Raw genomic sequence first — 144,179 nt, 5'->3', positions numbered from 1 at the left:
AATAGCAACCCACTTTAATATTCTTGCCTGGGAAATCCCACGGACATAGGAGCCTGGTGGGCTAGTCCATGGGATCCGAAACAGCTGGACGTGACTTAACAACTAAACCACCATACACATATACATATGTACATGTGTGCATTAATTTTATTCTTTAGGTTATGCAGAAAAATTGACTTTTCTCCCCTTTTAGTGTATAGTTCTATGAATTTTGACACATGTATAGGTTCATGTAACCCCTACTATAATGAAGATGCACTACGGATCCATTACCCCAATAAATTCTCATCTGCTATCTCTTTCCAGAGACCTTCATACCCCATCCCAAGCCCCTGGCACCCACTGGAAGGCAGACTCAGTGCCTTCCAGTGCCAACTCAGATCCTGCAGATGAAGGCAATATCTAAGGCCAAAGTCCCCGAGACTGCACAGAGCTGAGTGAGAACAACCTCCTATCATCATGCCCCTTTCCTTAAGGGCAGAACGTGGAAATTCTGCTCACACCTATCAACAAAGGATTCTAGGAATTAAAGTCTTTCTTCTGGGTGGCCCTGGTCACAAGCCTCTCCTACAAGATAAGAGGGGTGACAATTAGTCTCTCCTATAACAGGGCTTCCCAGTTGACTCAGTGGTAAAGAATCTGCATGCCAATGCAGGAGATGAGGATTCAATCCCTGGGCTGGGAAGATCTCCTGGAGGAGGAAATGGCAACCCACTCCAGCATTCTTGCCTGGAAAATCTCATGGACAGAGGAGCCTGGCAGGCTGCAGTCTATGGAGTCGCAAAAGAGTCAGACACGACTTAGCGACTAAACAACAACACGACAATGAGGTTCAAGAAACGTTTTGTTTCTTTGAAAGTGAAAGTTGCTCAGTCCTGTCCAACTCTTTGTGACCCCATGGACTGTATAGTCCATGGAATTCTCCAGGCCAGGATACTAGATTGGGTAGCCATCCCCTTCTCCAGGGGATCTTCCCAACCAGGGGATCAAACCCAGGTCTCCCACACTGCACTCGGATTTTTTTTTTTTTACCAGCTGAGCCACCAGGGAAGCCCAAGAATACTGGAGTGAGTAGTCTATCTCTTCTCCAGCAGATCTTCCCGGCCCAGGGATCGAACTGGGGTCTCCTGCACTTCAGGCGGATTCTTTACCAGCTGAGCTATCAAGGAAGCTTTTGTTTCTTTATTTATTAAAAAATAAGTCGAGTCTGGCCTGGCATTGCCTTTGTCGAGGTCTAGGGCAGGCTGACTGCCTACCGTGGGGCTCCCTCTGGCTCACCCTGGCTCTGCTGTCCAGAGTGACCCCTGGTGTTGATCACGGCTTCCTCTGCCAGTGCAGTTGGCCAGGGTGGCACCTCTGTTCTCTGAGGGGCGCTGTGGCTCTGAGGAGGGGACAGAAGATACCCCTTCCCAAGGACTCTGCCACGGGGACCCGTGCCCCAGGCATGGTCTTCACTGGGTGTCTCCTCGGTATCTCCTCAGCCACCCTCAAAAGTGCGACATTCTCAAGGAAACTCCAAATCCCATGAGTTCCTGACATACTTTCAGGGAGTCTCAAGGTTAAGTCTTTAAAGTATCAATTCTTAAGCTTATCCTCATAATGATTTTGTGTATATATATACATATATATTTTTTTCTTCAAATCATCTTTTAAAACAAAATTCAGAAAACCTCAGGGAGCCTGCCCAACCTGTGTTATTCTACTAAACCAACCAGTGTAAGGCATACAAGATTTAGAAAGTGTGCTCAGTCGATCAGTCATGTCTGACTCTTTGTGACCTGATGGACTGTAGCCCACCAGGCTCCTCTGTCCCTGGGATTCTCCAGACAAGAATCCTGGAGTGGGTTGCCATGCCCTCCTCCAGGGGATCTTCCCAACACAGGGATTGAACCCAGGTCTCCCACATTGCAGGCAGATTCTTTACCATCTGAGCCACCAGGATCTCAAACAGGGGACTGTCAAGGAACGAATGACATACTTAATTTGGGTAATTTCAGAAAAATTTAATAAAGGAAACATGCAGTACTTTGGGGCTAGTAACCTCAGAGTATTTGGTCGGGGGATGGTGGAGAGGAGTCTTTTGTAGCCTCTGGGAAGGCGCTGGGAGAAAACAATTCCCTGACAACACTCCCCTCCCTTCCCCCTCCTCCTCCTCAGGGTTCTGCATTAGCTGAGCCCATAGGGAAGCTAGAGTCAAGGGTCCAAGTCCTGCATCCTTGGGCATCAGCCTCCATGGACAGAGCCTGAGTCTGGAGAGGCTCATGGACAGAAGGACTGACTGTATCCAGCAGAGTCGGTAATGGAGGACCAGCGTAATAGTAAGAATTGCCAAGACTTCCTTAGAGCTCGCTTTGCACCAGGAACTATTTCAAGGGCTTCTCATAGATTAACTCATTTGATCCTGCAGGGCAATGAGCCAAAGACACACAAAGCAAGATGAGGATCCAGGGGCATTCCTGGCAACTTTTGATTGAAGAGATGAGGGAGGAGGTGGATTAGAGCTGGTCCCACAGGGTAGAGCAGCTTGAAGAGGACATATTTATGTTGAAATGTCCAGATCAAGGCACAAAAGAGGACCAAACACTCCTGGATCAAAAGGCACAGTTTATCTCACAGGCCAACAATGGGGAGTGGCATTTTGTGTGTGGAGGGAGGGAGGGGAGGAGTAGGTAGGAGGGTTTGCATGTTCAGGCAGGACTGGCATCAGGAAGAAGTCACTGCCTTCCTGCCCTGCCACAGACATCCAGCTCTCTTTATTCACACCCTCCGAGAAAGCTAGGCCAGAAGAAGGAGGACTTGAAGATCAATGATGCCAACAGTAGCCATCATCAAGAAGCTTCCTGTGTACCAGATGCGTTTATGCCCATTTCCTCTTAAAATCACCACAGTCTTGCAAAGTAGCTATTATTGTCCTTTTTTAACAGATGGGGAAACTAGGCCCAGAGAGGGTTAGTAAGTTGCCCAAGGCCACACAGCTAATATGTGACACAGCTGAGGTTCAATTCCAAATCCAACGAGCTTCCAATCAGACTATGTTGCCATCTATCTCTGAAACAGAAACACAAAATACATGGAAGTGTAGAAAACTGACAGAACCATGTGCATAAATGAGGGGAGTATCCAGATTGAGGAGGAGAGAAGAGCTGAGAATATCTGGGTTTGGGACTTCCCTTGTGGTCCAGTGGTTAAGAGTCTGCCTTGCAATGGTGGGGGGGCAGGGACATGGATTTCATCCCTAGTCAGGGAACTAAGGAGAAGAGGGCATCCGAGGATGAGATGGCTGGACAGCACCCCCGATGTAACGAACATGAACTTGGGCAAACTCCAGGAGATGGTGAGGGACAGGGAGGCCTGGTGTGCTGCTGTCTATGGGGTCCCAAAGAGTCGGACCCAACTGGGCAACAGCAGGGAACTAAGATCCTGCAAGCCATACCTAGAGAGTCTGTGTGTGGTAACGAAAGATCCCCTGTGCCGCAACTAAGACTCCAGACAGTCAAAAAAATTAATGTTTTGTTTTGTTGTTTTTTTAATTATCTGGGATCATTCTAGAAAGAAAGCAGGCATAAACTGACCTTTGAAGGACAAGGTGGATTACCATTACTGGAGAAAAGGCAGAGGGTCTTCATGGTGGGGGAACAGTATAAATAAGTGTAGGAAGGCAGGAGGGAGGGTGGTTTCCAGCACAAGCAGAGGCAGTCAGCCTGGTGAGAGCAGGGGCTGAAGTGTGGAAGGACTTCACAATAGAGAATACGGGGGCTGAGACTTTGGACTGGCTTCAGTGGGACTTGGGCATTAGTTCAAGTTCTTGAAGAGAAAAGTGACACCATGAAAGCCGTGATTAGGGAAGATTAAAATCCAAGGTACACAGTTTTCCCCCACGGACAGGACTTGGAATAATGCATGTAATACAGCAACAGAAGTTAGTAAATAATAGTGATGACAAGTGGCTTTTAAGCACAGTCCTTGTCTAAGTTTCTCCTCTAGAATTGGGTATGTTTTTTAAAAGGCTGTCATTCAAAATGTAGCTAACATATGAACTAGATGTGTTTTGTTTGGTTTTTTTCCACTTTCTGAAAATGAGTTTAACTGATACTTGTATTACTTTTCTGAAAAACTATTGCCCCCAAACAAAACCTATGAGCGCATGTATGCCCACACAGGTGGCGCTAGTGGTAAAGAACCCACCTGCCAATGCAGGAGCCGTAAAAGATGCTGGTTCAATCCCTGCATAAGGAAGATCCCCTGGAGGAGGGCATGGAAACCTACTCCAGTATTCTTGCCTGGAGAATCCCATGCCCAGAGGAGCCTGGCAGGCTACCGTCCATAGGGTTGCAAAGAGTCAGACATGACTGAGTGACTTAGCACACGCACGTGCCCACACAGCAGGGTGAAGAGCCCTGTTGTTGGACAATGGAGACGGTGAGTGCCAGCCCTGCCATCTGCCCCTGACTTGCCTGGATCCTTGGCAGGTGCTGAATAGGAGGGCCTGCTCTGAGGAGCCTCAGAGCAGACTTTGATGGCTAGCATGGGCCTGGTCTGCCAGACTCTGCTTAGACCCTTAGTTGAAGAGATCCTCTTCTAAGACATGGTACGAGCTTGGAAGCTGGCTTTGAGTTCATTTTTTATAAAACTTCCAATCAAAGCTATGCAAACATAAATGAAATTACCCTAGGGCTCAAGGAATGAGCAAGCTAGAGAAAGACGTGACCAGTGCCTGAGATGGTCAGGGGTCATCTGAGATGTCTAAGTAACTTACAGTACAAGTCCATGGTTATGGCATACCCACCAAATGTGAGGCTCTGTGCTAGGCACAAGATAGATGCAAAAATGACTGAGGTCAAGAGTCTGCCCTCAAGTAGAGAAGCCACAGTTGTGGGTTCTCAGGTGTCACCTGTTCAGGGACCCCTTCTCTGATACACACACCTGTCCCATTGAAGCATAGGTCCCTTATTTGGGGTTTGCAGCCCTGTGTGTTTACCTTGATCACATTGCTCACCACACTGAATAGCTGTTTGCTAACTTATCCGTCTCCCAGGTGTCATCGCTCAGATCTTAAAAAATTGACTGTGCAGTAAAATGGGGTAAGGAAATTGAAAGCCAGCCAAGGGACTGGAGGAATAATTTTGAATTATCTTGAGACTGCTTTCCTGAGAGAAGTGATTTATGGAACCTTCTCCCGAAGCCCAGAAAGAAACCATGTCATGTGCTTCTGGGTTCTGGCGTGACAGTGGAATTCTGGGAAACTGCAGCGATCTACAGGCTGAAGGATGCTCGGCCATCTGGGACAGGCTGGCTGGTGGGGCAGGGCTACCTTGACCCTCTCACTCCCAGGGGAGAAGATGCAGTGATGTTTACACCAGTCTTTGTTCTCCTACGCGGGGAGTGGTTTAGGGGGATGATGATAATCACTGTGGGCTTCCCTGATAGCTCACTTGGATCATCACTGTGGGAATATTGCTCCTCACTCTTCTGGTTCACTTGCACCATGGTGTCCAGGCCTAGGTATCCATGCTTGGCCAGTGTGCAGCACAGTACTTGAAAGAGGAAAAAAGATAGATAATGAAAAGGTACCACACAGCTGGTAGGCCTTTGTGGATTGTCAGGTGAAGAATCATATTTCCTTCCTCCTTCCCTTCACACGATCTCAAGTCTTCCTTGTCATCTCTGTTCTTTCACCTGGTTCTGGAAAATATTCTTTAGGCCTCTGGACAATAATAGACTAACTGTAGGGGTGAAGAAAAACACAATCCCACGTTCCATTCTCCAATGCTAAGTTCACTCTAATTATGTGGGCATAATGAGTTGACACAAGACCAGAGTGGTCACACGCATACCAGGCAGTTGTGGTTTCTTAGCAACAAACCAGAAACTGTGTTAAGTAGGTCTTGTTTGTGTCTGGGTTCATGTGCATTCAGAGCTGTAATGACTGCTGCAGGTAAATGGACATTTCGTTCATGGATCGATTTCTTCTTGAGACTCTACTGCAGTGCAGTCGCCTGACAAACAGCCTGAAAGGCTATAGTATTCTTGACATTGATTCACGGATCTGGAGCTAATTGTAAGGGGAAAAAATCTTATCTGTTTATGCTTGCCGTTTAATGAGTGCGGTGCTTTGAGTTATAACAATTTGTCTGAAATGGCATAGAATATCCATTCTTAATATCCACCTTACTTATTTTTCTTTCTTGTTTTTTTTTGAAAAAAATATTTATTTATTTGGCTGCTCTGGATCTTAGCTGTCGCATGTGGAATCTTTTTTTTTTTTTTTCCAGTTGAGGCAGGTGGGATCTAGTTCCCTGACCAGGGATGAAACCCTGCGTTGGGAGCACAAAAGTCTTAGCCACTGGACCACCAGGGAAGTCCCCACCTTAGTTTCTAAATCCCTCAATCCCTCCCATGTCCTATTGCTGGAGTGATCTTAAGGACATGCCTTATTTCCACTTCACCTCCTGTAATAGAGACAGGAAGGAGAAGACACATGTCCCATGTCACTTAGCCAGTGAGGGACAGGACTAGGCTCCAGACCCAGATCAGCCCACTGTGTCACGTCTGTGGGGTTTGTGGTTTGAAACATGAATTACTGTACTGTGACCCCTCGAAGATGGTGGTCTTTGAGGTGGAACTCCAAGGAGAGTGGTGTCTGTGAGGTATTTTATTACTCCCCTGAAGCCCAGCATCGAAGGGTCATTGTTTTGCAAGGCTTCCTCCTGAATCACGATTCCCTGGGAGGAAATAAAGCCAGACTCTCGACTCCATGGTGCACACTGCCTGCTCCATCACTGGCATTCTGGTTATTAATAGTATGGGCTGAAGAGTAAACGAGTGAGTGAGTGGTTCTAATTCCATGCACAGCCAAGGTTGACGTTTGCCATGCAAACCGAAGCAGAACGTAAGAGTTTCCGTTACCCAACAGTCAGGAGATTATTTGGCCGTAAACCACAGTATTTTGCATGTTACCGGAGAATTATAAATTCTCCTTGTTCAAATTATTGTTCTCAGCGATTATTGTGGTGATACAGGAAGAGAGACGGTACTGCCCCGTCTTATGAAACAGCGCGCTGGCACGAGTCAGGAACGAGCCTTAGCAGGTGTTGGGATGAAACAGGTGCCAGCCGAATGCCTGGGGCTCCATTTGCCAAGGCAAACGCTGTCGCAGCACACAGCGTTAAAGAGCCTCATGCTGTCTTGCTGAGAAATTGTGTGCATTTGATCCCAGCTCAGTCTGTTTCACCCTGAATGTGGGCCCTTCAGATACAGGCTTACTTTTAAGGTGCTTTGAGTCTTTTGGGCCACAGCACCTATTTATAGCTGGGTCTCCAAATTTACGTGAACAAAGGCTCTGCTTCCCCTCCCCCGTCCAACCCACACCCTCTGGAAGCACCTCATAGCACATTCTGTATCTCCAACTTGTACTCGGATGTGACGTCTGGAGAAGCTAGTAGATCATCAGTCATGCTCTCATTTGTGTCTATTCATTAAGCATTTTTTTTCTCTTATAATACATACTCATCAATTTCTTGCCAAGTGCCAGACACACTGGGAGATATAAAAATGAATGAAGAAGACTCACTCATGAGACCCAGTACCCTTGTCTGTGGGGCAGATTTTATCAAAGATTTTCAGGCAAAGGAAGGACCTTTACAAGTCAGCAATGCCAACTACTTAATACTGAATATTAGACATTACTGTCTTTCAAAATCTTTCCACTACTATGCCTGAGGTTTTCTATCTCCTCAATAAATGGACAGAGGAGCCTGGTGGGCTTACAGTCTGTGGGGCTGCAAAGAGTCGGACATGACTGAGTGATGGATTTTTGGTATCTCTTCTCTCCTCAGTGGGCTTGTCTTTCATTCCTGCCCCCCAGATGATTCAGGGAAGACCTCTGATGGCTAAAGATTTATTGAGGCAATCTCCTGAACAGGAAGCACCCACCTTAGGCATTACTTCTTGTCCTATTTGTCCTTTTAAGGGGAAAGTGTGAGTAGTATACGGGCTTTTCAGGTGGCTCGGGGTAAAGGATCTGTCTGCCAATGCAGGAGATGCATGTTCGATCCTTGGGTTGAGAAGATCCCTGGATGAGGAAATGGCACCCCACTCCAGTATTCTTGCCTGGAGAGTTCCATGGACAGAGGAGCCTGGTGGGCTGCAGTTAATGGGGTCACGAAGAGACACGCCTGGGCAACTGAGCATGCATACATAAGTTAGATCACACACTTTCTCTTCACCGCCATTCCCACATTCCTGCTTTGCCTAAGAAATAACTCTTGAGTAGCTAATATCACTTTTTGTATTAAAACACGTATATGGTCATTACATGAAGCTGCCCTTGTTAACAGTTTGCATATCTTTTCTCTTCTTAGGTCATAAACTCAAATAGGTGGGGGCTGCATCTCATTTTCACCCCTTTAGTTCCTATTTCACTCCAGGCATGGTGTTAGGTGAGTAGAGTGAGGCTTTATAAATATTTCTATTAGATCAAATATGCTTTTTGCATGGGGTTTGAATAAAGGAGTCCTTTCCTTTTTGCAACAGAGTTGGGCATGTGGAACAGGAACCCAAACCAGCTTTCATCTCTGCTTGTTGAAGGAACTGCTGAATAAATTCAAGGTTAAAAACACAGACAAGCGGGAATTCCCTGGCGGTCCAGTGTGTAGGACTGCGCTTCCACTACAGGGGGCCCAGGTTGATCTCTGATCAGGGAACTAAGAGCCTGCAAGCTGTGCCACAGGGCCAACATAAAAACTAAAAAGATTTAAAAAATAATAAAATTAAAACATGAAATAAAAACACAGACAAGTAACACATACGTGATGTGGCCAGATTTACACTAAAAGGGGTTGTTGCTCAGTCGCTCAGTTGTGTCTGACTCTTTGTGACCCCATGGACTGCAGCACACCAGGTTTCCCTGTCATTTTACCATCTCCCGGAGCATGCTCAAACTCATGTTCATTGAGCTGGTGATGCCATCCAACCCTTTCATCCTCTGTCGTCCCCTTCTCTTCCTGTCTTCAATCTTTCCCAGCATCAGGGTCTTTTCTAATGAGTCAGTTCTTTGCATCAGGTGACCAAAGTATTGGAGCTTCAGCTTCAGCATCAGTCCTTCCAATGAATATTTAGGACTGATTTCCTTTAGGATGGACTGGTTGGATCTCCTTGCAGTCCAAGGGACTCTCAAGAGCCTTCTCCAACACCACAGTTCAGAAGCATCAGTTTTTGGTGCTCAGCCTTCTTTATGGTCCAACATTCACATCCATATACGACTACTGGAAAAACCATAGCTTTGACTAGATGGACCTTTGTTGGCAAAGTAATATCTCTGCTTTCTAATATGCTGTCTAGGTTGGTCATAGCTTTTCTTCCAAGGAGCAAGCATCTTTTAACACTAAAAGGGGACAGTGGAGCTATAAGCAGCTGGGTGGTACTGCTTCCCTTCACAGCTTTGAAATCCGATTACAAAACAAACTATTGTGCTGGCAAGCAAATGCAGAATCCAACCTCAGAAACCAGTGGACAAGGGAAGCTTGCCTCTGTCCATGCACTGTACTTAGTTCCTCTGCTGCTAAGCACGCACCAGTGTCCCATCAGACCGCACTTAACCAAACACACGTTCAAAGAAAAAGTTAAGAATTTCAAGATAGTGACATGAGACCGTGCAACCTCAAGCTGGGTGCTCTTCTGAGCACCAGACCTTCTCTGTGCGACTGTCCAGGCTGCAGGCCCATGATGTTGGTCCTGTCTAGCAGATACATGCATGCATGCTAAGTTACTTCAATTGTGTCTGACTCTTTGTGACCCTATGGACTGTAGCCTGCCAGTCTCCTCTGTCTGTGGGATTTGCCAGGTAAGGATACTAGAGTGGGTTGCCATGCCCTCCTCCAGGTGAATCTTCCTGACCTGAGGATTGAACCTGTGTCTCCTGTGGCATCTGCACTTCAGGCAGATTCTTTACCACTGAGCCACTGGGGAAGCCATGCTAAGTACTCAAATTTTTGGTTAATGAATGTACAAATGTTACTTCTTAAGCACAGGCTTCATTAACCAAAGCTCAATTGTTGGCATTATTCTATGGTCCAATGACAATGTGTATGCGGGAATTCTCTCACACACCCACCAAATGATTCTCCTCGACTCCAGCTGTGTGTCCTACAATTTAACTCAGTTCTGATGCGATCTACCTCAAGGTAGCATCAGATCCTACAGATTAAGGACTCAGCCCCAAAAGACTGCCCCCCACCATTACTTCAGATGCTAATCACAAGCCCAGGTTGTCATGAACTTCCCCAGTGTCTGGTGGTTAAGACTGTCTTCCAATGCAGGGGGCATGGGTTCGATCCCTGATCAGGGAACTAAGGTCCCACATGGTGCAGAGTAGGACCAGATCTTTTAAAAAAATATGGGGGAAAAAACAAGTCTAGGTTGTCACCAGTGCTGCTGACCCATCAGTTATAAATCAGAGGTTCTCATGACTCCCTCTTCAGACTCGATTAATTTGCTATAGTGGCTCACAGAACTCAGAAAAGTTTACTTCATTTACTGGTTTATTATAAAAGGATATGATAAAGGATACAAACGAACTGCCAGATGGAAGAGATGAGGGCGAGGGGCTTCTATGCTCTCTCCTGGACCACTCTCCCATCACCTCCTCCTGCTCACCCATCTGGAAGTTCTCCAAGCCCCCTAGCATTAGGACTTTAAGGAGGCTTCCTCATAGAGGCATGATCAATGACTAACTCCATTCCTACCCTCCTCCCGCTATGGAGGACAAGGGGTGAGACTGAAAATTCCAAGCTTCTAACCAAGGCTTGCTCATGCTGGTGTCCAGCCTTCATCCAGCAGCCTACCCGCAGTGTCCTCAACAGCGCAAGAGATGCTCCTAGTGTTTTTATCACTTAGGAAATTAACAAAGGTTTTAGGAGCTCTGTGCCAGGAACCAGGAACAGAAACTAATGTATGTATTTTCTATTATCTCACAATTGTCTATTAATGGTGGACATAATAGAAAATTAATCTCTGTGATATTGAAAAAACTTTCTGAACCAAGAGTCTTAATCTTTTTTTCTTATGAAATTTGTTAATCAGCTGCAATACCGAGTGGATTTGAGTTTTACCAGTTCTGTCTTTTGCTTGAGAGAGGCTGTCCTCAAGAGAGAGGAAGATGGGAATTGATTTTGTTTTGCTTTCAGTTAATTTTTGTTTTTAATTAATTTTTAAAAGAAATGTAAGTGCACTATTCTATTTATCCATATGCACATGTGTCTTAAAAAAAGGTTCAGATACACCTGACCACTGTGTCTACAAGTCAAAGACTCATTCACCTATGGGTCTGTCTCCAGACAGGAGGATATGTTATCTGAAATGTACAGGCTGCTAGGATGAAAGTTGATGGACTGGCAATATTAGATTTATTTTTAACCGGGCAAGGGGAGGGAAGGGGGGCATGAAAAATTCATGGTTGGGAGAAGCAAGTCCCCGCAAAGGAAAGATGAATGTTCTTGGTGTACAGACTTTGATATATTAATAACCACTCTGGTTCAGAAAAGCTTAGATGAACAATTTGTTGAGGCAACATTACTACAATACTTTTGGGGCCCTGGAGGCCTCAGGCTTTCCTATGTATTCATGTGTAGATGCTGCCAAGGTGAATAAATGCCATTCAAAGAGGTTGGAATGCATTTTTCCCAATGGGTAGGTGGGGAGGAAATCAAATGACAGACACCTGGACTCCTAACTTCATTTTTAACTCTCCTAAATGAAGATCACTGTTGATGAAGAAACTCAAGAGAATCAGATTTACATGACATTTATGTATTCATTCAGCCAGCATTTCTTGAGCTCTATGCCGGGATGAGATGGTTGGATGGCATCACTGACTTGATTGACATGAGTTTGAGCAAACTCCGGGAGACAGTGAAGGACAGGGAAACCTGACATGCTGCAGCTCATGGGGTTGCAACAAGTTGGACACGACTTAGCAACTCAGTTCAGTTCAATCACACAGTGTGTCCAACTCATTGTGGCCCCGTGGACTGCAGCACGCCAGGTTTCCCTGTCCTTCACTGTCCCCCAGAGTTTGCTCAAACTCATGTCAATTGAGTCAATGATGCCATCCAACCGTCCCATCTTCTGTCGTCGCCTTCTCCTCCTGCCTCAATCTTTCCCAGCATCAGGGTCTTTTCCAAAGAGTCAGTTCTTTGCATCAAGTGGCCAAAGTATTGGAGCTTCAGCTTCGGCATCTGTGCTTCCAATGAAGATTCAGGATTGATTTCCTTTAGGATTGACTGGTTTGATCTCCTTGCTGACTCAGCAACTGAAAAACGGCAAATGCCAGGTACTGTGTTAGGTACTGGAGCCTTGAAGCAAAATTCAGCTAAGTCCTTGTCCTGGAGAAGCCCTCAGTTTATCCTGAAATGAAAATGTGGTGGGTAGGATGGGGGTGGCCATGGAGGTCTCCCAGCTCCTGGTGCCTGGGCAAAATGACCATTCACATCCAGAGCATCTGAGGAAGCTGTTCTACCCCACAGAGGCTGGCAAGCAATGAGTTGTCATGGCAACAGATTAACCAGATGGAACAGGGTGTGAGGCCCCAGCTGTGAGTGTACTGTCTCCTCCTCCTCTAGCCTGACGCTTCCTTGCTTACTGCCGAGACCATTTTCCTGGATTGGGGTTTGGCTGGAGAAGAAGAGACAGATGGAAGGCGGCTGCTGGGAAGGGGAGAGGATAGTAGAGACACTACAGATTCACACAGAATAGCAAGTGAAATTTAGCGTAACAGTCATGGGACCCTCATCATGTGCCAGGCACACCTGCAGCCTCACCTCAGCTGATTCTCACCACAACACCTGGCAGTTCTCTTTCTCCCATTATAGAGGTGAGAAAACTGAGGCTCAGATGGGCTGCAGATAAATGGTAGGCAGCAGAGGTGAGATTCAAATCTGGGCCTGTTTGATTCCCATGCCTGAGCTCTTAGCACCCAGCTTCAGTAGTTCTGAACTGCAGGTACAGCAATGAACCTGGGGGAGTGGAGGGGGAAGGGCTAAAATGCAGAGTCCCGGGCCTAGTTCCAGATCTGCTGATTCAGAGTAACTGGGGGGTGGGGCCAAGGAATTAGCATATGAAGGGATCTTGGGGGTCTTGGAGATCTGAGTGGTACCTAGAGAGAGGAAGTGACTTTCCTGAGGTCCCAGGGTGAGCTGGGACTAGGATCAAGATAAGATCTTCTATACTATCTTGCATGCTCATGCTCAGTCACTTCATCATGTCTGACTCTTTGCAACCCTACGGACTATAGCCTGCCAGACTCCTCTGTCCATGGAATTCTCCAGGCAAGAATACTAGAGTGGGTTGCTATGCCCTCCTCCAGGGGATCTTCCCGACCCAGGGATCAAACCCACGTCTCCTGTGTCTCCTGCATTGCAGGCCGATTCTTTACTGCTGAGCCATCAGGACTTAAAGGTGTGAAGTGGGGTGTTCACAGGAAACCAACAGAGGATATGGTGGGCCGACCACTGAAAGTTGTCCTTCATTTAGGATAATAAGGCTCCATCTAACCGGTGCTCCAATCAAGAAAAAGAAGAGAGAAGCCCTAACCGGTGCTTACTATATTTTCTTTCCAGCATTACTGCCTGCAAGGCCAACCCACTTCCTAGCCCAGTCACCAGGGTAACCATCACCCCCACCTTGACAGTCAAGTGCGTCCGCAGGCTCTTGCACCCACATCCAGGGCCGAGAGACCCAGCCCTATAATCAGACTCCAGCTGCCTCTCCTGATAGTCAGCAGCATCAGCTCCCTACTCTCTGGGCCTATCACCCCATCCCGGGGTCTGTAGACACACCTCCCCATGCTCACACGCTGCGTTCTGCTTCCCTCGCCCACCGCCTCCCAGGAGACAAATGTACAGTCTGCTTCTGGCGGGTATGATCACCTCTGGAGGGAGGAAACTGCCCTTGAGTTAGGGCACAACCCAACACACCCGGCCCACACATGAGAAAAGATCACCCCCTCCCGGAGGAGGAGCGCTGTGGCAGTGAACACCCTCTCACCCTCCAGAGACAGCTGAGGGGGCGGCTGGAGTTTGGAAGAGTTGGCAAAGTGACGATCAGGCCAGGCGAGGGGTGGAGGCAGTTAATAGTGAGGCGGACCGGGGTGGGGGGAGATAAACTGAGCACTCAAATCCTGTTGCTAATGAAACCATTCCCTGCCTGCCCAACCCCAGGGCTCTCTGCCGAGGATATGGGATTCTGCATCACCCCCCACCCCGTCCCAGGCGCCCCCGCCACTTCCCATCACAGTCACCTGGAGCCTGCCTCGGCAGGTGATGATGCTGACTGCCTGTTCAAGGACCAGCCAGAATACTTTCACGAGGCTGGGCTGCTCATGGGGCCACGGAGTCCCTTTCAGGACTTCAAAAGGATTGACTCCATCTAGCCCACCCAATGCCCTGCCTGCTAGGCTGTGCATCTCTGTCTGACCTCCTTCCTCAATGGCTGCAGCCCATCAATGCCTCCAACCAGCTCTATCCTGACCTGGGTGGCAGACAGCTCAGCTGTCGCCCTCCTCACTGTTCCTTCCCTTATCTTCCTGCTTGGACACATCTTAGGCCATCTGAGATTCTCTGCATCTCAGCTGTCTTCTAGGCTCTGAGCCACTTCAACTCTAAGGACCAGAGATGGCTGTCCCAATTACCCTACTTTCTCAGTTCCCTGCAGCCTCAGACGTTGAAACCTTCATAGGATTGAGACCTTCCTCCAGAGGGCCTGGGGCCTGGCACTCCCAGAAGCTGCTGAAGGAACCAGGTGAAACCATTACAGTGCCAGGGACTTAACTCCCCAAAGAGCCAACTGTGATCAAGAGAAGGTAGACGGCAGGGGAAACTGATTCTCACAGCGGTTCCCAGGCCAGGTGGTCTGCACAGCTTGTCTGGAGAAGGTCCTCTGTGACTGAACACCTACCAGGCTGTGTCTCTTTGTGAACTGGTGGCCGGTAGGGCAGCACAGCGCCCTTTGTGCCGCAGCTCACTTCACCCCCCTCACTTGGGCTGCCCTAGGGCTGCACCACCCAAGGAAGGGTGTGTGCTACGATTCAAACAGGGCAGAATTCTCATTCTATGTTATCTAGCCTAATTTCCTCATTTGACAGAGGGAACTGAGAGCCAGAGTTGTTCAGTGATTTCCCCAAGTTTACAACTAGTTAATGCAGAAGCTCTGCCTATTCATTACTTGAACAAATAATTAATAAGCACCTACCATGTCCCAGGGACAATTCTAGGCACTGAGGATGCAGTGGTGAACCACATGGACAAAGTCAGAGTGGAGGATTAAAGGGGAAAGGACTATAAAAGAGATGAATAAGCAGAATGCTCAGAATGTTAGACTGATGAGTGCTGGTAGTGGTTATGGTTGGGTATTTTGGGCTGAACTGTGTCCTCCAAAATTCACGTGTTAAGTCCTGACCCCTAATACTTCAGAATGTGACTGTATTTGGAGACAGGGCTATTAAAGAGGTGACTTGAGGCCACTAGAGTGGGTCCTAGCTCAATATGTGTGTGCAGTCACTCTGTTGTGTCCGACTCTTTGTGACCCTGTGAGCTGTAGCCTGCCAGGCTCCTCTGTCCACAGGATTATCCCCTCAAGAATACTGGAGCGGGTCACCATTTCCTACTCCAAATCCAACATGTCTGGTGTCCTTATAAGAAGAGAAAATGTGGACACATGAAAAGACACCAGGGATGCCTACACACAGAGAAAAGACCCTGTGAAGATCCAGCCACCTGTAAGCCTCAGGAGAAACCAACCCTGCCGACACCTTGATCTTCGACTTCCAGCCTCTAGATGGAGAGACAGTACACTTTTGTTTAAGTCACCCAGTCTGCGGTATTTTGTTGTGGTGGCCCTAACAAACCAAAACACTTTCATAAAAAGTGTTCTGAGCTGGCTTCCTTGAGAAGGTGACATTTGAGAAAAACCCTGAAGGATGCAAGGTGGGGGGGAATCTTCTGAAACTCCGATGGAAGAGCATCCCAGGCTAAGGGAGTGGCAGGCTTCAGGGCTCTGATGGGCCTCACACCTCGAGTGCCCAAGGGACAGCATGGACACCAGAGCATGCAAAAAAGCAGAGTGGGTGAGGGAGAAAATGGGAGGATGGGAGATCAGAGACGTGACAGGATGTGGGAGGATGTCCTCTGTAGGAGGTGGGGAGTTGCTGCAGAGTTTAGAGCGGTGGTTCTCAGTTGGGAAGAAGAGGGTTTTGTGTCCAAATCTGGCAAGTGTCTGAAGATATTTCCAGGGTCATAACTAAGAAGGTGTGAGGAGATGGTCAGGATCAGATACTGGCATCTAGTGGGTAGAGGCCAGGGAGGCTGCTAATGCACATGATAGCATTTTGCTCTAGCTCCCAAATAGAGGGCTTCCTTGTGGCTTGGATGGTAAAGAATTTGCCTGCAATGCGGGAGAACCAGGTTCGATCCCTGGGTCAGGAAGATCCCCTGGAGAAGGGAATGGCAATCCACTTTGGTATTCTTGCCTGGAGAATTCCAAGGACAGAGAAGCCTGGCGGGCTACAGTCCAGGGGATCATAAAGAGTTGGACATGACTGAGTGAACTGTCACTTCACTTTCCAAATAAAGAATTACCAAGAATCCCATAGTAACAAGGTTGAGAAGCCCTGGTTTAGAGCACAGGGTCACTCTGACTGTGTTGGGAGCGACTTCAAAATAAAAAGAGCAGGGATCCTCTGGAGGGCCAGTGCTTAGGACTTGGAGGTTTCACTGCTGTGACCCAGGTTCAATCCTGGGTCGGGGAACTGTTAATAAAATCCTGCAAGCTGCAAGGCATGGCAGAAAAAGAGAAAAAAGATAAGAAGAAGAAGCAAAGGGTCCATTAATCCAAGTGACTTGGCCCAGGGTGGCAGATCTTCTGCTAAGCCTGGAGTGCTGCAGTTCATGGGGTGACAAAGAGTCAGATACAACTTAGCAATTAAACAACAACAACAATGACAATTGAGTGCTCCCTGCCCTATTCTCCCTTCCTCTTCCCTTTCTCTTACCACTTTCCCAACAAACATTAACAGAAGCCTTGCTATCTGTTAACTGTTGTGCCAGGTACTGGGCAGATTCCAACAGGTATAGCCTAGTGGGAACCTGATCTAGTTCACCCAGACCCAAGCTGGCGAGAAGGGAGCTGTCCCATGGGGCAGGTGCTGACTTGGGGAAAGTCCCTTTGGGGCTGTAGGTGGATCTCTGCAACCGTTGTCAGCAGTTGCCATCTACTCACACATTAAAGAAAACACAGAATGACCACAGGGTGGGTGATAGCTCCATCCAGCTAGCTGCACAAGCCCAGAACTTGGAAATCATCCTTAATGCCTCTGTCTCCCTCACCCCCACCCCTCCACCTCTAATCCATCCCCAGCTACCTCCGAAACCTCTCCTGAATCTGTTCGCATTGCTCCATCTCTATCATCATGACTCTAGTCCAAGCTCTTATCATCTCCTACCTGATCTATTGTCACTCCGGTGCCCCTAGAATCTTTTATTTGTTAGGACAGATGGGCTATGCCGCAGTAACAGAAAACATGAATTCTCATAGAAGTTTATTTCTGACTTATGCAAAAATAGGTGAGGTGATCCTCCTCCATCAGTCTGCTCGCTGTATTTTTTCCATAGCAATTATTATAGTTTGTAGTTATCTACTTAATTATATGAATTATTGGATCAATTTCTATTGCTATTCCTAGGGTATGTACTCCTTGATAGTAGGACCTGTACCTAGGATGCTATGTATCCCTAGACCTAGAACAGTGCCTATAATATAACTATGATTAATACTTAATATAACATATAAAGTAGAATCTTGAAATATTTTTTGAATGAATGGATGGATGGATGCAGTGGCTATGCTATGACTGGAAATCACATCACCTCCCAGATCTAAAAATTCTAAAATGCTTCATGCATAAAACATGATATGGAATACATATGTATATTTCAAGCCTAACAATAAAACACTCACGTATCACTACCCAGTTTAAAAAATAACACATCACTTGGGACTTCCCTGGGGGTTTAGTGCTTAAGACTGCCCTTCCACTGCAGGGCGAGCTCCGTTCCTGGTCTGGGAACTAAGACCCCACATGCTGATTTTGGCATGGCTGAAAAATTGAAACAGAAAAAAAACACGTCTCCAACATCAATGTGCCCCTCCCTGATTACATCTCAGTCCAAGAGATTAACAAAAGGCTAACTTTTTTATCCATCATCTCCTTTTCCTTTTCAACATGTTAACCACATGGGGCTTCCCATGGTGCTAATGGTAAAGAACCCACCTGCCAATGCAGAAGTGAGACGCGAGTTCGACCCCAGAGTCAGGAAGATCCCCTTGAGGAGGGCATGGCAACCCACTCCAGTATTCTTGCCTGGAGAATCCCATGGATAGAAGAGCCTGGAGGGCTACAGTCTATCAGGTCGCAAAGAGTCAGACACGACTGAAGCGACTTATCATGCGTGCGGTTATTACATATAGTATTGCTTTTGAACGTTGTATAAATAGTATAACACTAAATGTAATCTTTGGCACCTTGCATTTGTTGTTCAACACCTTTGTGAGATTCATCTTTGTAGAATTATATAGTTGGGGTTCATTTTTATCATCACAGTTTTCCATTGATTGTAATACAATTAATTTATCCTCCTGTTGTTAATGGGCATTTGAATTGTTACCAGGTTTTTGCAATTATAATTTGTACTGCTATGAACTTTCTTGTACATGTCTCTGTGCAAGTGTGCAAAGAGTTCCTCTAGGGTACACAGTACATATCTTGAAGAGGTAAATTCCATTTTACAAGTCAATGCCGTGCCTTCCAAAGTGCTTAAACCAATTTTCACTTCCACCACCAAGAGTCCCCCTGTTATACATCCTTCAGACACCTGATGCCGTCAGACTTTAAAATTTGTGCCTGTCCTTTGGGTATCTACACTTACCTTCCCCTGATTATTAATGAGGCTGGGCTTCTTTCCATAGGTTTATTAGTGACTTTTCTTTTGCAAAACGGTTGCTCATATATTTTGCCCGTGTTTCCATTTAGTTGTATTCTTACTGAGTTTTTTGGAGTTCTTAATTCTAGACAGCAATTTTTCTACGGCTATTTTATTGTAAATATCCTTTCCTGGCCTACAGGTTTTCTTGTTATTGTCTTTTGTTTGTTTTGATGAAATGAGTTCTAAATTTCAAAGTAGTTACATTTATCAATCTTTTACAGTGTGCGTTTTTTTTTTTTTTTGTATAAGAAAACTCTCCCTGATGTCATAAAACTATTCTTCTATATTTTCTTCCAAAAGTTTGAAAGATTTGTCTTTGGTTTTTTACTCACCTGAAAATGATTTTGCCTATGGTCTCAATTAGAAATCTAATAGTTTTCTCATTATCACATTATAATTACAATAGTTTCCTACTGCTGCTGTAACAAATTACCACCAATCTAGTAGCTTGAAAAATACAAATTTATTATCTCACAGTTCTGGAGGTTAGAACTGGGTTTCACTGGATTAAATTCAAGGTGTCTGCGGGGGCTGCATGGCATTTCCCCCTGGAGAATCTAGAAGCTTCTTTTTCCCAGCTATCCACTTGTGCTCTCTTCCACCTTCAAAGCAATGGCCAGTCAAGTCTCTCTTGCCTCGCATCACTCTGACACTGACCCTCCTGCCTCTCTCTTTCACTTGTAAGGACTCTTATGATTACATTGGGCCTACCTGGATCATCCAAGAAAATCTTCCCACTTCGAAATCTTTAAACTAGTGACATCTTTTGGGTTTTCCAGGTGGCTCAGTGGTTAAAAAAAAAAAAAAAAAAAAAGAATCTGCCTGCCAAGCAGGAGACATGGCTTCGATCCCTGGGTCGGGAAGATCCCCTGGAGAAGGAAATGGCGACCCACTCCAGTATTCTTGCCTGGGAAATCCCATGGAGGAGCCTGGCTGGCTACAGTCCATCGGGTCGCAGAGTTGTGCACAATTTAGCAACTAAACAACGGTCACATATTTAAAGTCCCTTTTGTTGTGTAAGGTAACACAGTCACACATTAGAGGATTAGGACATGGATATCTTTGGGACAGCCTTATTCTGCCTCCCACAATAATTGATTCAGCACAATGTATTTAATCTTTTCTGAACCTGGGAACAGAGGAACACTGATCTGGTGGTATAAACAATAATAATAGCAGATACTGAATGCTTGCTGTGTGCCAGAAATTTCTCTAAGGACTGTACGTATATTACCTCATTTAATTCCCACATGACTTTGTGCTAAGGGCCAGTACTATTATTTCTGTCTTTGGTTTCCCTGGTGGCTCAGCTGGTAAAGAATCCGCCTGCAATGTAGGAGACCTGGGTTCGATCCCTGGGTTGGGAAGAGCTCCTGGAGAAGGGAAAGGCTACCCACTCCAGTATTCTGGCCTGGAGAATTCCATGGACTATACAGTCCATGGAGTCTCAAAGAGTCGGTTATGACTGAGTGACTTTCAGTTTCATTATTTCTGTCTTATAGATGAGTGAAGTGAGGGATGAAATGATTAAGTACCTTGCCCACAGCTGGAAGTAGCAGAGCCAGGACTCAAACTCAGGCAGCTGGGATCCAAAGTTCATGCACCCAGCCATCATGGTGTTGTTCAAGCAACAGAATTCATAAGTAAATCTAGCTCCCCTTAGCTGCTCAAGCCTGTCACAGAACTTCTCTGAGCCTCAGTTTCTTTATAAAATTGGAAAAGTAGTGCATCTCTTCTGTACCTCACACGGCTACTCTGAGGAAACATTGAGACCAGCTGTAACAAAACAGTTCAGATAAGGAAAAGAGTCATTCCACTGCATGTCACTAACAGATCCAGGACTGGGACTCAGGTTTCCTGGCAAGGTGGGCTATTTCCACCACACAGTGGTAACTATAGCAGGCATAACTCTTCAGCCTGAATGTTTTCACTTCACCAACCTCCTGTCCATGAAAACTGTGTTGGTGTATTCAATTGTTCATTAAGAATGGCCTCAAGTCTCAGAGGATGCTGTTACAAAATTCAAATAGGAGATAACATAACACTTCTTAACTGAAACAGGGTAAAGCTTACAAGTATTGTTTAGTAGCAGCTACAAATCAAGAGGAAAAGGAGAGTTTCAGAAACTCATAGAAGACGGAGGCTGCAAGGTATTAGCTAAGGAAAACCACCTTCATCGTGTCTTTGCTTTTTCTCCATCCTGATTCCATCAAGATCCACCCTTTTTCATTTTCCCTTGAATTCTCCCTAGTGGAGTAGGGATCAGGAAACCTGACTTGCAGCTTTGGGGTAACTCCTGACCATTTTTTGCTTTGACCTTCGAGGCAATATCTAAAAGAAAAAGAAAAGGGGCAAAGAGTGGGGGGATTCACTCTATTGGATATTAGGACATATATTAATAACAAGTCACAGCAATAAAATCAGTGCAGCATTGGTATAAGGGCTGAGCTACGTCAATAGAAGAGCAAAGAGAGCCTAGAGACAGAGACAGGTGTCTAAAGGGACTTGGCTTACACCATAGATGCCATCACGTCTTGGTAGGGAAAAGATTGGTGGGTACTGCTGGGAAAGCCAGCTTAGCATGCGCAGAAAGTAATACTGAATTCCTATTTGCAGTACATAGGAGGTGAACTCCAGATGAATTAAGACATGTGTTATGTACAAGCATGAAGCAAAAGAGGGGAAAATGTAGGAGAATATTTTGCAACCATGAGTAGAAGATCCTCAAACAAGACCCCAAAAAGGTTTTCACAAAGCTGAAATGGCATGCATCTGAATACATCAAAATAGGGATTTCCCTACACTGTAAGAAAGCAAAGACCAAGCTAAAAGGATGCAAGAAAGACTGGGAGATACTGGCAATGTCCAAGGCTGACAAGGGGTTAATATTCAGAATATATAAGAAACTTACCTGCCTCCTGAGAAATTTGTATGCAGGTCAGGAAGCAACAGTTAGAACCAGAGATGGAACACTGGACTGGTTCCAAATTGGGAAAGGAGTACATCAAGGCTGTATATTGTCACCCTGCTTATTTAACTTATATGCACAGTACATCATGAGAAATGCCAGGGTGGATGAAGCACAAGCTGGAATGAAGATTGCTAGGGGAAATATCAATAACCTCAGATAAGCAGATGACACCACCCTTATGGCAGAAAACAAAAAGGAAATGAAGAGCCTCTTGATGAAAGTGAAAGAGGAGAGTGAAAAAGCTGGCTTAAAACTCAACATTCAGAAAACTAAGGTCATGGCATCTGGTTCCATCAATTCATGGCAAATAGATGGGGAAACAATGGAAGCAGTGACAGACTTTATTTTCTTGGGTTCCCAAATCACTGCAGATGGTGATTGCAGCCATGAAATTAAAAGACACTTGCTCCTTGGAAGAAAGGCTATGACCAACCTAGACAGCATATTAAAAAGCAGAGACATTGCTTTGCAAACAAAGGTCCATCTAGTCAAAGCTACTGTTTTTCCAGTAGTCATGTATGGATGTGAGAGCTGGACCATAAAGAGAGCTGAGCGCTGAAGAATTGATGCTTTTGAACTGTGGTGTTGGAGAAGACTCTTGTGAGTCCCTTGGACTTCAAGGAGATCAAATCTGTCAATCCTAAAGGACATTAGTCCAGAACAGTCATTGGAAGGACTGATGCTAAAGCTGAAGCACCAATACTTTGGCCACCTGAAGCGAAGAACTGACTCCCTGGAAAAGACCCTGATGTTGGGAAAGATTTAAGGCAGGAGGAGAAGGGGATGACAGTGGATGAGATGGTTGGATGGCATCACCAACTCGATGGACATGAGTTTTAGCAAGCTCTGGGAGTTGGTGATGGACAGGGAAGCCTGGCATGCTGCCATGGGGTTGCAAAGAGTCAGATGACTGAGCAACTGAATTGAAGAAACTTTAAAAATTCATTCAGAAAAATAATAGGAAATCTAAGCAGAAAAATAGGCAAAAGATGTAAGCAGGTAGTTCACAGAAGGAAAAACATCTCTATAACTCTTAAATATATGGAAAAATACATATTTCACTAATCGTGAAAACTTGGCTTCCCTAGTGGCTCAGTGGTAAAGAATCTGCCTGCCAAGTAGGAGATGTGGGTTTGATCCCCAGGTCCAGAAGACCCCTTGGAGAAAGAAATGGCAACCCACTCTAGTATTCTTGCCTGGGAAATCCTATGGACAGAGGAGCCTGATGGGCTATAGTCCATGGTGTCTCAAAAGAGTCCAACACCACTTGGTGACTAAACAACAAATCAAGAAAATTAAAATGTGATTCTACTCCTGTAGGACTCTGTGCAACCCCATGGACTGTAGCCTCTGTCCAGAGAATTCTCCCAGCAAAAATACTGGAATGGGTTGCCATTTCCTTCCCCAAGGGATCTTTCCAACCCAAGGATGGATCCTGGGTCTCCTGCATTGCAGGCAGATTCTTTACCATCTGAGCCACCAGGGAAGCCCTTACCAATGCCAGATTAATACAAATTAGGACAGACAGGAACCTTCCTATCTTCATTGGTGGAGTGCAAAGCCATCCTAGAGAGTACCAGGGCAGACTGAAACCAAGCAGTGTAGATTCTATGACCAAGCAACGCCATTTTTTTTCTCTCAAGGTCCATAAGAGACACATGTAATACCCATTCCAGCACTTCTGTGATAACAAGGAACTGCTGGCAATCTAACTGTTTATTATTTAAAGAACTGATAAGTAAAATGTGCTAGACCCCCAATTCAAATACTTTTAAAGGACAGAATTAAGGAACTCCTGATATAATAAGCCCCACCGATAGCTCTCTAAGACATTAGGTTGAGGGGGAAAACGTACAGAATGAGTTCTTATCACAACAGCATTCATGTATATTAGAAATAGATACTTAAACCCCAAGCACTGTCTTCCGAAGATATATACATGTACTGGGACACATCAAGCGAGAAAGAATGCATACAGGAGGCGGGTAGAGAAACAGGACTGTGGAGAGGGAATGAGTGGAAAATAAAAAAAAAAAGAGAGGTCTTGCTGACTCTCGGGCGCTGAAGAGTATGATCAACAAAACTCTTGTCTCTGAGGTCCCCCAAAATTGCCCCAACTTCTTTCATCGCTTCCTACTCGTAACAGAATCAAAATGCAAGCAACTCAACGTCGCTGCCCAGACCTGGGCTCTTCTCCATTAAGGACCTACCGAGTCTCTACCTTGTCAAGTTTCCCTGCACTCCGAGCTCTACCCTGCACTTCCTACAACCATACAGACGTCCAGGCTTCAACCCGAAATCCGCTTACTCTTACTTTTCTTGGAAAAATCCTGTTTTAAGATTCAGTTTTAAGTGTCTTCAGGAGTCTTTTTTCTGACGGCTGCCCTCCCTACGTTAACTCCTTCCGGACTGTATTCCCAGATAACCGTCTCCAACAACCTAGCACACCCCAAGTTCTATCTGCTTATTTTGGGTACACACCCCTCCCCCAAGGAAGAGTTACCCGCTCCAAGGAGAGTTACCCAGCTCGTGCGCTGGGGTGGGCGGTCCCATGAATAACCGCACCACAATTCCGGCAAGTTAACCAAGATCTCAGCCCACCTTCCCCTTTGTTTCCCCCACTTATTGGTTCATCTCCGCCCCGGGTCTACCGACCCCAAAACCGACTCCACCGGCTGCAGTAGGTAGGAGGCTCTGCGCATGCGCTACGGCTAGGGGCGCGCTCTGTCGGGGGCGGGGCGAAGGGGCGAGGAGGGCGGTGAGGGGACGCGCGGCAGTTGCGTCCGGCCCGCCGGCAGCGGGCGCCCGGGAGGGGGCGGGGCCGAGGCGGGCACCTCCCCCGGCCCGGCCCCGCCCCCACAGCCCGCCCGCGCGCTTCGCCCCGCCCCCTCGCCTTGGCCGCCCCGCCCCCTCGGCTGCCGCGCTTGTTCTCCCGCCGCCCGCTAGCCTCCCGCCGGCGGAGAGCGGGAAGAAAGTGTTGCTGGTGGGCGGCCGCGGGGCTGCGAGCGTCCGGCATCCCAGGGCCGCTCCGGCCCGGGCGGCGAGGGGGCCTGGCGGTCCATGCATCCGCTGTCGCCCGCCGCCGCCGCCGCGATGGATTTCAGTCAGAACAGCCTGTTCGGCTACATGGAGGACCTGCAGGAGCTCACCATCATCGAGAGGCCGGTCCGCCGGAGCCTCAAGGTGCGCCCCGGGGAGGAGGAACTGCCCGCAGGGCGCCCGGCGGCTGGCCCCTGCCCCGACCCCCGCCCGTTCGCTCCACGAGGCTGCCCGGGACTCTCTCGGAGTCCTGCTGCCCGCCCCCGCCCCCCTCAGTCCCCGAGGGCCGTGTTACCCTAACCCGACCCCTCTCGGGCCCCCTTCTTCGACGTGGCTCGGCTTCTACCAGCCTGGACCCCCAGCCCTGAGGGACGGGCGCCCGGGGCTCGCCTGCGACCCCTCAGACGCCCTCGCTTTTCCACTTGCCCGACCCGGCCCGGCCCGCCCCGGGCCCTTTCCCTAACCCGGCCCCCTCAGGAACGGGCCGCCGAGCCCCTTCGGTTCGGGCCAGCCCGGCGTCCTCTCCCGCGCCGTCCCTCTCTCACTGCCCGGGGCCCCTCTGTGGCGGCCCCCCTCCCCCTTGGGCCCTGCGGGAGCTGCCCCTCACAGCCGCAGCCCGCTGCCTCCCGCGTCCTCTCCTTGGGGCTCCCCCTCCCCCCGCCTCAGCTCCCTGGTGCTGCTGCTGCCCGGGGTTGTGGACCTAGTCCCGGTCTTCAGTTAACAGGGCCCCGACACTCTCCCCGCTAGCTTTTCCGGAGATACCTCAGATCCCATCCCCGCCCCCCGCCCCCCACCTCCGTCCTCATCAGCAAGCCCAGGGCCCCCACTTCACCTCCCAACCCACCAGCACCCATCCTGGAGTCGTCCTGCTCTCGGTCTTCAAAGCCCTCTCGACCCTTTGTCCCGATCCTGAGTCACCACGTGTCCCTTCCTTCAGCCCCTCCAAGACTCTCAGCAGGGACCCTGCTTCCCAGTCCCCTTAGGAGAGTCAGCCTTCACTAGGCTCCCCCCAACCTTCCACTAGCTCCCCCACCCCGCAGAGTCATCTTGCTTCCCGAGGCTCCAACCCTCACTGCTGCCAAACCTAGCTGACCTACCACCGCCCCCCGCAGTTGCTTCTTTAACTCTTTTCACTCCCACCTGCCGCAATATCTTTGATTTCCTTCCAGCCCCAGAGTTTATTCCCTTCCCTCCCCCAATCCAGATTTCGTCTTTCTCATTCTCCCTCGGCTGGCCGCAGTCTTCATCCCCCCCCCCCCCCCCTTTTAAGCATTTCCTGGGATGGAAATGCTGGCGAAACATTCTTAGATATTAGAGATGAAAACTACGTACATATTTTACATATGCACATACAATTGATTTCAGCAAGGCTCTGAAGCCACAGTGTGTTTCTCAGGCTTCAGTCTAGAACCTAGAAGAATAAACAAAAGAAAACAAAAAACCCCAGAGCCCCCCAAACTCCACCACCTAAACCCGACCATTAGAGATATCTGTGATTTTAGGGTGGCAGACCCCTTAATTAGTTTTCAAGGATAATGTTTAATTGCAAAACTTTTTCATTAGTCTGTACTCATATAGGGTCCCCGGAGGCAAGACTTGAGCTGCTGTTTGTGTGCATAATTTGTATTTTACACTTGACAGACACCAGAAGAAATAGAAAGATTGACAGTTGATGAAGACCTCAGTGATATTGAAAGGGCTGTTTATCTGCTCAGGTATTTCCCAAAGTCTTTTTGTGATAATTCCTTCTCTTTTCCTGTGGCAGCATCCACAAATGATTTCTGAAATGTCATGTTACGGTTATGTTCAGATTGACTTAACCACTTGAACAGAGTACTTTTGCCTGCGCAGCACTTAATTATGTCATAAATTAGATTTAGATGTGTTTATGAATTTCATAACTGAAATCAAGTAAGATACCTAGCTTATAGAATATTGCTTGAAGGAGGAACAGAACAACTCATGGTTTGAGTTAAATCTCTTTAAAAAAAAATCTTGCAGCTTTGGTTGTGTTCACATAAGAGCCGGTAAATTTAGATGAGACTTAAGAATATCCAGTGATTAATTTTAAGTTAATTGTAGAGTTTGAACTTTATATGGTATTTACAGAAAAAAAAATCCGCAAATTTGGTAGTTCCATTTTTTTCCTCAGGATAACCTGTTTATATTGCTTTTGCTATGTGCGCTTTGTAATTTTGCCTAAGAGATTTTTAAAATTTAATTGAGTCTACTCTCACTTAAGTTTCATCTCATAAGCTCTACAGACTTGCTTAAGCCAAATGGTTATGACAAATATATACAAGGTTTCTTTCAGCTATTTTAAAAATTGTGCTGTGGATTTAACTTTAAAAGCTAATGTGAGCATTTAATGAATTTATAAAAATACTTCAGAAATAGGAATTTTCCTAAGGTATTCTGTGTACATTGTTTTAACATTTTTCTTGCACAACATTTCTTTTTCCCCTTTTGGCAACTGAGTTTTTGCTTTTGTTTTTTGGAATCAGATTTTGAAAACTGGTACTATTGACCTCCTTGGAATATTTGTTATCCTTGTTTCCTTAGCTCAGGTCTGCTTTGCCAGTTTCAGGTGCTGGCAAGTTTCTTGTTCTTTTCTTGTTTTATAGATCATGTTTCTAGTCCCATGATATTCTTTGAATGACTGGTTTTGTTTTTTTTTTCCCTTTTAAAAAAAAGCAAACCTCTCCTTGACTTCCATTTTCTTATCCTAACATCTTGGGTTCTGTTTTTATTTAAGTCAGAATTTTAGCATGCTTATAATTTAGATCAATCTCTTCAATAATTCTGTTACTTTAAAATGTTACCGGATCTTAGACTTTATGTCAATGTTGTTTCCTTTCCTCTTTTGGTGATTTATAGTAGCCTGCTCTCATCATTTCTATTTATTTTATTATTTAAAAACATTTTTGTATTGGAGTGTGCTGCTGTTGCTATTTTGCTTCAGTTGTGTCCAACTCTTTGTGACCCTGTAGCCTGCCAGGCTCCTCTGTCTGATTCTCTGATTCTTCACCCCAGAATACTAGAATGGGTTGCCGTGCCCTCCTCCAGCGGATCTTCCTGACCCAGGGATCAAACCAACATCTCCTGCATTGGCAGGCAGGTTCTTTACAACTTGTGCCACCTGGGAAGCCACTTATTGGAGTTTAGTTGATTTACAGTGTTGCATTAGTTTCTGGTGTTATCTACCTATTTGTTTTAAAATAAAATGGTTTTATTTATGTATGAATCAGCAGTATGTGTTTTTGATGTTTTATAGAGAATGCTCCATTTAACCTGTTTTGATAATTGTGTAATATTTGAAGTACTTTGTTCCTTAATGATGAACATATCCAATATGGTGAACAGAAGTTGTAAGCATCTGCCTTTTCCCACAATTCTCTTGTTTGGAGTAGGCAGACAATTGGTGAAAATTGGGTAAGCTTCTTTTAGCATACAGCAGTTGATGATGTGAAGTCACTGCCTACTTACTCCTACTGAATCTTCTCCAGATAAACGCTGGCTTACAGTTAGGAAATAGAGAGTCTTGCTCTACTTACTTGTGACAGCGGATACCTCATTCTAGGTATCTGTGACAAGGCTTCTTTTTGAGGATAGCTTATTTTCTGTTTTGCTTTTATTGTTAGCGAACCAGGTCGTCTAAGTTGTTGGTGGCTCTCGGACACAGGACATGAGTTTCACCCAATTCTAGAACTTACAAAGCCCTTACAGAGACAGATGGGGCCTCTCCTTCTTAGGCAAGAGAGTTTGGAAAGAAATCTGATACCTCCTTTAGTTTCTTGTGGCTCATCTACCTTGAAGGAGGTTTGCAAGGTGACTCCAAAGGCAAACACTAGTTTGGTTGTGCATGGGTCCTCCAGCCAAGTTCTTCTTTTGTATTCCTGCCCTCTCACCCGCTCCTGGGAGAAAGTGGAGTTTCACCTTTAGGACAGCTTCTGAAGAGAGAACACAAGGGCTGCCTGAAAGGTTCTTTCTTCCCTGAGATTCAGGGGAAGGGTGTGGGATTGTCTTGTGGACGTGTTCCAAACTTTGCCTCTGTTAAAGCTGTTAAAGCCTCTTGTCTCATGTATTGAGCCTTCTATTTTAAATATAATGTATTCCTTTTTTTCCTATTTGTACTTCCCAATGCTGTAAAATCTAATACTGAGTTCTTTTTTTCCCTATGATTTTCAGGTTTATTTTTGAGTACTTTACCTTTTCCTCTGTTTTAGATATTCTCTATCCAGAATTTTCCTCCTTGCTTTTGAATGTCAGATTTGTTTTTTTAGCTCTCTTATTTTTGTGTATTACATCTATTTTGGAGATTATGCTACCTTAGAATTCAGAGTCAAATGTGTAAATATCAGTAGGAATTGCTTTATATTAGTGGGGGCTCTGATAGCATTTAAACTGAACGTAGTGTCTAAAAAGGCATTATATTGGACTGCTGTCCAATGAAAACCAAATTACACTGTTCATTATCCTACCCTAAAATATGACAGATCAATTATTAATGTTGTTTTCATAATTAAGTTTAGAACATTACACTGTTTGAAGATTTGACACAGATGATTTTGTGGTTTTGCATAAATGGGATGCTGCTGTACCCGTCTGTGGCGTTTAGCTGTGAAGCAAAACAGCTTTCCTAATAGTCACAGCTTGTGGCTTAGTCAAAATCATATCACATCTTCTAATTCTCTCCCTTCTTTGTGAGTTTGGTGTATATTTTAGAAGTGTACTTAAAGCAGCTGAATGGATTTGTTAGAGAAGGGTCCTAAGTTTGCATACTCTGTTTTCATTAGGTAAACCTTTACTCACATATGTAATTGCCTGACAGATAAATTTCAGATCCTTAATTTGGCATAAGTGACTCCATCTTAGCTGTGCAATGGGATGTCCCATTAGGCCTTCAGTTTTTCTTTTTAAAAGTTTGATGAGATGTAGTTCATATGCCATTTTTAGTTGAATGGTTTTGTGTTTTCATACAGTTGTGGGTTGGTTACCACAGTCAGTTTTAGAACATTTTCATCATGTCCAAGAGAAAGCCTCTACTTATTAGCAGTCACTTCCCTGTTGTTTTGGTACCTTTGCCCAGTCTTCCCAGCCTTTGGGAACCAGAAGTCTACTTTCTCTATGGATTTGTCTTTTCTGGGCATTTTATGTAAATGAAATTATACAATATGTGGCCTTTTTGATTTTTTTCCCAAGGTTTTTCCTTATTGTAGCGTGTGTCAGTACTTTTTTTCTTTTTATTGCTGGGTAGTATTCCACCATAGGGGTATATCATGTTTTGTTTGTTCATTCATCAGTTGATGGACACGTGAGTTGTTTCCACTCAGTCTTTCCTTCTTGAAGCAGTCCGGTTGCCCTGTTCACTGTTACTCAAATGCATCACATTCATCCTTCACTGCTCTTCCCTTTCCCTGGAATACCTTTCATTATATTGACACCTCTCCAGCATCTTCCATTGCCAGGATCCAGCTGTAGTCTTGAATCTTCCATGAGACCTTGGTCTGCTGAAACCACATGGATCTCAGGCCTCTCTGAGCTCCCATATCAGTTAGTGGCTGCATACCTTGGTATTCCTTAACGTAAAAGTGTGCATAGATATTCTTCAATAGACTAGGCTCTTGGAGGGCAAGCTGTGTTTTGTTGTTGTTGCTGTTTTGGTTCTTTCTTATTCTTTGCTGTGATATAAATATATACCTCTTAATGGCATAAAGTGTATTTATTTACTTATTTTAAGATGACCAAAGAATTCCTAGTGAATTCAGCAACTTTTGATTTTGTTGTTTTGTAGGCCATAGAATCAGATTTAGGGTGTTTACTATTCTACCATTTACTGCCTGTGACCATGGGCAAGTGACTTATGGTTGTTATGTCCTAGTTTTTTTCATCTGTTAAGTGGAAAATAGTAATTCTTGTTTCAGAGTGTTGTTGTATTCTGTGTAGAGCCCCAGACACCAAACGGGAACCCAATTAATATGAATTTCCTTCTGTTTCCTTTACCATGTCCCTAATTCCTTACTACCTACCTGCTCAAGGTATATTTCAGACTTGTAAAAGAGGATAGCAGTATTAATTTTGCCTTCCAATAATCAGATAAAGTAACAGGCAAGTAAAGTATATTAACAGGTTTGTAATAGATATCTATTAGCTTCCTTTGCTAATAGTATATTTAGATACATTATATTTTTAATAATTAATTAATTTATTTATTTTTGGTTGCCCTGGGTCTTTGTTGCTGCTCATGGGCTGTTTCTAGTTGCGTCAAATGGGACCCACTGTTTGTTGTTGTGCGGGGGCTTCTCGTTGCAGTGCTTCTCTTGTTGCAGAGCACGGGCTCTACCCCACAGGCTTCAGTAGTTACAGCACGCAGGCTCAGTAGTTCTGGCTCACAGGCTCTAGAGTGTGTGCTCAGTACTGGTGCACAGGCTCAGTTGCTCCGCAGCATGTGGGATCTTCTTGGACCAGGGATCGAACCCATGTCCATTGGCAGGTTTACCTCTTTACCAGTGAGTCACCAAGGAAGTCCCCTTTGCTAATAGTATTTACCAGAATCTTCACATATTATAATTGTTTTAAACTGATGATAAGATCAGCCTGTTTAAGCAATATTTGCTATTTGTATTATGCATTAAATGTGTTGATTTGTTAACGTATCTAACTTTTATGTTGCTTTCTTTTACAGTCACTTTAAAACCATCTGTCACTTTGCACTGTGAATTTTAAAACATTTTGCACTTTGCCTTTTAGGGATAGTCACATAAAGTACATCTTTAATTAGGAACTTTTTCCCTTCTGCACTCCCCCCGCCCCCCCACCACTGCCTGCCTTTTAATTAAGAAAATAGTAAGTGCTCCCCCTAGTGAAAGCACAGACTGAGAATTCTGCCAAATCTGAAAATAAAAACCTATAAACTGTGGCTATTCCTAATTACATCCTAGGAACTCTTGCGCTCAAGACTTGCCCAAGGCAGCAAATGAGGTCATGAGGAAGAAAGAACTCCAGTAATTAGCTTTGCTACTGGCTTGCTTTTCGTTGTTTTATCTTTAAAAAGTACTTATCCCATTTGCCAGGCAAATGGGAAATGTGTGAAAACCTCCTTTGTGTGCTCTTATTTCTAAGATCTTCTATACCTTCACACTTCTTTTGCCTTTACTATTGTCTCGATTTCTTTTCATTTTTGATGCCTTCTGCCATTTAGTACTATTTTGGTGAGGTGGGGTGCTTATGGTGTGTGTATTTGTGGGTGTGTGTGTGAGTGTGATGAGGGTGAAGGTGGGTCTTGAGTAGCCAGGATTGCTTACCAATTTTCTCCACTGTTGTACATGAGAGACACAATACAACTTTTAATACCTCACAATTGAGATGAATAGTTGGTAATTCCTGGAGTTGGTTAATGTGGGGAATCATAAAATTGATAAATACTTAAAGTATTTCATTTTAGTGTAAAAAATACATTTGTTTGCCAGAGATTTGTTGTAGATCCATTGCCTTTTGAGTCAGGATCTGCTTAGCACAGTTCATAATCCTTTTTCTTGCATAAATACTTCCATAATACATTTACAGTGTCAAGGTCTGCTGCTGCTGCTAAGTCGCTTCAGTCGTGTCCAACTCTGTGCGACCCCATAGACGGCAGCCCACCAGGCTCCTCTGTCCCTGGGATTCTCCAGGCAAGAATACTGGAGTGGGTTGCCATTTCCTTCTCCACAGTGTCAAGGTCAGGTCTCTTTAAAGTTGAGAATTTAAAGATACTTTTGAAGCAGTCTGAAAGCCTGTTTTAAATTTTTATGATCTTTTTTGCTCATCTTTTGCAAGTTGTCTTGTTCTTCCTAATTCAATAACAGTTTTCTTTGGCAACTTATCTTTGAGTTTTTCTAAAACTTTCAATTTAGTTGTCATAGAAACGACTCTTCACATTCATATGTTTATGTAATATTTAATTAAATTATGTAATTGCAGTATCAAGTAAATTGGGATAAACTGGTCTGAGAACAAACACAGCTGACTCTTGGTTACAGCTCACCTGGCTAAAACAGAAGCGTGTGGGTATTTCAGAGAGCAGAGCCTATTAGCTCTAAGCTCTCAGCTTGCCTTTGCCAGGGAGGTGGAGAGTGTTGCTTAGCTGAGAGTCTTCTAACACCTTATTGGGAGATACACGATCCCTTTTCAGAGCATGTGCTGTGATGGCCTTGCTTTATCCTTGGATACTCATAATATTCCTCTCTTGTCTCTGTATTGAGTTTCATGTATGGTCTGGTCTGTTCTTCTTTAACTGTTCTGTTCTAAAAAACAGAAAATAATGGATTAAGAATCTCAGTTAAAGAGGTACTGTCATACACACATAGTTTTTTAAAACAAACTTTTGGAGCATATGCAGAAATGAGCTCATATCATAAAATACACAGTTTGTTATGTTTTCACAAGTTCAAAAACACCCATATAACCAGCATCCAGGTTAAGAAACAGGACGTAACCTATTGTCTAGTTGTGTTAGCCTAGTAGCCTGTCTTGTACCCTTGCCCAATTTCCCCCATTCCCTGCAAAGGGTATCGACTATCCTAACGTCTAACAGCATAGATTAATTTGCCTGAGTTTGGACTCAATATAGTAAGAACCATGGAATATACAGTTTTTTAAAAGTTTTTCTCAACCTTTTAGAAAAGAGATTTATTCGTATTGTTGCGTGGAGAAATACATTGTTCATCCTCATGGCTGTGTGATATTCTATTATATGAACATACCATATTTATTCTTGGTGGACATTTGTTTTCAGATTTTGGCTGTTATGAATAACGCTGCTACAGACATTCTTGTATAAGTCTTTTGGTGAAGATACACATGCATTTCTTTTAGTTATGTTCATAGACATTGAACTCCTGGTCACAGCATATGCATATGTCCCACTTAGAAGATACTGCTAAACCATCTTCCCAAGTGCTTGCACAGTTTATGCTGCTTCCAGCATTGCATGAGGGGTCTCACCCTGTTTTTTTAGGAAACAAAAGTGACAAACTTTCTAGTACAGAAATTTCTAGTATATCAATAATGAACTATCTACGTAATAGCCCATATAATTTTCTGTTACTCTGTGTCTGATTTACTTATGTCATCCAACTTTTTCTTTCCGTGTAAGAGAGTTTCCATGAATTTTTATAGCTAGTTTTTATTGTGCTAGATGACTTGGCTAGGAGACTCTTGGTTATTAGAAGGTCTTCTTTCAAGGGTGCCACCTCTAGTTGCTGTGCTTTTTAATGATTCCAAGGGTCCTATTTTTTAAAAAATCATCCAAGTTATCCAGTGTGAAAGTGATGCACAGATTTCTTGCCTTTGTGCACAGAAATTGGAGGCATCTTCATTTTCGCATCCTAGGATAAGCAGGATCACTGTTTCACATATTCAGAGGCGTACATAATGGATTCCAGCTGTATGTCTTGCATCATCGCTGAGGCCTTATTACTTAAGTCCTTGGCAAACCCTGAACTCCCTGTTTTGGACAAGTACTAGGTCTCTGAATCTAAGGGGTTTGGAGATTATTTCCCATCTCTTTTTGCTTATCCTTTGCTATGAGAACAACGATGGGAGGCATCTGTTTCTTTTTTTTTCCTATTTACTGAAGCTTCTGAAGGCTCTCTGTGACATCAGTGGAAAGTCGAATGCTCTCGTGGGATCTGCAAGAAAAGCTTAAAAATAAAGAGTAAACTATTTTCATCAATGTAAAGGTGACCCATATAATGTCATTGGGAAGACCTAGAACTTAATAACAGGATGCAATTGTGAGAGATTTGAGCAGTTTTCATCTTGTTAATACAGGTGTTTTTTATACCCTATTTAAAATACCTACATGTGGGCCTTCCCTGGTGGTCCAGTAGCTGAGACTCTGTGTTCCCAATGGAGGGGGCCTGGGTTCAATCCCTGGTCAGGGAGCTAAATCCCGCATGCCTCAACTAAAGAGTTCAGATGCCAAAATGAAGACCGAAGATCCCATGTGCTGTAAGACCCAGGACAGCCAAATAAATAAATATGAAAAAATAAATATAAATAAATAAATACCTACAGGTTTCTATGAGAAAACATACTATAAAGTAATGCTAAAACAAATGCTTGTATGAAGATTCAAATAAAATGCAGGTTAAGTTCTGTAACTGCAATGTACCTATATTATGGCAATATATGTGTGTATGTTATAAATGTATATATATATTTGTGTGTGTATGTATTTATTTTCACAAACAATTAGTTCATACTGACACTTGAGATGTAGCTAAGTGAGGCACAAGGAGACTGAATTTTGTCCTCAAACTTATCTAATTAGTTCCCAGTAAAAATTTGGGGTTTTATTGTTTGGCTCCCAATCTTGTTGTATAGTGGTTTCTTAGTAGTCACATTATTATTTAAAGTGTTGACTCAAGGTGGTAAAAATCATAACTCTTAGAATTAGGGTCACATGAAGGGAATTAAGGGCTTCCCCAGTGGCTCAGTGGTAATGAGGAGTGCAATGCAGGAGGCCCAGGTTCCATCTCTGGGTCGGGAAGATCCCCTGGGGGAGGGCATGGCAACCCACTCCAGTATTCTTGCCTGGAGAATCCCATGGATGGAGAAGCCTGGTGGGCTACAGTCCGTAGGATCGCAGAGTTGGACACAACTGAAGCAACTGAGCATGCACGCATGAGTGTTTCAGTGATCTTTAAATTTATACCTCTTTCAACATAGATATTTTGCTTTTTGCAATATCTTCTGCTGACCATTGTTGGCCACCAGGTGTGAGAGGCAGGAAGAAAGTGTTCATTCTTAGTTCTTCACAGTCACTACCTTTTTGACTTTATAATATTGGTATGTAGTAATGATGTCAGAAATAATAGCAAAATCTATTAAATCCTTATATGCAGATGGGTCTTAACAGTGTAATTCCCCCTCCAAATCAGAGATGCTAATAATGGAGAAGATTTATAATGCAACTAGCAATTACTTTAGAATGAATTTTATGAATTTAGGTGGTGGTTGTTGTTCAATTCTAAGTTGTGTCCAACTCTGCGACCCCATGGACGACTGCAGCACGCCAAGCTCCCCTGTCCACCACTATCTCCCCGCGTTTGCTCAAATTCATGTCCATTGAGTTGATGATGCTTTATAGCCATCTCATCGTCTGCCTCTCCCATGTCCTTTTACCTTCAGTCTTTCCCGATATCAAGGTCTTTTCCCATGAGTTGGCTTTTTGCTTCAGTCCGCCAAATTATTGGAGTTTCAGCTTCACATCAGTCCTTCCAATGATATTCAGGGTTGACTTCTTTTAGGACTGACTGGTTTGATCTCCTGGCTGTCCTAGGGACTCTCAAGAATCTTCTCTAGCACCACAGTTTGACAGCATCAGTTCTTCAACCCTCAGCCTTCTTTATCGTCCACCTCTCACATCTGTACATGACTTATGGAAAATCCATAGCTTTGACCATACGGAGCTTTGTCAGCAAAGTGATGTCTCTGCTTTTTAATATGCTGTTTAGGTTTGTCATAGCTTTTCTTCCAGGGAGCAACTGTCATTTTTTTTCCCATGACACTCTCAAAAGATTTGTATTTCATTCAAAGAGCACAACAGCAAACTGGGAATTCAAATTAAAATACAAGATATATCATCAGGGTATGGATAGAAATTTTAATATCATGGCTGCACTCAGCATCTGCAGTGATTTTGGAGCCTAAGAAAATAAAATCTTTCATTGCTTCCAGTGATCCCCTATTTGCCATGAAGTGATAGGACCGGATGCCCTAATCTTTTTTTTTTTTTTTTAATTAATTTAGCTTAAGACACACAAAATATTTATTGAGTACTTACTTTGTATTAGGCATCTCCTGGGGAATGAGTGGCATTGTACCAGCAAATACTTGTGTTCAAGGAAGTATTAATACTTGTTTAAGGAAGCAAACACACTTTTCTTAAATTTTAGCAGAATAGAAGTCATCTCTAGTTAATAAGTATGTTGGGTATTGAGAAGGCAGTATGTAGTGTCAGAAATACTTTATATTAAGACAGACCAGATTTATTCTCCGAGGCCGAGACTTGCTCATTTATCTATTGAGAAACCTAGGCTAAGTTTCTTATTTGGGCCCAAGCCTCCTAATCTAAACTGGGAATAATAAAACCTACATTGTAGGATTGTTAAGAAGATTTGGGAATGTATGCGGAGGGCACAATGCTTGGTGTAGAGTCATGTTCAGTAAAGAATAATTGTTCTTGGTCTTTTAAATAAACTGCTGGCAATTCAGAACATCCTTTACTTTGGATGTATAGGAAAATTCCTATCCAGAGAATTCATGTAGTTATAAAATCTTGTCTCCCAGATGGTGCCCCTTTGCAGTTAATTCTTCACCCTGAGCCTGGGCAACAGATGATCTGCTTTTTGTCAGTATACTTCAGTGGCAAATTCTCCTGTTCTAGAACATAGGCATATGTTTTCCTATCTCTTGGCTAATGCCTGAGAATGGAATGCTGGTCATAGGACGAGTATATATTTTTTCATTCAGTTCTATTGAGGTATAATTGATGTCAAATAATCTGCACATACTTAAACCATACAATTCGATGCATTTTGACATACACACACACACGCACACGCACACACACACACAAGGTTTCCCTTGTGGCTCAGCTGGTATAGAGTCTGCCTGCAATGTGGGAGACCTGGGTTCAATCCCTGGGTTGGGAAGATCCCCTGGAGAAGGAAAGGCTACCCACTCCAATATTCTGGCCTGGAGAATTCCATGGACTGTATAGTCCATGGGGTTGCAAAGAGTCGGACATGACTGAGCGACTTTCACTATATAAATATATATGTATATATATATATATAACCCATAAAATCATCATCACCATTAAGATAATGAACACAGCCGTCACTCCTCAGTATAGTTTTGTGCTCCTTTATAATGTTCTTTCCCTTCCTTCTGATTCCTTCCCCCACTCCAGGCAACCACTGATCTGTCTTCTGACACTATAGATAAGTTTTCAATTTATAGAATTTTATAGAAATGAATCATATAGTAGATACTTTTTCATTGGGCTTCTTTTACTCAACATAATTTTTTCAAGTTCATTCATCATGTTGCATGTATCAATGTTTCATTCCTTTTTATTTTTGATAATTCATTTTAAAGATATAGTCCATTTTGTTTATGCATTCATCAGTTGATGGACATTTGGATCATTTCTAGGTTGGGGGTATTACGAACTAAGTGGCTGTAAACATTCATTTATGGATATTTGGGTGGCCATGTGCTTTCTTTCCTCTGGTGAACAGCTGGAGAGTGGAATGGCTGGGTCATATAGTAGGTGTATGCTTCCATTTTTAAGAAACTGCTGAACTGTTTCCAAGTCATTGTACACTTTTACATTTCCACCAGCAGTGTATGAGAGTTTGGACTGCTCCATATTTATACTTACTGACACTTGGTATGAGCAGTCTTTTTGGTTTTAGGCATTCTGGTGGTATTAGTGGTCTAGAGTAGTGGTATTTCATTGTATTTATAATTTGAATTTCCCAAATGACCAGTGGACATTGAGCATCTTTACATGTATTTATGAGTCAGACACATGTATCTTGTTTGGTAAAGGTATATTTAAATCTTTTGCCTATTTGTTGGATACAAGTGCATGCCAATTTGCTTCTGTCATGGACAGAGTCTGTCATGGAAGAGTCTGTCATGGACTCTCTGTCCATGAGAGTCTCCAGGCCAGAACACTGGAGTGGATTGCCATGACCTTCTCCAGGGGATTTTCCCGACCCAGGGATCGAACTTGTATCTGTTAGTTTCCTGCATTGGTAGGTGGGTTCTTTGCCACCAGTGCCACCTGGGAACTCCGTTTAGTTGGGTATGTGCTTTGCAAATATTTTCTGCCAGTCTGTGGCTTATTTTTTAATTTTTCTAAGTGTACCTATCTTTTAGAGAGCAAAGTTTCTTTGCTTTGCTGTGGTCTAATTTTGATGAGGTCTAATTTAGTGATTTTTTTCATTATAGTTAGTGCTTTTTGTATTATATTTAGGAAATCTTTGCCAAATCTGGGTCATTAAATTTTTTCCTATGCTTTCTTTCAGAAATTTTGTGGTTTTAGCTCTTGATTTTAGGTCTATGATTCATTTCCACTTCAATTTTGTTTGTGGTATAAGGTAAGTGTTGAGGTTAATTATTTTCTCCCCACATAGCTATAGCATGTAGTAGAAAAAGGGCCAGAATCATGGGACCTGGTGTCTCTGCAGTCACATTCAAGTCACTTAAGTTCTTTAAACACTGTTTCCTCTTCTCCAGGTGATATGATGAGTTGTTGTTGTTCAATCGCTAAGTCATGTCCAGCTCTTTGCCACCACATGGACTGCATCATGGTAGGCTTCCCTGTCCTTCACTGTCTCTCTGAGTTTGCTCAAAAGGGTCCATCTTGCTTTAGCAGGTGTCTTCAGTTCTAAGAAGATAAGGAAAAGATGTTGAACCCTGGCTTATTTCCTCCACTAGGCGGTGCTAATGAACATTTATATAAGGGATCTTCACCTTGGATAGGTGAACAGTTTCAGAGCTCTTTTTAAAAGGTCATCTCTGAAGAAGATATTCATAATTCAGGAAAGTGCCTATGTTTCATTAAGGAGTAGACATAGTAGTATTATAATGAAGCTGAAAATACCGTTTTTTACCAAAAACTATCAGAGTAGAACAATATTTTCTTTAAAGAGGTCTGTAGATTTGGTTTGAATATGTTTTGGGTAGAATGAAAGTTATATGGCTAGCATAAAACTATTTACATATTCAGTTTGAAAAATCAGGCTGAGGAGTCTGATGGGTTTAGAATAGTCATGAAAATTCTCTTGGTAACAAGCTTCCAAGCTGCATTTGCTTGGAAATACTTTTCGTAATAAACATATGAACTATATTTCCTTGCGTAATGGACATTCTTGAAGGGGGAAAGGACTCACAAAAGTCCAGCCTGGGAATGTGGAGGAGAAGGCATCTTCCCTTGTATCTCTGATGATGGTGGGGATAGAGAGAGACGATTTACACCTGTGGTTGGTATGGATGCATATCTTGCATAATTTTCCAGTTGTTTGTGGGATTTTTCCACATACCTTCCTGTTTCTAGTCTAATTCTGTAATGGTCACAGACGACACTTTGCTTGATGTCATTTCTTTTAAATATACTGAAGTTTGTTTTTTGACCAGAGCATGGGTCAGTCTTGGTAATTATTCCATGTGTATGAATATGTATTCTCCTGTTGTTGAGTGTAATATTCTATCAATGTCAGTTGGTCAAGTTGGTTGATATTTTTCAGATCTTCTATATCTCTAAGAATATTTTCTATTTGTTCTACTAACTAAAAGAGTAGAATATTGAAGTCTGTAACAGATCTGTCTACTCCTTCTTTCACATATAGCATTTTTACCAGTAGTTCATGTATTTTGCGGAGCAGGCAATGGCAACCCACTCCAGTACTCTTGCCTGGAGAATCCCAGGGACGGGGGAGCCTGGTGGGCTGCTGTCTGTGGGGTCACACAGAGTTGGACACGACTGAAGCGACTTAGCAGCAGCAGCAGCTTGTATTTTTATTTTTGTAATTAATGTATATACAGCTAAGGTTGTTACGTTTTTCAGTGAAGTAATCTCTCATAGCTATGTAATGTTTGTCTTTATCCCTAGAAATAATCCTTGTTTGTAGTCTATTTTATCTGGTATTAATATACTCATTCTAGCTTTCCGTTGGTTAGTGTTTATACAGTATATCTTTTTCTACCCTTTTACTTTTTTAAAAAGAGTTTTTTAAATTTTGGAATTATTTTAGATTTCCAGAGAAGTTACAAAGATAGAGAGTGACTGTATGCCTAGTAACAGTTTCCCCTAAAACTAACATCTTTACATAGCCATGGTATATTTGTCAAAATTGAGAAATTAACATTGGTACAACACTGCTAGACTTTGTTTGGATTTCACCAGTTTTTTCACTAATGTCCTTTTTTCCCGTTTCAGGATCCAGCCCAGGATATTGCATTTAGTTGTCATAGCTCCTTAGTCTTCTCTTGGCTGTTACATATTCTTAGCTTTTTCCTTGCTTTTCGTGATCTTGATAGTTTTGAAGAGTACTAGTCAGGTATGTTATACAATGCCCTTCAACTTGTGTTTGTCTGATGTTTTTCTCATTGTTAGAATGGAGTTATAGACTTTTAGAGAGAGTATCATAGAGGCATAGACATGCCTCTCTCATCCTGTCATTTCAGGGGTACATGACATCAGTATGACTTATCACTGGTGATGTTAATCCTTATCACTTGGGTTAAAGTTGTATCTGCCAGATTCCTCCACTGTTTCAGTGGTGAGAGAGGACCTTTCAGCCTTGCTCCTGATCTTAGGGTGAAAACATTCAATCTCTCATCACTAGGTAAGATGTTGGCTATAAGTCTCTAATACTTGTGTGCCCTGTCTTGTCCAGCTTTTTTTGATACTATGGACTGTAGCCTACCAGGCTCCTCTTTCCATGGGATTTTTCAGGCAGCAATACTGGAGTGGGTTGCCATTTCCTCCTCCAAGGGATCTTCCTGACCCAGGGACTGAACCCATGTCTCCTGCGTCTCCTGCTTGGCAGGCAGATTCTTTACCACTGAGCAACCTGGAAAGCCTCTAATATCATTAAGTTAAGGAAGTTTTTTCTACTCCTTCCTAATTTGCTGAGAGTTTTTATCATGAATGGGTATTAAATTTTGTTGAATTTTTTTTTCTAAATCTATTGATAACATACATGATTTTTCTTATTGAGTCCCTTAATATGGTGAATTACACTGATCAGTTTTCAAATGATGAACCAGCCTTGCATTCTTGGGATGAAATCTACTTGTTGAATTTTTCTTTTTGTTTCTGGACTCTACTTGCTACAATGTTTTTGAGGATTTTTACATCTATTTTAATGAGAGATAACTGGTTTGCACTTTTCTTATAATATCTTTGCCTAGTTTTTGGTTTTAGAGGAATGCTCATGAAATGACTTGGGAGGTGGTTTTCTGTTTTTCTGGAAGAGTTTATCTAGAATTGGTATTATTTCTTCCTTAAATGTTGAGTAGAATTCACCCATTAAGCCTTCTGGGCCTGGAATTTTATTTTTGAAAGGTTTTAAACTAAAAATTCTATTTATTTAATAGATATAGGGCTGTTGGGCTCATTTCTTCTTGAGTGAGTTTTGATAGTTTTGGATACTTAACTCTATTTCATCTGCATTATTTTTTTTAATTTTTTTATTTTATTTTTTTATCATCTGCATTATTGAATTTATGGGCATCAAATTATGCTATGCTAATATTCCCTTTTAATGTTTGTGGGGCCAGTAGTGATGTCCTACCTATCTTTTATTCTTGATCTTGCTAATTTGTGTCTTCTTGCTTTTCTTCTTGTTTAACATGGCTAGGGGTGTAACATGTGTGTGTGTGGATCTTTTCTAAGAATCAGCTTTTGGTTTCATTATTATTATTATCAATGTTTTCCTGTTTTCCGTTTCATTGATTTTATTCTAATGTTTATTATTTCCTTCATTCTCCTTGCTTTACAGTTAATTTTATCATCTTTCTCTAGTTTCTTAAGAGGAAGCTCAGATTATTGATTTTTAGAATGTTCTTCTATTCTAATGTGTGCATTTTTAATGCTGTAAATTTCCCTTCAGCTGCATCTTACAAATTTTGATATGTTGTATCTTCATTATCATTTAGTTGAAAAAAATTTTAATTTATCTCAAGATTTCTTCTTTGACTCATGAAACTCATGAGTCATTTAGAAGTGCGTTATTTCATTTCCAAATGTTTGGAGATTTTCTGCATACTTTTTTGTTAGTGATTTCCAATTTAGTTCCATTATGGTTTGAGCATGTACTTGGCCTGACTTCTGTGACCTCTGCTATTTCCCCATTACAGCTCTGACTTCATTTCTTACTATTCTCTTCTTTGCTTGCTGTGTATTCCAGCCATCCTTGCTGTTCATTAATATACCAAGTACACATTACCTCAGCGGTTTTGCACTTGCTGTTCCTTCTGCTTTAATGTTTTCTCAGATATCTGCATCACTAGCTCTATCATTTCCATCAGTTCTTTCCTGATTTGGGTTGCCTACTTATCTCAGATAAGTGGCACCAGCATCAATACTTACTGTCGCAGGTTTAAAAACCTGGGAGTATCCCTGTTCCTCATCTCTGCTATTTAAGCTGATTAAATCTTTCATTTACAAAATAGGAACATTCACACAGCTTATTGTAGTTTACTGATAGACACATTAGTAAGAAAACATTTGTTTAGTCAAAATGGTTTTCACATATTGGATTAGCAGAGACTTGCTGGAGGGTCAAAAATCCCAGCATTTTACTCATTTCTTGTGGTATGCAGGTGTGAAAGTAGATGTGGCTTCCTTTTTTTTTCCTTCAAGAAAAATATTTCTTCATGTTCTAGAATGACATATATTTTATTGTTTGGCTCTATATGTAAATATGGGCTTACTTGGTGGCTCAGACGGTAGAGAATCTGCCTGCAATGTGGGAGACCTGGGTTTGATCCATGGGTTGGGAAGAGTCTCCTGGAGGAGGGCTTGGCAACCCACTCCAGTATTCTTGGCTGGAGAATCCCCATGCACAGAGGAGCCTGGCGGGCTACAGTCCATGGGGTCACAAAGAGTCAGACACGACTGAAGCGACTCAGCACAGCACATACATGTATATAAAATCAGGCTTCCCAGGTGGCACCGTGATAAAGAACTTGCCTGCCAATGCAGGAGACATGGGTTCCATCTCTGGGTCTGGAAGATCCCCTGGAGAAGGAAAGGGCAACCCACTCCAGTATTCTTGCCTGAAAATATCCTGTAGAGAGAGGGACCTGGTGGGCTATAGTTTATCGGGTCACAAAAGAGTCAGACGTGACTTAATGACTCAGCAGCAATGTATACTAGTCTCTAGACTAATTTTATGTTTCTTTTTATTCGGCAGTGAAAGCTATGTGCAGCAACTTGAGTTTTTCTTTTAATCTCTGTTGCTAAGGAACAGAGCACAGCCACTAACCAGCTGTGTGACCTTAGGAGCATCATTTAACCCCTCTGAACTCTGTCAGTGAAGCGAGGGGGCTGGACTGATGATGCTGCTGAGACTCCTCCTTGCTCTGTGACTCTATAAACTTAACTCTGTGCTCACCCTGGTTATCAGCTTTCCTCATGTGGTTAGTACATCTATTTCTCTGCTCCTTCAAAAGAAGAAAATATATGTGTGAAATTAGGTTATTATTAAGGAATCCATGAGCGACCTTAGTTTCATTTTTTTATTTGAATTAGATTCTTGCTTTGTAGAGGTAGTATCCTGACTGTGGCAATAACTAGCTGGTTAACCTTGAACTCTAGCTAGCTGGCTGACCTTGTGGTGCTGGCAGAGACCCTTGAGAGTCCCTTGGACAGCAGGGAGATGAAACCAGTCAGTCCTAAAGGAAACCAACCCTGAGTATTCATTGGAAGGACTGGTGCTGAGGCTCCAATACATTGGCTACCTGATGAGAAGAGACTGTTCGTTGGAAAAGACCCTGATGCTGAGAAAGATTGAGGGCAAGAGGAGAAGTGGGCAGCAGAGGATGAGATGGTTAGATAGCATCACTGACTCAGTGGACATGAATTTGAGCAAACTCTGGAAAGATGGTAAAGGACAGGGGAGCCTGGCATGCTGCAGTCTGTGGGATCGCAGAGTCGGAAACGACTTGGTGACTGAGCAACAACAAACCTCGAACTACTTCCATAGTCTCTGTGGATGCTGGTTTATTCATTGTCGCAGTGTGAGGGAGTGAATTAATATGTATAGGCCTTCTTCAGCACCATTCCATCATATTCTATCATTAACGTCATAGAAAAGGATTCACTATTTCACACAGCTTTTGCAGATTGCTTTTGGGTTGACCAATGAGCTTTTACATTTTACAATGATTTGTTTGTATTTCTTCTGATTTGGTGCCCAGTTTACAGTAGCATCAGTCAGCTGAGCAGACAAGATCCATGTATATTGTGTTAGGGAACTCTCCTTCTACTAAGTCTAGAAGTGTCATGTTCTCCATCTCCAGACTTAGTATCTCTCTGACAGAATTTCGAAACTGGTGGCTATAGGTTGGGCTTTTCTCCCTGACATTGGGCCAGCATGTTTGCCAGGTGCCACCACCACCACCATGTCTCTACCAGAATGCCTTGCTGGCTTTTCAGACTCAACATGCCCGAAACAGAATTCTTTACTTTTTACCTAAATATGCCTGTACTTGTCACTGGAGCCTGACCATCCTTTTAAATTGTGCTGGAGCGAGACCTGGGAATAATTTTATACTCTTCCTTTTTCTGTCAGTCATTAGTTTTATATTAAGTCCTATTGATTTTATTTCTGCAAGAAGGCGTTTCTTCCTTGCAACTCTAATTCAGATACACAGAATCAGAGTGCTTTGCTTTTATTGTTTTCTATTTCCAGAGCACAGTGACTGGCAAATACTGAGAGTTCAGTAAGCCTTTATGAAATGATTGAACAAATCCCATCAGCCTGGAACCTTGGAACACGCTGTTCCTTCTACTCTCTCAGTTGTCACTGATTCCTGCTCATCATTCAGGGCTTGACTTTTCAGGGAAAGCCTCCTTGACCTCCATACCAAAAGTGTTCTTGATGGTACTGTGGACTGTTCCTTAATGGGTCTTTGTATACTTAGCATGATTTCATTGATTTTTTTTTTAACCTGTTCTTCTCTGACTATGAAGCTCTAACAGGGCAGGGTTTGTGTCTGTCTGACTATTACCATGTTCCTGTCAGGGCTTACCTCGGAGTCCAATATGTAGTAAGCTCTCAGTTCCATATTTGTTGTCTGATACTTTCTCTGGCCCAGCATTTCTCATGATGTACTCTGCATATAAGTTAAATAAGCAGGGTGACAATATATAGTCCTGACGTACTCCTTTTCCTATTTGGAACCACCCATTGTTCCATGTCCAGTTATAACTGTTGCTTCCTGACCTACATATAGGTTTCTCAAGAGGCAGGTCAGGTGGTCTGGTATTCCCATCTCTTTCAGAATTTTCCACAGTTTGTTGTGGTCCACACAGTCAAAGGCTTTGGCATAGTCAATAAAGCAGAAATAGGTGTTTTTCTGGAACTCTCTTGCTTTTTCGATGATCCAGTGGATGTTGGCAATTTGATCTCCGGTTCCTCTGCCTTTTCTAAAACCAGCTTGAACATCTGGAAGTTCCCGGTTCACGTATTGCTGAAGCCTGACTTGGAGAATTTTGAGCATTACTTTACTAGCATGTGAGATGAGTGCAATTGTGTGGTAGTTTGAGCATTCTTTGACATTGCCTTTCTTTGGGATTAGAATGAAAACTGACCTTTTCCAGTCCTGTGGCCACTGCTGAGTTTTCCATATTTGCTGGCATAATGAGTGCAGCACTTTCACAGCATCATCTTTCAGGATTTGAAATAGCTCAACTGGAATTCCATCACCTCCACTAGCTTTGTTTGTAGTGATGCTTTCTAAGACCCACTTGACTTCACTTTCCACTACTCCATTTCTTCGAAGAAACGCTGGGCTGGAAGAAGCACAAGCTGGAATAAAGATTCCTGGGAGAAGCATCAATAACCTCAGATATGCAGATGATACCACCCTTATGGCAGAAAGTGAAGAGGAACTAAAAATCCTCTTGATGAAAGTGAAAGAGGAGAGTGAAAAAGTTGGCTTAAAGCTCAACATTCAGAAAACTAAGATCATGGCATCTAGTCCCATCACTTCATGGGAAATAGATGGGGAAACAGTGTCAGACTTTATTTTTTGGGGCTCCAAAATCACTGCAGATGGTGATTGCAGCCATGAAATTAAAAGACGCTTACTCCTTAGAAGGAAAGTTATGACCAACCTAGATAGCATATTAAAGAGCAGAGACATTACTTTGCCAACAAAAGTCCTTCTAGTCAAGGCTATGGTTTTTCCAGTGGTCATGTATGGATGTGAGAGTTGGACTGTGATGAAAGCTGAGCGCCGAAGAATTGATGCTTTTTAACTGTGGTGTTGGAGAAGACTCGAGAGTCCCTTGGACTGCAAGGAGATCCAACCAGTCCATCCTAAGGGAGATCAGTCCTGGGTGTTCATTGGAAGGACTGATGCTGAAGCTGAAACTCCAATACTTTGGCCACCTCATTCGAAGAGTTGACTCATTGAAAAGACCCTGATGCTGGGAGGGATTGGGGGCAGGAGGAGACGGGGATGACAGAGGATGAGATGGCTGGATGGCATCACCAACTTGATGGACATGAGTTTGGGTGGACTCCGGGAGTTTGTGATGGACAGGGAGGCCTGGTGTGCCACGATTGATGGGGTTGCAAAGTGTCGGACACAGCTGAGTGACTGAACTGAACTGAACTGAGCTGACTTTCTCTGGCTAGATGTAAAGCATCTTTAGATTGTGCTGGAGACTCCAAAATGAGTGCTTGGTCCCCAGCAGCTCTTGAATAAACACTTACTGAATTATTGAACATATCAGCCCACCCATCTTCTATAGGTTAAGTAATCGGGTCTCCTCCCCTCCTTACGATAGCTCTTTGTCATCCTTTCTTTCTGCAGGTGCCAGAGATTTGGCCTTATTTTCTCTCTCTCTCTCTCTTTAAAAATAGCTGTCAGTTACTATTCTGTTTTCCTCCTGGGTTCTTAGCTTCCTGGATTGGCTGATATGTAAACCCAGTTCTCTTAGCTAGTCCCTTTCCATTGCTATGTCATATATCTGTATATTTTTTTAAAGTATTTTAAATGGATTTTTTACTGCTGTTTGTTAATGGGGACATTAAGAAGAATAAAGGGAGATATTACAATGTTTCCAGGAATCTTCCAGGTTTATAAAGTTATTCTTGAACTCGTGTTTTATGTACCTTTCAATATTCCTGTTATAGCTCAATATTTAGGGCAGATGATAATCTTCTCTTTTACTCTTTGCAAAACACTGTAGAACAGTGATTTTCAAAAAAATCTTTTTTACCATGATTCACAAGTAAGGAATACATTTAAAAATTGTAACCTAGTGTATACATATATGTGCTTGTGTGTGGGAATTAGTATATATAATTGAAACTAAATTTTAACAATTATTATCCTTCTATATATATTAAATTAAAAACATATCAAAGTTAACATGCAATATTATCCTGTTAATACTGAAATATAATATGGAAAAAACCCCGAATAAAGAATACATAAACAAAAATAAGGAAAAACTTATTAATGCAGCAGGTGTGTTTGCTCCTTGATAAGTTCACTCTACCCTAGAACACGTGAGGAAAACACTCATCTTGTATACTGTTGTGAGACTTGATGTGGGCTGTCAGGGAGAGAGGAAAGGTTAGAGTAATTCTAAGACATGTCCACGGAGAAGCAGAGGGCAGTTTATACCTCCGTAGGTAAAAAGAGGAAGGGGAGTCATGAGCTCAGGTTTTCATATGTGAAATTGAAGAACCATTCAAAATGAAATGCTCTCTTTATAAGTTGTGGTACTTCTGTAGTCAGAAGATTGTCTCCTCTTCACAATGCGTGATACTTTCTGCTTACTATATTGACATGGCTTTGGGATAGTAAAAGATGGATAGTGGAAATAATCAGTAAAAGAATTAATTATAATGTGAATATTGCTAAATAATTTGTGTGCACATTTTTCTCTTGCAAAAAAAAAAAAAAAAAAACCATGAGGTTGCCCAAGTTCATGTCCATTGGACTGCAAAGAGATCAAACCAGTCCATCCTAAAGGAAATCAATCCTGAATATTCATTAGAAGGACTGATGCTGAAGCTCCAATACTATGGCCACCTGATAAGAATAGCCAACTCGTTAGAAAAGACCCAGATGCTGAGAAAGATTGAAGGCAGGAGGAGAAGGGAACTATAGAGGACGAGACCGTTGGATGGCATCGCTGACTCAATGGGCATGAGTTTGAGCAAGCTCCGGGGCATGGTGAAGGACAGGGAAGCCTGGCGTGCTGCAGTCCGTGGAGTCGCAAAGAGTTGGACACGACTGAGAGACTAAACAACAAATGTTCATGGCATCGGTGATGCCGTCCAGCCATCTCATCCTCTGATGCTCTCTTCTCCTTCTGCCCTCAATCTTTCCCAGCATCAGGGACTTTTCCAATGAGTTGTCTGTTCACATCGGATGACCAGAATCCTGGAGCTTCAGCATCAGTCCTTCCAGTGAATATTCAGGGCTTATATTCCTTAAGATTGACTGGTTTGATTTCCTTGCTGTCCAAGGGACTTTCAGGAGTCTTCTCTAGCTCCACAGTTCTAAGGCATTAATTCTCTGGCGCTCTGCCTTCTTTGTGGTCCAGCTCTCACAACCATACGTGACCTCTGGGAAGACTACAGCCTTGACTATACCAACCTTTGTCGGCAGAGTAGTGTCTCTGCTTTTCAACACACTGTCTAGGTTTGTCATCACTTTCCTGCCAAGAAGCAGTTGTCTTCTGACTTCATGGCTGCAGTCACCATCTGCAGTGATTTTGGAGCCCAAGAAGAGGAAATCTGTCACTGCTTCTACCTTTCCCCCTTCTGTTAGCCATGCAGTAATGGAGCCGGATGCCATGATCTTAGTTTTTTTAATATGTAGTCTTAAGCCGACTCTTTTACTTGCCTCCTTTACCTGCATCAAGGGCTCTTTAGTGATTATTTAGTGATTAATATCACTAAATTTAGTGATTATTTAGTGATTAATATCACTAAATAGTTTGTGTGCACATTTTTCTCTTGCAAAATTACCAACTTGAAGACATTTTTAGGCTGCCAGTCCAACCACTTATACTGGATGAACGATGATCATAAGTGGTATAATAGCTTGAGAGTATGGTGGAAGTCTTTCTCTAATCTTTAGTAGGATGACTTTGGGGAAGTCACATTTTTTTTCCCTTGGGACTCGGTTTCCTCAACTTTCAAGTAAAAGGGGAACCTTCTTGCACTGTTGGTGGGAATGTAAATTGTTATAAATACTGTGGAAAACAGTATGCAGATTCCTTAAAAAACTAAAATTAAAATCTACCATATGGCCCAGAAATCCCACTGCTGGGCATATACCCCTGAGAAAATCATAATTAAAAAAGACACATGCACCCCCAATAGTCATTGCAGCTTATTTACAATAGCCAGGAGATGAAAGCAACCTGGCTGTCCATTGTCAGGTGAAAGAATATAGAAGATGTGGTAGATATATTTAATATACAAAGGAATATTACTCAGTCATGAAAAAGAATGACATTGGGTGATTCGCAGTGATGTTTATAAACCTAGAATCTGTCATACAGAGTGAAGTCAGTCAGAAAGAGGAAAACAAATATTGTATATTAAGGCATATATATGGAAGCTAAAAAAAATGGTATGGATGAACCTATTTGCAGGGCAAAAATAGAAATGCCGTTGGAGAGAATGGACTTGTGGACACAGTGGGGAAAGGAGACGGTGGGACAAGTTGAGGGTACAGTTGACATATGTACAGTACCATGTGTAAAATAGTTAGTGGGAAGCTGCTGTTTGCCATTGGGAGCTCAGCTTAGCGCTCTGTGATGACCTCTAGGGGTGGGATGGAGGGTAGGAGGGAGGCTTACGAGGGAGGGAAGATATGTATACATATAGCTGATTCACGTGTTGTACAGTAGAACTACTACAACGTTGTAAAGCAGTTTTACTCCAATTAAAAAATCATACTAAATAAATATATTGTATATATAGTATCAAGAATAGCATGATAGTATATATAAAGCGTCTTGCCTGACACATAGACCCTCAAATGTTTTCTTTTGCCTTCTTCTGGTGCTATTAAAAATATAATTCGTTTCTCTGTGATTCTAAGTATGATGACTGTAAACAGAGTTGAATGGTTCTCTAACTTTGCAAGCTCTTTTACCTGATGTTTTGAAGATGTAACATTATTAAGGATTCAGTTTTATAGTACAACATGAAAATACACATTTGAAAAATTCTTGATGTTGTGGATTGATACTTGATATCTTCTGCTTTAGATTCAGTCATCTTTGTCTTCAAGGGAAGTTTTGTCTTTCTTGGATGTTCTCTAAGCTAATCATTTTAAAAATTTTGTTCTTTGCATTGAAACAAACTTTAATTATTTTGGGTAAGGAAATGAATATCGACTATGTCCAGTTTAGTTTTCTTTGGGAACTCAAAACATGGCCTGGGTGACATCTGTTTCATTGTTACAAATCCAAACACAGTAGTAGCTGCTTATATTTTGTATTTGGGGTTTTGAAATGAGAACTGCAGTGAACCTAATCTAGATGGCGAGCTCTGTATGTACAAATCATCTAGGATCCTACACATAGTCAAACAGTTACCAGAGTTACAGTTCTCAGGTTAATTTAGTAGAGACTGTGTCATGTGGTCACCTTTGGATAGCATCTGCTCCCTCCCCTTCTTCGTTTTCACATTGGTTTAGGATTCGGTAAACAGTGCAGGTTGTCTAGCTCATTCTTGCCATATGATTAGAATTTTTAGCATGTGAATCTGTATTCCTCTTTAGATTTTGAGCTCTGACAAGGTTGAAACAAGGAATAAGAATAGAGAAAGACAATATTGTCAGTATCTAGGTCTGTTCTAACATGCAGCTTATTCTTTGTGGGCAAGGGCATGGGTTTCATGAACTAGCACAGACAAGCCTCATTTTTGGAGACCTAAAATAATGTTTCTGAAAGTGCTTTAGGCAAATATGATATACTAAGAATTTCTGGTCCTTTTCTTGATCTCCCACAAATTGGTTAGCATTTTGTTTGCTTCTCACATCATTGAGGACTGGCCTTTTTTTTTTTTCCGAAATCGTATGTTTTTTAAAAGTACCATTGTGCAGTTTTATCTTTTAGTGCTACATAGCTTGTGAGCAGGAGTGGGATAGAAAAAAACAGATGGATGCGTTTGGTATTAACTGAGTGCACAGATTGGAAGAGAGGCAGTGTGTGTGATGATCAGTGCATTGCTTTTGGAGTTGTACAGTCTGGGTAATGTTGGGCAAGTACTTTCATCATTCTAAGCCCTGATTTCCTCATCTCTGGGATGGAGCTAGTGAAAGGGAAAGTGAAAGTCGCTCAGTCGTGTCTGACTCTTTGCGACCCCATGGACTATATAGTCCATGGAATTCTCTAGGCCAGAATACTAGAGTGGGTAGCTGTTCCTTTCTCTAGGGCATCTTCCCAACCCAGGGATCAAACCCAGGTCTCCCGCATTGCAGGTGGCTTCTTTACCAGCTGAACCACCAGGGAAGCCCAAGAATACTGAAGTGGGTAGCCTATCCCTTCTCCAGTGGACCTTCCCAACCTAGGAACTGAACTGGGGTTTCCTGCATTGCAGGCGGATTCTTTACCAGCTGAGCTGTGAGGGAAGCCCATATACTTCTAATAATACATCTCAAGTAAGATGTTTATTAGCATAATGCCTAGCATATAATATATTAGATACTATTTTTATTGTTGTAATTAGGAGAAGAATTGAAGAAGTAAGATTATTGGTGAGAGTGTAATTGAAGTAATAGGGAGGATCAGACTGCCAAGGAAGAAAGTGACACTAGGAGGAATGTTAGAAACTGGAGAATAAGTAGGAAGTGAAGGGATTAGAAATGTGATGAGGGTAAAAGATGGATTTAGTAATAGAAAATTAGATAAGAGGTTATGGGCAACAAAGGAGATCACGGAATTTGAGATTGTAGAGATGGAGCATTTCTGGGTAATGCTGTGATCCAGCCTTTGACAATGGTTGCTGATGTGGAGACAAATTCACTTTAAATCAACAGGTATTTTTGGAGCCCTTACTGTGTGCTAGATACTGTGCTAAGCATTGGGGAAATGTAAAATCTGAGCCAAATCTCATTGTATTAGGGGGGGCCAAAACTAGCTGTTTCTCATTCAGCTGAATGAAGTTGCCCATGACAGTGGCAGGACTGGGATGACAACGAAGACTGAGAAACCTTCTATTTTACCGAAAAATGCTTGAGTGGATTGACTTATTTTTCATTGGTTTAACATATTACTATAAAAGGCTCTCTGAAATAGGTGCATTCCCTCAATGGGAATAAAATAATTAGTAGCATTAATTTAAAAGATAACTGTCCTAAATTTATTTATTTCACTAGGTCTTTTTTTCCCCTCCCTATCTTTCCTTTATAGCCACTAGTGTACAGCTTAGATGATTGACCCAGTTCTTTTTAGTTTTAGAGGAGTGGTTTGCAGAGTGAGTGGGATTGTGTCCTTCTTGTTTCTGAATAGGTATCCTAGAAAAGGAACATGCCCCAAAGAATAACACAGTTAGCACAGAAAAGAGGAGCTCATGTTGTAGCCAGGAGGATTGTTCCCTGTGCCTTTCAGTTGGAAGTTGTAGGCTTTGAAGTGTAGGAAGCTTATTTTATAAAAAAAAACAAAAGTCTAGTATTAATCAGCATTTATTTTAAAATTACATATCCCATATCACATAGCAATAAACTGAATTTTATATTGTTGACTTAAACTTATGCTGGTTATTTCTGGGTTCCTTCCATTTGGTGATGGTAGCATGCATGCATGCTTAGTCATGTCCGACTCCTTGCAACTGCATGGACTGTAGTCTGCCAGGCTCCTCTGTCCATGGGATTTCCCAGGCAAGAATACTGGAGTGGGTTGCCATTTCCTCCTCCAGGTGATCTTCCCCACCCAGGGGTCGAACCGATATCTCCTACATTGGCAGGCAGATACTTTACCACTGATCCGTCTGGAAATCCTGATGGTAGCATAGATCCATATGTGTTTGATAGAGATTATGATAATTATAATTTAAGTGTGCTTTTTCTATTTTTTCATGTTCTATTTATAGTAAGCAGTGTCACTACAGGTTATCATGTGCTTTTCTAATATCTTACAGCTGTCAAAGCTGAATGACAGACTGTGTGTTCTTTCTATTACTGAGTAACATGCTCAATTTCCTTGGAAGCCCAAAGGGTTTTTTTTTAAGTTCTGTAACATGTCTCAGTGTTGGTTATGCTGGTTTTTCTCAGGTATATGGTGTGCTCTTTTGAATCTTTTTTTCAAGTAATTTTTTTTTGTTTTTGATCGTTTCCTTGCTTTGCTTCTTTAGGGACTCCTATTAAAAGTATGTTGGATCTCTTATATGTTGAGTTGGCCAAAAAGTTCTTTTGGGTATTCCATATGCTATTATGGAAAAACCAGACTGAACCCAATATATGACTTTCTCTCAAGTCTTTTAAATCTTTTTTAATTTAAAATTTTTATTCTTTTTTAAAAAAGTAATTTATGTATTTCCAAAAAATTTGGAAAACTCAGCAGTGGCCACAGGACTGGAAAAGGTCAGTTTTCATTCCAGTCCCAAAGAAAGGCAATGCCAAAGAATGTTCAAACTACCGCATGATTGCACTTAGCTCACACACTAGTAAAGTAATGCTCAAAATTCTCCAAGCCAGGATTCAACAGTACATGAACCATGAACTTCCAGATGTTCAAGCTGGATTTAGAAAAGGCAGAGGAACCAGAGATCAAATTGCCGGCATCTGTTGGATCATAGACAAAGCAAGAGAGTTCCAGAAAAACATCTACTTCTGCTTTATTGACTATGTTAACGCCTTTGACTGTGTGAATCACAACGATCCGTGGAAAATTCTGAAGGAGATGGGAATACCAGACCATCTTTCCTGCCTACTGAGAAATCTGTATGCAGGTCAAGAAGCAACAATTAGATTGGACATGGAACTACAGACTGGTTCCAAATTGGCATAGGAGTATGTCAAGACTATATATTGTCACCCTGCTTATTTAACTTATATGTAGAGTATATCGTGTGAAATGCTGGGCTGGAATCAAGACTGCAGGGATTAGAAATATCAATAACCTCAGATATGCAGATAACACCACCGTTATGTCAGAAAGCGAAGAACTGAAGAGCCTTTTGAGGAAAGTGAAAGAGGAGAGTGAAAAAGCTGGCTTAAAACTCAGCAATCAAAAAATGTGATCCCATCACTTCATGGCAAATAGATGAGGAAACAATGGAAACAGTGACAGACTTTATTTTCTTGGGCTCCCAAATCTTTGCAGATGGTGACTGCAGCCATGAAATTAAAAGATACTTGCTCCTTGGAAGAAAAGCTATGACCAAGCTAGATAGCATATTAAAAAGCAGAGATGTTACTTTGCTGACAGAGGTCTGTCTAGTCAAAGCTTTGGTTTTTCCTGTAGTCATGTATGGTTGTGAGAGTGGACTATAAAGACAGCTCAGTGCCAAAGAATTGATGCTTTTGAACTGGGTGTTGGAGAATACTCTTGAGAGTTCCTTGGACAGCAAGGAGATCAAATCAGTCAATCCTAAAGGAAATCAATCCTGAATATTCATTGGAAGGACTGATGCTGAACCTGAAACTCCAATACTTTTGCTACCTGATGCGAAGAACTGACTCACTGGAAAAGACCCTGGTGCTGGGAAAGACTGAAGGCAAGAGGAGAAGGGGATGACAGAGGATGAGATGGTTGGATGGCATCACCGACTCAATGGACATGAGTTTGAGTAAGCTCCAGGAGTTGATGATGGACAGGGAAGCCTGGTGTACTGCAGTCCATGGGGTTGAAAGAGTCGCACTGAGCCTCTGAACTGAACTGATCAATAGTGTATATGTGTCATCCCAATCTCCCAATTCCCCCTCCTGTTTATGATTTTTCTTTTCTTTTTTTTTTTCATTTATTTAAGTTGCAGGATATAAAATTAACACACAGAAATCACTTGCATTCCTATACACTAACAATGAGAAAACAGAAAGAGAAATTAAGGAAACAATACCATTCACCATTGCAACAAAAAGAATAAAATACTTAGGAGTATATCTACCTAAAGAAACAAAAGACCTATACATAGAAAACTATAAAACACTGATGAAAGAAATCAAAGAGGACACAATCAGATGGAGAAACATACCGTGTTCATGGATTGGAAGAATCAATATTGTCAAAATGGCTATTCTACCCAAAGCAATCTATAGATTCAATGCAATCCCTATCAAGCTACCAACGGTATTTTTCACAGAACTAGAACAAATAATTTCACAATTTGTATGGAAATACAAAAAACCTTGAATAGCCAAAGTAATCTTGAGAAAGAAGAACGGAACTGGAGGAATCAAGCTGCCTGACTTCAGGCTCTATTACAAAGCCACAGTCATCAAGACAGTATGGTACTGGCACAAAGACAGAAATATAGATCAATGGAACAGAATAGAAAGCCCAGAGATAAATCCACGTACCTATGGATACCTTATCTCCGACAAAGGAGGCAAGGATATACAATGGAAAAAAGACAACCTCTTTAACAAGTGGTTCTGGGAAAACTGGTCAACCACTTGTAAAAGAATGAAACTAGAACACTTTCTAACACCATACACAAAAATAAACTCAAAATGGATTAAAGATCTAAATGTAAGACCAAAAACTATAAAACTCCTAGAGGGGAACATAGGCAAAACACTCTCCGACATGAATCACAGCAGGATCCTCTATGACCCACCTCCCAGAATATTGGAAATAAAAGCAAAAATAAACAAATGATTTTTCTTTTCTAGTATATGGAAATATAGTTGACTTGTATATTGACCTTGTATCCTGCCACACTGCTAGACTCATTATTAGTTCTACTAGCTATTTTGTACATTACAGTTTCACCTCTTCCTTTCCAATCTGTAAGCTTTTTGTTTCTTTTTATTGCCTATTGTGCTGACTCAAACCTTTAACACAATGTTGAATTTTAGAAGCAGTAGATTTGAACATTCTTACCTTGTTCATGATTAGTGAGAAAACATACATTCTTACATGGTTAAGTATGATGTTAGCGATAAGTTTTTCGTTGATACCCTTTATCTGGTTAAAGAAGTTCCCTTCTATTTCTAATTTGTTGGTAGTATTTTTTCTTAATTGGAGTATAGTTGCTTTACAATGTTGTGTTGATTTCTGCTGTACAACAAAGTGGATCACTTATACATTCATACATATCCACTCTTTTTTAGATTTCCTTCCTGTTTAGGTCACCACAGATCACTGAGTTCCCTGTGTTACACAGTAGTTCTAATTAGATATCTGTTTTATATATGGTAGTGTATATATGTCAATCCCAATCTCCCAATTCATCCCACCTGTGATAGTTTTAAATCATGAATGAATGTTGTATTTGTCAGATTTCTACATCTGTTGAGGTGTTCATATGTGTTTTTAAAAAAGCGTTGTCACATTGACCTTTAAAACATTTGCTTTTTATTTTGAGATAATTATAGATTCAGAGACAGTTGTAAGAAATAATAGAGTTAGCCAGGTCTGCTTCATCCATATGGCTGTTCTCTTGTTCTTTGTACATCCCCTGCCCTACCAGTCCCTGCTTCACCTATACCCTGCTCTCCCGACTGTGCTTCCGCCTGCTGCAGCCAGTGATTGTTCTAATCCGTAAGCCAAAATGGCTCCACGCCCTAGTTTTATTCAAGGGAGACATCTGCCCTTGAGATGGTGGTTAACTGAGGGGCTGTGAGGGAAATGCCCCAGCTGCTGCTTTCCCTGGTAACTGAGGAGCCAGTCTGCTGTCAGTTCCCCCTCTTACTGGTAGCCCCTTTCCAGGAAAAAGCAAAAATTGCGACCATGCCCTGCCTGCCATCTGCTGTAAATGGTGGAGTATTGCTCCAGGACCCTTGGTTTCAGCCGTGAAAGATCCCCTATCCAGTAAATGTCTCTGCCCCTGTCTCTGGGCTTTTTCTTCTGTCTTGAGGCTGGGCAACTTCAAGGTTTGTTGGTCTGTGGGGTGCCGCCCAACACTTCTGTGTTAGTATTTGAAAAGCTGTAGTATGGTACACAACCAGGATATTGACATCAATACAATCAAGACAGGTAGGCTTTCCACCACCCAGAATCCCGCATGTTACACTTTAGTAGTCACGTCTTTTTCCTCCTGCCCCCGCCGCAACTCTGGAAATCACCTAATCTTTTCTCCATTTGTATAATTTTGCTGTTTCAAGAATGTTGTATAAATAGAATTATGCAGTATGTAACTTTCTGGGGTTGACTAGTGTTTCATTTGCATAATTCTCCGGAGATTCATCAGGTTGTTGCATCTGTCAATATTTTTTGTTCCTTTTTATTTCTGGGTAGCATTGTGTAGGTATGGATGGACTACAGTGTGTTTAACCACTCACTCATTTAAGGATATATAGGTTGTTGACATTTTTTTGGAGCCGCTCAAAACATTCATCCACAAGTTTTTGTATGAACGTAAGTTTTCATTTCTTTGGGATAAATGTTGAAGAGTACAATTGCTGGTTGCATGTTTCATTTTCTAAGAACCTGCCAGTTTTTTCCTAGAGTGGCTGTACCAGTTTGTGTTTCCACCATCAATGAATGAGTGAATTAGTGTAGTGATATTTCATTATGGGTTTACTTTACCTTATAGTTAACAATATTGAACTTTTTCATGTGCTTATTTACAGTCTGTATATCATCTTCATTAAAAAGTCTCTTCATTCTTTTTTCCCATTGTCTAACTGGATTGTGTGCTTTTTTTTTTTTTTACTGTTGAGTTTGAGAGTTCTTTTTATATTCTAGATATTATTCTTTTGTCAGACATGTAGTTTACAAATATTTCTCCTCCTCTATGGCATGTCTTTTAACTCTTAACAAAGTCTTTCACAGTGCAAAAGTTTTTAATTGCAATAAAGTCCAATTTATCAATTTTTCCTTTTATAGATTCTGCTTTCGATGTCAAATTTAAGAGCTCTTTGCCTAATCCTAGATTTAGAGGATTTTCTCCTGGGTTTTTAAAAAGTTCTTATAGCTTTACATTTTATAGATTCATTTTACTGTGGTCAAGGCATTTTGGTTTTATTTTTATTGGAGTTTGGGGTTTTTTTTGTTTGTTTTCTGGCTTACGGGTGTCTTCTTGCTGCTCTAGCATGATTTGTTGAAAAGGCTGTATATCCTTCTTTCCTTCACTGAATTGCCTTTGCACCTCTGTCAAAAATCAGCTGTGCATGTTTGTGGAGTGTGTATATATATGGAGGTTGTTTCTGGGTTTTCTCTTCTGTTTCATTGATTTATATGTCTATTCCCCTGCCAATACCATGCCATCTTGGTTACTGTAGCAATATAATGTCTTAAAATTGAGTAGACAGATTCTTCCCACATTATTCTTTTTCAAAATTGTTTTAGCTATTCTAGTTTTGTTGCCTTTCCATATACATTTTAGAAAAATATTGTTTACATCCCAAAAATCTTGTTGGGATTTTGATGGTAACTGTATTAACCCTATACAGCAATTTGGGAGAATTGACATCTTATTTTGCTGAATTTCTCAATCTATGAACATAGATTGTTTTTCTAATTACTTAGGTCTGCTTTGATTTTTTTTAACATTGTGTTTTCAGCATACAAGTCCTGTGATTTTGTTAGTGTTTCATTTTTGAGGGATTGTAAATGGTATTTTGTTTGTAATTTCAGTGTTCTTGTGTTGAATTTTGTCAAATATTCCTTCTGCATTGATACTTTTGATATTTTTCTCCTTTAACCTGTTAATATGATGGGTTACACTGATTTTGAATATTGAACTAGCCTTGCATTCTTGCAGTAGATCCCATTTGATCATGGTGTATAATTCTTCTTTTAATGTATTACTATGTTTTATTTCTTAATATTCTGTTAAGGATTTTTGCATCTATATTCATGAAGGATATTGTTCTCTCTGTATTGGTATTTTAATCTTCCTAGGTTTTGTTATCAGTATAGTAAGAGCTTCTTAAAGTGCTTTCAGAAAGTGTTCTTTCCCCTTCTGTTTTCTGGAAGAGAATGTGTAGAATGGTATTAACTCTTTGTTAAATGTTTGGTAGAATTCTCTAGTGAAACTATGCGAACCTTGAGATTTTTTCTAGGAGTTTTAAAATATGAATTCAACTTCCTTAATAGTTGTAGAACTATTCAAATAATGTATTTTGTATTGGATAAATTGTGGAAGTTTGAGTTTTTTGACGGATTGGTCTATTTTGTCTAAGTTTTCGGTTTTATGTGTGTAGAATCACTTATAGCATTCTCATATTATCCTTTTTGATATGTACAGGGACTATGGCAATATCTCCTGTTTTAATTGTGACATTGGTAATTTGTGTCTTCTCTCATTTTTACTTTGACAGTCTTGCTAAAAGTTAATCAGCATTATTGATCCTTTAAAAGAACCAAGTCTTTGTTTCATTTATTTTTTCTATTGTTTTCTGTTTTTATTCCTTTGCTTGCATTGTGACTATTTTGTACTCAAGATGAAAAATTAGATTACTAATTTGAGATTTTTCCCTCTTTTCCTCTTTCCTTTCATAAATGTATACATTTATTATTATAAATATCTCTCTCTGTAGTGCTTCAACTGTGTCCCATAAAATTTTATATCTTGTATTTCATTTTCACTCAATTCAGTGTATTTTTAAAAATTGTCCTCTTGGACACAGTTATGTAGAAGTGTGTTGTTTCATTTCCAAGAATTTGGAGAGCTTTCTGTTACCTGTTTATTGTTGATTTCTAGTTTGATTCCATTGTGGTCAGAGAGAACTCTTTGTATGAGTTCAGTTTTTAGAAGTTCTCTTTTATGGCCCAGGATGTGGTTTTTCATGGTGTATGTTCTTTGAGCACTTGAAAAGAATGTGTATTCTACTGTTGTTGGCTGGAGAGTGTTCTATAAATGTTAATTAGATCTTGTTGGTTGTTGTTGAGTTCTATGTCCTTGATGATTTTCAAGTTCCATCAGTTGTTAGGAGAGGAGTATGAAAGTCTCCATCTAGCTGTGTATTTGTCTAGACAACTTCTCCTTTTAGTGTAGTTTTTGTTTCAGATTATTTTGCAATTATGTTTGATGTATACACATTTAGAATTGCTATGTCTTCTTGGTAGATTTCCTCTTTTATCATTTTATCATCAAGGTCCCTGTCTATCTTTGGTGATTTTCTTTACAAGGGCGTTGACTTTATCTGACCTTAATTTGGCCACCACCGCTTTACTTTGGTCTATATTTCTGTGTTATATCATTTTCTGTCCTTTACTTTCAACTTGCTGATATTGTTATATTTGAAATTAGTTTCTTATGGCTGCATTTAGTTGAGTCAGGTCCTTTAATCCATTCTGCCAAACCCTGTCTTTTAACTGGTATAGTTAAATCATTTACCTTTAATGTAACTATTTAGGGTCTTAAATCTATCATTTAATTTTTTTTCTCTGCTTTTATTTCCATGAAATATTTTGTCTTCCTATCTGTGAGATATTAGTGATCATATATTTTCCTAATTGCAAAGTAAGTAAATAAAATTTACTGAATGTTCGCATTAAATATTTGTGACATCAGTTCATGCAATGAGTTATCCATTCATCCATCCTTTTAAGAGATTTTTGCTAAGCCTCTACTTTGGGCCAGGCATTGTCAGATGAAACATTACTTTTTCAGATATTTCTCTTCTCTTTTAGTTCTTTAGTGGTCTATTTGTTTCTTATCATGCTGTAGTAAATCATCACAAACTGGATGGCTTAAAACAACAGAAATGTATTCTCTCACAGTTCTGGAGGCTAAAAGTAGCAAGTACTTTTGTAGCAACTAGTAGTTGCTAAAAATAGCAACTGAGTCTGAAATCAGTAGCCACTGAGTCAAAAATCAAGGTGTCAGGCAGGGCTGTGGGGAAGAATCTGTGTCTTGTCTGTCCCAGCTTCTGGTGGTTGTCAGCACTCTCTGGCTTGTGGCAACATCACTCCAGTCTCTGCTTTGTGGTCAGATTGCCTCCTATTCTGTCTTCTCTGAATATCTCTTTTAAGGACACTTGTTATTTGGTTTATAGTCTACTGGATAATCCATGACCAGCTCTTTATCTCAAGATCCCTTTTCAAATTAAGATAACATCACAGTTTCCAGGATTATGGTATAGATATATTTTATGGGGGTGGGGGGCACCATTCAACCTGGGCTTCCTAGGTGGCTCAGTGGTAAATAATCTGCCTACCAGTTCAAGGCTGTATATTGTCACCCTGATTACTTAATTTATATGCAGAAGTACATCATGAGAAACTCTGGGCTGGAAGAAGCACAAGCTGGAATCAAGATTGCCAGGAGAAATATCAATAACCTCAGATAGGCAGATGACACCACTCTTATGGCAGAAAGTGAAGAAGAACTAAAGAGCCTCTTGATGAAAGTGAAAGAGGAGAGTGAAAAAGTTGGCTTAAAGCTCAACATTCAGAAAACTAAGATCATGGCATCTGGTCCTATCACTTCATGGCAAATAGATGGGGAAACGGTGGAAATAGTGGCTGACTTTATTTTCTTGGGCTCCAAAATCACTGCAGATGGTGATTGCAGCCATGAAATTAAAAGACGCTTACTCCTTGGAAGGAAAGTTATGACCAACCTAGACAGCACATTAAAAAGCAGAGACATTACTTTTCCAACAAAGGTCTGTCTAGTCAAGGCTATGGTTTTTCCAGTAGTCATGTATGGATGTGAGAGTTGGACTATAAAGAAAACTGAGCACCAGAGAATTGATGCTTTTGAACTGTGGGGTTGGAGAAGACTCTTCAGAGTCCCTTGGGCTGCAAGGAGATCCAACCAGTCCATCCTAAAGGAGATCAGTCCTGGATGTTCATTGGAAGGACTGATGTTGAAGGTGAAACTCCAGTCCTTTCACCACCTGATGTGAAGAGCTGACTCTTTTGAAAAGACCCTGATGCTGGGAAAGATTGAGGGCAGGAGGAGAAGGAGACGACAGAGGATGAGATGGTTGGATAGCATCACCAACTCAATGGACATGGGTTTGGGTAAACTCCAGGAGTTGATGGTAGACAGGGAGGCCTGGTGTGCTGCAGTTCATGGGGTCACAAAGAGTCAGACACGACTGAGCGACTGAACTGAACTGAACCAGTTAAGGATACACTGGAGACTAGAGTTCGATCCCTGGGTTGGGAAGATCCCCTGGAGTAGGAAATGGCAACCCACCCCAGTATTCTTGCTTGCAAAATTCCATGGACTGAGGAGTCTGACAGGCTACAGTCCACGGGGTTGCAAAGCGTCAGACATGACTGAGTGACTGAGCACACACACGCATGCATGACATTCAACCAGCTGCAAGCAGTACTTTTATATGCAATTTTATTTTCCCTTTTTTGATCTTCTCCTCACCTTGGCATGGCTCTCCTTTTCCCCTCCCTTCTCTTTCCTTCTTGAATTTTGTCTCTTAAGGTATTCACTTAGAGAGTGATGAGAATAGTGGAAAGATTGTACTGACCTACATTTTGCAGCCTACCATACTGCAACAGTGGCCCAGTGGAAAAGCATCTGCCCACAATGCATGAGACATCAGAGATGCGGGTTCAATCCCTAAATTGGGAAGATCCCCTGGAGGAGGAAATGGCAACCCACTCCAGTATTCTTGCCTGAAAAATCCCATGGACAGAGGAGCCTGGTGGGCTACCGTCTATGCGGGTCGCAAAGAGTCAGACATGACTGAGTGACTAAACAGAGATACTGCAACAGGGAAAAGACTTTTTTCCACAGCAGGGCAGCTCCATTTAGTCAGAATATGCTGCTTATTAGCAGAATTTACAAAGCACTGAAGGAAATAAATATAATACTTGAAAACACTCTTTAAAAAATCCATATTAAGGTCTTTTTTTCGGCTGTGCCATGCGGTACATGAGATCTTTGTTCCCCAACCAGGGACTGAGCTCATGAGCTCTGCGGCTGAAGCATGGAGTCTTGACCTTTGGACCACCAGGGAAGTCCCCTTGTTAAGGCCTTACATACGTGTACTAACAAATAATTCCATTTGGAGGGTTAATCAAAATCATTTTTACTTAAATAAATATTATGGTATCAGTAATTAACATTCAAATTGGCATCAGTTAAGGATAGGTGGAATTTCTTTCTGAGGTGGCACCACATTTAATGACATCTGTTATAGCTATGTTTCAAGTACTTGCACAACTTATGTTGCTTAGCTTATATTTTAAAAACAAGTAAGTTTTTGCATGAAAATGGTTTTTCAGAAGAATTTGAAGTATTTAGGCCGCTAGAGTATCACAGATTGTTTTGGTAACGCCTTAGTGACCTAATGAATGCTGTATCAAAAAGGTACCATGTAAATACACCCTACTGACTTTTAAGAATATAGAATATATATATTAAGTTTCTGGCAATTCGGAGTCAGTGGAGTGCAACAGATAGTTTCATTGTACTAGAAGAAAGTTGTATGATTCTGCTGTAGCTAATTTTGTTGCTGTCCCTGCTATTGTTATGATTATTAGTATTTTACCAAAATGAAATTTACCAAATCTGTTTTTATAAAGTATAGCAAACTGGCAGGTCACAGGGAAAAATGAGGTTGAATTTTAAAGTAAGTATTTAATAATGGTCTCAATATTTTTTCAGTAAGACGTGTGTAGATAGAGAATCATGTTTTAGCATAAACATAATTAATATCTCCATGTATTTGTTGTAAGATTTACCTAATGAAATTTCAGCTCTGGTTTAATTTTTATATCTAATTGATGCATTTAAAGTTTAAAATTGTCAGAAGTTTGGTGTTCATGATTAAAAGCAGTTGTTTTCAAGTTAATCCCTGCTTTTTACAATGTAAATTATAATCACAAATTTATAGTTACAAATCTTAAATTTGTGTTTTCTTTGTAAGTGCTGGTCAGGATATCCAGGGAACAAGCGTGATTGCAAATCTTCCACTTCTGATGCGACAGAACCCTGCTGAGACACTTCGGAGAGTCTTGCCAAAAGTTCGAGTAAGTTGCTGTGAAATAAGATTTGAATTCATCATGTTTTCCCGGTAGTACGTTGTCATTGCCAGGAGAACATTTCAGAGCTTTGGATGGCTGATCTTTTGTATCTAGCCACTGAGTGGAGGAAGTATTATAAATATTTTGAATTATTTTGAAAATATTTAGGGAACTTAGCTGATGGAAATGGAGAAATCTAGATCTTAAACTACAAAGTTTTCTCTAATCATTTTCTCAGTAGAAACATTATGTTTTCAGCAGCTAAAAAAAAAAACTTAGTCTTATAAAATCATAGCAATCTTATTTGGTATTCTGTTGACATAAATATATTATTAATAATATTTCTAGAACATTGATAATACGATTTAACTGATAGTCTTAATAGTCACCTTTTGGTGACTGCTCAAGAATCATCAACTAGAGATTCGATTATGGCCACTGCAGTTTTAGTTTTATATTTAATTGCTTTTTAAATTCCTTCAGATTAGTTTTCCTGTTACTAATAAAATGTTTGATCTACTAGAACTTTCTTTCCTTTATTTAATATTGATTATTAATATACAATATTAAATATTTGATGCATGCTATTTATTATTTATTTCTACCATATGCAAAGTGTTCTGTAACAGAACTTGAATGAACACAACAGATAATGCCTTTTGGATCCTTAGGGAGCTTACCTACTAATGAGGTCAAGGAGGTTACATAGTACTAGGGATTCTGTTTGCGGATAGTGAGTTTTATAGACTTTGCTTTGGCTTTCTGTTTGGATTAACTTTTTAAAAAAATAATTTTAAATTAACTTATATGTTGTTTAAAATACTGTTATGTGCCCTTGGGTTTTATTTTTAGGCATATACAGCATTCTTCCAGTGATGAAGATCAGGGATATGACATGTTATTTTTATAAGTTGCCCACATTGCAGGCAGTATGGATATATTGTGTATATATATATATATATATTTTAACTTAGAGATGTGAATGGAGAAAATGCTTTTTTTAGTAGTGCGTGTGATTCAAAAGCACATGAAGCTTTTTCATGTCTGTTTTTCCCAGATCATTCTGTAATTTCAGTGGAATTAAGTCTACACAGTCTAGGTTTAATTTCTCATTCAACTGAAGTGATATTAACTGACCTAAGTGTGTTAGTGTCACCTGGGAATACCAGTTAAACACTTGTAGAAGGGAACAGGTATAGATCCTCTTGACCAAGGAGTTATTATGCATAAGCAAATTAGATTTATAGCTCAAAATATTGAGCACACTACACTTTGCGTTGAGCAGGCTGAATCTGGGCCAAGAGAGCATGTTGCAAGTTATAAGTTTCATAAAGCAAGAATGAAAGGTGAAGGATAGACAGTGGTGAGCTTTAGAGGTCTCTGAATTATTTTGAAAAAAAATTGTTTGCCGAAGAGTTCACACTAAAGTTAATTAGATACTAATGTCTAAAAAAAATTTAATTTCATAGAAGTGTATAAAGAATATTATATAAAGCATATTTATACAAAGAATCAAATGTTTCTGATGAAACTATATAACTGAGTTATAGAGGATAAGATTTTAGTAAGTTTCTAAAGATATTCAGTTTAATTTATAATACAGAAGATTAACTGAATAAATGCATATAAGGAAAATGTAAACTAATGACTGTATTATACTAAGAAAATCTTTATTGCTGAATGATTTCATTCATTTCTTTAATCAACAAGCAGCCATTTATTTAGGACGCTCATCTATCTTACCCTTTACTATAAAAGGTAGAAAACAGTCCCTGATTAGATTCTGTATCAGGAAGACATAGAAACTATGGAAAACAATGAAAGAATAAGCGTAGGGGATTATTTAATGTGTGATTCTGACTTTACGTAAAAATGCTGATGAATTAAGCAAATGGGAAAGACTTTTTAATGGGGGCAATAATACTGACTTTAATAGAGGGTTTAATGTAAAATGTAGGCAGCTGAACATTTAAGCAACTGCAACTCAAATAATAAAACCTATGTTTATGAGCAAATCATTTAAAATCATAATGTTCAGATATTAAGATTTATTGGTACTCATAACACCTTCTTTAATTTTGTCTTGCTTCTGTGAGTGGTGACTTCCAGGTGATACAAGTATGACAAAAATCACACAGAGCTGCTTTATTCACTTTTGCATGGCCATACTCTCTTAGATAATTTTATAAAAAAGCAATCTTGTGTCTCAAAGTGAGCATTTAATAATAATGACTTCGTAAATATTTACTGAGTACCTCCCACTGTTCTAAGCTCTGAGAAGACAGAGGTAAACAGAACAAGAACTTACCCTCAAGGAAGTTTTTTAGGGGGCAGGAAACAGACATTAAAATAGTGGGTGAGCAGAAAAGACAGAGTAAAGTTGGGGGGATGTGGGGGAGTTGGGAGTGTGAGGGCACTAACTGAGCATTGGGAGGTCAGAGAAGCATCTCTGAGGAACTGAAAGCTGAAGGGATGGGATAGGAGGGATAGCCATTTGAGGAGGTGAGAACAAGTGGTCCAGGCAGAGAGAGCAGAAGAGGAGTTGGGGGAATTCAAAGTGGTCTTAAGTGTGGTGGAGTCCACTGGGTAAGGGTAGGTCGTGACTTGAAGAGGTTAGAGAGATGGTCAGTGACAGAGCATGCAAGAGTCATTCTTTCTTTGAACAGTGGAAGGCCTTGAAGACTTGAAGCTGGGCAGGACTTTGAGAAGGACGTATCCTGTTGACATTTTGCAGTGATCATTTTGCTAACTGTGTGGAGAGTGGATTGGAGTGGGAGGAAGTTGCAGTTCTAGTCCTTGTAGTATGTGAAGCTGGCTTGGCGCAGGAGAGCAAATTAGGACAACAGAGAACGGTGGATATATCTGAGATGTATTTATTGAGATAGAATGAACTTAATGATGGACCTAATGTGGGAAAAAGAGGAATGACTTCCAGATTTCTGGGTTGTTTCTGCTGGTTTTGAGTGTCTTGATTGATAGTTTATTACATCAACAGGGAAAAATAATTTGAATACTTACTAATGGTAATCTTCTTTGATTGATTTACTTTTAGAGAATTTAAAGACATGAATAATAAGTATTTTGTGTAAGAAGTTAATCATTCTCTAGATTCTTTTCACATTTATAACAGTAGTATAAGCAGCTTTTTAGAACTCACGCTGTACCTTATCTTTACCTTGAAGAACATCAGATAAAGTGATGCAGATTTTTCTGGCTTTATGTATTATAAAATTTCACCAAACAAAATATTTTTAATTCTGTTTTTGTTTTGTTGTATAGCATTTGCATTTCATCTTTATAATAATGTATTAACTTAAAAATGGCTTTTAAAACAGGTTGCTATTTTCACTGTTTTAGAGATGAAGGAATTTGAGGTTAAAAATAAAATGGCAGAAAGAGAGGCAGGATTAGAATTGAACTAAGCGTAGTATTCTGCAATTTGCTTTCTAAATTCTATCCAAAGTGGATGATGAATGATAGTGCAATTAGATCACTCATCTCAAGGTTAATTTAAATAAGAATCCAGAAAGGAAACATTTTGACCTCCAATTTAAATTCTCTGTCTAATTCTAGATATGAGGCACTTCTGAATGTACAGTTGACCTTTAAACAGCATGGGTTTGAACTGCTTGGGCCCATCTTTACTTGAACTTTTTCAGTAAATGTGTACCACAGTCCTTCACGATCAGATTTTGGTTGAATATGTGGTTACCGAATCTGGGAAACAGTGAGGGTCCACTGTAAAGTTTTATTTGGATTTCCCACCAAGTGAAAGGTTGGCACCCCTAAACCATGTTATTCAAGGGTCTACTGTAATTACTTGTATCTATTTTTAATCCTAGGATATCTTTTAAAAAAGAAAACAGGTTTTTTTCCCCTGTGGTCTTTGTTGATTAAGTTTGAATTCTCCCAGTGACATATTAAGTTGAGTTAATTTTGGATATTTGGATATTTGACTTGAACTTCTGGTTGTCTGAAAATGAAAGAATTTGTTTTACCAGCATACATTTCTAAAATACTGTGGTCCTTTATAAAATTTAAAACAGTGATATCATTAACCATGTGATATCAGTGCCTTCTTTATAAATCAAGTGCAAAAAAAGTCTCTGCTTGTTGAGTTATTGGATCCTGTTATTGTTTTTTCACTTATTTTGGGAACCAAAAGATATGGTGTAAAACCGATGTGCAATGTCAGGAAAAGATAAAATAAAGATAGCTACCATTTGTTGAGGTCTTAAGATGTGTCAAGCACTTTGTCAAACATTTTACAACTCTTTGTTGAATCTTTATCTCCTTGAATGCCCATGGCAGTTCTATACGGGTCATAACTTAGGTCAGTTAACTTTCCCAAAGTCACAAAACTGGCAAGTGGTGTGATGGGGTTTGAATAAGGAGTCTGACACCCAGGTTCTTCCTCTTAACTGCTATACCACTGTCTCATTACCCGATCATGATGTCAACAAATATGTAATATGTCATTTTAGTTCCTAAGCCTTAGTCATCTCTCCTTTGATTACTGTAGTAGCCTCTTCACTGGACCTGTTGCTCCCTTTGCTCTCTGGAGCCCATTCGGCCAGAGGGATCTTTCATTTATTTATTTGTTTAGGAACAAATAAACTTTGACAAAGAAAACTGTGTATATTCAAAGTGTACAAAGTGATGATTTAATATATATTATACATTGTGAAATGCTCACCCCTATCAAATGAATTAATACATTCATCATCTCACATAGTTAATTTTTATCTTCAGAGAGATCTTTTAAAGATCTTTCAGAGAGATCAATCATCTTTTCTTCTTTAATGAAAACTACTGAAGTGGCGTGGTAGTCAGAACAGTTCCTATCACATCCCAGAACTGTACATGTCACTTTCTTTAGAAAAAGAGCTTTTATAAATGTGGGTACGGATCTTGACTGAGGGAGATTACCCTGGATTATCGGGGTGGGCCCTAAATGCCAGCACATGCGTCCTTAGAAGAGGAATGCAGAGGGAGGTTGGACCCAGACCTGGAGGAGGAGGCAGCATGAAGACAGAGGCAGGGCCTGCAGTGATGTGGCCGCCAGCCGAAGAAGGCCAACGACTACGTTGGTTGCCTCTACCAGAAGCTGGAAGAGGCAAGTACCTGATCCTGCCTAGGAGGGAGTGTGGCCTTGCCAACAATTTGATTTTGGCTGAGTGATACTGATTAGGACTGATGGCCTCCAGAACAGTGAGGGAATACATTTCTGTTGTTCTAAACCTTTCAGTTTGTGCTAATTTATCATACCAACCACAGAAAAGTGGCTCCGTGGTAAAGAATCCACCTACCGATTGTAGGAGATGCAGAAGGCATGGATTTGATCCCTGGGTCAGGACAGTTCCTTGGAGTACGAGATGGCAGCCCAGTATTCTTGCCTGAACAATCCCATGGACAGAGGAACCTGGCAGCCTATAGTCCATGGGGTTGCAAGGAGTTGAACACAACTGAGCAATTGAGCATGCACACAGAGGAAAGTAATACAAGTAACTTCTCATTTCAGGTAGAATAAGACTCCTTACCATGCTCTAAAATGACCCTGACTAGCTTTCTACCTCACCTACCATTCTTTTCTGTTTCTTCCATCAGGACAGAAGTCTTGTCAATCTGATTTATCACTCTGTCCCCTGAATCTAGAACAGTACTTGGCAAAAATAGGAACTCAAAAATAATTTTAAAATGAGCATTGATTGAGCTTAATATTCTAAGACAGTAAGCGTCTACCTGAAAGATCAATGACACATTGGCCTGAACCACTAATGGCATTCTTGGATGAGAAGTAAAAACAGTCTATCAGTGGAGTGATACGGTGCTGACTTAGTTTCTAGGGAGACCTTTTTTGCAGGGAGGAGTGGGAGAAAGATACATATTAGGGAAGAGATAAAGGAGACTTAATCATATGAAACTTGATTATTTAAGATCAGTATATGTGGTCCCCGCATCTTTTGATTCTGAAAAGATTTATCAGTTCTCCTTTTCTTATAAGTTTCTCCCAATGTGATTATTTGAGTATAGCTACTGAATAAAAGTAGATTTAAAAGATTTTATTAAAAAATTTTTATAGACAGCCTTTACTATGTAAATAAATACAGAAAATGTGGATAACCAAGATAATAAAGTGAAGAACCCACCCTGTGGGCCAAGCTTTGTGCTCAGTGGTTTAGACACATCCTCTTAAACTTCTTAATTCCATGCCATATATTTATTCTCATTTGACAGTTGAGAAAATATAGGCTGAAAAAATTCCATTTGACTATAATATTTTGTTTAAGCATGCAATGATATAATTTATTCTTATAATACACCAAGAAAAAAAAGAAATAGTCTTAACTAAAGGAGTTAAAGAGCACAAAGAGATGATACAAATTGCCTTTTCCTTTGGTTTGTACTTCAAAAATAAAAGTACCTGTCTTCCTCACTGCAGGTGATGTTTTCTGAGATAAGTTAAAAGTTAAGTTCTTGAAAAAAGAAGGGTTTTGTAAAGGCAACACAGTTCTACATAATAAGCAGAGCATGATGTTCCAGACTCCCTGCAGGTCATAAAAAGCCCACAATAGAGTAGGTCTCTACTGACAGGCTAAGCATTTAAGGACACTCTGATGTGAAGTAAGGTGAAGAAGAAAGTGAAGTTATTCCTGTAATGTCAGATTGATGGAGAAAAATCATCAGGGTCAGAATTGATCTTATGAGGAGTTTTTACAGGAAAGGAAGCATAAAATTGTGTAACTTATTCTTCCAGTTCACTAAGAAAAAAAAAGAAGTAGCATTAACCAAAGGATTTAGAGAACATAGACAGATGGTATAAAATGACTCTTCTCTGGTTTAGCTCAAAAATAAAAGTACACTGACCACAAAGCATTCTGAAAATAATATCTGTGTTGTTTCTTTTTATGTATATCCATAAAGACAAAGTAGAGTAACATCATTAATTCTCTGATGATAGTAGTAAATTCAATGAAAACATTGACTGTAAATATAGTTGTTTTATGGGCATATATAAAAATTACACAAGCTAGTATTCTTAATAGATCTAAAAATACTGCCTTTCAGTATGATAAATTCTAGTGGAGACCAGTGTTCTTACTTGAATTTCTTAGTCATTCAATCATTTGTTATTTTTATCCTGCCTACAGTAAAAATGAGCTGGAACTTCAGAATCTCTTAATTAGAAAATCTTTTATTTTTGTGATAATGGGACCACCATTATTACTTGAATATGGTTTCTGACTTTAGGCATTTAGATGATACACAGGGTAATTTATGGATATGTTTATCTACAATCCTTGCAAAATTATAAAACTAAGAAGATATTCACATATTGCACCGTAATAAAGGTCTATGTTTGATTTAAAACTGTATGGATTTACTAGCCTTTTGGCAGTGTGTTGAGGTAGATATCCTAGAAAATGTTCCCATATCAGAACATCTTGACTCTCTAGATGAGGTCTCACAAGCATTTTTTTTAAACGTACGGTTAAACTTGTAAGAGAGTATGGAATATTCAGTCCTCAGAAACAAAACAGTCCCATCCACTTCTACTTAGGTATGTGCAGAAAAGCATCATTCCTATTCTAACAATGATGGCTTGTGTTCACAAAATTCACATGATCGTAACTTTTCTTGAGCTCATCGAAAGTGGTCACAAAGAAATGAACTCTATTCAGAAGAGCTCTCTGAAGAGCAATGGGACATAAGGATGCTGACTTTTGACAAGAGTTTCAGAGGAAGAAGTGGCCACCAGATAAAATTGTTAGGAAAAATCAGCTAAACTGTTAGAAAGTTTTTAAAGATTGCTATCCATTTGGAATAGCTCAGAGCTCCAGACACAAGGGAACTTGGTACTCACTTGTGGGCTTTTTGCCACATGCTCCCTTAGGCAGGGTAGGAGGCTGGAGAGAACCTCCTTTGGTGATGCAGGTGTGATTGTTTGTTGATTCTTACTGGGGAACAGGGAACCACCCACTTCTCCACAGTGATGTGCATGGACATACAGGGAATTTCAGCAGAAAGAATCGAAGAGAATGTGTACTTACAGGATGACCAGATACATTGCTAGCCCTGCTCTGTGCTATATCTTTAGCTCCTTGGCTGTAACTAGATGGATATTTTTCAATATTGGAATGTGTATCATCAATAGAAGTCCCTCAAAGGTAGGGAACCATGTCTTTGACTTTTCTCCAGTTTCTCAGAATACTTAGTATGATGTTGGTATTTAATAAATAGGAGTCCCCTGGTAGCTTAGTGGTGAAGAATCCTCCTGCTTAGCAGGAAATGCAGGTTCGATCCCTGGGTGGGGAAGATCCCCTGGAAAAGGAAATGGCAACCTGCTCCAGTATTCTTGCCTGGAGAATCCCATAGACAGAGGAGCCTGGTGCACTGCCATCATGGGGTCGCAAAGAATCGGACACCACTGAGCAACTAAATAGCAACAGCAGCTTAATAAATAGCTATGACTGAAATTAAAATTATGTTATCAAAATTAGACTTTCATTGGCTTAGAGAGAGATTAGAATAGAAGGGGAAAGTGACTGACTAGAGAGAAAAGAAGGCATTACTTGTTTATAGAAATGTGTCACACTTTCCAGTGCCATCTCCCCCTGTAAACAGTTTGTAATTTGTTTTTTCAAAAAAATGTTTAATAAACTGGAACATTTGATATGGTTATTTATAGCTCTTGTGTCCGTTAGTTATTTCTTTGAAATGGGCACATCCTTTTTTTGCAGTGTTTTAAATTTTTATTTACAGTTCAAGTGTAAATCATGAAATTACTGATGAATCTGATTTATTATGTGTGAAAAATGACAGAGTCGTTCCAGCTCAAAGTTCAGTTTCAGAACCATGGTCTTCAAATGCACTGATCTTTTTGGGTGTCCTGGTGATTATGCATGGCTGGATACTTCATTCCATGTTTGCAGTCATCAAGTGATAGTTTCCATTGGTACTGGTGTTTCCTTTTTAGGAAAGATATCTTCCAATATTTTTATGTGTACCTCCTCATGAACCTTGCTGATCACTGAAACAGATTAAAAGAAGGGTAAAACACACCCTTTTTATTCCTCTCTGCCTCCTCCTCTTTATTTTCCCCTCTCAGAATTTTTCTTTTTATGCTCTCAGCTAGTTCTCCCCATCCTTCATGTACGTGTGGAACATGGCAGTCAGTGATCAGGGAATGAATGAGATACTGTAGTTAAATTGCTAAAGATATTTCAGGATTGGTGTTCCCATTATTCATATTTAAATCAGTTGTAAAGTCTTTTATAAATAGCATAATTATATAGTAAAAAGAGTTGTTCACTATTACTGTTAAATACTAAAAATTCCCACACTGTGACTCTCAGAACTCCAGACATTTTATATGTTGTAGGTTTATATTTTAATATAAAATATAAATATAGGTTAGTATTTTAATATCTGCCCCAGGTTAGTATTTTCATTTTTAACTCATATTATTTAATTTCTAAATAGTCAGTGATGTTATCTCTAAAAATATACAAAGATACTTCGTAATTTTAGGATTCCTTTAACAGCAGTCTTTATAGTAGTTATGTTTATCAGTTTTATTTTAAAAGTTTAGTTTCCAAATATGTGGACCCAAAATATTTGCTCTTTCGGAATAAGCCAATTATTTATTTATGCTTCTCTGTGTTGTGTATTGTAAAGAGAAAGGTCTTCTGGATGCATATGATGTGGGTTTATTGGAAGCAGCAGTTTCCTTCTCTGCAAGGACTGTATTACGTTGTCTACAAAATGCTTTCTTGCAGCATTCATGCTAACTAAAGACTGAATTTAAACACAGAAGTGTCTAGTACATTTTCCTTCCTTGAGTGGGACTCGTTTTTTTTAAATTTGGAAGTGTACCATTCACTCATTTATAAAATGTCTTATTTCATTTTTGAGGAATTTGAGTTGGAATGCCAGCCACATGATAGTATGTAAGAGGAACAGTAACTGGCATTAAGGCATGCACTTAAGCAATAGAGGAATTTACTTTTCAGTGTCTTCCAAGGTCCATGAGGATGCACACTTATTTACCCAGAGAGTATGGATCTCACTATGTTTGTCCAGAGGGTGTGACTCTGTGGAGGAGAAACAGGAACTGGTAAGTATCATGTTCTTATTGTATTATGTTTCAGAAAAATATGTTTAGAAATCAGTTGAATTTTAGCAGTGATGAAGTCTCTTAGTCTGTGCTGGTTTCTTAACAGTGGACAGTCCCAGATGTTGAAGTCAGCACAACAAGAGAAAAACCCAAATCCTGATAAGACTTGAGGATTTTTCGAAAATTAAATGCAAAATAGTTGGGGCATATGTTGCTGCGGGAGTCAAGACTAAGTAATACAGTAAGAAGATGTGAAGCTGGAGAACTCCTCCTGTTCCTCCTTTGCATAAAGTTTGCACACGTCCAAAAACCCAGGACCTTAATGACTTTAAGAGAGGCAGAATCACATCTCTTGGAACGTAAAACAGCAGACTCATGTGAACTGGAATGCACACTGTGGCCCTCACAATTTATTTAAATATTTCTTTGCAAAATGCTGTCTGTTTCTAAATAAAAACTGTGCCTTCTGAAACCTGTAAGTGATGTATCCTGGCCACATCAGATCTTCTATAAGTGTTTTCCAAATCCAAAATTCTTAGTTTGGAGCAAATGGTTTTTTTTGGAAACAGTATGGGAGGGGGATGTAGGAGGGTTATTTCGGAGACCAGTTGCTACTCTGCTTTACGCCTTATCATTGCTTCTCTTTTTCTTTTCAGCCTGGACCTCTTAAGATACATAATTGAAAAAAATTTGTTAAATGACGTGTGTGTGTATGTGTGTGTGTGTGTGGTACAAAAGTTTAAAACAAAATGCAACAGAAATCAGCCACCCTAATATGTGATCAGATTTCTGGGAATGAACCCCACCATGTAAGCATCTGCCAAGTCTCTGACGCTACCACCTACAGACTCAGGGTTGATGTAAGCCATTCCTTAGTAAATGGTGACGAGGAGTACAGAGTCTGCGAGCAAGAATTCAATCCTTGGCTTTGGCATTACGCCAACAAAGCTTAAGTCTTAGAGTTGCCGATGACAAGCATGCTGGCCTTGAGCCAGACGCTTAACAGCTCTGCGTCTTTCCCTGCTGCTGCAGAATGACATATGTTATCTCCTAGTCTGATGACTGGCAGTGGTCCCGCCATGCTGAATGAAGGACTCTGGGTATATGGTCTAAATCACAGTTACAGAGACATTGGGGTAGGAGAAATGGCAGGAACATCTCCATACTGACATGATAGAGAATTGAGAATGCATTTCTATATGATCCATTTTTGCTTTGCCTTATATCTAATTCTCCCAATCCCTAATCTTTAGGACTCACTTCAAAATCTCTTGAAGCCATCTTTTAGGAGATGTGGACAAAGTGTGTGAAGGGAGAGAGCCACAAGAGCAGGAAGTTTAGGTGAAAGGGTAAGAGATATTCAGTCATCCAGCAATTACTCACTGAATGCCTGCTGTGTGCTGTAGGAGTTGGGGATACAGTAGTGAATCAGACAAAATCAGACCAAAAATTCTGCAGTCATGATGCTTGTATTCTAGATGTGGGAGATAGACTGTAAACAAATGACTGTGTTGTATGTTGGATAATGGTGATGATCAACCCAGTTGGGTCATGGTGAGGGCTGGGGCAGAGGGGTGGCTTTCAGTTTAAAATAGGATCATCAAATAAATAAATAAATAAAAATAAAAAATAAATTAGGATCATCAGGGAATGGCTCACTGAAAAGGTGATGAGAGTAGAGGCTTGAGGGAGTTCAGAGAGCCAACCGTGTGGAAATCTGGGAAAAGAGGAAATTGGGAGCAGATCTCTGTAAGTCATTGAAAAGGTTTTGACTTTTCCTCTGAGTGGATGGAAAACCACTGGAGAGTTTTGAATGGAAAAGTGACATGATTTGACTTTAGAAGACTCTGGCTGCTGTATAGAATGGATAATAGAGAGGCAGTGATAGAATCAGACACTGATTAGCAGGTTACTGGAGTCATTCAGGCTGGAGATGATGGTGGCTTGGACCAGCATGGTAGTGATAAAGGTGATTGATGGTCAGATTTGGGGCAGGATTGACTGCTCATTTGATTATGGGAAGTAAGCAACTGAGAGGAGTTAAGGATAACTCCAGAGTTTTAGGGGTGAAAGTTGGAAGGACAGAGTTACCATGTATTGTTTACTGAGTTGGAGAAGATAGGGGGAGGAACAGGTTTTGGGGAGAGATGGGTTCAGGTGATGAGACTCCTACCAGATCGCCAAGGATGGTGTAGAAGAGACAGTTGGATATACAGAGGTCATTATGTAAATGCTCAGTTTGTACAAGGTGGCAAGTCATAAAACTTCTGTGTAAATGATGTAAATCAAATCTCTAAGAAAATGAAGCCATATCTATGTTTTATATATTAGGAAATATACAGAAAGACTACTTTTCCTAAGATCACAGATATGAAACTTTGTTTTATGGATGCGAGTTCCACATTGTTCTATCAAGTTTGTTAGTTATAAAAATAGGCATACAGGGGAAGTTCCAGTAGTTACTGTAATTGATTAAACAAAGTAATGCTTTTAGCTATATATATGTTATGCACACCTACATAGTCTTCTAGAGAAATACAGGTGAGACCTTGGTGAGGTTTATATGAAAGGTAGGTTTTCTTTTGTTTTATTCTTCGATGTGTTAAACTATTCTAATGTAGACTTTGACTTTAAAAGGTGAGTGGAGATGGTTATGAATATAACTTGAATTTTTTTAAAACTATGAATTTTTAAAAACATTCTTATATTAAGCAAAATTCCTTTTTTAAAAGTTTACTTCATAGTAATTTGTGTTCTTGTCACTTGTTTAAAGGGGAAAATACATTTTCACAATCATAAATGTATTCCTTTTTTATAGTAAAATGCATAATATTTATTTTTTGAAGCAGAAATATAAGTAATAAAAACACATACAATTGTCTTAAGTTTTGGCATGATTGTTTTCGGTGGGGTGGCAAACTGTACAATACAAATAGGAAAACAGAAACTGAGATCTGTTAAAAATGCCAATTCTATTATCTAAAGGTATATGTACTTTTTATGATTTTTATGCAGTAAAGCAATGGAGTGTTATAAATTATCTAAGACATTTAAAACTTTATGTGGTCTAATGAGTTAAACAATCAGGAGCAGATTAATGTAGTTTTCTTAAATAAAGTATTAAGAAGAAATATCTATCCTTAAAGGTCACATATAGTTATTTTGTAGACTATGACTGTTTGGTTTCTATGACCTTGGATTTTTAAAAAATTATAACTTCTGATATCTCATCTATGTAATAGCAAACTCTTTCTGATTGTACAGGATGCCCTGCATGTTGCAGGGGTGGAGATGCAGTTAACGGCTGCAGTATCGTTTTTGACCATCCTGCAGGACGAGTCGGTGTCGGTTCATACGTATGCCCACTCCTTCCTCCAAGTCATCCTGCTGCACCTGGAGCACAGGGACGCAGGTCAGGGGCCTGGCGTGCTTCATCCTACATGTACTCACTGTTTCTCGTATGTGGCTGTGATGTTTGAGTCATGGTCGTCTGATGCCCGTAATTGGGTGAGGCTGTTCTCCCTGAGAGTTAGTTGGTCAGTGGTGTGACTAAAATTCATGATGTCTCTTTTTGGACAAACCTACACAATTAAGTGACGTTTAGAGCCTGAAGACCCATCTGTTCATCTTATAATTTATACTTTCTTCTTAGATTTGCTTCTTACACAACACATAGTATTATAGTATAAGAAAAAAGTACACTTTGGGTTACCCCTTGATATTATTTTTAAAAATATCAATGTTTTCCAGATATTGGCTAAGACAAGAAAAACAGAGAAACTTCTTACAGAAGCAATAAAGATAATTATTGCTATTTTACAATTAAAGTCAGTTGTAAATATTAATGGCTAAGTTGGAACTGAATTTGTGAGATAGTTAACTTATGTTTTGTCTTTGTCATTCAGGTGTCAGCAATGCATGGCTGGAAACTCTTCTGTCTGTGATAGAAGTATTGCCCAAAGATACCCTAAGGCATGAGGTAAAACTTTTTTATGTAAATTTTAATATTTAAGTTACTCTAAGTTTTTTGTTTTTTGATAAAAATGGTATTTCAAAAAGAATAGAGTTATTTCCTACTCTGAAAGCAGCACATATTCATTATAGAAATCTTTAGTAGAGAATATAGAAGGAAGAAAAATGATTCTGTACTTTGCTACTTTTAGCATTCTGATATATTTTCATTTCAGAATTTTTTCCCTGTATATGGTGCTATTTGGCATGTTAGTGATCATATTGAATTTATACATGTTTTTCATTTAGCATTATTTTCTTTATTATTTCCTTATATCACTCATTTGGTAGTAGCTACAAATATTTTACCTATTTATGAAATGCTTAAGCCTGTTTTCAGTGTTTTATTATTAAAGTAAGGCAATAGTGAACGTCTCCCTAGAGCTTTTCCTGTTTTTCGGACAATTTCCTTAACTGTAACTTCCATAACATGGAATTATTGGGTTAGAAGGCATTAATATTCTTAAAACTTTTGACTAGTAATATGAGAAAATGCATGTTTGTCTGGACTTTGATCAGCAATAGCATTTCAGTTAAGTTTATTTATTTATTTGGCTGTGCTGGGTTTTGGTTGTGGCACGTGGGATCTAATTCCCCCCTTGCATTAGGAGCACAGAGTCTTAACCTCTGGGCCACCAGGGAACTCCCTGAAGTTAGTGTTTCGTTTACCTTAGGACAAATATAAAAATTAACCTGTATGGAACAAAAACAAATTTCACAGTATCTGACAATTAACTTGCTTTTTTCTTTTGAAAAATGAATGTTTTGCACCTGTATGTACATACAGATCATTAGAGAATTCACCATAAGCTTTAATTCAATTTTTTGTTTGCCTGATTATTTTTGATTGCATGATTTATCATCATTCTTAATAATCAGAAAGTGTAGTGATCCAGGTGATGAACAACTATGGACCTCAAAACGTAACTGAGGTTCTGTAAAAAATATTTAGGATATTAAAATGTTCTTTGAAGTAAACAGCTGACATTAATGTCAAGAATATATAAAGTTTTGTAAATTTGTTCTCTAAATCTTTTCTCTTTAGATTTTGAATCCACTCGTTTCCAAGGCACAACTTTCCCAAACAGTGCAGTCTCGTTTAGTTAGTTGTAAAATTTTAGGAAAATTGACCAACAAATTTGATGCCCTTGCGTGAGTATTTGTACATAATTTTTTGTCTACTTTATTAAATTGATTTAAAATGTTTAATGACTATATGTTTAGTAATTATATTTATACTACTCCATACTGTGTACAGTTTAACTGATTCAAATTTATAGAATATAGAAATCTCTGAAGTCTACTATTCAGATGTATTTCTTCTTGATTTGGCTTTTCAAAATCAGCAAGGGTAACTTTTTTCTTATTTCCTGTATTAGTCATTTCCATCATGTACATAGTGTAGTTTTGAGGATAGCATGATATTATCTTATAGTCTTTAAAAATTGATAAACATGACGTAAAGATAGATTTCTGCTCTTTTCCATTATTGCTATGAATTCATTATGTTGAATAATTTATCTTTCTTTGAGGTTTTATGGAGATTGTTTATAATTTATTCGCTACTCTCTGCATAGATGATAAATACCAAGTGGAAAGAATGGAATGTTATGTAATTATGACGCAAGAGTGAGATATAAAATTGAAGAATATTTTGGTTGATGGTTGCTAGAATCAGATAGTCCACTTGCCCATAGCCTTTTATCTAGCTAAGATGTTTTAGCTGCCAATTCCAAATTAACCCTTATTTTTAAAAGATTCTGTAATCATTAAAAGTAGCTGTTAACATGCAAATGTAATTACATATATAAATATACATTATAAACTGTTGTTGTTCAGTCGATCACTCATGTCCGACTCTGTGAGCCCATACACTGTAGCCCGCCAGGCTTCCCTGTCCTTCAGTTTCTCCTGGAGTTTGCTTAAACTCATGTCTATTGAGTCAATGATGCCATCCAACCATCTCGTCCTCTGTTGCCCTCTTTTCCTCTTGTTCTCAATCTTTCCTAGCATCAGGGTCTTTCGCTCTTGGCATCAGGTGGCCAAAGTACTGAAGCTTTAGCTTTAGTATCGGTCCTTCCAGTGAATATTCAGAGTTGATTTCCTTTAGGATTGACTGGTTTGTAAACTATAAAGCTCTATATTAAAGTATGTTGTTTTTAAGCTAAGATTTTCAGGATAATTTTTTGAAAATATTAATTACTCTAAAATACTTATTTGCATGTTTCTTTCTTCCCTCTCTTAGCATTAAAAGAGAAATACTTCCCTTGGTAAAATCACTCTGTCAAGATGTAGAATATGAAGTTCGATCTTGTATGTGTCGGCAATTAGAAAATATAGCTCAGGGCATTGGGTAAGTATACTTTCAATTTCTTGTTACATTTTTGTTCCTGGATTGTCAGCCATGCATAGTCTGTTCTATATTCCATGAAAACAGGCACTTATTTGAAGAACTAAACTTTTTATGATCTTTAAAAATGATAAGTACCTTCTGATGTGTTTGTATTAAGAGAGATAAAAGTGAAGCTTGCTTATTTCATTTACCTTTTTGTTCCTATATTTTACCCCCTTTGGACATCATGACAGGGTTAGATTGTAATTACCAGCATCTAGACTGGTAAATATGGACTCCTACAAAGGTAATAGGATCAGGCTGTCCTTAGACTTCTATTCCGTATACTTCTGGCTGTGAGACAAGAGAATGATAGTCTCATAAATTGACTAGTTTGGGCAGTATACACCTTGCATCTACTTCCTGAAAAAATTCCTCACCTATAATCCAGTATGCTGAGAAGAACTAATGAAGAGGGAAAATGTTTTCATCATACACGTAGGTCCACAATGATGCCTTATTTCCATTGAACTTTTATGGAACAGCAAATGAGCAAACAAAATGAATATTATGCTTCATAAAGAAGAAATACAAGTGGTTAATACACATATATTCAGCCTCATTGTTCAACCATGTTAGTTGTCACAGAAATATATTCACTTAGTGAGTATATATTGAGCAGCTACTATAAGCTGTATAAGTAATGATGCTATTACCATGGATATTTCTTATATTTAAACCGTCATTCTTTTCTAGTCAGATTGCAAGGTTCCAGAGAGCAGGAGCCATATCCTCATGATTTTTCCTATTTTATGCAGCATGCAGCTCAGCAACTGATCCTAATCACATTCTTACCAAGAATTTATTGATTTGATTTGTTTTCTTCTGTTGCTTATTGTGCAGGACAGAACTTACCAAAAGTGTGGTGCTCCCTGAATTAATAGAACTTTCTAGGGATGAAGGCAGCAGTGTGCGGCTGGCAGCCTTTGAAACTTTGGTTAATCTGCTCGACATATTTGATACAGGTGAGTCTCCATAGCTTTGCTTCTGATAGCATTTTGTCTTCCTGTTCTGTGTCACTAGTAGAGGAGGAAGCTGGCTGCAGTGTAGTCAGTCTTCCTGATGAGAGTGAGGTGTCCCTTTCCCTCTCTCTCACTGTAGTCCTTCCTCTCTGAGGGCTTTCTCCGCTGCCGCTTTCCCCCTCCTGGCACGAGGTGGTGGTGTATATTCCCTACCCCTCTCTCTCCTCTCATCAGCATGTAACTGACTAGTGTGGAGAGCTAATGAGAATTTGGGTTGGTGGATTAGCTTTTAACTTGCTCAACTGACCCTAAGACAGATCTTGACTGAAGCAATATCAATATTAGTTTCCTCTATTTTATATTTTAATACTAGAAATCTCCTGGTTGCAAGAAGAGAAGCCTGAGCGGGCTATTTGGGTGGGAATCGGTAAGGAGGTGTTTCTTTGTGTTACGCAGATCAAATCAGTGAGATGATTAGTTGCTCTTGTGAGTGTGACTAGATTCTTAATGAATGTTGGACATTAGTTTTATCCATGCAAATTGGCTATTTTGGTAGGGTGTAATTTGAAAGAATAGATGTCAAGTACTCAGGTGCAAAACACTTGTGTAATTGTAGGATTAACAATGTTTTAACTGAGCTAGGAGAATCTCTTAAAAATTATTGCAATGTGGACAAACTATGTTGTGTGGATATTACAGAATAATAATTTAGGCCATGTGGTGCACCAGAGGACTAAAAACAGCAGTACCTGAGAAGTGAATGAGTGACTGTCCGTGTCCTAATAATGGGGGGCCCCTAGGCATCCAAGCTAGAGCCAGAGATCATCTCTGATCTGGGACCTTTCCTGCCACACACTCGGCTGTCACAGATCTGTCTTAACATGTGTTCTGGCTGTATTTCCTGCCATTCTTTCCTGCTTCCCTTGGCTCTGGTGCTCCAGCCCCACTTGCTGTTTTCTTGGCATACCAGATTCTTTCCACCTCTAGGCTTTCCATGTTCTCTTTTGTCACTCTTCCCTCTATTTTTCTCCTAGCCAGTCGCTTCTCCTTTAGTGCCCAGTTCAGATCCAGACAACTTCTAAATCCCTTTATGCCAGGGGTTGGCAAACTATGGCCTGTGGGTCAAATCCCATTGCCACCTGTTTTGTAAATAGAGCTTACTGGAATGCAGCCACGCTCATTTGTTTACATACTGTCTCTAGCTATTTTGTGCCAAAGTGACTGAGTTGAGTACTTGTGACAGATAAACTACAAAACCTAGAATATTTGCAAAAATAGTTGCAGACTTCTGCCTTATACTAACTATTTAAACAATGATCACATTGTCTTATGATATTTTGGGGGCTTGATTTCTTCGCTGGTCTGAAGTTCAGAAACCATTTATCATTCACTTTTCTATTTCTGTTAATGTTTGTTCTCTAAGAAATTCAGTATGTGTTGGATGAGTGTTATTTAGTAAAAACAATAGATATGGTGCTGAAATGTGATGATAATAATAGCAATAGCAATAGTAATAATACTGATAATCCTGTTACAAAATTTTACTTAGTGTTGTCAGACCCTTAATTTTGTTGTTGTTCAGTCGCTAAGTCATGTCTGACTCTTTGCCATGCCATGGACTGCAGCATACCAGTCTCTTCTGTCCTTCACTATCTTCCGAAGTTTGTTCAAATTCATGTTCTTTGAGTCGGTGATGCTATCTAACCATCTCATCTTCTGCTGGCACCTTCTTCTCTTGCTTTTGATCTTTCCCAGCATCAGGGTCTTTTCCTTTGAGTCAGCTGTTCACATAAGGTGGCCAAAGTATTGGAGCTTCAGCATCAGTCCTTCCAATGAATATTCAGGGTTGATTTCCTTTAGGATTGACTGGTTTGACCCTAATAAAGTAGTGATTCTTTTCTGAAATTTTAAGAGAACTGTGGGAAATACAGGGAGTATTTGAAATCAAAACTGAAATATTGTTAATATCAGAAACTTACGAGTAAGCAAACACTCAAAGAATCAAATCAGTTTTTTAAAAAGAGTCACATAAGAAGTAAAAGTGAAGACATTCATTATACAGAATGTAATATGAACTAACTTTTAAAATATATCAAAAATAAAATGATAAAATGCAGCGTGGTATGAGTCTACATGACTATAAGAATGCTAACACTAGGCAAGAATACTGGAGTGGGTTGCCATTACCTTCTCCAGGGGATCTTTCCAACCCGGGGATCAAACCCGCAACTCCCACATTGACAGGCAGGTTCTTTACCCTGAACCACAAGGGGAGCCCACAAACCCTTTAGCCTGTCTAAAGTTCTTGATGATTTCCACTCACTTCTCACTTCCTCTTTATATCATACCTCCATCGTCATTGTTGTCAGATATTTTCTGTTACTCTGAGACTAACATAGTAATTTTTCTTTCTGAAATTTGTATGTATACAGTAATTTGCACATTTGCAGTGTGGGCAACTGGATCTAAACTGTGTTTTATTCTTGTCTTTCAGATGACAGAAGTCAAACTATACTTCCCGTAGTGAAATCATTTTGTGAAAAATCTTTCAAAGCAGATGAATCAATTCTTATTTCTTTATCTTTCCATTTAGGAAAACTATGCCATGGATTATATGGTATGATATGTGCTAAGAATGTCAAGATTGCAGAGAATTTTTCCTTTTTCTTTTACCTTAGCCCCTAAACTGCAGTTCTTCAGTTGCAAAGCCTACCCTATAAGTGTGTAACATCTTAATGACTTTTTCACTGATAGAACCTATGTGAAAGAACAATGGCAGTGAAATAGGCACAGCCCTTTAAATTTCTGAATATCTTATCTTTTATATTAGTTGGCATTTGATCATAGAAGTTTAGGTATATTAACTATTGGTACATAGTAAGTATACCCTTATTAATTTTTTTTGAATGATTAATATATCACACAAGCAGTTCAAATTAGAATGTAGAATAATACCTGTAACTCTTGGCATTTTAAATGTATTACTCAGTTCTCTCTTATTAAAATAATGTAAGCATTAATTGTAACAATCTAGCATAGCAAAAATATTTTTATGTGGCTTATAGGCTTTCAATAGACTGTTGAAAAAAGTATTGCAATATTTGTTGAGTTACTAGCTCTTTAAGATAGTATATGAATATGGAACCAATCATTCATCAAAGTATTTTGGGTTTATTTTGCTGTCTTTCATATTTGGGGCTTTTTTTTTTTTTTGCTATGCCACACAGCTCCTGGGATCTTAGTTCCCCACAAAGGATCAAACTCAGGTCCCTGGCAGTCAAAGTACCAAGTCTTAACCACTTGACCACCAGAGAATTCCCTCAGATCCCATTTTTAAGTTCCTTCTCTGCAGACATATGTGCATGTCTTTTCTGTAGGCAACTTTAAAATATTTACCAGAAATAAATAGCAATAATGGCTGCTATATTATTATTCTAACTATTTGTTAGTGGTATATACTGTGGTACATGCTGCAGAAATTAATGCAGGTATAATTCCTGCACCGCATAGTTTATACTATCAAAATTAAAATAAAAATATTATTAAAATTAACATAAGGTAAAGACCCACTAGATTTCTTCACAGTAGTTACTCTTTTCTCATTATTACTTTTACTCATGATTTCCAACCATTTGTTTAAATATGTGATTCTAATTACTGCACTTTGCTTTTCTCTCTTTAATTTTTGTTTTCAATTAAAATGTTGATCAAAGGTTTTACATGTGTTTTAGGAATTTTTACTCCAGATCAACACTTGAGATTTTTGGAGTTTTATAAGAAACTTTGTACATTGGGTTTGCAACAGGAAAATGGGCACAATGAAAACCAGATACCACCCCAAATTTTAGAGCAGGAGAAGAAATATATTTCAGTACGGAAGAACTGTGCTTATAACTTTCCGGTAATACATTATACATTTGTAGTGGCTACACATTTTAATTATAACTTAAAATATGTGAATAGATGATACTGAAAACTATTGCCATATTTGACACTTATTAGTTAGCATTATGTCTGGTATATATTGGTGTAATTTATACTTGTCTCTATGTATATATGTTAGAATTGTATGCGTGTATTTGGATCTTCCAAATATGCTTTCTAACTAAATTGTGATTCAGAGAACATGATTTCAATTTAAGTGAAATGATTATGATATTGTTATTGATGCATGTTTTTCTCTTCGAAACTCATCTTCTTCCACCTCCACCAGGCCATGATTGTTTTTGTTGATCCCAAAAACTTCCACATGGAACTCTATTCTACATTCTTCTGCCTTTGTCATGACCCCGAAGTACCAGTCAGATACACTATTGCTATTTGCTTTTATGAAGTAAGTCTGAAAAAGTGATAACCACTTTATATTTGTTGTTTTTTACTTACATGTACTAGGTGATTTTCTGATGTGTTGTACACTTTTGTTTTCAGATTTAAGATATTGGCTCCATATCTCTTTCATATTCTAATCCTAAATTTGGAAAAATTCTCATAATTCTGTTTAGAGAGTTTACATAATTCATTTACATATAGATTTACATTCATTTATCATGTATTAATCCATTCATTCAGTATATCTTGTCTTAAATTATACTGTCTCTTACTTTAAGCCAGACATTGTGGTATGAATATGGCTGTAGATCTGGAAGTAAAATCAGTTTTATAATGCTTTATAATGTTTGTATTTAGCATTAAACTCAAGAACTTGAGAACAAATGGCAAATTGAGAGAGTATTTGTTTAAATTTGTGGCTTTTACCATACATGGTTCATATTTTGTGAGCACAGTTTATATATTCAGCTGTTATGACAACTCTTCATAGTGTCAGAGCAAAAGTGAATTTTTTTTTACCTTGCCGAGGGACATGTGGGAATCTTAGTTCCCCAACCAGGGAATGAACTCATGCCCCCTGAAGTGGAAGTAGAGTCTTAACCACTGGATCACCAGGGAAGTCCCACAAAAGTGAATTTAAATTTTATGTTAAATGTAATGAACCCTTGAGGCTGAAATCTAGGGCATGTTTCTTGAGTGACTGTAGGAAGTACATGCATGCCATCATTGCCATAAACATGTATAAGTTATCATTTGTCGACTTCAAGACTGTCACATAAAAACATCTGAGTGGCTTGGGACTTCCTTAGTGATCCAGTGGGTAAGACTTCATGCTGCTGATGCAGGGGGCATGGGTTCGTTTCCCAGTTGGGGAGCTAAGATCTCACATGCCTTGAGGTGCAGCAAAAAAATAAAATTTTAAAAAAGAAATTAAAAAAATCTGAGTGGCTGAATAAAATATTTATTGCCTTTATAGTAATATTCTTATTCTCAGTGAGAATATTGTATTTCCTTCCTTGAACTGTGTTCAAAGCATTGTTAGGTTAGCTAAAACTATGTAGGATATCCATAGCAGCATTAGAAATGTTCCTTTAGACTCTTGACTGTTGAATGATAGTCATTGCTTGTTTTTTTCTGGTGTGAGTTAAATGAATGTTCTATGTGCAAAGTCCAAGAAAGATTCCTTTTAAATGGTATAATTAATTAAAATAATTCATTGTTGAACAGTTAAGTCATCTTTATAAATACACATATGGGAATATTCTTGGAGGAGGAGAAATGGCAGAGGGCTCTAGCTGGCTGAATTAACTACTTGTCTCCTATGTGTATTAAGGCATTTATGCTTGGTTGCTGCCCTGCATACTTGTATTTGTCTAGATCAGTTCATGAGATGGTTGCATGAGATTAGAGTCTGAGAAAGCAGCGTTTATGCAATGTGAGAGTTTCTACTTAAGTTTATTTTTATCTCATGCCTTTACTATTTTATTGTTATTTATGTTTTATAGTGGACATAATGTGTTCGCACCATAGAAATAGGAATATTGAAATATATATACAAGAATATTTCACTGATACAAGTGAGTTTGGAAATCATTGGTTTAGCTATTTGCTGGGGGGCTAGTTTCTGTATTCACCCAGTCATACCATGGTGGTGGGTTAAGATGATACTTGACTCCATAAATGAATGTTTAGTGTAGGTTTGTCCTTTTAAATAATGAAAATCCACTGGTGGATTTAAATTTTCCTGACAATGTTATTACTGGATTCTGATTATTACTCTAGTATGGTCCAAGTTTATTCTTGTTTTTGAGAAAGATAGGATTTTCAAAATACTTTGAAATCAAAAACAACCTTGTAGAGCAAAGATTTTTGAAATACCTTCTTTATCAGGAGCTCCCTTTTCAATTAAAACTTACTCAAACCTAGTATGTTAAAAAAATACTTAAAGGTAAAGTTAGAATCTGGTGAATCTACCATTGTAGATTTTTACCATTGCTTGTCTGGAGGGGGGAAAAAGTGGTTCATAAAGGAGCTGGATTAGTTTAGACTTAAGATTATGTTTTCCCAGCATCAGGGAAAGATTGGGGGCAGGAGAAGGGGGCAAAAGGATGAGATGGTTGGATGATATCACCGACTCAGTGGACATGAGTTTGAGCAAACTCTGGGAGACCGCGAAGGACAGAGGAACCTGGCCTGCTGCATGCAGTCCATGGGGTCGCAAAGAGTTGGACACAAGTTAGAGACTGAACAGCAACTCCCAACTCCTCTCTTGCTGATTGAAGTCTTTGATTGGAAAAGTCTTTGAAGATTTTCTGGCTTAGGAATTTGCTCTGTCCCTTGTGTGACTGCTGGCTTTCAGCAGAACTTGTGCCCTCTGGGAGCCCTAAACCAGGATAAGTTCTCCCCTGGCTTCACTCTCTTGAAAGACCCTGTTGTCTGCTCTAAGACTAGAATATGGACTGCAGGCATCCATGGGCTCATTACTGCTTGTGATAGGAGACTTACAATTGATAAATCCATTCTTCTACACCTCCCACCCCTAACTGTGCACTTCCGTACCCTCATGTGTCCATACACTCCAGCATGTTAGGATGCAGACTGAAAAGCTTATTAGGTGTGCAAGTAATTTTTTCTAGAAAGCTAATATTTATGTTGTAACCAGGTCTCATTTTGGAAGTAAATCTGACAGGGATTATTTTTTTTTAATTGTTATAACCTTTATATATCTAGTAATCTCAAATCTGAGAGACTTTATTGCTACATTTTAGGTGTCTAAACTTCTGAATTCTGGAGTATATTTAATACATAAAGAACTAATAACATTGTTGCAAGATGAATCATTGGAGGTAATATCTTCTTACTGTTTGTTTTTTACTTTTATATCAGGTTTGAGTATATCAATGCCCTTTTTATTTTCCTGCTTCTTGGAAATTCATGAATTCTAATAACTGACTAGTCCTGGAAGCTTGTAATTGATGAGAGACTATGTCATAGACTAGAGATTGGAAAGGTCTTTTATAAAAAAATATTAAGTTTTAAAATATATATATGTATATTTATTTGTTATGTTATGGAAAACTTTGGAAATGTCAAAAAGTAGACAGACAAAAGAGTACTTTTAGTTCTAATCACTATTTCTATTTAATATTTTCTTGTATGTTTTCATTTTCTGTTTTTTCTGTATAAAGGTTTTTTAAGTTTTATACAATTGTGATCATATGCTGTATCAGTCACATTTTATATCTTTTTATTTCCCTTAGCACTGTGGAGCCTATGAAACACTTAATTTTGATACTTTATCTAGAGTTTCCTATTCACCCAAACAGCTGCTGGCTTGCCAAAGCTCAGCTACTCAACGTGAGACATCTCTGAGGGTGTCATCCAACTTAAACTTTTTTAAAAGTTGGGAGGCAGTTTTAAGGATGTTGTTAGGCTGCCTTGCATCGAGACTGTTTGAATAATATCAAGAGGCAGACATACTAACCTCTTTTCAACATAGTTTGACCAAGGTAGTTGATTATGTTTCTAAGACTTTGTAGCAAAAAGATGACAGCAGGAGACTAGAAACCCCCCAAATGCTGTTTGGTAATTTCCCACTATTTCTGTGTAGAAGTTGGCATGTTAATTAATCTAAGATTAGAAAAACACAGCCATCACAAGAAGGGTAATCAGTATCTCTGTTAACAGGTACTAGATGCTCTCATAGATCATCTTCCAGAGATTCTGGAACTGATGTCTACTGGTGGGGAGAGCAGTGTTCAAGAAAATAAGGTGAATCCCATGGATCAAAAGAGCTTCTGAATCTTGTATGGGTGACCTTACTCTGCAGAGATGTTGAGAGGAATCAATGAAAGAATATATGAAAAACACTTAACCTAGTGCTGGCCACCTAGAAGCGCTCAGTAAACGTCTTTTGGAGTTACGACAGCTTGAATTTCCTCTGCCTTTCTTACCACAATCTTTATTTACAGTCCTTGGGGTTTACTTTCATATTTTCAGTTTTTATTAGCATTAATTATTAGTGCAAGAATAAGAACTAGGGGACAAAGGGTAGGATTTAGCATATCAAAGTTTGCTGATGGTGAAATAGAATACATTTTACTTTAACTGGATGAGCTATGAATCTGTCTCTTTCCAAATTTTGTTGCCAGGAATCGTAAATTTTACGTATAGATTTTTAAAAAATATTTGATTTTACTGAATAATTACCTCCCTGTGACAACTGCAATGCCTCCTAGTTTGGAGATGATTAAGAGTATTCCCTTCCCCGGTGTATTGTGAGACTGAATAATTTGGCTGAATGCTGCAGCTGATGTATTTAATTATCTTTGATTCTCTTGATGTGTTTTCTTCTTCAGTTATCATCTCTGCCTGACTTGGTTCCAGCTCTCACAGCTGCTGAGCAGCGAGCTGCAGCCTCTTTAAAGTGGAGAACTCATGAGAAGCTGCTCCAGAAATACGCCTGTCTGCCACAAGTCATATCAAGTGATCAGATCTATTACCGTTTCTTACAAAGAATGTTCACAATCATGATGACAAATGTGAGCCCAATGCCTCTAATCTGATTTTTTCTTGAACTGGCGCACATTTTGGAATTAACCAAATTCTCCACATTCTTGAAATCAACAGCAGGCTCCGTTCACGCCCTTCTGCCTGGAGGGGTGTTGTTCCCTTTGCTTCCTCACTGGGTTCTCCTTTTGAACCCAGCTGAAGAGAGGGCTGCACAGGGGAGGGTGTCCGCACGCTGGCTTCAAGCCTGACCCAGTGCTCCAGGGAGAGGCTGGCAGGGGTCTCACTGCACAGTGACTTCTGCTCTGATGGGCACCTTCCGTGTGTCATGGCCTCAGCTGTGCTCTCTCAGGCCTTAAACCCCTGAATATTAGTTTGCTTTTTCTCTCTTTTACCTTGTAACAGATACAGTTTATAGAAAACACATGGATGCCCTGCTATGGATAACCTCAAAATGAGAGTCAAAAGCAGGGGGAAAGAAAGGCTTGTACTCAAATTTCCACATAGAGTACATTGTCTGCCTTTTTTCCTTAAAATTCCCAGAGGATCATTTAAGTTTGATTATATGTTGACTATGACATCCTACTATCATTCTTTTCAAGTATACAAAAGTTCCACATAATGTGTATGTGTTAGAAACTATTTTTTTAAAGAGTACTTTGAATTCTCATTGTTCTCAAAAAAAAGGGGGGGGATAATGAAATTTAGTAGCCATCTCGAAAACCCCAAATCAGTTTTAGCTTCAAAGATTAAAAAGAGGGAAAAAATGACATTACTGATGTCATTTTATAACTTAACTAAAAAATGATAGGCGTGTATCTTATGCTAACACCTCTGCTTAAAGTTTGTTCCATGTATCGCCTAGCGGTTGAAGGTGGTTTTATAGGTGTGGTCATCTTAAAAAGTGATACTGGCAAAAATAACTTCTTATCAGAGGATAATGCATGAATGCACCACATAGAAAATCTCACATAAAGTCAAGCAGAATTTATTGATGACTTTATTCAGCAATCAGCTTCTGTTTGCTGTGTTTCACGCACTGTTTTGAAGCTGGGGATCTGGGTGTGAACAAGACAGATTCCTGCTCTAATGGACCTTGAGTTCTAAAGAGGTGATGGTATGGGAAGTGATAAATAGTAAAATAAAATGTATTAACAGGAGGTGATAAGTCCTATGAAGCTTGATCTTAACTGTTTGTCTCAACCTAATTACTAAGTAGTCATCTTTGTGTTTATAAAGCTAATAAGTATAGAAAATTATTTCATATTTTTAGCCTCTCATATCAGGAAAGAGAAATAATTTACACCATAGTGTGAACAAAATACTTTCAAGTCTGAGGAGTTTGCTTTGTTTTCTTTTGCAAGGAGGTAATTCTACACTTAAAAGAGATATCTGATTTACTATAGCACATTTTCCATGATCAAATAAAGACACTTATATTTCGTTTCAGTGTCTTCTGGAAAAGAAGGTTTATATTTTTAGTTCCATATCTAATGGTCATAATATTCATTCATTCACTTAATAAAATTTATTGAGCACTTACAATGTGCCGTGTACTGTTAGTGACTGAAAAGATAAAGGATCTGTTCTCACAGAACTTTTAAGTTCTATTGGAGACAGACAACACACACATATTGGGTTGGCAAAAATTTCATTCAGGTTTCTGTTTAAGATGTTGCAAAAAAACCCGAATAAATGTTTTGGCCAACCCAGTGCGTTGGACACCAGGGATGAAAAGTACAAGGAAGAACTAAAACGCAGGGTAGAGGGGAAGAAAGTGATGGAGGGTGTTGTGGATGTAGTGGTCAGGAAAAAGCCCTCTCTGATCAGGAGGTGTGGACCAAGAACGGGAGTGGCCATGTGGAGGTCTGAAGCACAGGTGGTCCCGACAGAGGGAAGAGTAAATGCAAAGATGTGATTCAGGGTGTGCGTGGTTTTATGAGAGTCAGCAAGGAAGCCAGTGTGGCGGTTTAGAGATGAGCGTGGAGAGGTCTTTGGGCCCACAGCACACAGGCGCTCGAAAGCCGTGATATAGAACAGAGATTATATTCTGTTATGCAGGGGAAGGCTTTGGAAGGTTTTGGAGTAAAGGAATGACATCAACTAACTTTTTTTCCTACTTCTGTGATGGAAAAAATTTAAAGATGCATGAAGGCAGAGAAAATACTACAATGAACTCTCACATACCCATCACCCTGATTTAACAGTTGTTAACATTTTGCCATGTTTGCCTTTTCCATTTCATTGTGCTAAAAAGTTTAAATTATAGATGTCATATTTTCTCTCTAAACATTTCAGTATTCATCTCTAGAAAAGGACATTGTCCTATATAATCATGTTACCATTATTACATTTGACAAAATGAACAAATATCTTTAATATCATTTAAAATTCATATCAAAGTTTACCAATTATCCCCCAAATGGGTGTGATAGTTGTTTTATTCCATATAGGATCCAAGTAAGATCTATACATAGCCTCAGGTGGTTACATTTCTAAATTTGCTTTTAATCCAGAACAGATTCCCTCTTTTCCCTCCCCCCACTTTTTCATGACATTGAATTGTGGAAGAGACTTAGTCAGTTGTCCTGTAGAAGTCTTCATGGATTTACTTGTTTATCTCTTCTCCATATTTGTTTTAAGCTGGAGGTTTGATAAGGGCTGAGGCTTAGATCAAATGTTTTTGGCAAGAATCCTTCATCAGCGCTGATGTGTGTTTTACGCTGTGTCGCGTCTGGACGTCTGTCCCTTTGTAAAGGAGCTCGGAGTGCTTGTGCAAGCAGGGACTCCCTTGTGATCTGTGTCATAATCTAAAGCTGACACTTCAACACTTGATACCCAGTTTCCCAGTAACCTTTTACCCTTCAGTTTTAGCAGCCACTGATGATCCTTGCCTGAATCAGTTATTTCATTAGAACTTACAAAAGAGTGGCTTTTAAAATTCTCTTTTCTTCTACATTGTTGATGGCATTCTTCTTAGGATTAATGCTTTTTTTATTTTCCCTAAAATATATTTCCTAATGTAAAGAGAGGATAAATGCTTATTTCTTTCCCTCTACCAATTTTCAGAGTTAACCCAGTGATAATGAATGAATTTTGTTTTTGTTTTTATCCTTTCATTTAGACTCATCTTTTATACTGAACAATGTGTTAATCAATTTCAGTCATTATTCACATGCTCAGGTGGTCGCAGTTTCTTTAAACTGACTTTTGTTTGTTTCGATATAATTACCTTTGTCTTCGATTTCTTGCCCCAAAGATATTACCTTATACTGTGAGGTATAAAATATACATATTTTATATTATTTCTGTTTCAAATAATTAGTGTTTATGCATTTGGAATTCTATTAGTATATACAAAATGAAAGAAAAGAGTAACATCCTTTTACTTAAGTTCATTTAGCTAACATTCATTTTCCTTAATTCCACTGATGTTTCTGTTTTGTACATTTCTTAAATTTTCTGTTCTAATTTATGGTGAATATTCCTTTTTACCTCCAACAGGTTAAAAACGCTGCACGAAATGGTACTAGATAGAATGGTAATAGCTTGTATAAAATATGAGAGGAGGTAATAGGCCATATTCTCTGAGCAATGTATATTTTTTATACTTGAATTTCAAGCATCCCTATCATGATAGTCTGAATCTTCAAGAACTGAATGTTATAATATATAAATATATGTAAGTCAAGATAGTGAATGTGAATTTATACTGGATACAGTATACCTGCTTGAGAGATTTTTCTTTAATGCATAGTTTGAAGCCATAGTAAAGATGGATGGTTGAATTTACTTAGAATTAAGGTTCTGCCCAGTTGATGTGACACAAATCCAAAGGATCAAAGAGTTTAAAACACTAGTAAGAATAATTGGCATGTGTCCCTTGGATTCTAAACTTTATCTGTGTCATGGACCAGGGATCTTAAGGAATAAATAGTATTGAGGTGGAGAGGAGGCAGATCTAAGAGAGAGGAATCTGATGTATACCTGGTCATAGGATCTCTGGATTTGAGAAGTGGCACATTTTTGGCGAGGTACTTGACACAGAGTGTGTACTAGCAAATGTTTGTTGAATAAATGAGTAACATGGTCTAGAAATGGCTGAGGTGTATTTGGGGAGAATATCACTTAAGATGAGGTGGCAAGGAGATGTGAGTCAAATATAAATCAAATCTGGATGATTTGGAAGTGAGTCTGCCAAATTACTTGAACTTTTGCAGTGTGATAGATGAGTTGATTTGCCTGACTGATAACATTAAATTATGAAGACACTTCCACACTGATTTCAGAGGCAGACAGCACTGCTTTTACTTTTAGTCGATAACTTAAAATTGATGTGTAGGGTCAAATTATTTAGAGTGTATACCATTAGACTTGTTTAATTGTCTTTCTTATTTCTTTAAGAACGTCTTACCTGTCCAAAAGGCGGCTTCACGAACTCTATGCATTTTTCTACGTTATAATCGTAAACAGGAACAGAGACATGAGGTCATTCAAAAATTAATCGAACGTAAGTAATCACTCTCTCTCATTCGGAGAACAGAAAGTAAATAAACTGGTTGGCCTTAGTTAGATCTGGCTTATATTATCATATTGCTATGAATAATTAGGCCAATGTTGCTAAATATTTCTATTTGAGCTTTATAGGCTAATTTCTTTTTGTTTATTTTAGAAATTTTTTATAGGATCAGATCTTTGATGAATGAAAAATTCAGCTACTCCAGGCTACCTTTAATGAATTTTTACACTTGAGAAGTTAAAATACGTATACTTATCATTGAAAGCTCAGTTTCTATTCCGATGAATACAATTTGAAAATAAAATACAAGTAGGCTATCCATGAATCTACTAATTTGTTTTGTGTTCCTATATTAAATATTACAGAATGTGGGTTTTGTTCTCTTGAATAGACTTGATAGTACACTCAAATGTGAATCTAATGAGCCGAGGAGGTTTATAATGTCTTTAAAAATTGTCAGTTAACAAAGGCAAATTTATTTTAATTTGCTGTGGGCTAAAATCAAGACAAAACCTTTTGTTAAAGAATTAATTCTTGAAGTAGTGATAGACACCTATATATACTTAGTGAATTTGTTAATTATTGTGTACTTACTTTGACCATAGTGCCTTAATGCTTTTATTAAACTATTATCCAGCATAGTCAGGTAATGGGATTTTCTGGTTATTATAGTTTACCATTTTAAGTATGGATCACCACTTTAAAAAAAAAAAATTAGAGCACATAAAATTCTGTTTAAGAAAAATTTTGCTCAATATATTTTAATGTTTCTTTCTTTCTTTTTTTTTTTTTTTACTGTATTTTAATTCAATTTTCAGTTTTTAGTGGTAGGACCTGACCTTCAGAATGTTTTATTTTGAATGGAGATTATATTTGTTTTTAAACATTAAGAATTTTGCTTTTGAACATATGTGTAATGAGGGAGAAAAGAATTATCCTTTAAATATTGACCTGAATTATTTTTAGTGATAATTCCGTTTATGTATGATTTTATTTCAAAGCATTTTAAGAAAACAAGAGGAAGAAAGCAGTTAACTTCGTTGGTCAAAAGATTTTGAAGTTATACAGACCTGCATTTGAATCCTAGCTCTGTTCCTTTAACCTCTATGACTCTCGGCACCCTTATTGTTTAGGAGGAAGAAATATATGCCCATCCTGTTGGGCTTTCAGGATTTAATGCGATAATATGTATCAGTACTTGGCACACAGAGGGTAATCAAAAAATAGTAGATATGTTCCTTTAATATTTAATAAATGCTTATGGCTCAGACGGTAAAACGTCTGCCTACAATGCGAGAGACCCAGGTTCAATTCCTGGGTCAGGAAGATCCTCTGGAGAAGGAAATGGCAACCCACTCCAGTACTCTTGCCTGGAAAATCCCGTGGATGGAGGAGCCTGGTAGGCTACAGTCCATGGGGTCGCAAAGAGTCGGACATGACTGAGCAACTTGACTTTCACTTATGGAATTGAATGTAATATTTAATAAACTTGTTTCTGTTTTTTATGCTTTCATTAATTCAGGGGTATATAATATGATTTTTTCCCCTTATCTCTTGTTTTTGCTAAGCAAACTGTCATGGGCTTTGTCATTTTTTTCCACAGGAAATTTTATGTAGGAAAAATTAAAACGCAAAACTTTTTGTTGTTGTTTCTAGAACTGGGCCAAGGAAAAAGTTATTGGAACAGACTCCGATTTTTGGATACCTGTGAATTTATTATAGAGATCTTTTCCAAATCATTTTTCTGTAAATATTTCTTTCTACCTGCTATTGAACTGACACATGATCCAGTAGCAAATGTAAGGTATGGTACTAATCCAAGAATATATTTGAAAAAATTGTGTTTTTTTAATGTATCTACTGTAATGAATATTCAGAAGTGTTTTCTTGGTCTTGAAAATAATCAAGAACTTGTACTCGTTTTGAGATTCTTGGTAGTCTTAACTGAGCCTCAGTAGGACTTGAAAGTGTGATCTTTTAACACTGTCTCAGGCCTTTAGTTTATAGGGTTGACAGCTGTAATCACAGCCAGACTGGCAGGCTTCTCCAGCCACATGAATACACACACTGACATCAGGAGAAGATTGAGTAGATATGATTAACTTATCTATCTTTTAAGCCTAGAGAAAAAAATGGTTCAAAGTTGGCTTGGAGAAGATCTGTCCATTTTCATAAGCCCATTTATTCAGCGAAGCAGGGCTGTTTCCAAGTCTTTTTCTTTTCTTTTTCCTTTGTTCAGCTCTCTCACAGTTTTGAAATCCAGTAAATGGTAAGTGGATTTGATTAATTAACTGTGAAGTTAAATGAAACAGGCCTTAAAATGGCTTGCTTGGAAATTGAAAAAAATGAATAAATTGTATTTTGCTTTTTTTCCTCCCCAAATAAGCATATTACTTTTTTAAAGTAGTGGTAAAACATACATAGCATGAAATTTACCATTTTAACCATTTTGTACAATTCAGTGGCATTAAACACACACACTCAGTGTTTTGAGTTATTTGTACATTGCATACTGATTTAAAGAGACTTTTAAACTGTCAGCCTTGAGGTTTCTGTGTTTGTGCTCTATGTCGGTGTTCTGTGTTTGAGGAACTCACATTCGTAGGAGACACAGTCAGAGTCAAGACTTCCTGAACAGGACTACAAAGCTCCCTGCTGAGTATTCACATGCCAGCCACGCTTCATGCTCGTTTCATGCTGTGTGACATATGTGCATCTTTTATAAACAACTGATGTGCATTGTAGGCAACATGTAATCATTTAATATTTTTTAACAGGAAGAATTGGCCAGGCAGTAAGCACAGTCTAATAGCATGGATGTTGAGAAAGAAATATACCAAGAAGATTTGTCAAAAAATGTTGAAGAGTTCAGCCTGAGAATGTTATGAGCATTATTTAGGAGGAACAAATCTAGATATTGGTTTTGTTTTGTAGAGAAAATACAGAAAACATACAATATTGGCTTTAGTATTTTGTGCATCTTCCCTGTGCTGTATAAACGAGAGCTAAGGTTTTCTTGACTTGAGATTTAAATTAAAGTGATTTTAAGTAGATTGAAAGACCCTGGTGACAGTTCTTTAGAATTTCAGTTCAGTCGCTCAGTCGTGTCCGACTCTTTGCAACCCCATGAATCGCAGCCCGCCAGGCCTCCCTGTCCATCACCAACTCCCGGAGTTTACTCAAACTCATGTCCATCAAGTTGGTGATGCCATCCAGCCATCTCATCCTCTGTCATCCCCTTCTCCTCCTGCCCCCAATCCCTCCAAGCATCAGGGTCTTTTCCAATGAGTCAACTCTTCGCATGAGGTGGCCAAAGTATTGGAGTTTCAGCTTCAGCATCAGTCCTTCCAATGAACACCCAGGACTGATCTCCTTCAGGATGGACTGGTTGGATCTCCTTGCAGTTCAAGTGACTCTCAGGAGTCTTCTCCAGCACCACAGTTCAAAAGCATCAATTTTTCAATGCTCAGCTTTAGAATTTATCTCTTGGTAAATAGCTAATGGATCCAACCACATTGTAAACCTTTTGCAAATTGAAGGTGTGATTCTAGAAAAGCAGCTTCCAATATGATGAATTATCCCTTATCAGACAAAATTTCTTGAAAGGGAATTTCAAAAATTATTTGAAAGGGAATGAAATCATCTCTACTCAAGTCAGTGTGACTAGCAAAATTTTTTGAAAGGGAATTTCAAAAATTATTTGAAAGGGAATGAAATCATCTCTACTCAAGTCAGTGTGACTAGCAGCATAGCATTGACTCTAAGAGAAAGCAACCTATCAATTCAAAAACCAAATGAAGATGAATATTGCTCTGTGAGTCCTGGTGGTTTTGTTGAGTAAGAGATCATCATATAGCCATGTGTCTTGGTTCTGACTCTCCTGCCTGGGCAGCTGCCAGCCAAGAAAATGGGTCCAGTAACACCACGTACTCTTGGATGCAAAAGCCTTCACCCAGCTCTGTAGAGATGGGCGGATGGAATGGGAGCCGCCACAGGCAAGAGTGGCAGGGTCGTGCAGGTTAGGAGGAGAGTGGCTGGAGCCACACTCCCTGACCTCTGCACCAGCTGCGTGTCTGGGCAACTTACAGAACCTCTCTGTGCATCAGCTTCCTTGGTGCTTAATTTGTGTGGGTGTTCTGAGGAATAAATACCTGAGATAGTGTACATGCATAATTTAGCTTACCTTAAAAGTGTGGTCCTTAATTTTGAAATCTTCATAATCTCCTGGGCTCAGGATTCTCATCGAGATAAATAATTGCTAAGGCTTGGGAAGCTTCTGTTGAATGTAGGTTTTCTAGATGTGCCTTGGGTTATAAAGAATGAAGTGTGCGTGGACTGCTGATTGTTTCTGTTTTTCCTTAAGTGAATGTTTAAAATTTAAATTCACTGAGTCTGGACAATATCAAGGCTAGAAAAAGACTATTGGTATTCAGAGGAGCCTTCTCTTCAGCTGCCAGAAATGAAAACAATTCTCTTTGGGGTAATTGGGACCTCTTAACTGAAGAAAGCATCACCACCATGCTTAGCAGTATCTGTGGCGAGTCCTGAATAAGTTTGAGACTATTATTGCTATGTACAGAGATGAAAATTCTGGAGAAGAAACGTCTTTTGCCTTTTTGGTTAAATAAAAAGCAAACTTTCTTGTATATGAGGAGTCCTCGACTGAAGCTCAGCTGAGAAAGGGTCCTGAGAACTCCAGGAGTGGGATTTAGTTGTCTCAAGCTTTGGCATAGAAATAAAAAAACCAGTATCTGGAGAGTGCTGAGACAAATGAATGAATGAATACAGCAGCCACAAATTAGACAACAGCCCTGGCAAATAGAATCTTAGCTTAGTAAATAGAACATTTCCTGTACCACCTTTTCCTAGGAAGTTTTTCTGTTTGTTTGGTTGGTAGGTGTTTTTTTTGTTTGTTTGTTTGTTTGTTTTTTTTGGTACTCTCCTGGATTTCTTCTTACCTCTCTGGAGTTCTTCAGTTTGCTTACTGGTTCCTTATCAGCCCATCTGGACCATGGTGGTGCCATAGAAACTCTCCTTTTATCTCTCCTTCTCAACCTGCACTTGCTGCCTGGGTAATTCTCCGGGCTCCTGGGTCATGTAGCATCTATGTTCTGAAGATTCCTGATGGCACATCTCCAGCATGGGCATCCACCCTGGACAGAAGACTCATCAAGCCAACTGCTCACTGTATTTCCATCAACTATCTAACAGGCTTCTCAGAGTTAATCTGTCCAGTTAAGCCCCACCTTCCTCATCCACACTTGCTCTTTCTGCCGTCTTCTCAATCTCAGTAAATAACCATTTTGTCTTGCCACTTGCTCGGGTCAGAGCCTTGACCTCCTTTCTGTCATTCCACCTCCAGGCCCTCAGCACATCCTGCTGCTTGTATAAAATATTCAGAAGCAAGCCACTTCCCACTTCTCACTGCTGCTTCTCTGGTTCAAGAAACAGTGTGATGGTGGGGCCACCATCACCTTACTGGATTACTGAATTACTGGATTCTGGCCTGGATTACTGAAAGAGCCTCCCCTATCCTATCCCTTCTGTCCTTGTCCACCTACAGTCTAATCTCAACACAGTAACCAGATGATACTTCCCAAATGTTAAGTTGAATCTTTTTACCCCACTGTGCAGAACCCTCCATGGCTTCTCATTTCTTTCAAAATAAAACCAGTTTCCAATCTGTAGTCGCAAGGCCCTGGGTGATCTGACCTCCTGTTTCCTCACCGAGGCCTCTAGCTAAATTTGTTTTTGCTCTGTTCTCACCACTCTAGCCAGTTTGGGCCAATTTGTTAATTTGGGGCAACTCCTAAGGCAAGCTCCCCTGATAGGGCATTTGCTCTTACTAAAACATTCTCCTCTAGGTATTCACATGGGTTAGTCCCCAATTTATTGTAAGTCTTTGCTTAAATGTCATTTTTTTCAGTGAAAGCTTGACAGAAACCCTCTCTGACCACCTGTTTGAAACTTGTAAACCCCCCTCTGGTACTCCTTCACCTTCTTTCCTTGCTTTATTTTTTTTCTGCAGCACTTACCACTGTTTGATGGACATTTTACTCATTCATTGGAGAAGGAAATGACAACCCACTTCATTATTCTTGCCTGGAAAATCCCATGGGTAGAGGAGCCTGACAGGCTACAGTCGGTGGGGTCTCAGAGAGTCAACCACGACTGAGTGACTAACACTTATTCATTTGTTTATCCTCACTCCCTACCTGTGGACTAGAATGAAAGCTCTGTGAGAGAGCAGAGAATTGTGTTGATTTTATTCACTGCCATATCTCAGCACCCAGAATAATGAATGCTTGACTCATCATGGGCCCTCCATATATATTTAAACTCTCAAGCTAGCTAAAGCTTGAATTTTCTTTCAAATTCATGTTACTATTATTCCAGGTTATTAAATTCACTCACAGGTTAATGCTTTTTAATTTTTTATAGAATGAAACTTTGCTACTTGTTGCCCAAAGTGAAATCTACTCTGAAGATTCCTGCAGATAAGCATCTACTTCAGCAGTTGGAAATGTGTGTGAGAAAACTCCTCTGTCAAGAAAAAGATAAAGATGTTCTGGCTATTGTAAAAAGAGTAAGTATCCCTCTTGCCATGGCACTTGTCTTTCTTGGGTTAAGATGGTCTTAATCATAGCTTCACTATTCTTGATGGGAACTTGATGGGCTAACAGTAGTATGTTAAAATATTTAAATCATTGCTAGAGTAGTAGGATTTGGTGGATGTGTGCTCTAACTGGAGAGGGAAGTTCCTTCTAGAAAGCACTTATCTGGTGACTCAGCTGATAAAGAATCCGCCTGCAATGTGGGAGACCTGGGTTCGATCCTTGGCTTGGGAAGATCCCCTGGAGAAGGGCATGTCAACCCATTCCAGTATTCTTGCCTGGAGAATCCCCATGGACAGAGGAGCCTGGTGGGCTGTAGTCCATGGGATCGGAAAGAGTCAGACAGGACTAAGTGACTAAGCACAGCGGGCCCTGAAGCATGAAGCTTTTATTATTGGTAATACAAGCTCTATGAGAGAGCTTGCATTATAGGTACTCTATAAATACTTTAAAGCTAGTCATGGATGTTTCACTCACCAGACTACTTATAAGTGATTATAATTGGTAAGACTTTGTTGGTAAAGTCACGTTTGATAGAAACTTAGCCCTGGGACTTCCCTGGTGGTCCAGTGGCCAAGAACCCACGCTCCCAATGCAGGGGCCTGGGTTCATTCCCTGTCAGGGAAATACCCACAGGCCACAACTGAGACCCAGCATAGCCAGCTAGCTAGAAACTTAGCCATGAAAGGGTTCGAAGGGCCTTCAGTGATCTGTTTGACTTTGCAGAACCTCTGGACCTGGAAATGTTAGGTATCACCTTAGGATCTTATTAGTAAGTGGCAGCTCTAGGGCTGGAATAGAGACCCCTTACCCCTTTTCAATTATGTAACATTGTGTTTTATGGCTTTTTTGTTAGTTTTTTTTAAGCCTATGATCTTATATGGATTGTTTGGCAGGGTTTAACACTGAAACAGTAAACATTTGGGTTAGTGAAGTCAAACTTGAAAATACTTTAGTCTTCAAAACCTCTTTCGCCAAACATTTAACTAATGTTTTTATGAGATTAAGTCAAGTCGTTATTTCTATGAATCTGAATGTGAAATTCACGATACATAGTTTTTGAGCCTTTATCTGTAGTTGAGAGGAATGAATTTATTAATGTCATAAACAACTTGGTGTCAATGATGAGGGGAGAAAAAAGAGAATACTTTGATTTTTTTTTTTCTTTTTTCTAGGGATCCTTGCGATGTTGCATAAGAAGCTTTTTAAAAAAGTGATTTGATAACTTAGTATTAATGAGTATAATTTTATTTTACTGAAATGTAAATTTTCCTTTCATTAACTGAAATAATCAGAAATACTCAGAATTTGGACTTGCATCTAAATCTAAAAACATAGATATACATACTTTTGTTTCTACCAGATATTTCTGTCTTTACCATTTAATTACAGAAGTATAGGAGATGGTGTTAACTTTCAAAATAGTAAACATGAAACAGTTACTTTTTAAAATAGTTAATTTGGCTGCATCGGTCTTAGTTGCCCCATGTAAGATCTCCCTTGTGGAGTGTGGGCTTAGTTGCCCAGCAGCATGTGGGATCTTAGTTTCCTGACCAGAGATTGAACTTGTGTCCTCTGCATCCAAAGGTGGATTTTTAACCCCTACCCTACCAGGGAAGTTCCAGTTAGTTACTTTTTTGAGAGTATTTATAAACTGAAGAGATAACTCAAGCTGACCCCGTTAAATAGGGCAAAATGCTATAATTAAATAGATAGATTACTGAATGGATTATTCAGGAGTACAGTTCTTATTTTAAGAACATTGCACATGAGGAAGTCATTCTATCTCATAAAAATTCTGTACTGTAATGTTTATCAAACTGACGTATTGGTGTGGGAAGCCCTCAGGAAGCTATTTAAAGCCTTGCGATAAAAATGAAATAGCTTAGTTTATTAAGATGAAAAGTAATTTCATTTAAAAGGGATATTTCATGGCATGAATTATAACATTTTCTTAAATTTCAGCATAAAAATAAAACCAAATAAATACTATCTTTGCAATCGATAACTTTGGGCATATGAATAAATGTACTTGTACTTGACCATCAGAGTTATTCCTGTAAAGAAGTACTGTCTTCTGTCAGAGATAGAACCCTGGATTAGATGGGCCAGTGTTTGATTGAAATAATTTATTTCAGACAGTGTATTCTGAAAGACATAAATTAAGAGAATGCTTTTAGAGCAAAATTTTTTCTATTCATTAAAATGCCATAAGGATCAAAAGTTTCTGTGGAAAGGAACCAAGAATATTAAACCAAATGATAGCCAGCTTCTTATGTATTTAGCTAAAAGATTTTTTTAATTTCAAAAATTATATTTCTGAACATTCAGGAAAGAGTGGCACAGGGAGTTATTAGAAATTAGTTAAATTGCATGTATTTAGTATTTAAAAGAATCCTCTAGATCTGCTTTTCTTAAGGTTAAAAACTTTTAAAGTTCAAATTGATCCTGGTATTACTGTATGAAGTGAAGTGAATCGCTCAGTCGTGTCTGACTCTGCGGCCCCATGGACTGTAGCCTACCAGGCTCCTCCATCCATGAGATTTTCCAGGCAAGAGTACTGGAGTGGGTTGCCATTTCCTTCTCCAGGGGATCTTCCCAACCCAGGGATTGAAGCCGGGTCTCTTGCATTGTAGGCAGACGCTTTACCATCTGAGCCACCAGGGAAGTCCTGGTATTAATGTATAGTGGCTGATTAAAAATCAGCACAGAGTTAGGAAGAACTTTAGAGGTTTTTTACTTTAGCCTTTCACATAGTGGAGGAATCTCTTCTTTGAACCTCTCTCTAGAAAAGGAGTCTTTTTGAGAAATGAATAGTTGATTTAATTGCTATTGAATTATTTTAAAATAATAACATTTTAAGAACATTTTATTATTTAAAGAAAATAAACATTTTCTTTACAGACCGTGTTAGAGTTGGACAGAATGGAAATGTCCATGGATGCTGTAAGTATACTCCCTTTACCTTATGTGGAAAGGAATCTTTAAAAATTGGCAGAGACCCATCATTACTGTTTCACAATTTCATTTTAAACTTTAAACTTAGTTTCAGAAAAAGTTTTATGAGAAAGATTTGTTGGATCAAGAGAAAGAAAGAGAAGAACTACTTCTTTTGGAAATGGTATGTTTTCACATGCATACACACCTACTCTTTTCTCACCAGTATTAACTGTGCTATGTTATTAAACTAAATAAATTATTTCGGTATCACACTATTTTTACTTTCTCTATAAATGACTGAAGAAGAGTCCTGATCTTTTGAAATATGTTCTTTTATGAACTGGAAGGAGAATTATATTTGAGAACCTTTAAAATACTACCTTATTGAGGTATATTGACTTAACGATTAATTGCAGATGCTTAAAGTGTACAATTTGGTGAATTTTGACATATGGACATATCCGTGAAACCAGAATATAAAACACCAAACATTGTTATTCCTTTAGAAATTTTGTTGTGCCCCTTTGTGATCCACAACTAATGAATTGAATCATTCATTAGTACTTTTTGGGTCATACTTCTCTCCATCAGTATAATTATTTTGAGATTGTTCTATGTAGTTGTGTATATCAAGAGGTCACTCCTTTTTATTTATAAATAGTAGCCCAAACTATCGGAGAAGGCGATGGCACTTCACTCCAGTACTCTTGCCTGGAAAATCCCATGGATGGAGGAGCCTGGTAGGCTGTGGTCCATGGCGTCGATAAGAGTCAGACACGACTGAGCGACTTCACTTTCACTTTTCACTTTCACACATTGGAGAAGGAAATGGCAACCCACTCCAGTGTTCTTACCTGGAGAATCCCAGGGACAGGGGAGCCTGGTGGGCTGCCGTCTATGGGATCACACAGAGTCGGACACAACTGAAGTGACTTAGCAGCAGCAGCAGCAGCCCAAACTATGGATATACCACTGTGTTTTTGTATGCACGCGAAGTCGCCTCAGTAGTATCCGACTCTATGACCCCATAGACTATAGCCCACTAGGCTCCTCTGTCCGTGGGATTCTCCAGGCAAGAGTACTGGAGTGGATTGCCACTCTCTTCTCCAGGAGATCTTCCTGACCCAGGGATCAAACCCACGTCTCTTACATCTCCTGCATTGGCAGGCGGGTTCTTTACCACTAGCGCCACCTGGGAAGTCGCTTACTTTGTGTTTCAGTTCAGTTCAGTTCAGTCGCTCAGTCGTGTCCAACTCTTTGCAACGCCATGAACCACAACACGCCAGGCTTCCCTGTCCATCACCAACTCCCAGAGTTTACCCAAACTCATGTCCATCGAGTCGGTGATGCCATCCAGCCATCTCATCCTCTGTCATCCCCTTCTCCTCCTGCCCCCAATCCCTCCCAGCATCAGGGTCTTTTCCAATGAGTCAACTCTTCTCATAAGGTGACCAAAGTATTGGAGTTTCAGCTTCAGCATCAGTCCTTCCAATGAACACCCAGGACTGATTTCTTTTAGGATGGACTGGTTGGATCCCCTTGCAATCCAAGGGACTCTCTAGTCTTTTCCAACACCACAGTACAAAAGCATCAATTCTTCTGCTCTTAGCTTTCTTCACAGTCCAACTCTCACATCCATACATGACCACTGGAAAAACCATAGCCTTGACTAGACAAACTTTTGTTGACAAAGTAATGTCTCTGCTTTTTAATATTCTATCTAGGTTGGTCATAACTTTCCTTCCAAGGAGTAAGCATCTTTTAATTTCATGGCTGCAGTCACCATCTGCAGTGATTTTGGAGCCCAAAAAAATAAAGTCTGACACTGTTTCCACTGTTTCCCCATCTATTTGCCATGAAGTGATGGGACCAGATGCCATGATCTTCGTTTTCTGAATGTTGAGCTTTAAGCCAACTTTTTCACTCTCCTCTTTCACTTTCATCAAGAGGCTTTTTAGTTCCTCTTCACTTTCTACCATAAGGGTGGTGTCACCTGCTATCTGAGGTTATTGATATTTCTCCCAGCAATCTTGATTCCAGCTTGTGCTTCCTCCAGCCCAGTGTTCCTCAAGTTAAATAAGCAGGGTGACAATATACAGTCTTGATATACTCCTTTTCCTATTTGGAACCAGTCTGTTGTTCCATGTCCAGTTCTAACTGTTGCTTCCTGACCTGCATACAGGTTTCTCAAGAGGCAGGTCAGGTGTTCTGGTATTCCCATCTCTTTCAGAATTTTCCACAGTTTATTGTGATCCACACAGTCAAAGGTTTTGGCATAGTCAATAAAGCAGAAATAGATGTTTTTCTGGAACTCTCTTGCTTTTTTGATTATCCAGCAGATGTTGGCAATTTGATCTCTGGTTCCTCTGCCTTTTCTAAAACCAGCTTGAACATCTGGAAGTTCATGGTTCACCTATTGGAGAATTTTGAGCATTACTTTACTAGCGTGTGAGATGAGTGCAATTGTGCGATAGTTTGAGCATTCTTTGACATTGCCTTTCTTTGGGATTGGAATGAAAACTGACCTTTTCCAGTCCTGTGGCCACTGCTGAGTTTTCCATAAATGCTGGCATATTGAGTGCAGCACTTTCACAGCATCATCTTTCAGGATTTGAAATAGCTCAGCTGGAATCCCATCACCTCCACTAGCTTTGTTCGTAGTGATGCTTCCTAAGACCCACTTGAGTTCACATTCCAGGATGTCTGGCTCTAGGTGAGTGATCACACCATCGTGATTATCTGGGTCGTGAAGATCTTTTCTGTACAGTTCTTCTGTGTATTCTTGCCACCTCTTCTTAATGTCTTCTGCTTCTGTTAGGTCCATACCATTTCTGTCCTTTATCGAGCCCATCTTTGCATGAAATGTTCCCTTGGTATCTCTAATTTTCTTGAAGAGATCTCTAGTCTTTCCCATTTTGTTGTTTTCCTCTATTTCTTTGCATTGACCACTAAGGAAGGCTTTCTTATCTCTCCTTGATATTCTTTGGAACTCTGCATTCAAATGGGAATATCTTTCCTTTTCTCCTTTGCTTTTCTCTTCTCTTCTTTTCACAGCTATTTGTAAGGCCTCCTCAGACAGCCATTTTGCTTTTTTGCATTTCTTTTGCATGGGGATGGTCTTGATCCCTGTCTCCTGTACAATGTCATGAACCTCTGTCCTTAGTTCATCAGGCACTCTGTCTATCAGATCTAGTCCCTTAAATCTGTTTCTCACTTCCACTGTATAATCATCAGGGATTTGATTTAGGTCATACCTGAATGGTCTAGTGGTTTTCCCTACTTTCTTCAGTTAAAGTCTGACTTTGGCAATAAGGAGTTCATTATCTGAGCCACAGTCAGCTCCTGGTCTTGTTTTTGCTGACTGTATAGAGCCTCTCCATCTTTGTCTGCAAAGAATATAATCAATCTGATTTCATTGTTGACCATCTGGTGATGTCCATGTGTAGAGTCTTCTCTTGTGTTGTTGGAAGAGGCTGTTTGCTATGACCAGTGCATTCTTTTGGCAAGACTCTATTAGCCTTTGCCCTGCTTCATTCCGTACTCCAAGGCCAAGTTGCCTGTTACTCCAGGTGTTTCTTGACTTCCTACTTTTGCATTCCAGTCCCCTATAATGAAAAGGACATCTTTTTTGGGTGTTAGTTCTAAAAGGTTTCCCTGCCTTAATGGACATTTGGGTTACTTCTAGCTTGGGAATATTAGTGAAGAAATCTTTGAGTGGATGTATACTTGGATTTCTTTGGGAAAATAACCTAGCAGTGGAATGGATGGATCATATGTTAAAGTATGCTTAACTTTAAAACCAAGACTGTTTTGCAAAGTAACTTATACCCCTACTGACTGTGGTGGAGAACTTCAGTTACCTCATATCCTCTGTAATGCTTGTTAGAGTGAGGGTGTAATGGTATCTCATTGCAATTTTAGATTGCATATCCCTGATGCCTAATGAGACTGAGCATCTTTACCTTTGTGTATTGGCCATACTTATATCTTAGTTGATGAAGTCTATTTTCAGATTTTAAAGTGGGTTGTTTCTCTTCTTATTATCAAGTTGTAAGAGTTCTTCATAAACTCTGAATATAATTCCTTTGTCAGATACACATTTTATGAATATTTTCTTGGAGTCTGTGCTTTTTTTTTTTCATTTACTTAATGGTGTCTTTGAAGAGCAGAAATTTTTAATATTGATCAAGTGCAACTTATATCCATGTGTTCTCTTAGCATAGTTCATGCTTTTTTGTACCCAAGAATCCTTTGAAAATAAAAGTGAAGTCATTCAGTCATGTCCAACTGTTTGTGACCTCATGGACTGTAGCCTACCAGGCTCCTCCGTCCATGGGAATTTCCAGGCAAGAATACTGGAGTGGGTTGTCATTTCCTTCTCTAGGGGATCTTCCCAACCCAGGGATTGAACCCAGATATCCTGCATTGCAGGCAGACACTTTTACCTTTTGAGCCACCAGAAGAAGCCCTTAGTCTATCCCCAAATTATAAATTATAAAGACTTTTTCCTGTTTTCTTCTAGGAATTTTAGTTTTAGGTTTTACACTTAGGTCTATGAATCATTTCAAGTTAATTTTTATGTTTATTTTTTCTATCTGAATAAGCAATTATTCTAGCACCATTTGTGGAAAACTTGCTTTTCCCCAGTGAGTTGCTTTAGCACCTTTTTTTTTCTTTAATCAGTTGTTCATATGTATGTATGTGTGTGTGTGTGTCTGCTTAGGGACTCACTATTTCATTCCACTGATTTATATGTTTGTCTTTCTGGCCATTCTAAACCACCTTGAACACTGTGTAGTAATTCTTAAAATCAGGTAAGGTCAGTTCTCAGACTTACTATTTTAAGTTGCTTTGGCCAGTTGAGGCCCTCTGCAGTTTGATATACAGTTTAGAATCAGTTTGTCAATTTCTAAAAAAGCATGAAAGTTTAGTTAGAATTGTGTTAATTATCATTCATCTGTAGATCAATTTGGAAAATTGCCATCTAAACTTATGAGTCTTCTCTTGATTGGTTTATTTAGTCTTTACTTTTCTTCTCAGTTTTGGTAGTCTCAAGTATAGAGTTCAAGGAAGTCTTTTTGTTAGATTTATTTCTAGTATATTATGTTTCTTGGCATTGTGGATGGAATTCTAAGTTTAAATTTTGCTTTCTAGTTTTTTGTTGCTGGAGCTTAAGAATACTGTTGATTTTTGTATATTAGCCTTGTATTTTGCAGACACACTGTTTTCTTATTTGTTCTAGAAGTTGGTTTTTAGATTTAATCAGACATTCTACCTGAGCCATTATGTCATCTTGAGGAAAGCTTTCTTATCTCTCCTTGCTGTTCTTTGGAACTCTACATTCAAATGAGTATATCTTTCCTTTTCTCCTTTGCCTTTCGCTTCTCTTCTTTTCTCAGCTATTTATAAGGTCTCCTCAGACAACCATGTTGCCTTTTTGCTTTTGCTTTTCTTGAGAATGGTCTTGATCACTGCCTCCTGTACAGTGTTACAAACCTACATCCATAGTTCTTCAGGCACTCTGTCCATCAGATCTAATCCCTTGAATTTATTTGTCACTTCCACTGTATAATTGTAAGGGATTTGGTTTGATCTAGGTCATACTTGAGTGATCTAGTGGTTTTCCCTGCTTTCTTTAAAGTCTGAATTTTGCAATAAGGAGTTCATAATCTGAGCCACAGTCATCTCCTGGTCTTATTTTTGCTGACTGTATAGAACTTCTCCATCTTCAGCTGCAAAGAGTATAATCTGATTTCGGTGTTGACCATCTGGCGATGTCCATGTAAGAGGGTGTTTGCTATGACCAGTGCGTTCTCTTGGCAAAACTCTGTTAGCCTTTGCCCTTTCATTTTGTACTCCAAGGCCAAACTTGCTTGTTACTCCAGGTATCTCTTAACTTCCTACTTTTGCATTCCAGTTGCCTATGATGAAAAGAACATCTTTTTTTGGTGTTAGTTCTAGAAGGTCTTATAGGTCATTATAGAACCATCATTCACTACTTAGGACCCAAATTTCCCTCTTGTTTTTTTTCCCCTTCAGCCTGAAGAATGAAGTGCAAGTATTTTTAGACAGATTATCTTAGTTTTCCTTTATCTAAAATGTCTTATTTTTGCCTTCCTCTTTAAGGGATATTTTTATTGAATACAAATTCTGTTTGCAAGCCTTTTTTCATACTGTACTGAAAAGAATTATTTCTCTGTGTTCTGGTCTCTCTAGTATCTGATAAAATATCTGCTCTCATTTGAATTATTGTTCTTCTGTGTATAATGTTGTTTGTCTCTGACTACTTCCAAGGTATTTTCTTGTTTTTAGCAGTTTGATTTTGATGTTTTTAGGCATGATTTGCTTCATATTTATCCTGTTTTGGACTTGTTGAGCTTCCTGAATCTGTAAACATGTGTCATTTCCCAAATTTGGGAAGGTTTGACCTGTTATTTGTTTAAATATATATTCTGTCCCCTGTTGCTCACTCTTATATTTCTGGGTCAATAATTACACACGTGTTAGATCTTTTGATATCATCCCACATCCGTGAGGCTTTGTTCTTTCTCTTTTTCCCCTTAAACTCTGCTTCTCAGAGTGAATAATCCCTGCTGACCCATCTTCAGTGTCACCGTTTCTTTCCCTGCTTCTCCATTTGGCTGTTGAGCCCATCCAATGGTTTTAAAGTTTCCAGTGTGTGTTGTCCCATTCATTTTTATATTATCTATTTCTCTACAGAAAATTGTGCTATGAGTTTAAAAACTTAAGTGGAAATCCTCTGAAAAGCAACTTGTATTATTCAGCAGTCTGTAAAACAAAGATTAGAACTCAGGATTGCCAGTGGTAGACATAAAGAATAAACAGAATAAACAGGCTCTAAAAAGTTTAGGACTTAATAACCTAAACCCAAGATAAAAATCAGAGAATAGAAAAAGATTCACAGATGATCCTATTATTAGAGTTACCCAACAAGGACTTCAAGATAACTATCATTAATATGATCAAATAGTAGAGGAAAAGATAAAATAGATGGCACTACTTCTTAAGCTCACTTAACAATATTTTTCAGCTTTGCATGTTTTATTTTCAGTTTTAGAATTTTTATTTAATAGTTTTTTATGCAGTCCAAGTCTATGTGGAAATTTTTTGTTTTGTCTGTTTTTTCTTTTTCTTCATTTTACACTTGTTCTTGAAAAGAATGTGTATTCTCCATTGTTGACTATAGTGTTCCGTACATGCTGGTTATGTCATGTTTGTTCAGAACTTGATATGAGTTATTTTGGTTATTCTGTTGGGATAAAGAAGACTTTGAGCTTGGGAATATTTTGTTTCTTGGTGTGGGAGCTGATTATATGGGTGTGTTCATTTTGGGAAAATTTACTGAGCTGTATACTTACAGTTTGTGTACTTTCTCTATGTGTATTATACTTCAATCAAAATTTAATATCTACAGAATTTTTTTTCTCTTAGGCTTTTAAAAGAAGGATATTGTTTTTTCACTTATCAGTTAGAAGTGGAAAGGGCCAATAGTACCAATATTTTGCTGATGAGAATTAGTAAATGAAAGTGAAGTGAAAGTGTTAGTCACTCAGTTGTGTCCAACTCTTTGCTACCCCATGGACTGGGACTATAAACCCCAGGCTCCTCTGTCTATGGAATTCTCTAGGCAAGAGTACTGGAGTGGTTTGCTATTCCCTTCTCCAGGGAGTCTTCCCGACCCAGGAATGAAACCTGGGTCTCCTGCATTGCAGGCAGATTCTTTACCATCTGAAAGGCTCACTGCAACAGTAATATCAAATTCATTGTTTTATCTTGACAACCCTCCCAGGGCACAATTCTGTAGATGTTAAAAAAAAAAAAATCTGAAAGAACCGTGACTTCTTTAGATACCAATTTTGAGAAAAAAGTACTTCTGTTAGGTATTTTTGTGAACTGTATTTTTATATCTCTAAAGCTTAGAGTAATTTCTGATTAGAACAGTTTTTCTAAATCTACTTATGCTTGTTAAATAATTAATTCAATGGAAGCATACCTCCTTGCTATACTTTAATAGTTTAGATCAGGTAATGAATCCTCCTAGAAGCATTACACTTTGCGTACTCTGTTGCTTTATGTCTCACTTTTAATTGGACATTAAGGGAATGTAGTATTTTAATCATAGCTCTGCCAGTATCTTTATCTAGAGTTCTGCTGCCATTTTTGTCTTCTCTGAAATTTTTGTCATCACAAAAGGCAAGATTACATTTTTTTCCTTCCAGATTGAGTTGGTATAGTGTATTCTTGGTTATTAAAATATTCATAGCTTTGGGACTTTGAAATGATAAATATCATGATGTGTGAAACAACATGATACATAACTGTATGATCTTAATTACATAAAAATGGATGCCTAGTTATGAAAATACACAAATGAGACTTGGGAGGACACGTCAAACGGTAAACTGCTTGTGATTATGAATGACTTTGTTTTTTGCTTCTTGTGTTTTTTTGGTTGCCTATTATGCACATGTTAACTTTTAATAAATAAATGTTATTTTAGAAACCTTAAAAAGTAAATCTACTTATGTTTACCTTTAATGCTAAGGTGCTGTTTTATTAATAGGAGCAATTAGAAAAAGAGAAGCAACAAAATGATGGAAGGCCTATGAGTGATAAAACCTTTGAAAAGAAACGTAAGTAGTTTTCCCACATCCTTGCCACCAAGGTACACGATTGATGTTACATCCCAGCATTCTGAAAGACCACGCTGAGTTTTTTTTTTTTTTAACTTTTAAAATATGTGCTTGTTTATTTATTTTTTAATTGAAGGATAATTGCTTTACAGAATTTTGTTGGTTTCTGCCAAATATCAACATGAATCAGCCATAGGTATACATATGTCCCCTCCCTCTTGAACCTCCCTATGCTAAGTTTTTAATTTTATATGGAAAATCACTTTCTTTGATTTATCAAAAGTTGTTCTCATAAATGGATGCTAACTGATACAGATCCTCACCAATAAGTAAATGGTGAGGATCAGTGCAGAGGTTCAGATCCTTCGAAGGAAAGTTTGAAGTTTGATAACAGCAATAAGATTGTCAAATTGATCACTGAGTAACTAAGAATGAAATATTTAAATATATAAAGAATAAGATTTGGAAAAGAGTGCTGCTTAGTGAGAGAAAGTGGTCCATAGTCCCTGTGTTGTCGTGTGTGTATGGAGATTAATCAGAGAAAGTATAACACTTAAAACAGAGTTTGTTTTAGGTAGAGACTCCAAGACACCAACAAGTCTGCCCAAGAGCCTCCCCATTCCTGTTCCTGGATCCTCTTCTGCCACCCCATCCACAAGTAAGAAACTGGTTTTTGTGTCTGCTTTGTTCCTTTTATAAGTGATAATTACAAGGCAGTCACTCTGTGAGATGAGATATTGTTCGAAAAGCTCTTCTTACTTTTTCCTTTGGTGCTTCTTACTCGGCAGTGACGCATAAGAAATACTCCAGTCAGGTCAAACCAAGGCAGGGAAGCCACCCCCCTCCGTGTGTTTCTCACAGTGGTGGGAGCTGGAGAGGGAATGGGGTTGGGGCAGCTGAGGATGCACTGATGAGCTAACCAATTGCATTTGCCTTCTGCTTGTTACTCTAGGTAAAGAAATCAAGAAATCCAAATTGATTCGAAGCCAGTCTTTTAATAATCAAGCTTTTCATGCAAAATATGGCAACTTAGACAAATGTACTACTAGGTATGATCTGTCAGCCCTTCACATTCTGACTTAATTTTTATTTTAACACATCTTTATGTGAGATGTTTACATTATTATATAAAATTGGGATTAATTTTGAGGTTTTTCATAGGTGAATAATAAGTTACCTTCTATAAAGATTTCATATTAAGAAAAATAGTAGTCTTACCAGTTTGCGTTAAGAACAGTTATCCTGGAATTCTAGGAAGACTACTTCCCTGATCCTGTGTAACAACATCATGGAATCTGTATATCATTTTATGAGGAGAGTGGTGCTATATCACATGTGCCACACAGCTTCTAAACGGGTGTGGACATGCCCCATTCACTGAATAGAGGTGATATCCATTTGCTGTTTGTGTTGTTTCTGTCCATGAAGAAACCACTGGCCTCTTTCTGTGGTAAAATGGTCACAACAGAGTTCTCCTGACTGTGGTTGTATGTCTAGTCTCCCTTTTGGCCCAGCAGACAAAATTATAAACAGTTAAGACTAAGGGAGAATCAGAATAAATTAAATGACCATGACTCTTATAATATATTGTATACATATAATAAATATGTAACAGCTGCCTATCAATCAGCAAGCAAAGTAATTTTAAGGAACCGTAAATGTCTTTAAAACTATTTATCAAGAAAAAGACTATGTTATGGAAAAAATGTTTTTATTTTTTTTAAAACTTTTTGTAAAAAATTGAAAAAAAAAAAAAGCTTAATCTAGATGTGTTTCAGCTATGTTTTTGGACATTATTGGTAGAATTATTTAGAGTTCCTAGCCAATAGGGTGATCTCAAGATGGGCAAAAGAGAATAGAACTAGAGATGCATTATTCCTAGGAAAATTTTATCTCTATTACCTGTTTTGGCTGCGTATCAAAAGAAAAACCATTATGCTGATGTAGCAGAAGTTTAAGGAAATGTTTTTAACTTAAAGTAATTGTTGTGAGGGGTGGAATGTAAAAAATAAATAAGAAATAAAAGTAGTAAGCATGTTTCGTAACAAGCAGAGGAAGCACTAAGGAAAGGTTAGGAAAGACCGAGTGGTGTTTTCTCATCAATGACTGAGACTGAAAGACGCATTTTCTTGTATTTTAACTAAATCATGTTCTTTTCTAGTAAAAGCTCTACAGCAGCATATACACCTTCTGTCTCAGGTTTATCAAAGACTTCTATGATTTCACTAACTGGTAAGTAGAAATCTGAGCTCGTCAAATACTTATTAAATTTAATAAAATACAGTTTTCTTTAAATGACTCATTTCTTTATTTCTAGATACAGTTTCCCCAAATTTATGTCTTTATCAAATAGCAAAGAAACTTTCCCCAGCAATTAAAATGCCTGACAATACTATTTTGTTTTCACTCTGTCAAGCATCAGAGATCAATACTTTTAAAAGAGGAGAAGTACAAAATGATAGGATAGGTTTTACTGCACTCTGAAGACCTGCTCAGGCATAGACTAAAAGTTTTTGCAGTAATTTTTAAGGAAGTTAAAAACACTAAGGCTTCACTGTGGATCATATGCAGCTAAACCGTTACAGTATTACATACTTGAAAGTTTATACCAGGGATAAGCAAACTTCTCTGTAAAGGACCACATGGTAAATATTTTGGATTCTCTTGGCCAAACTGGTTTCTGTCACAATTACTCAACTAGAGTATAGCAGAGTAAAAGCAGCCACAGACAAGAGATAACAAGTAGGTGTGGCTTTTATTGGACACAGTATTGTTGTATCTCAGGGAACAAGGAGGCCTGTAGAGGGACAGTGATCAGGGAATGGCCAGAAAGTGAAGCGGTCAGAACACAGGCAGCATTCATCAGTTAGGTTTGCCATCTTACATGGATGTGGTTCATGGTGCCCAAAGACAGTTTCAATAGTAACATCAAACATTACTGATCACAGACACCACCGTAAATATAATAACAAGGAAACAGTTGGAAATATTGCAGGAATTACCAAAATATGACGCAAAGACAAGAAGTGAGCAAATACTATTGGAAAAATGGTTCTGGTAGACTTTCTAGATGCAGTGTTGTCACAAACCTTTCAATTTGTAAAAAAAAAAAAAAGAAAAAATGCATTATCTGTTTTATCTGCAATAAAGTGAAGAGCAATAAATTGAGGTAGGCCTGTGTATGATCTGCAGATTCTAAAGTTTAACATCCATGCCCTAAAAAGCGTATCTCTCATAGGATAAATCATTTATTAAAATATTTGAAAAATATTGTCTTAAAGTTTCAATATTATTTTTGGGAGAGGAAATAAATTGAATGAAGTATTTCCTAGGTGTCTTAGTTAGAAAAATGTGCTTATTATTTATTACTTAATGAATTACAGACTGAGGAAAACATCACTATAAATTATATATCTGCTCTATAATGAGAAAATGGGAGCAAAATATTTCTAAACAAATATATTAGCTGTTCACATAGAGATTTTACTTACTTTGGGAGTGTGGGAGTGAAGATGAGCTTCAGAATGATTGTCATTTGAGATGAACCTTAAGGTGCTCTAGAACTTTGACAGGCAGAGGTGGGTATGGAATACCATCCCATTCAGAGGACCTGTCAGAAGTAAAAGCTGACTGTTTTGTCTTCAGAGAACAGCAGCAGCCTGACAGGCTGGAGTGTGGAGAGAGTGTGGGCGGCGGGGGGTGGATAGTGTTAAATTAATAAATGGAAAGGTCAAAGACACAGTGTGGAAACTCAAATTAATACTTTTTACTTAACATGTACCGTCAGTCATCAATTGCAGCATTCCAAAGCTCTGTATGCACCACAGGCTGGAGGAAATGTAAAGGGAATTCTAGTAAGGATTCATGGAAACAAATTGCAATGTATCCATTGCAGGTGGGTATGAAAATCTGTGGAAGCTTTTGGGAGCAATTTGGTTAAGTTCATCAGGAATCCTAGTTTTTTAAAACATTTCCTCAAAAAATCCCATTTCTAGTGATCTGTCATGAAGTATAAAATAAAAAAACAGAAAACAGAAAAAAGATTTGTCAGTGTGCACCCTTGATATGATGTGATGAAAATACTACGTTAACTCTGTCATCCTACCTCAAACCTATAACCTTAGTCTAATTGTGAGAAAAGCATCAGACAGATTCCAGTAGAGGCACATCCTACAAAATATTTGACCAGTACCCCTCACAACTGTTAAGGTCATCAAAAGCAAGGGAAGGCTAAGAAATTATCCCAGCAAAGGAGACCTGACAAGTAAGTGTACTGTGGTGTCCTGGATGGGATCCTTAGATAGAAACAGACATTGGGTGATACTGAGGAAATCTGAACATGCTGTGGATTTTGTCAGTAATATCATGTTACCATTGGCTCATTGATTGTACCAAGTATAGTATATAAATGTAAGGCATTAATAAAAAGGACCCTAATTTTGGGAAAGATTGAAGGTGGGAGGAGAAGGGGACAACAGAGGACAAGATGGTTGGATGACATCACTGACCCGGTGGACATGAGTTTGAGCAAGCTCCGGGAGTTGGTGATGGACAGGGAAGCCTGGCGTGCTGCAGTCCATGGGGTCACAAAGAGTCAGACATGACTGAGCGACTGAACTAAACTGACTGAACTATGGGGGTAGGTGGGAATTCTTCATATTTGTCTCAATTTTTCTATAAACCATATACTTTAAAAAATTATGTCTGTTTGAAGATAACATTTAAAATAACCTCAAAAATATTAAATGCTCAGGGATCAAATTTAGCAAAATGTTTGCTAGATACACACTAACATTGCTGGAAGAAATTAGACATAAATAAATAGAAAGCATATCTTGTTCATGGATTGGAAAACTTAATATTGTTATGATGTCAATTGTTTTTTATTTGAGCCAGAGATTCAATGCAATCCTGATAAAAATGTTTTTGAAAGTTACTGTGTATATACACAGAACTGAGTATTTTGAAAAAGAAAAAATAACAATTACCTGATAGCATTATACTCCTAAAGCTTCAGTACTCAAGACTGTATGACCTACACTGACAAACATAGTTAGCTGAGTTTTAAGAAAGGTTCCTTGATAAATCAGTGGTGATAGAATTGTATTTTTTTTTTTACTAAAAGTTTTTGATGCTAAAACAATTGAATGTCCATAATAAACCCAAAAAACTGAACCTCAATTCTTATCTCACACTATACACAAAATTAACTCAAAATGTTTTGTAAACTTAAAAGTTAAAAATGTGATATTTCTGAAGAAAATATAGAAATAAGTCTTTGTGATTTTAGAATTGACAAAAATTTCTCCAAACCGTAAAAAATTAACTTACCGTACTTCATTAAAATTTAAAAGTTTAACACTTTGAAATAGAGTGTTAAAAAAATAAAAGGCAGGACAGAGATTGGGAGAAAATATTCATGTTACATATACCCGACAGAGGACTTGTATCTAGAATATACAAGTTTGTTAAGTTTGTTTTTTTTTTTTTAAGTTGAAGTATAGTTGATTTACAATATTCTTAGTTTCGGGTGTACAAGCACAGTGATTCGGTTATATATATATTCTTCAGATTCTCTTCCCTTATAGATTATTACAAAATATTGAGTCGAGTTCCTTGTGCTGGCTTCTCCGGTGGCTCAACTAGTAAAGAATCTGCCTACCAATGCAGGAGGCTCGAGAGACACAGGTTCAGTCCCTGGGTCGGGAAGATCCCCTGGAGAAGGAAATGGCAAACCACTCCAGTATTCTTGCCTGGAAAATTCCACGGACAGAGGAGCCTGGCTGGCTACAGTCCATGGGGTCACAAAGAGTCAGACACGACTGAGTACACATGCCTTTTGCCATTCAATAGATCCTTGTTGGCTATCTGTTTTATATATAGCAGTGTGTATATGGTATTCCCACCCTCCTAATTTATCCCTCCTGCCACCCTCTTTATGTTTTCTATGTCTGTGAGTCTCTTTCTGTTTTGGAAATAAGTTCATTTATATCTTTTTTCTTTATTTAGATTCCACATATAAGTGATATATGATATTTATTGTTCCCGGGCTTACTTGACATAGTATGACAATCTACTATCATAGGTCCATTCAAATGCTGCTAATGGCATTACTTTATTTTTATGGTTGAGTAATATTCCATATTCCACCAAATCATCTTAATCCATTCATTTGTTGATGGACATTTAGTTTGCTTCTAATGCCTTGCCTATTACAAATAGTGCTGCAATGAACACTGGGGTGCATTTATCTTTTCATATTATGGTTTTCTCCGGGTATATGCCCAGGAGTGGATTGCAGGATCATATAGTAGCTCTATTTCTAGTTTTTAGAATATACAACAATCTTTAAAACAAATCAGGCAACTGATTTAAAATGAGAAAAAGATTTGAACAGGCATTTCACAGGAGAAGATACACAAGTAAGTAAAAAGATGCTTAAGATCAGTAACATTAGAGAAATGAAAGTTAATGCAATGAGAAAGAAGTCACACACGCACAAGGAGATACCACATCACATCCACTAGTGTTTAAAAACACTCACAATGTCAAGTGTGTGAGGATATGGAGTATCCATATCCAGGACTCTCATATATTGCTGCTGGAAATGCAAAGTGGTATAACCACTTTCAGACAGCAATTTGGCAGTTTCTTAGGAAATTAAATATACACCGACTACATGATTCAGCAGTTCCATTCAAGACTTAACGAAAGAGAAAACACATGTCCACATACAAACTTGCACACTATCATTCACAGCAGCTTTATTTGTAATAGATTATAATGGGGGGGATCATGATGTCTATCAATAGGAGAATGGATAGACAAATTTCGACATGTCCGTGCAATAGGAATGTGCTCAGTCGGTCAGTCGTGTCCTACTCTGCAACCCAATGACTGGAGCCCTCCAGGCTCCTCTGTCCATGGGATTCTCCAGGTGGAAATACTGGAGTGTGATGCCATTTCCTTCTACGGGAATACTGGTCAATAGGAGTGCTGGTCAGCAATAAAAAGCATAAAGTATTGATGTATAAAATGGGGATAAGTTGCAACATAATTATGCTGAATGAGAGAAGTCAGACAAAAGAAGAGTGTATACTGTTTGAGTCCATTTATATGAAATTTCATGAAATGCAGACTAATCCGTAGTGAGCAGCAGCAGGCAGGTCCGTGGTTGCCTGGCATCAGAGAAGGAACGGGGAGGTGATGAGGCAGGAGCAAATGTGACGGGTCTGTTCTCTCTTGATTGTGGTGATGGCTTCATAGTATATGCAAGTTTCAGGACCTTAAATCTGTGCAGTCTATTGTATACAATTTACACCTTAGTAAAATTGGCTTTAAAAGAAGGGGAAAAGGCAGCTCTCATGAACCTTCTTGAAGGTTCACATCTCTCTAGTGGACTCCATCTGGCTGACTGTACGTGTGTTCCTTTCAGATGACTCATTCCGGACTCGTAACACCAATAGTGCTCCCAGTTCCTTTTCTTCTAATACCTCCCTGCCCAGCACCTCCCGAGGGACAGGTAACTCAGTTGATCCCAAGAGCAGTGGAAGTAAAGATACACAACCACGGAAGGCTACCTTGTAAGTAATCCAGTGGTGGACTGCTAAGTGTTTTATTCTGTTCTTTTTCTTAGTGTACTTTCCTTCCCTCTTAAATAGTTTCCAAAGAATAGGAAGGGTCTGTAATGAGGAAATGCTATCAGTTAAAACGGATTGTTATCACATGCCTCTGGTTATGTTACATATCTTATATAAGATAATTTATATATGGCAAAGACGTTGTAACCTTAGGGAATTGACAAGAAACTTTAAATGGCTTCCATTAATAACTGAGCTGAGATCTGTGTATTTTTCTGCAAAATGTTTGCATTCCTTTAAACAACTAGCTTGGGCTTCCCTGGTGGCTCAGCAGTAAAGATCTGCCTGCAATGCAGGACACGTGAGTTCGATTCCTGTGTCAGGAAGATCCCCTGGAGAAGGAAATGGCAACCCACTCCAGTATTCTTGCCTGGAAAATCCCATGGACAGAGGAGTCTGGCTGGCTACAGTCTATGGGATTGCAAAGAGTCAGATATGACTTAAGAGACTAAAACAACGGCAATAACAGACAACTAGCTTAAGGTCATGGTATTTAATCACCCAGTGCTCAGAAGGATGGGTGTAATGATGCCAGTTAAAAAATACTACTGCAGCATATAATCTAGAGTTGTGGGTCCAATAAGCTAGAGATTTCTACAGACATTTGTTCCTTAAAGTTATAAGGAACCCCTTCACGGTTCCTTTTTATGCACCAGTTGTATCTTATTTGAATTGTTGAAACCTTTGTTTCTCTTAGGTTAGACATGTAAGAGGGTAGTGGGGAAAAAAAATCAACGTTGGTAGAGGTCATATCCACGTAGAAGCGATTCATCCAAGATGCCCAAACTATAGTTACCGGTTTCCTCTTCCATATGGGACACCTGGCTCTTCTGATTAGAAGAGAATTTAAACAGGATTCAGATTTTCTTTTAAACATAGTTCACTTAATTCATGAATGAAGTGAAAATTAAAGTCAGTCATGTCCAACTCTTTGCAACCCTATGGACTATACAGTTCACAGAATTCTCCAGGCCAGAATACTGGAGTGGATAGCCTTTCCCTTCTCCAGGGGATCTTCCCAACCCAGGAATTGAACTGGGGTCTCCTGCCTGCACTGCAGGTGGATTCTTTACCAACTGAGCTATCAGGGTAATTCATGAATATTTTGATTAATATTTTCTAATAAAGTTTCCATCGTACATCTTTTTGCACATCAGAAGCTCCATACTGGAGTCCCATTTAGACTGAACTGTATTATAATTTGTTCTAAATTTTTAATTGGCCATTGGTATATACAAATATAGATGTATTCCAAATTCATTTAAAACTTAGAAGCACATTTATTGAATAGAGCTCAAGGAAAGAGTGGGACTATATAATAGAAAAAAATTGATAGTAAACAGAAAAAATAATATTGATGGTACAGGTTAGTAGTGTTACTACAGAGAATCTGTTAGCCATACAATATTGCTCTAATGACTGTACGGTGGAAGTTCCAGTTAAAGTCTTGAAATAGAGGCAGGACAGCGTAATGATCTATGGAGAGCACAGAGCTGGAGCCGCGTGCTCTGGTTCCCATGTGCAGTTCATGTCAGCACTCTGGTCCTCGCTGTGCCCCTCTGTGAAATGACAGGACAGACTCAGTTCATCCTCTGAGGCACCTAACCTTTTGACATCCTGAAATCCTTCCTCTTGATCACTCTTGATCCTCTTCCTCTCAAAAGACTGTTCTGGAATTCTTCTATTGAAGAACACATTTAATAATATCAGAATGCAATTCATTCTCTTCTCATCTTTCTAAATGCGACAGTCATTTATTGTTAAAAGTAAAGACCATTGCAGCCTAATCTACTTATACCAGCTCTCCATTATTGGCACCAGTTGTAAATAATCCACCTACCAATGCAGAAGACACAAACAGTGGGTAAATTCGATCCCTGGGTCAGGAAGATCCCTTGGAGGAGGAAATGGCAACCCACTCCAGTACTCTTGCCTCAGAATTCCCATGGACAGAGGCATCTGGTGGGCTACAGTCCATGCAGCCGTAACAAGTCGGACACAACTGAGCAACTGATCATTACTTCAGATGACTTCTTTATGTGTTCTTTCATTGTTGAGCATGCTTTTCCTTTTTATGGACTAAATTTTATTTTGCTCAATATTTATAATATATAATTATAGAAATGATCATATAATCAGTTGCATATATAATTGTTTAAAAAATGAATCTAAAAACAAACACTGCTAACCAGTCACGTGAAGTTTGTTGTTTTTCTGAATATTCGGAAGTAGGAGGTGTATTGGTATCACGGCTGCTTGGTTAATGTGTAACTGAATCTCCAGGTCCACAACTCTCTCCATGTTACGTGGTTCTAATTTAGACTTTCTCATGAATGCACACTGCCACATAACTGCAATAAGTGATCAGTGTCTGTAGATATTAGTCATGTTCCTGTGGACTCTTATCCACCACCATTCAGCACTATGGCATATCCAAATGAAAATCTGTCCTTTTTGCTTAAAATAAGTCTGTGAAGTGATTTCAGAAAGTATTAATTATCTCAGTTTTGCTGCTTAAAAAAATTCTATGCAATATATTCTCCAACCTTCGATTGTCATAAAGATGGATACATCTGGCATTTATAAATATCAGTGTCTTAAAGGAAGTTTAGGAATGCATCGTATCTTACGTTTTACAAGGCCAGATGATTGATAATTTTAGGTTGTGTTAATTTCCGCTATGGTTATAGAAATGAAAAACAGGAAAAGTATGAATTGAATTGAACGCTGTGTTAGATGCACATAAGATTGAGTAATTAAATGTTATTCCAAGTAAACTTTAACGTGTCATTCACTTGTCTACTTAATTGCAGTTCTCATATATTAGGTTTTTTCAAACTGGATTGTATCAGTTTCTTTACTTTGTAAGTATTATATGGATAAACTTTTTCATGTTTTGTTTTCTTTTTTCTTCTCCCCCCCTCCCCTTCTTCCTTCTCTTCTTTCTTTCTTGCTTCTTTTCTGACAAAGGAAATCCAGAAAATCCAATCCTTAGTCCATCTCCTTGATGAAGGAGGCAAAACAAAGACAGCTGGAGATAATGTGATTGACGAACAAAAGCTAAAGCAATGGCTGGTGACTGGAAAAGAGAGAGATACATAATGGCAGCTGATGTTGTTAAACGTTCCATATTTGAAATTATATTCCCTAGGAGGTATAATATATATTTCTTGAACAATAATGTGGTTACAGAATTCCAATGTTATAGTGAAGTGTAATAAAAACAGCATTAGGTATGTGCTTTAACTACTGCTACAAAAGAGATGTCTGCATTTATTTGTGCAGGAAACCATCTATTTAACTGTGCTAGAGTTTAGCATTTAAAAATTGTATGAAAGGCCCAAATCAACTGAAATCACCCTGCCTAGCTAATCACTTGAAGGGGGACTTGGGAGTAAAAAAGACACTGCATTTTCTCACAAATCTCCAAGCCCAATAGGAAAGTCACACTGAAACGGTACAAACAGCTGTCCTAAATTGTATCAGTCCTGCGATTGTGGTGACAGGATGTTGTACCTGGACATTCTGAAATTAAAATTTGGCAATGAAAATTCTACAAAGATTTCTGATAACTTTTAGCTACAACTACCTTAAAAATAATAGATTGATGATTTCCTTTGTTACCTAGAAGAATTTATTTTATAAATACTTTGTTTACATTTTAGATTGTATTTGTCCTTACTGAATTAGAAATGATGAATCTAGTTTGAATCAGCTGTTATTCCAAGCTATCATGCTTAAGCTATGTCAACAGCATTTATTTGTACTAATGCTATTATTTCCATCAAAATTTGCCTGAGGAACCTATCCAGTTCTTAATTTTAAAAATGTCAGTTCTTGAGATATACTGTATGAAGCTATTGTCAGCTTCTCTATTTCAAAATGCAATCAGCATATAATTATATTGATATTGAAAATATTTGTTTTTTTAAAAAAATATATTGATGTATGATAAAGATGATCTAATTTGTGAATGCATATGCGTGTGTGGTTACTTTTTATAATGTGAAATAATGAATAATGAATTTACTCAAAATAAAACATAGGTTAATGAGATACCTGTGTTTGTGAAAACAGTTTTAAATATTTTCTGTAGTTTTTATTCTGTAATTAAAGACAGTTTATTTTTAAGTAATGAACAAGAAAAGGGCACAGACATCAACTAAAATCACCCAAGGGGACAGCTACTCAGTATGAGGCTTTCATGGTGTTTGTTTTCCCCTTTCCTTACCTATGGCCTCTTTTTTGGCTATTTTTAGTGATGCTTAATATCTTTCATTGAAGGACCATCAGGTAAATGGAATTGTTCAACCATTCATTTTGTCAGTAGTTAAAAATTGATTAGGTATGAGAAGCTTGACAATACTGGTTAGTTCATACATTCTTTGTGGATTTCACTTAACCATGTTAGTGATGTCTCCTACTAACATCACTAACGTGGAACTGAATACATTATGATCTAGGAGAGAGCATCTGGGGTACACAATGGATGTCAGAGCAGCATCAGTTTTTCTAGCACTTTAGTTCATAGTCAGCATTGACTCTGTTACTTTAAATAAAATGCAGAATTTTATTTGCTCAATAATAAGTTTAACAGAGTTAGGACTTTTTCTTTACCATGCATGCAGGAGAAGAAGAAAATGATTTGACAGAAAAGTCACTAATGTTTATAAAGCTCAGAAATCTACAGAAGTCAGCTGCAGTCTTATCTTAGGCACTAAATTAATCTATTAAGACAGTCAATCAAAGTTATGTTTAGAGGTTTTCTTTTTTTCCAAGAGAACACGATAATTACTAAAATTGTTGAAATATTTGTTAAAATTATACTTCCAAGGACAGATACATAGAGCAAAAAACAAGTAGTGACATTTATGAATATCTGTATGTATCTCAATTTCCACCAGAAACAATGATTGATACTCTTGAAAAAGTTCTCAGTCTAACAGGTTATCAAATAGTTCCTTTCAACCAGTTGTATGACAAAGACACATCTCTCTCTAACTGTCGCTGCAGAGAAATAGAAACATCTTTGTTAATTATGGAAACTTGCAGTTTTAAGGATAGGTTCTAGAATGTCACTAATCAGCATTATAAGCAAAAAAACAGACCTGTAGAATCAATCTTACTGGCAGAAATAGAGCTAAAATGGTTTTACTTAATAGAGAAGAGCATATAGAGCTTTGCTCCCATAACCTTGTTACATTTAAAAATCATTTCTGTTACTTGACTTCCTGGGCTTTATAAAGATGCCTTATTCTGGAAGAGTGAGTCCATTTTACCTACAGTCAGTGGCATATGTGAAATAATTTGAATTGAAATAGAACAGTATCTTCAGCTTGACTGGGGTTTATACCATGAAGATAAAATGAATTCAGTTAATTCAATAATCTGATCTCAGTTGTGGCATGAGTGTTAGGAAGTGAGTATGAGTGTGTATGTGTCTGTGCAGGAACAGTTTTTAAAATCTGACCCTTAAATATAGTGAAGTGTTGTTAGAATATTCAGAATTTTCCTCTTCGGTTGAAACAGATTTTTTTGTAAGATCAGTTACATTTTTCCTTAATCTGCCTTTTTCACCATGCATACATATTTAGAAAATCTAGTATCCTTGGAGCTTCTTAAGCATATGTGGGGAAATACTAATTTTTTTTTATAGAGAACAGGGCCATTTTCTGCCTTAAAGAGTAACGCGTCAGATATCATTGTCCCATGTCATCATCGTTCTGTGCAAATATGTGCAGAGAAGGCAAGAGTTTGAGTGTATGCTCTATGAATGCTTTGATAATCATGAACCTTCTATCACTGGGTTTGGCCAATTTATTTCAGAGGGTATTGTGGCTTTCTTCTTTAGATTTCATTTCTAAAGACATGAGTAATTTGACTGAGCCCTCTTTTATTTCTCTTTCTGCTGTTTTTCTACAAACGAAGCTCATTAATTGAATAGTAACAAGTCACTTAAGGATGTCAACTGAAGTTAGTCCTCTATTTTTGTTTCTTTCTAGGCCCTAGAGTTGCCTGGCTTACTGATATCAGTCAGTGCATGTGGAGGGCATACAGGAATGAACTAATATCCAGGTTTTAGAATGATAAAGAGTCAGTCTCTAGACTGCAGTTTATTATTATTATCTATTCACATTAGGTACTATTCACATATATCTGTCAGTTGTAATAAGAGGAATAACTATACAGTAAATTTAAGTATATTTAAATTGGCTAGCAAACAGATAAAAATCCAATTAGGTGGTTAGTCAACCTAGTTGACATTCCAAAAATAGTTAACTGTACTCCTGAGTCTCTGAATTTACTCCTAAAATATTTTCTTATCTCTATAAAAGATGATGACGGGCTCAGAAACTGTTTTGTTATCTTTCTTTGAACCTTGGGACAAAGTCCATGCTTACATTCTGTTTAATCACAACGGGTAACTGAGACGTGAGCACATGCCTCCTGTTGAACTGCACCCCATGAGATGCTTTAGACAGGAAGAAGGAAGAGTGGAATGGGCTTGGGGCCTGGAGTCGGGAGTGGCAGGGCCCTGACTCTGCCATTGCTGCACTGGTTTTCCTTCCTCTGAGATGCCCTGCCTGATTTCTCCATTCGATGCTGTAGGCATAGGACGTCAGGCCCACAATACTTTCAGGGACCCATGAAGATGTCTTACTGCTTGCTATAAACAAGTTTCATGCTTTGCATTAGTATAAAGACAGATATAACTGAGAATATATTCACCTTTATACAAATACAGTCATAAATATTTTTATTATACACACATATATGTTTGTGTGTGTATATATGTATATACACATATATGTGTGTGTGTGTGTGTGTGTGTATAAAATGGAAGAAGGAATCCACAGAGGCAAAAGGGCCTGGGGCCCATGAAAGCCTTGCCTGCATCCATGTGTGCTCAGTTACTCAGTTGTGTCCGACTCTTTGTGACCCTATGGACTGTGGCCCACCAGGCTCCTCTGGAGATTCTCTAGGCAAGAATACTGGAGTGGGTTTCCATGCCTTCCTCCAGGGGATCTTCCCAACCCAGGGATTGAACTCGAGTCTCTCAATGTCTCTTGCATTGGCAGGCGGGTTCTTTACCACTAGCGCCACCTGGAAAGCCCCATGAAACCCTTACTGTGGCCCTTTCTCTGGTTTCCCGTTTCTTGGCTTTGTATAAAAAAATTAAGAGATTGAACTGGAAGATCTGTAGCTCAGTTAATGGCTCCATGGCATAGGAAAAACCACATGGCGGCAGATGCTGTGATCAGGCCTGACTACAGCTCTCTTTTTTCTAATTTTAGTCGCCAAGAAATTATTCTCTAGTAGGTTAAAATAGAACACTGATTTGTACCAGGGAGCAGTAAAGAGAGCGAAGCACATGACCCATGGAGAATGTGTACTTGTCTTCTTCCCAAAGACTTCATCTTGAAATAGAGTTCTGCTAAGTCCAGATACCAAGATGGTTTCAGTTAATAACATAGGCTCTTACAAACAGGCTTAAAATACCAGCCAGCTCGTACAAACATCTCCTTAAAATAAGCTTGAATTTCATATGCAGACCTATCTAAGAATGGCTCAACTAGCACTTGAGGACAAGAGGGGACGCCCAGTGCCAATGTCCTTGTGGATTCAGACACCTTGGATCCAGCATCGCTGTAGATCCAAGGACTCACGCATGTTGTAAATCACAGGAGAGTTGGATTCACCACCCGGCCCAGAAATAGCACGGTTCTGGAGGTTTCTTCATAGACGATGAAGAGAAATGGCCGGTCCACTCTGATGATGGGAGGCATGTAATAAGCAGTGATTTCTGATAGGGTTCCTGCCATTGCCTCTGTACCTTCTTCATCCACCTCAATCATCGCTCTTTGTAAAACCTAGGAAAGGAAATATGTGGAAGAACATTTGTGTGCTCATGGAGACGAGGGGATTCACTGAACCCCCAAACACTTTTTGTTATGGTCCTTACCCACAGGGCTGTGCTCTTGGGATGTACTGGTACAGGGCTCATCTGCAGAGGGGAATGGTCTGCGATTGCCCGAGCAACTGCCTCAGAAGCCCCTCAAGCTCCAGGGGACACCAGGAACCCGATTGTGAAATTCATTCTGGCCAGGGACCAGGGGACTCTGTGGCTGGCCAGTTCACACACACACGGATCAATTTTAGTATATGTGCTGCCGAAGCGAGCACAACACACACACATGGATCAAATCAACAAATACTTACTGAGCATGCACTTTGTGCTACTTATTTTTAAAAATATTCATTTGGCTGTACCGGGTCTGAGCTGTGGCATGCAAACCCTTCGTTGCAGCATTTGGAATCTAGTTCCCTGAGCAGGGTTTGAACCCAGGCCCCCTGCATTGGGAGTGTGGAGTCTTAACCAGTGGACCACCAGGGAAGTCCCTGTGTTATTGATTTTCGAACTGAGCTGATATACCTCCTGGAAGGTTTTCAAGCTGTCTGGAACCCCTGAGAACTTTGACCTTTCTGGCAGGCAGGGGGTGGGAGGGAGGTGGGGCAGGAATGTGGTTATTCTGTAGCAGTCTCCTCGAACCTGGTACCACTCTAAGGTGTCCCCTGGAGCAAGCCTCTGGGTCCCTGAAGTCTTTCTGAACTCAGGTGGCCTGGATATAGACTACCCGTCCTGTTCGCAAGACCCTTTTGTCCAAGAACCTCATGTGATGAGAGTAATGGACCTGTATAATTATTCTAAAAAGAGATAATGAAAACAGTGTATTAATAATAATACCTAGACATTCTCTTAAGTTCCTGGAGTGAAAATTCCCTTCCTGGAGTAAACAAAGGGAAAACATCAATAATTTAGAGTTTAAGCTCTAAAACCAAAACACATTTCTTCAGTCTTTCATGTGTTTGTAGCAGAAATGCATATGTTGGATGCTACAGAGGCAGAACTAAGGACAAAGAATGTAATTTGGGGGAATTACAGGTCAAAATATATATATGAATAAAACGCAAAAAACAGTTTTAGCCATTTGTAGATTGAGCTGCTTTTCAAATAAGTTCTGTGTCACTGCAAACATTAAAAAACAAAGCTGGAAGATTGTTTTGTAGGGATCTATCAGAGGGGGTTTTCAGAAGAGGCGGGAAGTTAGCCAGATGACCCCGGGGGTTTTCTTCCCTCTCCAAAGCAGTGGGCGTCACTGGCAGTCAGGTGGTTAAGAAGAAGATTCCACTGCAGGGAGTGTGGGCTCAATTCATGGTCGGGAAACTAAGATCCCACAAGCTGCAGGGTGCAGCCCCTCCCCCCACCCAAATCAGTGAATAAAACGGTCAGGTGGTGCAGTTTATGGGCTTCTAAGTGAATCTGTGAACCAAGTCCCTTTTGGGGTAAATTTCTCCTTGAGCACTGAGAGAAGAGAGGGAGGGAGCGCTACATAAATTAGTTAAACAGATGTTTTAATAAAGTAGCTCCAAATTCTTCAGACATCCAGCTTGGGCGCTGTTTCAAGTCTTTGGGAATTTTAATCTAGTTTTCTACTACAAGGCTTCTCTTGTGGCTCAGCTGGTAAAGAATCCACCTACAATGTGGGAGACCTGGGTTCCATCCCTGGGTTGGGAAGATTCCCTGGAGAAGGGAAAGGCTACCCACTCCAGTATTCTGGCCTGGAGAATCCCATGGACTGGACAGTCCATGGGGTCGCAAACAGTCAGACACGACTGAGCGACTTTCACTTTTCTACTACAACTCAGCCTTTTATCGACGTTCAGTGGGATGGAAAAACATCTGTTCTCTTGGACCCCCCTGAAAGAGCCTGACTTACCTTGGAAACTTTCAGGTTTCTTTCAGTAGCCGCGAGATTACTCAGGTCAGCCCAGGGTGAGAAGATTTTTCGGACTCCCATCTGTTTAAGCAGCTCATGCATCTTATACTTTTGGTCTAACTTGAACTTTGGAAAGAAAACTTCCATTTTTCTGTGGTACAAGTACATATAATGGTGAACCGTAGACAAAAACTGTAGATTCTGAACACTAAAAAGGTCACACCTTCTTTTTACCTTCCTCCAAGTTTACTCCTAGTAACAAGTCTCCTTCAGTTGACTGTAGCTCATTCTGCTCTTTTGTAATGGTCTGACTCAGAGAAGAGAGTTCTGACTTATCAAATATGTATTACTTCTGCTTCAGGAAACCAGTTTTATTTCCCAATGACTCACATTCTCTTTAGGGAAAGATGCCGTCCTTTGTATCCATTTCCCTGTGTGTTAAAAACAACCCAACCAAATACCTCCTGCCATGGATCCTGCAGACTCCTGGAGGCGGGCTGTTTTCAGTCCCTATTCTGTGGACTCCCAGGATTCCAGGAGAAACTTGGGAGTCTGGGAATGGTCGGGGGAGAGGAGCAAGGGAAATTTTCAACCCCCTATTTATTTTTAGCCAGAGAAACTCTGATATTTATCTGTCTTATCTATCTCTCTGCCTATCTATCTAGCTATGTTGGGTTGGCCAAAAAGCTCATTCAGGTCTTTCTATGCCACCTATAAAAATATACATTGGAGTTCTTACCCTTGTTTAGAAAGATGGGTTCTGTGGCTCAAAAATAAAAGAATGTAAACTACTAACTGGTACTAAATAGTCTTAAAGAAGTCCCAGTGTCTTCATCTGTGAAGTACAGCCAAAATACCAATACCGATTTCACCGTGTTCTTCAGAGGAGTCAATGACATAACATATGTGAAGCACCCAGAACAATGTCTGGTGTAGAGTAGAGGCCCAATGAATATTCATTTCCTTTTGCCCCCTCAACCCTTCTTTCTTCCTCTCTTGTAGAGTTGGGCAGGGCTCACACTGTAGTGTAACTGAGGACATGGCAGGTCTTGAAGACTGATTTATAAATTGATTCACCTAAACATTTGTTGAGGGCTTACTACGTTGAAGTCCTTTGCCAGGCTCTAAGGATTTAAAGAAGAGGAATGAAGATAAAATGAACACTGGGACCTTTAGCTGGACTCCCCTCTGTGTCAGATTCTAGAGTGATGGATTCAGGAGGCATCGCCTTGGCCTCCTTACTGGTGCTGACTTCCTTGTACCCTGATGGGTGGATTAATTTATTCCACAAGCATTTGCGAGCCTGCCCGGTGCTCCCACCCCTGCTCTCTGTGCTCAGCCTCCTCCCCAGGTCATCGCATCTGGTCTCATGGTTCCATTTTTGTGCTGCTGACTCCCCAGCCTGGACCTCACCCCCCACACACCAGATCCAGCCGTTGATACCCAGCTGTTGCCTTTTTGATATCCCCACCCGGCTGCCTAATAGCTATTTCTAATCCAGCTCATTCCAACTGAACTTTTGCACATACCCCTTGGCATGTTCGTCCCACAGTCTCCCTTTTCAGTATGTGGCAAATCCTTCCAGTTGCTAAGGCCACAACCTTCATCTTTGTCTCCCCCCTTTCTCTCTCGCCCACATCCCATCCATGGGCCAATCCCGTGACTTCCAGGTTCACAGATCCAGGACCCGCTGCTCCTCCTTACCTCCGCTGCCACGACCTGCCACTGTCCTGATCTGGGCGGTTATGCTGACCACGTGACTGGTCCCCTTGCTCCTACCACATGGCCCCAGCGTCTCTTCTCAACAAGCACAGACCATGTTGCTGCTCAGCTTGGCTCCAGTGGCTTCCCATCTCTTTTGGAAAAAGCCCAAGTCTTTCCCAGGGCCTGTAATGTACAGTCCTGGGTGACGGCTGCTGGTTCCCCTGCAACCTCACCTCCAAACTGCGGCAGCCTCACCGGCCACCTCACTGTGCCTCGAACCCCCACCAAGCAGGCTCCCAATGCAGAACTTTCACACTTCCACCTGTAACTCTTCTCTCCCTCAGGGCACCCTCACAGCCCTCCTTCATCTTAGGTGTTTGCCTACGTCTACCTTCTTGGCCTGGCCTCCCCTGGTGCCCACCTGCACCTCACTAGCATGTGAGCTCCCTGAGGAGGGCTAGCATCATGCATACATCACGCCTGACAAGTGGGAGAGCCTTGATGAGGACTGGCCAAGTGAACAAGGAGGCACGCACTGTGACAGATGCTGACAGAGTGGAAAACAGGACAAGTGCAGCCCCTGCCATCAGGGAGCCCGCCATGGGGCAGGAGAGGCGCAGAATGAAACTGCGAGTGCCCACAGGGAAGGGGAGGCTGAGCTGGGGCAGGGCGACGGGAGAGCTGTACCTGGCTTTCATGTTCCTAAGCCACACGTCCACCAGGTCTGTGGTCAAGTAGTCTTCAAGGGTGAGGTGGTCACCTATCCTCCCCATGAGGACCACCAGCATGGAGGCGTTTCCTCGGTAGGGCAGCTTGAGGACATGGCAACGAAAATTCTTATCAAAAGTGGAGGCAAACTTGCCTGACTTGTACATCATGGGCACCTTGACAGTCTTGTACTTGTCCAGGTAGAAAGTGTCCATTTCAGTAAGAGCAGGGTCAAAAGGGATCAGCCATTTCCCTGAACAGGTAAGAAAGGAACTCATTGTAGAAACGATCCTCCCCTAAAGCATCATTTTTGCCAAAGTAATAAAAGGCCAGGGTTCTGTCCCCCTTTTTGCCCAACTAGGAAAGGTATCTTTATTGCATTTGTTTTGCCCACAGCTCAGGCAGTCAGGAGGAAGGCATGGCAACCCACTCTAGTATTCTTGTCTGGAGAACCTCCATGGACAGAAGGGCCTAGGGACTAGGGCCTAGTCCTTGTGGTCGCACAAAGCCGGACATGACTAAAGTGACTTAGCATGTATGCATGCAGGCAGCCAGAATAAATTTCCCAAAGATCAGCCTTTCCCAGGCTCCTTTCCCAACTGACAAAACATGAATCCAGGGACTTCCCTCATTGTCTAGTGGTCCAGAATCTGCCTTCCAATGCAGGGAACACAGGTTTGATCCCTGGTCCAATGCAGGGCACACAGGAACATCCCACATGCTGTGGGGCAACTAAGGCCGCGTGCCACCACTATGGAGCGTGACGAAACAAGAGCCCTGACACAGCCACAAATAAAGTGGTGAAAGCCACTCAGTCGCGTCCAACTCTTTGCAACCCCATGGACTAAGCAATCCATGGAATTCTCCAGGCCAGAATACTGGAGTGGGTAGCCTTTTCCTTCTCCAGGGGATCTTCCCAAGCCAGGATTGAATCCAGGTCTTCTGCATTGCAGGCGGATTCTTTACCAACTGAGCCACAAGGGAAGCCTGTAAAATACACACACACACACACACACACACACACACACACACACACGAATCTACCCAAAGACCTGCTGGAATCACACACTGAAGCAAGGAGATATCCCCTAACCACCTGTGGCTCCCTCACTGTTCTGGACAAAACACAGGGTGAACAAAAGTCACTCATTCCAGACGATGCCCGAAGGACACACTTCCGTCTATACTCGCTTCCTTGTGGTTGGTTAGCTCCAACCTAGAGAAGACTTTGGGCCTGGCTGCAGCCCTGTCTGCAGGAAGGGCTCTCTGACCGCTCCTTTGGTGCATACAATGTGCAGACAGAGGCCCCCGGCAGACGCGATGACGTTCCCACCTGTCCTGGGCTCAGTGAGGCTCTGAGCAGGGGGCACCTTGGCCGCCGGCATGCAGGCGCGTGACTCCGCACACAGACATCGGTCTGGCCTGGCTCAATGAAAGTCCCCCTCCCGGACATTGCAAGTCCCCTAGTGTCTCCTTCCTGCTACAACGGTGGCCATGCAAGGCCACTGCTCCACGAGAAAGGCAGGATGGAAAGGACCTGAGATGAACCCCTCCTCTGAGTTCAGCTTCTGCCGTTTACCTTGTGACCTTGACCTAGCCAACCTCTCTGAGCCTCACTTCTCTATAGTAGGTGGGAGAGTTTGCATTTTCTATACTGAGAATCTGAGGACAAGCGACTTTGTCACTTGCCCCAGTTCACAAAAGTAGAGGGTGAAGGAGCAAAGATGTAACCCTAAATATCTCAGATGATCTAGTTTAAAAAAAAAATAACCCAAAAGGTTCCCCATGTCAGAATGTCAGAGGAGAGCTAGGTAGACATGTCTGGAAAATTATCAGTAAGGCCTGCAGGCACACGGGGCCCCCAGGGCAGGGGCATCAAATGGACACATTGTCTGGCACTGTGCCGGGTACATCCTACCTGTTCAATGCATGTTTCAATCTGTTTGCGAAACCTGAGAACATGTTCCTAGGAAATCCTTTGGCATCAACTGGACACAGGCCCAGAAGGAAAGGAAGAGACAGGCAAAGAGACTCACGGCTTTGGAAGAGCAGAATGTTATCCAAGTACCTTTGAACAAGATGTAATCCACGAGAATTAATTCAGTGTCAGGATTAATCTCATCGAAGAGCTTGGGAAGTTTCCCCTGCGTCTGTTGGTTCATGTAATGATTCATGAGACTTTTGGCCTGGGAAGTGTTACGAAAATTCACAGTCACACACTCCATATCGAAATACCTCTTGGAGAGATTGAGGAAGGTCTCTCTGATGTCAAAGTCCTTGTGGATGAAGGCGAAACTCCCCTGGGCCAGGCCCAGCTCTGGGTTATGGGAGAGGCTCTCTCGCAGCTGCTTGAAGAGGGCAGGCAGGCGTGGCGGTCGGGTCTGGTTCAAGGTCTGCAAGAGGAGTTCCTCCAGCTGGGCTCTACTGTGCCCCCCGGCCCCCAGAGTCAAGGCAGCCATGGCCCAGGCCAGGCCGAGTGGGGAGAAGACCACGTTGCCATCATGCTTCAGGGAGATCTTACGTAGCAGGCTGAACCCCAAGTTGGAGGCCTCCCTGGAGAGCTTCTGCCCCTCGGTCGAAAGCCAAGGGGAGTCTTCCTCCCCCTCCTCCTCCTCTGGAGCCCACAGTCTCTCACTGGTCTGGTTGGTCTTGTTTTGGGCCCTGGCAGTTAGCAGAGTCTGCAGCCCTGCCTGGACCTCCGGCGAGCGGGAAGCAAGGGTGGAACCTGGCGCCAGCCATGCCTGGGCCAGGAGGCAGGCCAGCAGAAGGCTCAGCACCGCCCACATCAGGGCAGCGTGGAGGCCCGGTCAGCAGCAAGGCTTCCTTGGGAGAAAAGAAGGCAGAGATCGTCCTTAATGTCTGATGCCCACCTCCTCCCTGGGTCCTCCTCCGGTGACCTCACTTCCTTCCTAGGGGTCGAGGCTTATCTCCCCAAGGCAGGGCGGGGGAGACCCTGAGCAAATAGGGTCATGGTTGTCACCTGAATTGGTGGGTGGGGAGGTGTCTTATTTCACGGAGAAAAACCTCCACCAGTTTCCACTGGGGACTAGGCCACAGACCTCACAGAGTTTCCATCAGCAGAGACCCTCTGAGCCAGGCCACCTGAAGCAAAATGTGCTGCCAGGGTGTGGTTCCCAGGCCTCTTGTTGATGCAGAGGCCTGTGTCCTCGCTATGCCGGCTACAAGATGACCCCCTGGCTCTGGGACTTAGCACATTGCTTTTGGCTTTTGATAAACAGGGTCACAGCCTCTGGGGCCTCATTCTTTCTGTGGCTTGAGTGGCATAACCTTATTCGGTGAAATGCTCGGCTGTTTTCTGCGAGTGTTTAGGAAGCTCTGCCCAATTCTAGGGAGAAGGCAATGGCACCCCACTCCAGTACTCTTGCCTGGAAAATCTCATGGATGGAGGAGCCTGGTAGGCTGCAGTCCATGGAGTCGCACAGAGTCGGACACGACTGAAGTGACTTAGCAGCAGCAGCCCAATTCTAAGTGGCAAGCCTGCATTCCATAGGTCACTCCAGCATTAAGTGTGCTGGGTAAAGACCTGCTGGAGTGTACCAAATGTACCCAGGTTCATGCCTTCATTATATCACAGGCTTTAGCAACCCTTTGTAAATTAATCCCACAGCAAGATACTCTTAAATTCAGAGTCACTTCTGTCTGTGATGGTTTCCATGTGGTGCTAGTAGTAAAGAATCTGTCTGCCACTGTAGGAGATGCTGGTTTGATCCCTGGTTTGGGAAGATCCCCCTGAAGAAGGAGATGGTAGGGTGGGTTGTCACACATTCCCATTCATCTCAGTATTCATGATCAGCAGGAAGAAAGAAGGTTTCCACATACCCACTCCAGTATCTTGCCTAGAAAATCCCATGGACGGAGGAGCCTGGTAGGTTTGCAGTCCATGGGGTTGCTAAGAGTCGGACACGAGTAAGCGACTTCACTTTCACTTTTCACTTTCTTGCACTGGAGAACGAAATGGTAACCCATTCCAGTGTTCTTGCCTGGAGAATCCCAGGGACGGGGGAGCCTTGTGGGCTGCTGTCTATGGGGTCGCACAGAGCCGGACACAACTGAAGCGACTTAGCAGCAGCCACATACCTTAGTAACAGCAAACTGCCCATCACTTGGTGCCAACAAGAAATTGCCATAACTCTGAACTCTCATTCTCCTCCAATGAGCTTTTATTCAAAACAACGCTCCCCAGCTTCCTCCTAGAACCTAATAAAAGCCAGCCTGGCCTTTGTCTCTTTGGGAACTGCCTATGATTGGCCAGTTTGTCCTGAATTGCAATTCCTCTGATATTCCTGAACCTATTCATCTTTACTTCATTATAATTGCCATTAATTTTGTTTAAGGGGCTTCCCTGGTGGCTCAGATGGTAAAGAATCTGCCTGCAATGCAGGAGACCCAGATTCAATCCCTGGGTCAGGAAGATCCCCTGGAGAAGAAAATGGCTACTCACTCCAGTATTCTTGCCTGGAGAATCTCATGAACAGAGGAGCCTGGCAGGCTATAGTCCATGGGGATGCAAAGAGTTGGACATGACTTTCATTTTCTAAGGGGCTTCCCAGGTGGCTCATTGGTGAAGAATCTGCCTGCCAATGCAGGAGACACAGGTTCAATCCCTGCTCCGGGAAGATCCCATATGCCATGGAGCAAAGCCCATGAGCCACAACTACTGAAGCCTGCCCGCCTAGAGCCCGTACTCCACAACGAGAAGCCACTGCAGTGAGAAGTCCATGGACTGCAACTAGAGAGTAGCCCTGGGTTGCCACAACTGAAGAAAAGTCCATGCAGCATGAAGACCCAGCACAGACAAAAATAAGTACATAAATAAAATTTAAAAACCAATTTTTTTTGTTTGTTTAAAGATGACACAGAGATGTGGCACCCTAAATAGAACCTGAGCAGTAAGAAATCAACCTCTCACTCACCACTTCTCAGCCCTTAATATACCTGGGGCTGCAAACCCACCCCCAGATCTGGAAGCTGCAGGGACTCACTTGCTTGGGCAGACAGGTCTCTGGGAAGAAGGCCAGAGAGCTATGTGGGGCTTGCAAGTGACTGTTGTGGGCATGACATCTCAAGCCTTCAAAGCCTCTTCCGCTGGCCTCCTCTCTGCGGAGGAAGCCCCTGTGTCTACAACAAGCCTCTTACCTCCCCCACCTCCTCGCTGCCCCATCCAGTCCAGGCATGAGGGCTCAGCGCTGCCCAGGTTGCCACCCCCTCCCCTGGGAACCCACCCAGAGGAGACAGAAGGTCTTCTCTCCCCATCCCTCATTAGGCAGACACTCTGAAGTCTCCCTTTGATTTACTGCTCTTACCAGTGAGTGGCCACCTGGTGCCTGGGAAGGTCCTTCATTTAGGGCAAAGACAGAAGGTTAGGGCTTGTAGCCGAAAGCCTGCAGCAAATATTTGCTATTCCAAAGTGTGATCCCCCCGTGGGGCTGTTACTGATTAACATCCTGCTTGGAGATGGTGGCGTTTCTGGTAAAGTCAAGAGGGAGAGAGAGGCTTCCCATAATCCCCTGCAATCCTGCACCCCTGACCCTTGGGCAATTCCTCCATGAAGTCATCTGCTTCTCAAGCCAGGCAGCACCCCAGTGAGACCCAGCTCCTCGTGGGACGTAGCTGCTGCTGGCGCTGAACACCTCGCAGGAAGGAAGGGCTGGAACCCACGGAGGCCTCCTGGGTCCCCAACTCAAAGCTGGGCCCCGTGTGAGGAGGGAAGGCAGAAATGAATAAGACCTGCTCCCAACACCTCCCAAGGAACTTTTCAGTCCACTGGGAGAGCTGTCATTGTTATTTAGTCGCTAAGTCATATCCAGCTCTTTGCGACCCCACAGATTGTAGCCCGCCAGGCTCCTCCATCCATGGGGATTCTCCAGACAAGAATACTGGAGTGGGTGGCCATTTCCTTCTCCAAGGGATCTTCCCCACCCAGAGATTGAACCCACGTCTCTCCCATCTCCTGCATTGGCAGGCAGATTATCTACCACTCTGCCACCTGGGAAGCCCCCTCAGTGGGAGAGACAGACCCTTTAATCACCACCAGCCATATAGAGTCTATTTCAAGGTCAGCTCTCTGCTTCACCGGGTCGATGGACTCGTAAGACTAAAATCCTCAAACACCCAAAGTCAAGGCTGATGTAGACCCTTTAAGACAAAAACTCTCAGACTGTTAGACTCTTTTTTATAATATAAATATTTTATGCACCCTTTACCATTCTGAAGTGAAATTTGTAGTTAATGGAATCTACCCACAGAATTTAAAAAATAATAATAATGCTTTATAATATGGAGGGGAAAAGGAAACCATAAGAACATAATGCTTCTTTTAGTATGTAAATGCTCTGCCATGACTACACTAGAAGCGGCAGTGATACTGTCAGATGTGGGGCCAGGTGAGAGAGCTCTCTGCTGCACACCTCTTGCATTGGCCCTTCCACACCACAGCCATGATCACTACCAGTGATGCGGTTTTCTGCAATGGTGAGTCACGTTCAGTTCCCCAAAAACAAAAATATACATCTTCCTCTGATTTATTTTCATAGAAAATTCCATGGGAACTAAAAATTGATGGTGGGGGGGGATGGCGTTTTTAGCTGAGTTGAAATACCTGTGGCCCTGTGAGAGTCTAGGTTCAGATCATTTATAAGTGGGTTTTTCCAATGGTCCACCCACATGGACTTGCAGTGGGACATTGCAGTCACGTGACACCACTTCATCGTGGAGGACAGGCCTGTGTGTTTCCAGTGTATCTGGCATGTCTGGCCCGCACTCACGGAAACTCAATAGCACTGCTCCAGATGGTTGTGGAAGTCAGAAGTGCCCCAGCAAGTTTCCAGAGTGTTCCTCTGGGGAAGTACCTGCTCTGTGGAGAGTGGCGGCCTGAAGAGGTCGAAGTGAAGGGTGCGGGCAGATGAGGCTGGGCCAGGGTTCTGGGCTCAGCCAGGAGCCAGCCTCTCCTTCCGGCCCCTGGAGTTCTGCAGCTGAGGGGCAGCTGGAGACCAGGAGGCAGGGGCTGCTTCCTGCTGGGAGTGAGGGGGTTTCTGCTTGGGGCAAATGCCTGGGAGGAACTCGTGAGCATGGCGGGTGTGGAGGGTGTGGAGCACAGCGCTCACAGGGGATTCAGACGTGCCATAAAAGTCATCATGGAGCATTTGACCATTTGGGAGTCTCTTAAAACTTCTGCGGGAATTTCAGAAGCAGATCTTTATAAGGAAGACAACAGAATGTATTGAGAAGAGTGTAAAGGCCTCTGTCAGACACCCTGGGCTTGAATCTCAAGTCTTCTCAATTCCTGACTGCTGGACCTTAGAAACGTAACCTAACTTCTGTGAACTTGCTTTTCCTTCTCCATAAAGTAGCCAAAACTGTGCCCCTGACCCATGAATATCTCAGCAGTACCCAGGAACCAGGAAGTCTGTAGGCAACATTGCTTCTAAGGTGGTGGGTCCCGACCCCCAGGAAGGGTGGCCCGGAAGTTCTCCAACTTCAGCAAGGATGAGCCCTGCACTGCTCCCAGCAGGTCAAGGTCAACACTTGCCCCTGTAACTGTGAGCTCTTTCACCAGCTGTGTGGCCCTGAACAAGCTCCTTAACCTCTTCTTGCCTCAGTTTCCTGATCTGTAAAGTGGGACTCCCAGGGTTGAGCTGTTAGGATTGTGGTGAGGCTTAAATGAAGCAGTGCCTGTAAAGAGCTTGCTACTTGGTAGGAAGAGCTAATGAATGGTATTTGTTGTATAATTTCAGAGCCAGAAAGAACCTCAGCAGTAAGCCCAGATCCTGGATTTGGACTTACTTGACAGAGGAGAAGATGCTGGGGGGCGGGGGGGCGGCGGGGAGGTCAATATTAGTCACTCAGTGGTGTCTGACTTTGTGACCCCATGGACTGTAGCCCACAGGTTCCTCAGTCTATAGGATTCTGCAGGTAAAAATATTGGGGTGGGTAGCCATTCCCTTCTCCACCCAGGGATTGCACCTGGGTCTCTTGCATTGCAGGTAGATTCTTTCCTGTCTGGTAGAGACACCAGGGGAGACCAGAAAATGCATTACAATACTCATTAAGGCTCTTCCTGCCTGTGGTGGTGCCGGAATACAGCCAGGCCATCTGACTTCCCATCTGCATTTCATTTCAGCTCGTCACCAGCCTTTGCAGAGAGAGATTGGGAAACATCTGATGGGAAGGTGTGTGGTGATCAGAATCAACTCAGAGGAGACAGTACAATCCTTCACGGAACAGCTCGGTAGGCAGGCAGCACACTGCTTCCAGGAGCCACCCTGAAGGGTGAGATCCAGGGGCTTCTAAAGCAAACTTGTCCTAGGACCCAAGGGGCTGAATGTCTGAAAAGCAACCAGAGCCAGGTATTGGCAGAATCAGGCTTCAGGAACCAGAGAACCGCAGTTAGTCTGCTCAGCGTGGATCAGATCAAGAGGAAAGCTTGGGCGAGTGTGGGGTGCAGAGATAGAAAACAAAAAGCTTCAGAAATCCTTGCGACACACACGTGTGGGGCAAATGGTTCTCTGTTTGCCAGGCGGCCTCTCTCCCTCCGCACTGGCCTTCTGACTCCCTGCTCCTGCTCCAGGCTGCCTCTACCCTAGCTCCCCTGGCTCCAGTGACACCTAACAAGATGGCAGATTCATCCTCTGTCCTCCGTGCCAGAAAGCTGATGGTCCAGGCAAGTGCGCTACTGTGATCAGCATGGTGGGGATAACTTCCGGGTAAATAGGGGCTTGACTGGATAGCACCTGCATCTGCCTAGCATGACAAGTTAACTAACCTAGCTTTCTTCCCTTGAGATGGGCTTTCTCTTTGGTTCAGAGAAAAGGACATCTGAGTCAGAGGGACACGGTAGTAAGTTTTCCTTAGTATAAAGAAACAGATGATCAGAGAGGTCAGTAAACTTGTTCAAGAACACAGAGCTTGAATTTGAACCCAGACCTCTGGATTCCAAGGCAGCTAACCAGTACAGCCACCTAATGTGACAACAGGTTTTCACTAAGACGGTCCTTCTACCTGGGAGGTCATGTCTTTTTCCTTTTTGTTTTGTGCTGGGGTTCATTATTCATTTGTTTCAGTTTTTAATTTAAAAAATTATCTTTAAATAATTTCAAACTTTAAAATTACAAGAGTAGTTGCAAAGAACTTCTGTAACCCTTTACCCAGGTTCACTAGTTTTAAAACATTTTCTACATGTTTTACTATTCTCTTCTCTTTATATATAGTAGCTTCAGGTATTGTAGTCATATTAAATGTCTTGGATTTGAGAATTTGATACTATTTGCAGAAGAGAACACTCTTGTTCTTAGGATTACCTTATCATCTCCAGTGGTTCATCATAAGGCAGTCCGTGTGTGCACAGACATGAGTATACACAACTTGCACCTGCTAGTACGTGATGAAGCATATTGTCCAACTATTATGTTGAAAAGTTCCTTGGACTGATTCTTTTTCTCCCCTTTAATGTAGTTATATTATCTGTTTGAAATATGTTTGAATTCACTTGTTTTCTTTTCACTTAGTTTTAGGGCTTTCCTCGTTTGTTCATTTAATTTTATTTTTGAATATACAGAATATTAACATTATTCTAAAAGTCTAAACCATATAAAAAGGTCAATGAAGAGAAGTGCTATTCCTTACCCTCCAATTTCTTCCACTCTGTCCTTCTCCCTCCCTTGCAGGTAACCATTTAATTAGTTTCTAGTTTATCCTTTTTTTTAACAAGGACCCACTGGCATTTACACTAGCAACGTATAAAAATGACTGTTTCCGTACAACTGGCAGAGTGTCCTGTAAAGCTCTCAGATTTTTGCCAATCTGATGAATAGGAAATGGCATCTCAATGTAGTTTTAATTTTCATCTTTCTTATCAATGAGGCTGAATTTATTTTCATATGTTGAAACACCACATATTAAGGATATTAGCTCTTTATCAGTGACATATCTTGTAAATATCTTCTCTCAGATTTTCACTTCTGTTGACTTTGCTTACGAAGTTTTTGACCAAGCAATTAGAAATATTTTATATGGTCAAATTTCTCAATCCTTTAAAAAATTTCATCCAGACTTTGAGTCATGGTAGGGAAGGCCTTTTGTTATACCTAAATTACAGAGAAATTTACCCATGTTTTCTTCTTGTACTTATATATTGTTCTTTTTTATTTTTCATTTAGGTCTCTGATTCTCAGTTTATTCTTATGTGTGAAGAATGAGTCTAATTGTATCTTTTTCATTTTTCAAATGGCTATTCAGTTGTCCCAATACTATTTACTTAAAAGTCTTTATTTATCAAATATTAAATTTCCATTTGCATTTGTATTGCTAGACTATTTAACCTATTTCATTGGTCTGCCTATTTATTCATATTCCAGTACCATAGATTTAATTACAGTGTCTGTGCAGTCTGAGTTAACATCTGATTGGGCCAGTCCCCTA

General features: G+C 40.2%; 2 protein-coding genes across 7 annotated transcripts; one reads left to right on the top strand and one right to left on the bottom strand.

The window, feature by feature from the left end:
* The first annotated feature begins 24,913 nt into the window (after positions 1 to 24,913).
* Positions 24,914 to 125,635, top strand: PPP4R4 (protein phosphatase 4 regulatory subunit 4). 5 transcript variants are annotated; one of them, XM_043490238.1, is made up of 26 exons: positions 24,914 to 25,185; positions 26,683 to 26,756; positions 64,768 to 64,870; positions 74,889 to 74,981; positions 78,246 to 78,393; positions 78,887 to 78,960; positions 80,038 to 80,144; positions 81,238 to 81,345; positions 82,228 to 82,349; positions 84,841 to 84,963; positions 86,078 to 86,247; positions 86,560 to 86,679; positions 89,444 to 89,521; positions 90,363 to 90,446; positions 91,034 to 91,216; positions 95,589 to 95,694; positions 97,360 to 97,507; positions 102,145 to 102,289; positions 105,222 to 105,263; positions 105,364 to 105,438; positions 113,842 to 113,911; positions 114,486 to 114,569; positions 114,864 to 114,960; positions 116,073 to 116,143; positions 121,347 to 121,494; positions 124,522 to 125,635. In XM_043490238.1, exons 1-26 carry the CDS (start codon positions 25,063 to 25,065, stop codon positions 124,544 to 124,546), a joined length of 2,721 nt encoding a protein of 906 aa, XP_043346173.1. In that variant the 5' UTR covers positions 24,914 to 25,062; the 3' UTR covers positions 124,547 to 125,635. The 5 variants fall into 5 exon arrangements, with proteins under 5 accessions (XP_043346173.1, XP_043346174.1, XP_043346177.1 ...); XM_043490239.1 differs by lacking the exon at positions 74,889 to 74,981; XM_043490240.1 differs by lacking the exon at positions 24,914 to 25,185 and having other exon boundaries at positions 26,718 to 26,756; positions 74,878 to 74,981.
* A 3,407-nt stretch (positions 125,636 to 129,042) lies between these two features.
* Positions 129,043 to 139,167, bottom strand: SERPINA10 (serpin family A member 10). 2 transcript variants are annotated; one of them, XM_043490243.1, is made up of 5 exons: positions 139,067 to 139,167; positions 135,811 to 136,565; positions 133,722 to 133,995; positions 131,331 to 131,481; positions 129,043 to 129,422 (listed from the first exon to the last, which is right to left on the bottom strand). In XM_043490243.1, exons 2-5 carry the CDS (start codon positions 136,526 to 136,528, stop codon positions 129,231 to 129,233), a joined length of 1,335 nt encoding a protein of 444 aa, XP_043346178.1. In that variant the 5' UTR covers positions 136,529 to 136,565; positions 139,067 to 139,167; the 3' UTR covers positions 129,043 to 129,230. The 2 variants fall into 2 exon arrangements, with proteins under 2 accessions (XP_043346178.1, XP_043346179.1); XM_043490244.1 differs by having other exon boundaries at positions 135,811 to 136,561; positions 139,067 to 139,120.
* Between the last annotated feature and the right edge of the window lie 5,012 nt (positions 139,168 to 144,179).

This window comes from Cervus canadensis, chromosome 17 (genome assembly GCF_019320065.1).
Source record: "Cervus canadensis isolate Bull #8, Minnesota chromosome 17, ASM1932006v1, whole genome shotgun sequence".
NCBI classification, from domain to species: domain Eukaryota; kingdom Metazoa; phylum Chordata; class Mammalia; order Artiodactyla; family Cervidae; genus Cervus; species Cervus canadensis.
The sequence above is the reverse complement of the archived record's forward strand: the minus strand, read 5'-3'. Positions and strand labels throughout refer to the sequence as shown.

What these genes read in the sequence shown, in the direction of transcription:
- PPP4R4 (XM_043490238.1), top strand. Translation starts at nt 25,063, where the DNA reads ATGCATCCGCTGTCGCCCGCCGCCGCCGCCGCGATGGATTTCAGTCAG. An exon ending in CGGTCCGCCGGAGCCTCAAG is followed by an intron (nt 25,186 to 26,682) that starts GTGCGCCCCGGG and finishes TACACTTGACAG; the next exon opens with ACACCAGAAGAAATAGAAAG. An exon ending in ACTGTGCTTATAACTTTCCG is followed by an intron (nt 86,248 to 86,559) that starts GTAATACATTAT and finishes CACCTCCACCAG; the next exon opens with GCCATGATTGTTTTTGTTGA.
- SERPINA10 (XM_043490243.1), bottom strand. Translation starts at nt 136,528, where the DNA reads ATGTGGGCGGTGCTGAGCCTTCTGCTGGCCTGCCTCCTGGCCCAGGCA. An exon ending in GGATTACATCTTGTTCAAAG is followed by an intron (nt 133,996 to 135,810) that starts GTACTTGGATAA and finishes TTACCTGTTCAG; the next exon opens with GGAAATGGCTGATCCCTTTT. An exon ending in GAAACCTGAAAGTTTCCAAG is followed by an intron (nt 129,423 to 131,330) that starts GTAAGTCAGGCT and finishes TTCCTTTCCTAG; the next exon opens with GTTTTACAAAGAGCGATGAT.